The sequence below is a fragment of the Pantherophis guttatus genome, chromosome 2, assembly GCF_059756535.1.
Source record: "Pantherophis guttatus breed Tessera chromosome 2, ASM5975653v1, whole genome shotgun sequence".
Lineage (NCBI taxonomy): Eukaryota > Metazoa > Chordata > Lepidosauria > Squamata > Colubridae > Pantherophis > Pantherophis guttatus.
The window spans coordinates 212,410,290-212,554,468 of NC_142064.1; the positions used below are offsets into that span (position 1 = coordinate 212,410,290).

At 39.0% G+C, this 144,179-nt stretch overlaps 1 long non-coding RNA gene across 1 annotated transcript; it reads right to left on the reverse strand.

Annotated features, from left to right (window-relative positions):
- Positions 1-47,674: 47,674 nt before the first annotated feature.
- LOC132710838 (uncharacterized) lies at positions 47,675-103,292 on the reverse strand. The gene is made up of 4 exons (XR_009621563.2): positions 103,050-103,292; positions 90,531-90,615; positions 62,793-62,898; positions 47,675-47,955 (listed from the first exon to the last, which is right to left on the reverse strand). It is a non-coding gene; the product is annotated as an uncharacterized LOC132710838 (long non-coding RNA).
- Between the last annotated feature and the right edge of the window lie 40,887 nt (positions 103,293-144,179).

Here is a 144,179-nt window from a genome sequence, read left to right on the forward strand (position 1 = left end):
TCCAAGAAAGATAGGCCCAACACCAGGGCCTACAGCAAAGAAATAGAAACTGATCAAGAGATGATCAACGAATCCACCAATGCGATTTCGAGAGAATCCGAAGAATACACCACTGAAGAAGAAGAACTAATGAGTGAAAATAATGACCAGAAAGAAATCGAAATAGAAAACAACGAACTTCAAAAGAGAATGAAGCAGAGCCAATCAAAACGCTCAGTTCAAAATTTCTGGCGCGAAAAACACTATCAGACGAAGAAAGTGAGAAAGAAGTCTCAAACTCTTCAGATGATCCAAAATCAGAAAGTGAAGACGATTTAACAAAATCTCAAGTAAAATCAGCAATGAAAACGCTTTTTGCTGCTTTTGGGCCAAGACTGAAAATTACCAAGACATCTACGAAGAAGCAAGAAATCAAACCGGCGACTCAAGACCTGCACGCTCCCATCCTGACTTCGAAAGCGACGACGCCCGAGCCCAGAGAGCCATGCCGATTTCGCCCTACACCACAGACAAAATTGAATACCAACGCACACAAAAAGAAGAAAAGAACCGTCACCACCACCAGAACCCCAAAAACCGAGCCAGAGACCGACTCATCTGAGGAGGAGCGGATCGAGAGAGCTGAAAGGGAGAGAACCTTCCACGACGCCACCAAAGAAGAAATGAGCAACGCGCATGTGCGAAACTACGTAGACGACCCAGAAGGACTTAAACTGGCCAGAGAACCGCGCAGACTCATTGCAAGCATCCCAATGCCGTTCTGTAATTTCCTGCACTTGAGAGATCACGGACTGCCCCAGGTTGTAAGTAATGGACAGAATAATGTAGGTAACTTACCCAGTGACTTCCCAAAACTTAGAATTGATGGCATTAATTTACAAGAGTGGTACCAACAGCTTCAGGTTATTTTCATGAAAGAAAATTTACTATTCTTTATAACTAGCCCTCCAAGAAGACCTTGGACTTTAAAAATAGATTGTTTACATCATAGAGCATTTTTCATAATAATATCTAGCGTGTCCCCTGCAATGTATCATAGCATCAAACCAAACCTAACTGTATCAGAAATAATTCAATGCATGTTTAATCTATTTCACAGCGATAGCGTAGCTACAACCACAAGAATGTCTAAGGATTTCTTTTCCTCTAGAGTAAAACCAGGGGTTTCTATAAGTGAGCATTTGATAAATCTAAACAAAATAAGAGCTGAGCTACAATTGAGGGGGGAAGTGATTTCAGATCAAACAATGAAAAGTGTTATTATCAATTCACTTGATCCATCATGGGATAGCTTTATGTCACACTTAGATACCATTAATTTGGGATATTTATCCATAGAAAGTCTATCTAACAAATTGATAGCAGAAGACAATTCAAGAAAAAATCGATCCAGTAACCAAACAGACCACAAACCTTTTAGGAAAGTAGTCTTTCAAGATAAACATAATGAGGCCTTTAGATGTTACAATTGTGGATCCAGGGAACATAGTAGAAGAGACTGCCCCAAAGCCTCAAGAGAGAGACATAGACCAGAATATAGGAGCAAATATAATTACAGACAATCTTCCACAGATAGACACAAATATAGAAGCCCACCAAATTACAAAGAAGGTAGAGGGGGTAAAGAAAATTCAAAAGAGAGGAAATCTGGGTCACTGAATGGGCTAAATAAACAAGACAGCACCAGAACACAGCAGGATGAGAATAACAATTGGCTTATTGATTCTGGTGCAACAAATCACACCACCAACAACAAAAGTATATTATCTTCATTTATAGAAGATAAGTTTGTGATAAAGGTAGCTAATCAAGAAAAGGTTCAAGTACTAGGCAAAGGAAATGTGACCTTGCCTGGTCTAGGGAAAATAGAGGGGGTATTATTAATCCCAGAAATACCTCACAACATACTAAGTGCCATAAAATTAAGCAGAGAATCTGATATCAATATAGTTTTCTCAAAGGGGAAAGCAACTATAGAAAAGAACAAAACAAATGTAGGTACTGTAATGATAAAAGGAGGTCTACCCTATCTGATAACTATAGAAAGATGTTTACATAACATTGATTCAAATATGGAAGATTGTATTGAAGCAGATGATGAAAATGTCAGTAACAGTGACAATGATGAGTGTAGAATAACTCATGATCACAAAAATACATACAAGGAAAAGAAACCAAAAATAGGTAAACCAATTCATGATGAGTGTGCTCACATCTTACACAGGAAGTTAGGACATGCAAGCTTTCCTGTAGTACAAAAAATGACTGAACACGCAGAAGGTGTCAAAATAAAAAATTGTGAAAATTATTTGGAATGCTCAGTATGTAAGTCCACCAAACTAAAAACCAGTCCCAGACCAAAAAAATCTAACAGATCAACTAACAATATTTTTGATTTGGTACACATGGACTTAGTTGGTCCATTAAGTCCCTCAATTACCTATAGAAAACGTTACTTCCTAACAATAGTGGATGACTACAGCCGATATGGTTTTGTTTACACATTAAAGCACAAGGATGAAACATTTCAGAAATTTAAGGAATTCTACAAACGTATAGAAACACAACATAATATCAGAATAAAGCAAATTATGACAGATAGGGGATGTGAGTTCATGTCTAAAGAATTCTCCCAATGGTTAAAGGATAGAGGAATGTTACATTTCACGTCCAATCCTTTTTCTGCATTTCAAAATGGAGTTGCAGAGAGGAAAAATTCCACACTACAAACCATGATTAGGTGCACATTAGAGGATGCTGGTTTAGGCAAACAATTTTGGTCAGAGGCATTACATTATTCGAATTACACTCAAAATAGAACCTGGTCCAGTATTGTGAATAAGACACCATATGAGGTGATGTACAATAGAAAACCCAAATTATCACACATGCACATATTTGGAGTCACTGCAGACGTACACATACCTAAACAATTGAGGAGAAAGGGAGAAAACGTATCCAGGAGATTAAGATTCATGGGATACGAAACTGGAACCAAAGGGTACAGATTTATTGATAGTAATAACAAATTTATAGTATCCAGAACAGCTGTGTTCCATGAACAGGCCAATTGGTCAAAATTGCACCTTAATGAAATATTTCCTAATAAATGTAAAGATACGATATCTTGCGAGGAAGGAACAACAGAAAATCAAAATATTAACAAAAGTAAGAACAAAACCAAAACTTGGACTAATAGTCAGCATAAAATAAAGACAGACACATTAACAAAAAAGGAAGCTAGATATTTGCATGATAACCATAGCAAGCCTGAAAGAACTATTAGAAACAATAGAAACCAAATACCAAATAAATACAAAGATTACATAATGCATATGAATGGAGAACAAATAACACCTAATACATATGAAGAAGTATTGAAACTTCCACATGAAGAAAGAGAAAAATGGGAACTAGCTATGGAAAAAGAGATGGAAAGTTTACAAGGATTAAATGTATTCACACCTGCGATCGCACCTAAGGATAAAACAATTATAGGTACCAGGTGGATTTATAAAATTAAGAACTTAGAAGGAGGCAATACCTTATACAAGGCTAGACTAGTTGCACAAGGCTATGCACAAAAATATCCAGAAGACTATACTGATACATATTCACCCACAGTGAGAACAGAGAGTGTCAAAACAGCCCTTGTAGTAGCATCTGCACTCAATCTGGACGTATTCCAATATGACATACAGACCGCATACTTACATGCAAAATTAGATAAGGAAATATATGTAAGAGCACCACACAGTCAATACACTAATAAGAACGAAATTTGGTTATTAAATAAGAGTCTGTACGGATTAAAGCAATCCGGCAAAAGATGGTACGATTGCTTGGTAAAAGTACTTAAGACCATGGATTTCAACGCCACCACTGCTGATAACTGTTTCTTTGTAAAAAAGAGTAATGATCATATTGAATTTGTATTAATTTACGTGGACGATATTTTATACATTGGAAAGCATAAAGAGAGCAGGGAAATCTTTGTAAATAAGTTAAATGAACACTTCTCACTGAAATCTCTGGGTAAAGTGAATAAATACCTTGGTGTGCAAATTAACAAAACTAAAAGGGGATTCAAATTTACACAGAAAGATAAAATCATCGAACTCCTAAACAAATGTAACTTATATAATGCTAAAACCTGTGACACCCCTATGCAAACTGATTTCCTTAGAAACACTGATGAATCTTCCCCTGAGTTTAAAGACAACACATTTTACAGATCAGTTATAGGTTCACTCCTTTATATATCTAATTGGACTAGGCCAGATATTGCATTACCTCTCAATCTATTGTCAAGATATGTTAGTAAACCAACCTTGTATCATTGGGAAGCTGTCAAAAGAATTCTAAGATATCTGAAGGGTACATTAGATTTTTGTTTAATGTTGGAACCCAATAATGACAGAGAACCAAAAATTACTTGTTATGCTGATGCAGATTGGGCTGGTGATACATCATGCAGAAAGAGTACTTCTGGTTATGTTTTTCTATTGAATGATTGTCCAGTTTACTGGTATACTGGTAAACAAGAACTAGTAGCCACTTCTACTACAGAAGCGGAATATGTTTGTTTGTCCAAGGCTGCAAATAACCTTGTATGGTTCAATGATCTGATCACTGATGTTTGGAAGAAACCCACCTTACCATTTATTATGCATGAAGACAATAAAGCGGCCATTGAAATATCCAGATCCGATGCAATTGGACAAAGGTCCAGGCATATTGATATAAAGTTTAAGCATGTGAGACAACTGTCTCAAGACGGATTCATTAAAGCAATACATTGCGATACTTCTGAACAATTAGCTGACATATTAACAAAACCCTTACCTTCTAAACAACACAAATATTTAACTTCTAAATTATATGTATTATATTGTCCTGAATCAGAATGTAATTGGTGTTGTGTAACGAACCGGCATTTAGAGGGGGATTTGTCAGATGTAAATGCCTTATTCTCCAATGTGTAAATAATGTATATATGGAACATCAGAGGTTAACTTATTCTTTGGACTTTAATGTATTCATAACTTACCACTCCCATTCCTAGCTCCACCCCTTGTATATATAAGGAGCCACCCTCACCATTCTCGTCGCTTCTACCTTGAATATTCAGTGAATATAGAATGCCTATCATAATTAAAAAGAAATATATTTAAAGCTCTAACTCCAATTATCTTTATTGAGTCTGATCCTGAAAATATTGCAACAGTAACATTGTTTGATCTTCTCCCAGTTTAATAACAAAGACTCTCGTATCATATGTCTTCTGAAATAACCCTGTACTTTTGTACTTTTATACCACATAAAAGCGTGCCAACCCAACAGTAAATCATGTCCTTCTAAAGTCAACAATCTAATATTCCTTAGCGTTATCCATTCTTTAATCCACATCAAATTACAAGCTTGATAATACAATTCCCAATCCGGCAAACCAAAACCTCCTCTTGATCTGACATCTTGCATCAATTTTAGTTTTATCCTTGCCTTTTTGCCCTGCCATATATATTTTAACACCATTTTATTTAAATCTTCAAAATATTTTTTCCTCAACTTAATTGGAAATGTCTGAAATAAGTGTAAAAGTCTGGGCAGTATATTCATTTTAATAGTTGATATTCTCCCTATCAACGATAGCTGCAAATTCTCCCATTTTGTTAGATCTGTCGCTATCTGTTGTTTAAGCTTATCATAATTATTCTCCTTAAGAGTACCACATCTTGCTGTCAAATGTATTCCCAAATATTTAACCTTATTTGTGACCTGCATCCTTGATACTTCCACCAATTCTTCTTTCTGTTTTTTAAACATATTTTTTGTCAACATCTTAGTTTTGTCTTTATTTATTTTCAAACCAGCCACTTTCCCAAAATCTCCTATTTTATCTATCAATTTGTTTACAGATTGAAGTGGTTCTTCCAAGATAAACACCAGGTCATCAGCAAATGCTTGCAATTTATATTCTTGATTTTGAATTTTCATTCCTTTTATTCCTTTTTCTTCTCTGATATTTCTGTTTAGTACTTCTAATGTTAACATAAACAACAATGGTGACAATGGACAACCTTGTCTCGTTCCTTTTTGTATTTCAATAAATTCTGTCAACTCTCCATTCATCATTATTTTTGCTGTTTGTTTATAATATATAGCTTCTATAGCTTGGACAGATTTCTCTCCAAAGCCCATCAGTTTCAATTGTAGTATCATAAATCGCCAATTCACGTTGTCAAAGGCTTTCTGTGCATCTAAAACCACCAAAGCCTTTGCTTTTCTGGGTGCGCATCATAATATTCCAATGTATCTAAAATTATCCTCAAATTGTCTCTAATCTGCCTTTTTTGGCAGAAATCCATTTTGATCCGGGTGTATAAAATTATTCAAATATCTTTTAAGTCTTTCTGCTAGTATTGTAGCGAAGATCTTACAGTCTGAGTTTAGCAAGGATATTGGCCTATAGTTTTTAACTTGTTGTAGGTCGGTATCTTCTTTTGGAATAAGTGTAATATGTGCTTCTAACCATGAGTTGGGTATTTCCTTCTGTAACATTACTTTATTCATAATTTCTAGTAATGGGAGACTCAGTGACTCCTGCAAAGCCTTATAATATTCCGCCTGTAATCCATCTGGATCTGGTGCTTTCCCACTTTTTTGTTTTTTAATTGCTTCTGTCAACTCCATCATTGTTATATTCCCTTCTAACATCATCTCAACATCTTTTGGAATCTGAGGTAAATTCGTTTTATGTAAATATTGTTTAATATTTTCCTCTTCTATCTTTTCTTTTTCATATAGCTTTTTATAATAGTCTTGTACAATGTTCTTCTTCTCCTCATTTCTAAATCTAATTTGTCCTTGATCATCTATTAACTGTGTTATTTTCCTTGAGTTCCTTTCTTTTTTCAATTTATATGCTAGCCATCTGCCTGGTTTATTAGCATCTTCAAAATATTTCTGTTTAGCGTTCCTGATTTTTTGTGCTAGCTCTTCTTTCTCTAGTAATCCCATTTTATGTTTAATGTATGCCGTGTCCATTTTCATTTTAATGTCTTTTTTTGTGGGAACTTCTGCAGTTCTTTTTCCAATGTCTTATAATCATCCTCTAGAATTTTATATGCTTGCCTTTTCTTAATATTTCTTTTCCTTGTATAGTTAATAATCAGGCCTCTGGCATAAGCTTTCATGGTATCCCATCGATTCTGCAGTGATGTATCCTCTTTTCTATTTTCTTTGAAAAAAAAAGCTAATTCTTTCTCCATGTTCTGTAGGAAATCCTTTTCTTTTAATATTGTAATGGCAGTATTTTTCAAAGCGGTTTGCCATGGCCTTTTTCCTATTGGGAGAAGGAGAGGAGCTTTTAACCTAAAAATGTCCATTATACTCATGGAATGTTGTCCTGTTTTGTCTGTAGAGTGGTAAGGAGCACACCCTGGGTCTGAGCTGGTGTTGTTATTTTTGTTGTGTGGAATCCTAAGTCAGAGGTGACCTAAAGAATCCTAAGCCAGATGTGAAGCCTACGTTTCTCTCAAATGTTTTAATGTGATGCCATTTGCTCCACTGAGGAAATGTGCATAGACCTGGCAGGCTTCTTTAGTATTTTCTGGGCTATAGGAAGTGCGGAAGGAGGCTGAAAGAGCAGCATGAACCAAAACAACATGGAAGATTCATTTCACTTTTTAGAAAGGGGGGCTAGGGGAGGGGCCCTGTTGCTTCATCAAACAACTTCACAGCCTCAGTGAAGCACATTTTCAAAGCTTTGCACATCCAGAGGTGGGAGTCACATACTGTAACAACCAGTTCGCCCAGCACCGGAAATGTGAGCTTATGTCAAACATGGCAATTCGCTTGTGTGTGCCCTCCACACATGTGTGCGTCATCAAAAAGCACAGCAATTCACTCATGCAGCCCACCCGCAGGTCGCAACTACCGGTTCGGCTGAACTGGTCTGAAATGGCAGCAGCCCACCACTGCTTAGCACTCAGGAAGAAAAGTCCATATGATTTAGTACTGCTACTCAGCCTTGAGCATCTCTCCTAAAATTACTATTCTAATTGTAGCCAGAAGACAGCCTAAGATTACTAGAGTCTTAGTGCCTAAATCCAATACCATGTTTCCCCAAAAATAAGACCCTATCTTACAGTTTTTTTAACCCCTAAATAAGTGCTTGGCTTTATTTTCGGGGATGTCTTATTACTTTGGGGCGCATAGAGCAAGATGGGCTCCTCTTGCCATCTTACCAGATTTCCAGCTCTCTCTCCTTAACCCTAACCAGAGGAAATGGTGGAGACCGGCTGCGCATGCGTTTAAATATTTTCAGGGAGGGCTTATTTTCGGGGAGGGGCTTATTTTAGTGCATACGCTCAAAAGCCCGATTGGGCTTATTATCAGGGGATGTCTTATTTTAGGGGAAACAGGGTAGTTAAGTATGGTAAATAAACTCCAAGTGAGAAAAACTCCTATGATGATTGTTTTCTAGTCAATAATTTACTATATCTCCCAGCACAGTATTCCTCAACTGTAAAATAATTTATATTTCATAAATGGTATTGATTGGTATACGCAGGCTATGATCATATATTGCAGTAGATAATTGGTAACTATTTCCTTACCAGCTTTTTTCAGCACTTCTCCCTTTTGTTTCTTTATGTTTTAAATGTAGCTAATAAGAAACTCCTAATTCTGAAATAGGCTGAAATCAGAGAATCATTTTTGCCTCTTATTACCAATGCAGCCATTCCATAAAATGTATGGAATATTTTATATATATATATATATAATGACCTCTTTATATATATATATATATATAATGATCCTTTAATCCCTTTATTTGGAGAAGGGTCAGAGTGACTGAATGGAATTGAGAGTTTATTGGCTGGATATACTCTTCCTGACGCCTACGCAGAGTTCACAGCAGATGTTTTCTTTTTGAACCCTGATAGAGAAACATCTGCAGCTGCCTAGGACTGAACTCTTAACTTTCCGAGTGGGAGGTGAATGTCTTCATTCTAGGCCACTGCACCACTCATACACACACACACACACATACTCACATATATATATTCATACATGCACATACACACACACCACACGTCTCAGGGAAAGAGAGAAATCTTTATGTTAATGTCAGGTGCCAAATATCAAGAACCAAGGTTGTTCAAAGGAATACAAGTTTAATCCATGCTACCTCTAAACAAGAATCTTAACTACTAAGGGTGAAGGTAAATTGAGGTAAATAAGAGTCGACAGAATTCAAGGTGGACTAGACCATAGTGGGTTTCTACCGGTTTGCACTGGTTCAAGCGAACTGGTAGTAGTGGCGACGGGAGGCTCCGCCCACCCATCTGGACATCATCAAATACACTCTCCGTATTTGCAGAAGCTTCTGTGCATGTGCAGAAATGGCGCGCACAAGCAAACCAGTAGCAAAGGTAAGTGAAATCCACCACTGGACTAGACTTAGATTTCTTGTGGGCACAAAGGGACTCCAAACTGATGATGCACTTGACCATTCCTTCATGCACAGTCTGGTCATCTCCTGCAGGTTCTTTGTCAGTGTTGTTGGGTGATATACCCCATCAAGCAGCAGAGGGTCCATGTTGAAAATGTGACATCAGACTTTCTTATTACTTTTAGACAGCAATTGCCTGCCTAAAATTACAGCAAAAAGCTCAGTTAGTTTTGTAAACTAACAGACTATTTCTGGAGGCTGGCCAACCATGAGCTATACTTTCTTAATCCTATTCAGAGTGCATGCTGCATCAGAGTATCTGAAAGATATAGTCTCTTTCCCTTTGACTTGTTTACATACAGCCAGACTAGTACAAACCTGTTCCTGAGCCACTCCTTGAAGGAGAGCTTCTGAAAAAAAAGGGGGGAGAAAAAAACCTGAATTTGTCTAAATAGGATTATATAATCAATGTACTTGAGAAGGAGCCAACCCAACCTAACCCAAGAGAACTCTTTTAGGGAAGAATTTCCAAGGAGTTTGAGAAAGGTATCTACCTTTTCAAAAACACTTGAAATAACTGTGATAAATCGAATGTAGATTCCAGACCAGCCTCTCTGCTCGTAGAGTATGAAGACAGGCTCTGACCTTCTAAAGCTCAAATTACAAAAGGGCTCTAAGACATTATCTCATATTTTTATTCCATTTATTTGAATAAAGGAGCCTTGGTGGCACAGCAGACTAAAGTGCTGCTAAGTAGCACTTAGCTGCCAGCTGCCTGCAATTACTGCAAGTTCAAATCTCACCAGGCTCAAGGTTGACTCAGCCTTCCATTCTTCTGAGGTAGGTAAAATGAGGACCCGGATTGTGGGGGCAATAAGCTGACTTTGTATAAAAAAGAACACCGCTGGGGGGGGGGGCAAAGCCCTACTAAGCAGGTATATACAAAAGTATGAAGCTTAATGCATTGTAAGCCACCCTGAGTCTCTGGAGAAGGGCGGCATATATATTGAACCAATAAATAAATAAATAAATAAATAAATAAATAAATAAATAAATAAATAAATAAATAAATAAATAAATAAATAAATAAATAAGAACCACCCATCTCCCTCACAGAGAGTGGTGAACAATAAAATATTTTAAAAACAGTGTGTAAAATTTAAAAGAGAAAAGGAATGTTAAAAAGGGGTGAGGGCTTTCAAGGTGCTAGCCTTGAACATGGCACCAATTGTAGAAAGTTAGCACCCACCTCTTTCCTAGGAGAATCAAATATTTTGAGAAATATTAAAAAGAATATATTTCCCTGGATGAGAAATGGAGAAACATGTTTTCTTAGAGGGAGAAAGCAGCCCCCACCTTCCTTAATAGCCCACAGCAGATGTCAGCACTTAAGAGATAAAGAGATAGATAGCTATATTCATAGGCAAAAATTCCCTGCAGCAAGGTCTGAACAAAGACAGAATGGAATTAGCCCTCACTCAAGATGCTAATTTGCTAATTTGTCTCTTTAGCTCCACATTTTGTAGCCCAAATATGCCCACCCACTTTCTGGATAACTTAAATGACCTCTCTGTTAAAGAGTTTCACTTTATGAGCAAGAGTGGCTGTATTTTAACTATTTTAATTCCTCAATGTGCTCTGGTACCCTGCCTGATTTGTAACTCTGGGTTGCAGGTATTGCTGAGGAAAAGGAAGGTGTTCATACAGAATGGTTTAGCTTTCCATGACAGCTGTGACTCATTGATCTTCAGTGTGTATTCCCCCATTTCTAATCTAATGATTGGTATTTAGGACAGCTTTTTGCAAGCAAAGAAGCTTTTTGTATTTTTGTAGCCTAGACTTACAACAGTTCATGTAGTGACCATTCAAAGTTACAATGGCACTGAAAAAAGTGACTTATGACTGTTTTTCACACTTAACGACCATTGCAGCATCCCCATGATCATGAGAGGCTGGGGGAGGCTAAGCGCCCCTCGACGTGACTGACATCAAGTTGGCCACACCCACTCAGTCACATGACCACCCAACCATGCCTAGCCATCCGTTCATTAGGGCAGAGAACCATTGTTGTTAACTTATTTGAAGCCCACCACTAGAAAGCTGGTTTTGCACAATTCACTAAACCAATCATAGCTTAGAATGATGAATAACCTCAGCCACATTTTTTTTTAAATTTTGATTTTATATGCCACCCTTCTCCGGAGACTCAGGGCGGCTTACAAGGCGTTAAGCAATAGCCTTCATACTTTTGTATATTTTTATACAAAGTCAGCTTATTGCCCCCACAAACTGGGTCCTCATTTAACCTACCTTAGAAAGGATGGAAGGCTGAGTCAACCTTGAGCCTGGTAAGATTCGAACCTTCAGTAATTGCAGGCAGCTGTGTTAATAACAGGGTGCTTTAAACCACTGTACTACCAAGGCTCATTCGCACAACTCCCATCCGTTTTTTTTTTCTCTGTCTCTCCTTTAATCCACTTTTCACTTTCATTTAAACTATTGATGCTTAAAAGAAAGAATAGGCGTGTCTTTCCTTGAATGCACTGTGGAGCAACAAGATGGCCACAGGAAATAGCAGCTGCCAAGAGGAAGAAGAGTCATCCTACTCCTGCCCCCCCCAAATTGTTTAAAACAAGAAAAGGAACAGGATGAATGAGGCAGTTTCCAAAGAAGAGATGGATATTGCCTTGGACTAATGAAAAATGCAAGAGGAATAGTGGAGGGTGATGACAACAGCACATATACAAAATGTAGCCTAGGGGAGAAGAACTATGAACCAGGAGATGCTGAGACTGATGTCCTGTCTGCTTAATTTCATTTGGCAAGTGACTAAGAGGAAACATACAACCTGCAAGCATGAATCAATTGGATTTCAGTTTAAGTCCGCTCAAAATGGCAAGGATGTTTGGCTCAGTTTTTAACTTGGTCCACCAGTAAATTGTATCCTCTTTGAATGCAAACTTCCAGAAGTTCAGTCAGTTCTAGAATGGAAAGAAATATTGCAAAATCACCTGCAAAGAATACTAACATTTTACTAAAAAATGTTTCTTAAAATTGAGGTCCCATGTGCTACTTACTTTTCCCCAAGGGGCTGAATGAAATGCCAGGGGAGCCCTTCACTCTGTCCTTCTGTAAACTTGGTAAATTTGGATGAGGAATGGCAACTAAGCCCAAGGTTGACAGGGACAGGCTTGAATTCAAAATTCTTGGATCCATTCCAAACAGATTTCTTCAATCTTTCTGACCCTTTTGTAACTGGGTTGTCTGTTAGTAATGGCTTCTTAAAATCTGTGTAAGTTTACATCAGTGTTGTCATCTAGCTATGTATTCTGTCAGCCTCTTTCTCACTTTCCTTTGATTTTTCTGAACATCAAAGACTTCCTCAATGACTCTTGCCTTCGCATTATGTGTCCAAAGGATCTACGCTTCGCTGGTAACATCACAGTGGTCAGTCAAATCTAACTTTTTATAGCACTAAAAGATTTGTTCTTTTTGAAGTCCAGGATATTCTTAACAATTCTGCCTAGCACCACAATTCTAAAGCATCAGTTTATCTTCATTCAGTTTTCATTCATTCACCCTTTCATCCAGCCGTTCAGAGGATTTGCCTTTCATAACTGGAAAAACTATAGCCATGATGCCTCTGCACTTTCACATTTTGTGTAGACTTACAACCAACTTTCTGCCAAGCAGCATTCATCACTTTCTGCCATGGCTTCAATCAACACTTTCTCCTTCTATTCAATTGTACCATATCTTTCAAATAATCTGCATTAGTCCTCCTTATACCAGTGATGGCTAACCTTTTTGCCATCATGTGCCAAAAGTGGGGGGAGCACAGGGGGGGTGTCACATACATGCGTGCCCACACCCATAATTCAATGCACCCTGTGCATGCGTGCACGACCCCCCCACGCTCCCTAAGTGTTTTGCATGCGATGGCACGATGGGACCGGTAGGCCTGTTTTTCGCCCTCCCCAGGCTCCAGAGGCTTTGTAGGAGTCTGGGGAGGGTGAAAACAGCCTCCCACCCCCCGGAGGCCCTCCGGAGGCTGGAAACAGCCTGTTTCCCGACTTCCAGTGGGCTCAGAAGGCCCGTAAATCAGCTGGCCAGCATGCACATGTGCGCTGGAGCTGAGCTAGGGCAACGCTCATGTGCCACATAGATATGGCTCCACATGCCACCTGTGGCATGCATGCCATAGGTTCTCCATCATGGTCCTATACTATACTTTTTATTATAATAAGTACATTGGAAATAAAAATCCATCGGAAATGTGAATATCATCGAAAATGGAAGCAGATTCATCTTAACTAACTAATTCCCTTTTATTGGTGTGAAGCCAAGTTTATGATGTAGAGGTAGTCCTTGATTTGCAAAAGTTCATTTAGTGACTCTTCAAAGTTACGATGGCACTGGAAAAAAGTGACTTTATGACCGTTTTTCACACACTTATGACCATTGCAGCATCCCCATGATCACATGATCAAAATCCAGATGCTTCCCGTTCCCACAGTTTGTTCAAACGTGGCTGTGGCAGCCTGAAGGCCCTCATGAAAGATGGCTCCAGGGCTGACAGATACTCAACAACCTAAGCTTCACAAAAGACTGGATTTAACATGACCCTGGTAAAAGGATGGGACACTCAGCAAAAGAGCTTAAGCTTCTTGATAACCCAAGAGATACTATGGTCACATTGTTTTGGTTTGAATGTATATGGCTTGAAAAACATGGGGACTGTTATTAGAAATTAATTGACAGAAATGTTGGAAATATCCATAATCAAATCTGTGAAAGCTGAATTTATAACTACCATCTTAGTGGCACAAGAATTGCAGGTAAAAGTAGTACAACAGGCATATTCTACCACTTACCTACTCTCCTATAGCTTAATAAAACATGACACTTCCCAATTTTTCCTACTAGAAATCACTGAGAGTTTAGCAACAGCCTGTATAAGGATGGATTTTCCATTATGAGATCTCACCATCAATGAAAAGACTTGGGTGTGTATGAAAATGTTTCATATGTTTCATGTATTGAAAAAGATTTCTAACTGAACGCAACCATTGAACCACAATGTATTATCAGGTCAGCCCTCAGGTTATGCATAAGGAGACATGGGAATAATAAAAGGGTATCCAGTAACATAATGTATTATTGCTGAATTCCCCCACCCCCACTGTATAAAAATGCCTGCTTCCAACTCCAGAACCATGCCTTGACTGGAGTGCATTTGCCTGTGTTAAGGAATGTTCACCATTCACTCTGTGTCTCAGGCACCAAGTGCATTTCGCTGCTTCTGGGGTCCCATTCTCTTTCGTATCCTGTCCATTTGTAAAAATGATTGGCAGTCTTCCTTTCTGTTGATTCCAATGAAGAGGAGGAAGAGGAAGCGTGAGACATCCATTCACTATGGCATCCACTTCTTAAACATCCCATTCTCAAGGTGAATAACATCCTCTCTGGGTAAAACAATTGTGTTAATATAAAAAGAGGATGTACAAGACATAACACAAGCAGAGACTTTGGCAGAACTTCTTTAGTAAATATTGGTGCTTGCCAAAAGCAATGTTTAGAAGTGGCTTCTTATAATCCTTGACAGAAATATAGCAAGTTAATAAAATAATCCTCACTTATGGGATATATATTGTCTTGGGGGGGAAAGGAGCAGCCTTCCATGTCTCGTGTCACATCCTGAAAGTGGTATAGGGGCATAGCGCAATGAATGCTGTCAGGCACCGAATGGCAGAGACTGTCTGGTTGCTAAGACTAATACATGCCATCCTGTCTGAAAGGATTTTGATTTCTCCGAAAGAGACTAGGGATGCAGTGGTGGTTTGTACATGGACTCTATTGGCATGAAAGGAGGACCCAGTTGTGGGGGCAATAAGCTGACTTTGTATAAATATACAAAAGAATGAAGGCTATTGCTTAGCGCATTGTAAGCCGCCCTGAGTCTCCGGAGAAGGGCGGCATATAAATCAAATTAAATTAAATAAATAAATAAAAGGAAAAGAAAGGAAAGACAACAATTACCTTTCCCCACCATTCTTTTGTATCTATTTGCTAGTGTTTTGGCATATTATTAACAACAGCAACAACTTCAGCCTGTTAAGAAACCATTGGGGTTTTATATTTCTGGGAACTGATCCCAGAAGTCTTATCCCTCATGCTAGAGGACCGTCACAAATTCAAAGACAAGAGGAGGGACACTGCTGGATTTCAACCAATCATAAGGAAAAAATACTTACGTAGGTTGATTAAAGTGAGCAGATAACTTATTTTAAAAGAGTGGTAAGATATTCAGGACATTTTGAAATGCTATTATTCATTGGTATATACTTTTTAAAAAAATATATATGGAAGAATTCTTCTAGCCAGTGTTCCTTTAAAATTGGGAGTGGAATAACTAGCAGTTTGCCTACTGATTTGCTAAGATTATTCAGGGGAATCATATTGCACCCTCCCCCAAACTGTGCATTTCCATCTGGAAGGTACTTATGGACAGGCATTCTTGACAGTGGCACTTTCTGTCTGAAATGCTCTTTCCCCTTTTATATATAACATTACTTAGAAACCTATGGAAGACCCATCTTTGCACCCAGGGCTTACATGCAGGAAGAGAAGTTTATCCAATACAGCCTTGGAAATACATCTGAGTTTCAGTGAATTTTGATGAGCTTCCCCATAAGTTTCCAATTATTTCAGATCTGAAGGGTGATTTATTTATTCAACTATTTCTTCTGTGGTTATTTTACCCATAATACTTTTTGTAAGGTGCCAGTGGCAGATTGAAAACAATTTTGTTCTTTGGAACCAACATTATAGGCAGTGAGTACTTGAGAATGGGTTTTTCAGAGAAGACTGGATCTCATTCCCCACCTCTCCCAGAATCTTGTGTCATCTCATTTTTAAAGTTCCAGTCTTATAGACAATTATTCCCTGTTGATTGGCCAGGAGTGGTTTAGCTGTCCTTGGGACTCTTCACTTAAGCATTCTACAACTACTTGGTGTATGATATTATTAGAGAAAACTTGGTTTTGAGTGGAAAACAGACATCTAACTCAAAATTTGAGACAATTTCCATCACCACAAATTGCCTTCCCACCCTTCATGTGTTTTAAATTACGAAAATAGAACTGGGAATTGAACTTCCCATCGCTCTCCTCCCCAGCCTGCTCTGCTTATGTGGATGGAGTAGTAGTGGGAAGTACCTGCCTTTAATAAATAATACTGTGGGAAATTTTGAGCATAAATCTTCCATGTTCAATCCAATTTGACAATAAGTCTTCAGATTTATCAACTCACTTCTGATCATGTATAATTCTCCAAGAGATTTTGGGTTGTCAGTAAGCCATGAAGTGATGACAGTTAAATGCTGACATCTCAGAACCAAGTTTTGTTCCATTGTAGAAATATAAATTTTTACATTTGCCTCAGTGCCTTTTGTAGCCAAATAGCACATAGAGTTGTGAAACAAAATTTCTCTCATCAAGCCAGAAAAAGAAGAAAAGAAAAGGATGTAACAACCTTGGGAGCTTTACTATGCTCTGAAGCACTTGATCTAAAATGCTGATTCATTCATTTCTGCCCTTCACTATAATTCAGCTGTGAAAAGGTTAGTTCATTTGGTCATTTCCTTTCTTGCATCACAGATCAGACAAGGTCACTTCCTCAACCAGTCACCGATTAGACTTTATTTCTGCAACTTGTGGACAATGATTACCTAAATAGTCAATCATTAGGTACGGATTACTAACTGCTGTATACAGAAACTGGGTTCAATTGAAATCAAGTCTATAAAAGAAATTATGGCAAGCCACACTTCTGATGAACTAAAAGCTATAATGTAGATTGAAAAAGGTCATGTTGTAAACATTCTTAATGTGGGGAATTAATCCAATTTCTGTAGCCACAGAACAGACAGTTGGGAGTTTCAAAAGAATGCTTGCTTTTGACAAAGCTTTGAGTGAAGCATCCTATTTGAGTAAACAATTAACAGGGAAGAACAAGCCGCAATTGCCACAGGAGACAAAATACTTCAGTAACTTTTGCCATACAAAGCATGCCAACAAGGAATGTTTTAGTAAGCATTCTTTGTCTTTAAATGAGGCCAGCTGCTTCATCTCTGAGGTCATGAAGGAGGAAGATCTTTTTCTATCTCCATAATAGAGTTTTTTGATATAATATCTGGGTGGGAAACAGTTCCATCAAGGATTTGCAGGAGCTGTGGTGTAGATCAGTGAAATTACACTTCTATTCCTGTCAGGAGTGTCAAACTGGTGTCCTGGGGGCCGGATGTATCACGTGCAGGCCACGCCCACCCCAGCTCTGTGAAAGGGGGAAAACGTCACGATACATCACGTGATATCAGCGTGATCAGGGCCGGATTTTCCTATAGGCTAACTAGGCTTCAGCCTAGGGCCTCAAGATCAAGAGGGGCCTACATTCAAATTGTTAGCAAAATTAAAATTACACTTTCACTATAGGTGAAAGGGCCTCATAAGTGGAGTAGCCTAGGGCCTCTTTTCATCTAAATCCGGCCCTGAGCGTGATGCCACAACACCCATGTTGTAGTTAGTTCAGATTCCTTTCAAAATGTCACCCAGATTCTATCCAGGTGAATTGCAGTGGCTTTATTCAATGAGAGCAGCCTCTGCTCATGCCCAGAACTTAGTAGATCTACCAATCTAGAGAACCTCGACTTCACTTGACTCTTCAGATGGTGTGATATGCCTTCACTAGATACTTTGCTACGTGCAAGCAATGTGATGAAGCTCTGTCAGGTGGAACATCTCACAGATAGAGTGTAATCCATATACCTTTGTTGTTCAGCCTCTTCCCTCAATAGTCCAATCCTTCTTTTGAACTTCTTATAGTTGTGTACAAACTGAAGAGACAAAACTATGTCCAGTATTACAACTTATGGAAAGTTGTAAATATGCCTGTAGGGGTATATCAACCTAGCTATCAAATATTGGCCTTAAAACAAAAAAGACCAAAATAAAACGCCACTGACACCTGGAAACTATTTTGGATGAAATTAAAAATGGACAAATTGCACCAAAAAAGAGAGAAGAGGCTATATAGAAAGCACAAACAGCAATTAGGCCTAGATCTAAATTATCTGTTACTTAGATGAAGGGTGGAGAAAACATAGCCCTAGAGTTGCATGCAGTGTACAAGCATACTTTTGTGGTCTCAGGAGCAGCGCAGAAAAAAATCAGCCTCAAATTTGTTTTTTTCCTCCCATTTCAGGAGGCTGAGGAATTTTAATAAGAAAATGAAAATGCTTAAGGCACCATTTCATTTCATAAAAGTCATGAAACTTGCTTTTTAAAAAATCCTGATTCTGAACACTGGAGAGCATGGACCTCAACATGCAGTATAAAACCTTCTTTAGTCCTCAATCTTAAACCTGGATCATTTTCTCTTCTGGGATCCTCTATTTGAGATGGGCTTCTTGTAACTGTGGTACTTCACTAACTTGTTGATTAGCCTTACTCAGTACAAGATTCCCAACATCACCAACCAATATGGCAGCACCCGACTGGATTTGATGAAGGCTAAAATTGAAAAATAAGATGATAGTCAGTTAAGGAAGGTCAACGAGGCCTATGAAATTTGGATTAAGGTTATTTGGATTAAACTCCTGGGTGCTATTTCCCATCCTCCTAGTTCCTAATGGTTAATGGCTGATAGTGACATTGGCAAGTTGTTCACTGTTTACTTACATGAGGAAATAAGTCCTTGAGTTAAGGCTAGGAAACATCCTGTATAAACTGGATGAGTTGTGTTAACATACACCTATTTGGCTGGGCCTGAGACAGTTTCATAAGATCCAGGACTTTCAGCCAGCATTGATTTCTCAGGCATCATACAGGGGCATTGTTACACACACACAAACACACACACACATTTCAAGCTACATATATTTCTGGCAGCACGAGGATTCTATATAACAGAAGCAATTATTTCAAACTGAGTTGACTGGGCCAAGTGCTATGTGAATAGCATGATTGGAGATGCTGCACCAAGAACTTTCAAAGTATCCCTAGCAAATATTTTTAAATACACAATTTCTGTTCCAAGCAACAAGGAATTTTAAACATTCCCAAGAAAATTACAGGTCATACAAGTATGGCGTCGGAACACTTTCATGAAATTTAATGCTTCTGTCTGTTCACTTCCTTTTAAACAGAAATTCTGCTATGATAATTACATTAAAATCCTGCCCTGAAAAATAACAATCTAAAGCACTAGATAGGACATACATTGTGTACGAATAGATACATATTTCCCCTCCTCTAAGAGGGGGTAGAAGGCACAGAAAACCTCATCTATGAGGGTATAGCATAAAGTTACATATGTATTTCTGTCTCTTTTTGAGAGAGCTTAAGGAAGGTGAACATACCATTATGATACTTTTAAGGGTAGCATCTTTATTTAAAAGAACTAGCACTGTAATGCTATTTCCCAATGAGTCTGTTAACATATGTTTGCTATGAGCAGATATTTCTTCACTAAATTGCTCATTTGCCTTTTCCAGTATAACACAGTTTTTCATATTGGACTTTTTATTCACTACATATCCAAGAGAACAATGTATTTTTAGGTATTCTAAGAAGATGCTGTATTTTTAGCACTATCAGCAGAACAATGCTGATGCTTGTAAGTGTTAGAGGTTTGTGTAGTTTAATTGCAACTATTAATTTGCTTTTAAAAAGAGTTACTGGATTAAATCTTCAAAGTGGAATGAACATCCAGAAATGTGTGAGTCACATGTGATGCACAAAATCTATGGCTGGGCCAAATATTAATTTTCTTTTTAATAAAAACCATAATCAAGAAGCTAAATCTATAATATTATTTGCAGCTAAAACTGCAAAAAAAGTCTATGTTTGCAGAAACATGAACCAAAATATATGTAATATTTTATGTGAACATATTTGTAAAAATGAGAAACTAAGAAAAACCAACAGTGACAGATCTTCCTGTGACTAGAACACATTGGGTTTTAAAATATGTTTGAAGTTCAGCCCATAAACAATGTCAATGAACAAACCCTTGGTGAATTTCTTGAGATCAAGAGTTCAATTCCAGAACTAGGCTCCATGCTAATTCACCAGATGCATGTCCAGTTGATTAAACACAGAAGAAGACAAGAGATCAGGAAGGCCCAGTAGAAGAATTTTCTCCCTTCCCTCCCAGTCACCTTCCAAATCTGGAAGGCATCACTGGAAAGGAGGAAAGAGAGTTCTGATACGAATAAGATGTCCCAAAGAGGAACGGATTATCAAGAAACAAAAAATATGAAAAAGGAAACACATCTGCATAAGATTAGTATACACTAATGTACTGTATGTATATAGAGATGCATGTGAAATGTATTACTAACATAAAAATAGAAATACAATATGCTCACATAGAGCAACTGCAGGTATTGTATATGGATGGACAACTCCAAGGCTCCCTTCTTCTAAATTCTCTGGACTGGAACTGGACTGACCTTCTGAGCACCCTCTATAAAGTCAGGTACATAGTCTCCCTACATACTAGCTTGAAGTCAGACAAGCCAGGATTTGCTGAAGATGTCACAAAAAGTTGTCTTTCTGTGTCACTATTTATTCAATTCCCCCCACCCACCCACCCCCCGGAAACAAAGCGCAGATTGGCTCCGTGTTTTTCAGATAGGACTAAAAACTAAATGGGTGCTTTGATTATCTTTAACTGAGCTGTGAAAGTTAGTAGGCCTGCAATATTTGATTTAAAAAGAACATCCATTACCTTCCATTATGGGCAAGTAAACACAACAAAGAGTTTTGTGGCAGTTAGCCTCCGATGAAAGGATTATGATCTGTTCAAATTTATGTGATAATAAACGTATGAGTCTTTCCAATACCACACGTAATTTTACTGTTTTTATTGTCAAAGATCATTGCAACTGCATCCCTCTGGTAATAGGAAATGAATGAATTCAACCAAATGAATGTTCTTAATGCCTGATGTTCTGGAACAAATTTAGACCCTTCAGCCGCTTAGAGCGAGACATTTGATATCTCTTGGGTATAATTCAGAATAGCTTAAGCACACAAATCTTTCTGAAATCAATAGGATGGAGGAGTTGTATACTGGAAGTTCTCAAGGGTTTTTTGGTTCATAATTAATGATGATTCCCTGTGTCCCTTCAGCATAACAGCTATTTGGGAAATTAAATATTTTATTCCAATGCTCTATTATTATTATTTTTTAATGTAAACAATGTATATTAGAGCTTCATGGGATGAAATAATGAGTCTCTTTCAAATGTGCTTAGGCAGAAATCAGTCCACTTAACTTTATCTGAATTATTCTTTCCCAACAACTTGTTATATGACACTAAGACAAGACTGGGACATTGAAAAGTGACTAGCTGGGTATTCTAGGAGTTATAATCCCAGCATATCTGGGGATGCCAGGTTGGGGCACTTGTGTTAAACACACTTTGAAAAAAAAAATGGGTCAGAAGCTGAGAAATGAACCCCATAGCCTCTTCCAGTAGCAATTATTAAAGGGAGCAGGGCTATTCAGCTTCAAGCTGGACCTTCAGTGTTACGCCTCAGAAGTTTATACAAGTCTTTTACCCCCTACCAATTTTCCCCATATTGTGGACTGTCCTCTATCTCTTCTCTGCCTGATGAGGCAAGGAGTGATGCGGTGCTGCCTCCAACAGGGAAAAGCCAGGCAAGAGAGCTGCCAGAAGGCTGCAGGCATATCCTAATGCTTCCACGGTATCATTTATATTAGAGAGGAAAAAAATGAGCTGTCCTTGCTTAGAATGTAAGAATCCTTTCTCCCAAATATACTTTCCTATCAATGGGAAAAATTCCTCCTTCTCATGTCATATTCAAAAGAACTGTAAATCTAATCCTATTCAACGTAACACTGCAGGATGATATTCTCAGCCCCCAAAGTTGCGTGGCATGGACCACTGCGAGTGAATGACCAGGAGGCTGTTACTGCTGCCCTACTGCAAACCCTGCTTCTGCCTGATGGGCTGGGATACCAGAAACAAGAAGCAGAGCAGAGGGATTCGTTGACTGGATTGAGCAATCAGACTCTACTCCCAGTGGTGGATTTCAATTTTTTTTACTACTGGTTCTGTGGGTGTGGCTTGGTGGGTGTGGCATGGCTTGGTGGGTGTGGCTTGGTGAGCGTGGCAGGGAAAGGATACTATAAAATCTCCATTCCCTCCCCAATCCGCAGGAAGGTTACTGTAAAATCTCTATTCCCTCCCCACTCCAGGGGAAAGTTACTGAAAATTCCCATTTCCTCCCGATCAACTGGGATTTGGGAGGCAGAGAATAGATGGGGGCGGGGCCAGTCAGAATTTTTACTACTGGTTCTCCAAACTACTCAAAATTTCTGCTACCGGTTCTCCAGAACTGGTCAGAACCTGCTGAAACTCATCTCTGCCTACTCCATGGCAGTGAAACACTTATAGCATTTTTAAACAATGATATGGGCATGATTTCCCTTGGCTGATTTTCAAAGCTTAAGCAGACATGGCTAGAGATTGAATTGAATTGATAGTTAGAAAACCCCAAGGCTTTAAAGAAGAGACTTTTTAAGAAGAGATTGGACAACTGCTTGTCTAATATGGAATAAGATTTCTTGCTTGAGCAGGAAGTTGGACTGGAAGACCTCCAAGGTCCCTTCCAATTCTGTTACTCTGTTATAAACCACTTCCACACTCTTGTCAAGAAAATACATAGGCATGGCCATTAAGTCCCCAGGCGTGGAGCATGATTTAAAAGAGACTTTACTTACTTAAATATAAAATGTGATGATTTCATTAGAATCATTAAGGTTTTTTTTTACTGTAAATTCAATGATACACATCTATATTTGACACAAAGGGACTAAAATTTTACACTATACACCAAGGTAATGAATTTTGAAACGTGTTATTTCAATTTTAAATTTTAGTTGAGCTCACTGAACTTTTTAACACTGCTACTGTGTTCCATTTTGGGCTGATTAATTTTGTCATGCCTTTTACATATTATCTTAATTTCAGAATTGTGATTGACAGTATTTAAATAATAAGTAATAAAATAAATTTAATTTTACATGCGGACACACCCACAATTTAAATTTTATTAAATAAAATATAGAAAAGAGAGATTTCTGGATATTAATATAGATCCTTCTATTATGGTTTATACTGAGACATCCCGCCAGAATTAATAGACAACTGTGGCTGAGTTTACATAACACATTCATACCAGAGATGGGTTTCAGCAGGTTCTGACCAGTTCTGGAGAACTGGTAGCAGAAATTTTGAGTAGTTCGGAGAACCGGTAGTAAAAATTCTGACTGGCCCCTCCCCCATCTATTCTCTGCCTCTCAAGTCCCAGCTGATTGGGAGGAAATGGGGATTTTGCAGTATTCTTCCCCTAGAGTGGGGAGGGAATGGAGATTGTACAGTATCCTTCCCCTGCCACACCCATCAAGCCACGCCCACCAAGCCATGCCATGTCCACCAAGCCACACCCACAGAACCAGTAGTAAATATTGTTGAACCACTGATTCACACCAAATTAAACATATGATACATGAAACTAGCTACATTCTTCAGTCATCTTCCAGGTAGTAGATCATAAGGACTGAGGAAGATGTTGGAGTTCAGAGTTGACCGTACCATACAAAATGCGCATTTATTCAAGGAGCAATTATACTTTCTGTCTACTGGCTTGTATTCAGTTGCCTGCCTGCTCTATTTTTCTGTATATGATAGAAGGGCCAGCTGTACAGAGAACAATGATCCTGTGCTCTGCTGTGCAGAATTCATTTCAACAAGATTTAGCCCACATACTAATGCCAAAAGAAGAATGCTAGTACTGTGTATTAAATCTTCCATAGCTTCACAATCATGCTACTTTATGGCGAGTAGCAATGCAAGATTTCCAAGCAGGACATTGCTTTGATGATGCAAAGTCCGACCCATGCAAAAATCTTGAAAAAGTGCTACCTTTGCAGTGGGAATCATCTCACTGAGGCAAACTGCAACTGCCTTCAGGGGCCTAATTATATATGGATTTTCTGGGAATAAACAACATTGCCTTTTCCAAGTTCTGTTTCGTTTGAAGGAAAGAGCACACACTTTGTTGCATCTTTCTGAAGAAGTCTTTTAGAACACTGGAAATTTTTAAGAAGATGTTGGATAACCATTTGTCTGAAGTGGTGTAGGGTTTCCTGCCTGGGCAGGGGGTTGGCCTAGAAGACCTCCAAGGTCCCTTCCAACTCTGTTATTCTATTCTATTCTAGAAGATTTCCTAAGAAAAATGCAAAAAGAAAGATGTTGTAAGGAAGTTTGCAACATATTCTGTACCGGGAAGGCTAGAAAGCTACATTTTGATCTCCTCTCAAAGAAAAGCCACACAAAAACTAAAATGTCCTAAAGACCAATATCACGTTCTGCCCTTTTATGAAATGATAGCCTTTGGATGGGTTGCTCAGAGTTGAGGACAACTTTCTACGGTAGAGCACATATAAACAAAGCATCTAGAGTGGAGTTTCCTGCCCCTTCCCCCCTCCCCCCCACTTAAACTGCCAATTGAAGAGACTGAGAAATATGTAAACGTAGGAAGCATAAAAGGAGGGAGGTGGCAACCTCTCAAAGCTACATGCTGTAAACAACCATCTGTTGCACAAATTTCTACGGCTTCTTTAATGCTATGATTGTTTACAAACGACTCATTTTTGAGGCCGTGCCAGAGCTGCATATCGCTTTTGTGCAACTTGGCTAGGAAATGCTCTCCCACACAACTTTGAAGGATCCAAATTGGTCCTTCAGCTGGTGCTATAAATATTTCAGGCATGTAGCTTTAGTGTGAGGTTTTGTTTTTTCTGTTTGTTTTTTTTTTTAAATCACACACAAAACACTGGCACTCTCACATACTGTCACCCCCGTGACTGCCAACTGCATTATCTTCAGAATAAATCTGTGGGAAACAAAGAAGAGACATAAATAAAAATCACAATAAATTCTATGTGTGCATTTTTCCAATGTATTACTTGGATCTCTCTCTGTGTCTTTCTGTGTCTCTGTGTCTCTCTCTCATCTGTCTGTGTGTCTGTCTGTCTATCTATCATCTATCAAATCAGCTCTCTACTTGGGAATATAAAGGGCTGTTCATGAAAGAGGAAATAAACATTTTGTGAATGGAGAAAGAGGACATGCCACCACTGTCACCTCTCAGATTCCGAGAAACTGAGTTAACTGCAAGTATCCTCATCACAGTTGGCCTTGAAACAATGATAACCCCCCTTTGCTTCCTCAAGCCAACCAATCCCATATACCCCTGTGCTGTATTTCTAAAACAACAACAACAACAAAAACAAATAGTTGTTTCTGAGCAGTCTGAGAAAGCACTGCGGCACCACTGCCCACACAGTGCTCAGTGCAACATAGGTGTAACCAATGAACGTGTGGAGGCAAGAGCCAGGGAGCAAAAATTTCTCCTGATTGGAAAACGTCCCACTTTGAACTCTGAGTATAATGGCTATAGAGTCACAGGGTATCCTGAAGCAGCACCAAAGCTTCATGGGGAGGTACCTTACTTTATTTCCCTGCAGATGTGCCCTAGTTTGCCCCCACGGTGCTGCTAAAGTAGTAATCATATAGGTTAAAATATAATTCCAGTATTACTTGCCTCTCATCTCATGTGTTTCTGAAAGAAGGTATTATTTCAAATTACTGAGTGCTTATACAACCGTTGTTCCCCCCACTCCCTGTTGCACTTTGTGATTTACTATTTTTAATTTAATTTAATTTTAATTTAATTTCGAATTTATATACCGCCCTTCTCCCTGAGGACTCAGGGCGGTGTACAGCCAAGATAAAAAACATAGAATACAAATATTAAAACATTTAAAAATATATATAAAATTTGGCCCAAAAAATTAAAAATCGCAGACTAATTAAAAGGATTTTAAAATTTTAAAATTTTAAAATTTCTTCTTAAGCCAACCCGGCTTGCTGAAAAAGATAGGTTTTCAGGGAACGACGGAAGGCATTGAGGTCCTGGATTCTTCTTATCTCCGGGGGCAACTGATTCCAGAGGGTGGGAGCCCCCACAGAGAAAGCCCTCCCCCTGGGGGCCACCAGCCTACATTGTTTGGCTGATGGCACCCTGAGGAGGCCCTCTCTGTGGGAGCGCACGGGTCGATGGGAGGTCATCGGTAGCAGCAGGCGGTCTCGGAGATAGCTAGGCCCTATGCCATGGAGCGCTTTAAAGATGATAACCAACACCTTGAAGCGCACCCGGAAGACCACCGGGAGCCAGTGCAGCTCGCGCAGGAGTGGTGTTACATGGGAGCGCTATGTTGCTCCCATCACTACCCGCGCTGCTGCATTCTGGACCAGCTGGAGCCTCCGGGTGCTCTTCAAGGGGAGCCCCATGTAGAGAGCGTTACAGTAGTCAAGGCGAGAGGTGACGAGGGCATGAGTGACTGTGCACAGGGAATCCCGATCAAGAAAGGGCCGCAACTGGCGAATCAGGCGAACCTGATAAAAGGTCCCCCTGGTAACAGCCGTCAGATGTTCCTCCAAAGACAGCTACCTATCCAGGAGGACTCCCAGATTGCGAGCCCTTTCAGTGGGGGCCAAAGACTCGCCCCCAATAGTCAGTGATGGAGTCAACTGACTATATCGGGATGCCGGGAGCCACAGCCACTCAGTCTTGGAAGGGTTGAGCCTGAGCCTGTTCCTCCCCATCCAGATCCGCACAGCCTCCAGGCACTGGGACATCACTTCAAGGGCATCGTTGGGGTGGCCTGGGGTGGAGATGTACAGCTGGGTGTCATCAGCGTACTGGTGGTATCTCACCCCAAAGCCACGGATGATCTCGCCCAGCGGCTTCACATAAATGTTGAACAGAAGGGGCGAGAGGACCGATCCCTGCGGCACTCCACAAATGAGAGGCCTCGAGGTCGACCTCTGCCCCCCTGCCAACACAAACTGCGACCGGTCGGAGAGAAAGGAGGAGAACCACCGTAACACGGTGCCTCCCACCCCCAACTCTTCCAGCCGGTGCAGCATGATACCATGGTCGATGGTATCAAAAGCCGCTGAGAGATCTAATAGGACCAGAACAGAGGAATAACCCCTGTCCCGAGCCCTCCAGAGATCATCAACCAGCGCGACCAATGCCGTTTCCGTGCTGTGCCCAGACCTGAAACCTGACTGGAACGGATCCAGATAGGATGTTTCCTCCAGGAATTGTGGAAACTGTTGCGCGACCACACTCTCAACAACCTTCGCAATGAAGCGAAGGTTGGAGACAGGACGATAGTTAGCCAATATTGCTGGGTCCAGGGACGGCTTCTTGAGGAGAGGCCTCACCACCGCCTCTTTCAGGGCAGCGGGGAAGTGACCCTCACTCAAGGAAGCATTAATAACGCCCTGGAGCCAGCCTCGTGTAACCTCCCGGGAAGCCAGTACCAACCAGGAGGGACACGGGTCCAGTAAACATGTGGCCGCACTAAGTCTCCCCAAAATCCTGTCCACATCATCGGGAGTCACAGCATCAAACTCCTCCCAGATAACATTCTCAAGACTGTTCCTCGTCACCCTGCCCTGATCTACCCAGTCAGAGTCCAAATCCCCCCGGATCTGAGCGATTTTGTCATACAGGTATTGTCCGAAATCCTCCGCCCTGCCTTCTAAGGGATCCTCCCGCACTCCCAGATGGAGCAGGGCGCGGGTCACCCTAAACAGGGCGGCCGGACGATTCCCTGATGACGCAATAGAGGCGGAAAAGTAGTTAGACTTTGCCGTCTTTATCGCCACTAGGTAGGCCTTAATATGCGACCTTACCAGTGTTCGATCAGATTCAGCGAGACTGGCCCTCCAACCGCTCTCCAGGCGTCTTTTCCGGCGCTTCATTTCCCTCAGCTCCTCAGTAAACCAAGGAGCCACCCGGGATCGGCATCGGGTCAGAGGCCGCAAAGGCACAACTCGGTCCAAGGCCCCACCAGCCGCCCGATCCCAGGCGGCTACCAGGTCCTCGGCCGAGTCATGTGCTAGATCCTCAGGAAATGGCCCAAGCTCCGTCTGGAACCTATCAGGATCCATCAGGCGCCTGGGGCGGATCCATCTAATTGGGTCCGCCTCCCTGCGGCGAGGGGTCGCGGTTCGAAGATCTAGGCGAAGGAGTGAGTGGTCAGTCCATGACAAGGGTTCCATGTCTATATCCCCTATAACAAGACCACTCAACCAGTGGCCAGAGACAAAAATCAGATCCAGAGTGTGACCTCCCCTGTGAGTAGGGCCATGAACTAACTGGGTCAGGTCCATGGCCGTCATGGAAGCCATGAACTCCCGAGCCACCTCAGACGTTTCACCGACAGATGGCAAGTTGAAATCACCCATGACTAAAAGCCTGGGTGTATCTACTGCCACCGTGGCTATCACGTCGAGTAGCTCAGGAAGGGCTGTTGCCACGCGGCAGGGAGCCAGGTACGTAAGCAACAAGCCCATCTGAACCCCACGGCCCCACCTCACAAGGAGGGACTCACATCCGGCTATCTGAGGCACAGTGGTCTCCCTCGGATCCAGATCCTCGTTAATAATAACCGCCACCCCCCCGCCCCTCCCCTGGGCGCTCGGCTGATGGAATGCTCTGAAGCCTGGTGGGCACATTTCAACCAGAGGGACGCCACCCTCCGGGCCCAACCAGGTCTCCGTAATACCCGCCAGGTCCGCTCCTCCCTCTTGTATAAGATCGTGAATGAGGGGGGCCTTATTAACCACGGACCTGGCATTGCATAACATCAGCCGAAGGCCCAGATCCTGAGTATCTAAGCCACCTAGTCTCCAAGAGGAGCCATGGGGACCGGGGCAAGCAATTGCTCTCAAACAGCGAGTGCGAGCCCCCAACACATGATATGGTCCCCTGCTCCCGCCATATCTGCCCCTCCCATCTACCGTGCTGATGGTACAAACCTCATAGGTATCGTCCCCCATCCCTTTCCCAGTCCCTCGACCAACACCTCCCAAATCGTTACCCTGTGCCGGGCTCGGCTCTGACCCTGGTGGATTTCCCCCCCCATCCCCCAGAGTCTTCTTCCCAATTTCTCTAGAAAGATCATTACAAACCCCCCTCCCAGAACCCCTTAAAATCTTAAAAAATTTCCCTAAAAAACCCCACAAATTCTTCCTTGCTCCATGCCATCTCTCTGGACTCCAAAGTCCGTCATCGAGATAGGCCCTCGATAATGTGGAGGGCCAAACCTGCGAGTGGGGAGAATCTCGCAGGGCGAGGAGTTCCGACACCGAATACATTTGTTACTGGGAGTAGTTATGGCTTATAACCAGGGGATCAACCATGATGATTTAAGAGTCCAACGGAAAAGTATATAAGTCTTAGGTAGTATACATTGGAAAACGCCACTGCCTTCATGGTAGTGGGAGGAGTCCAAGAATAGTCCAGAAACGATGGAAATAATAGCCGAGGCTGACTCCCTCAATACTCATACCTAAGGTAAACTTCTCCTTTCGGTTAGGGAGGACAGATAGAGCAATGCCAATCCATAGGCCCAGAAGTATAAGTCGGTTTACAGAGTTAGTGCAGTGGGCATATCAGGAGATGATCCAATGGAGAGTAGATGGAAAATGATGGTGGTATCCAGCTGAGACTGAAAATGGCCTGGATAGCGTGGGACTATGTTTCTTCTTGGTAGCTTATTTTAACTGTAAGGTGGAGCATCCATGCAATTATAACTCAGACCCAATTATGACCCACCGTAAAACTTGGTGATGTGTCTCCACTACTACTAACCCCCCAAAAGACAAAAAATAAAACAACATGAAAGTTGTACACCTGGACAAAGGTACAAAAGGTAAAGTGAGATTAATTTACTATAGAAAAGCTATTTTCCTTGGGAAAATACAGGACAATAAAATATAAAAGCAGAATTGCATGTTCAAAGACTTGCTTTTGCAGATAAGAGCTTTACTTTTGATTATTGTTACCCTCCAGATGGCTTTCAAAAGTGCACAGCTGGTTCATCCACTTGGATGGTCTCCATGGCACTTATTCTTATGTCGGTCCAAATCCTCCAGCTCAGGACAAATGAGTTTTCTCACTTCATAGGCAAATAATCAAGCCTGTGCTTGCTGCTTTCCTGGGATGTGACCAAACCTTTGCTGGAGGCAGCTGGATGCTTCCTCCCTGCATGGAGTTCAGGCAGGAGGCCTTCTCAGAGGATTCAGCTACTTCCAGCATTTCTCATAAGAAGAATAGATTCTGATGGAGAAAGTGGTGTGCAAAGGCATATGTGTAATAACAGTAAGTAACAATGATATATGAAATAGGAGGAGTGCATCAGCTAGCCATACCCTTACTCGGGCTTCCTGCATGTTAGGCAGTTGAATTAACCTTCTGAGCCACAAGTTCTCCTCCCTTCATCAACTTGAGCCAGGGGAAAGATTAAGTGTTTTTCTATCGAGACACCTGGTCTACCCCAACATGTGGGAGGGGCCATTCTGCTCCCTCCTGCCTAACATGCAGGAAGCCCAAGTTCGAATCCGAGTAAGAGTATGGCTAGCTGATGAAAGCTAAAAAGCTTGAAATAGATCTATACTAGTCTCCCTTTATTTCTTTATCAGCAAAATATAAATTTATATTTTTTAAAATTATAATCTCAGAATGAATACAGATAAGGATACCAGTCTCTAAAGGTTAAAGTCAATCACTCATATGATGATTTGATCTGATGATTTGACACATCCTTAGTAATTACCTTGAAAGTATAGTGCTCGTAGTTAAAGATTTTTTTTTACCATATGCGTTGTTTATACAAAGCATTCTCTTAGCTTCATTAGTGGTCAGATATAAGCAGATAACAATAAGTATTACTATTTACTGATTACTAATTACTAGTGAACAAGAGATACAGAATTGTCCTAGTGCATTCCTAGTATGTGTGTGTATGTATGTGTATGTGTATGTGTATGTGTATGTGTATGTATATGTATATGTATATGTATATGTTTCTTCCTATGGTTTATGATTACTTGCTTTCTGCCTAAAAAAATTGGTATTATCAGCGAATAAAATAAATTTCTTTAGCTGGACCTGCACAATTTATCAGCGAATAAATAAAATTTCTTTAGCTGGACCTGCACAATTTGTGACTCATCAGACTGAACGCAGCTCACTGATCAGGATAGCTCCTGCCATTTAAGATCAACCATCAACAGTAAAGCAACAAAATCAAGAAATACACTCCAAACTAGCACTTGGTAGAACAGCCAGGAAGGTTTTATAAAAGATGTTCAAATGCTGTGAGAAGAATTATCAGACTATGGTAATCTCTGTGATGCTCTATGAAGCAAAAGTTGAACTTCAAAAAAGCAGGATTGGAAGAATATTGACACTTTTGAACTTTGACATTGGAGAAGAGTCCTGAAAATATCATGACAGCCAATTAAAACAGATGGATTATCAATAAATCATCCCAGAGTTCTTATAGAAGCACAAATGGCTAGGCTCAAAACAACCTATTTGGATTCATTTTGTGAACCCCAACCCTAACCCCAACCCTAACCATAGCTCCTTATAAAAGACTCTAATGTTGGGAAAGGTGGAAAGAAACAAAAAAGGATGACCAAACTAATCAAGAAGAGAACCACCCTAGAAACAAGGAGAAATTTTCTAACAGTGAGAACAATTAACCAGTGGAACTGGTTGTCTTCAGAAGTTGTTGGTGCTTCATCATGGAAGGTTTTAAAGCAGACATTAGACAACTGTTTATCTGAAATGGCATAGGTCTCCTGGGTGGGACTAGAAGACCTCCAAAGTTCCAACACTGTTATTCTGTTTTAAGGTGGATAGAATCAGTTACAGTAGTGAGACGTGTATCATTGGAAGATTTGAAGTACCAGATTAGAGCCAGGTCATCATGGAGAAGACCTATCTATATGGTCACTGTGGGTTGACAATGACTTGATGACATACTTAATCAATAAATAGAGAACTGCAAACATTTCTTGTATTCAACTGCACATTTATCACTTGAACAAAACAATTGTTTCTTGTGTATTCATCCTGGAAAACTCTGGGAAGAGCCCTAGCCATATCAAAATATTATTGCAGGTCTTATTAGAAGGTCTGCATTTCTTTTAAATACTGACTAAATGCAAATTTGATGGCTTCAATGCCAGCATTTTTAAAATTCCTGTTTCCTTTCCTCCTCTACTTTATTTGAAATCTTGCTAAATGTTTTGTGATTGAGAGCATTAGCGCTAACAAATTATTTACCTACCTACCTACCTACCTACCTACCTAATTTGGAGAACTCAAAAGCTCTGTGAGCTTAGAGTTCATGACACCTTGATAACTTTGGCTAATCATGGAAGCTAAGCAAGGTCAGCCCTGGGGAGTAATTGGATGAAGGACTGGGAATTTCATAGTCATTGGTTAGATGTTTAGGTTAGAAAAGCAAGACAACATTCTAGAAAAAGACAATGCCAGACCATTAGGATTCAAGTATGTCTTAGGGGCATCTTTATCTGCTTAATAAGAATTGCAAAATACAAGACTGTTAATTTTGTGGAGAGCTCAAACTCATGTCTGACACATGACTTTAAGATTGACAGAGCATAAAAATGTAGGCCTTCCCTTACTAGTTATTAGATGTCACTAAAATAAACCTCCTTTTGAACTGAATAATTACTGTTTGGAACAGTTGAAAAGATGCACCCAAATTCTGGTCTAGAGAACAACATACATACGCCAAGCACACATTTTGAGAATGAGTCATATTAACTATGGAGCAGTTACCTATGGTATGACAAAATTAAGTAAATGTTGATTTCAACAACCATTTTGTTAGACAAGGTTTTCCATGAAAGTGCCCCTTTGGGTTTCCCCACAGGAAGTTTTTTTTAAAGAAAAGAAATGGTGACGAGGCTGAACTGGTGGACATATGGTAAAATAATACGTTTTATTCATATTATTCAACTTGGGTAACCTCAATTCTAAGGAGGAGCTAGAATCAGAAGGTCACGTCTGCCATTGGTTTACATTTCTTCAATTGAAAGAAAGATTTAAATTAGACAAAAAGAATTATGGGTTTAACTTTGTTAAAAATGAATTGGAAATCCTAATGTGTAGCAGTGATGAACATGTTATTGCTAAAGCCGATAATATTTTATTGAATTTACATTTGGAAAATGAACAGGTAAAGCATTGTATGATTCAGTGGGCAAGGAACTTTGGATATAATGTAATGCTTGAACAATGGAAGAATATGTGGAAGAAAGGTTTAAAATTTACATTAAATTATAACTTAAAAGAAAATTTCTACATGATGTATCATTGGTGTTTAACTCCAGATTAGTTGTCAAGAATGTATAAAGGCATTTCAAATGAATGTTGGAAATGTAAATGTAAAGAAGGGACTTTTTATCATTTATGGTGGACATGTGATAAAATATGGGAGTAAGATTCATATCTTAATACAGGAAATTCTTAAAGTGAATATAAAGAGAAAACCAGACACTTTTTGTTTGGGTTTAATAGAAAAAGACATGGAAAAAGTTTTTGGAACTTTGGTGTTTCATATGTTGACAGCAGCAAGACTACTCTACGCAAAGAAATGGATCCCCACAATGGACTAATGGCTGCAAAAACTGATGGAGTTAGCAGAGATGGCTAAATTGACTGTTTGGATCAAAGAAAAAAAATACTTTCATTTCTACTTGGAAACCACTTCTGGGCTTTGTGCTTGAGGTAGAAAAAAATGAAACTTTGATTTTGGGTTTTACTGATTAGATAGATTTGTTGTTATAGAAATGGCTAGCTTAAACTATTATGTAAAAGTAAAAAGTTGAGGTTTGAGGTTAATGCCTTATTCTGCTGCAACAAAGGGAGTCGGAAGTCAATGGCTTTTCTCCCTTTTCCCCCTTTTCTTTCCCTCACTTTTCTCTTCCCTTTTCCCTTCCCTATCTTTCCTATTATTTGCTTTTGTATTTTCTTTGTATGGTACATTATAAACCAATAAAAACTGATAGAAAAAAAGAGAGAATGAGTCACAAATTCAGTGGCAAGATGAGATAGCTGTCTGAGGCCCTGGGGGATAGAGTGGGGCGGGGTGGGGGACGGCTAAAGAACAGAGACTGCTTATTGTTATACTAAGGCCTGAACTAGTAAAGTGAGACTGAAATGCTTATTTGACTGAATTTCGTATCTGGGCTGCATTGGTTGTTATTCTCCCTTTCATCTCAGGCAACTAATCTCCTAAATGCATACCGACACTTAAACACAAAACAGAAGCAACCATATCAGGGGTGGGTTCTACTTACCTTTACTACCGGTTCGCAATGGGAGTGTGTGCGCGCATGAGCGAAGCGCGCATGTGTGCATTTCTGCGCATGCACACAAGCTTCTGTGCATGCGCAGATCATCCATTATGACGTCCGGGTGGGTAGGCAGAGCCTCCCACTGTTTTTACTACCGGTTCTCAGACAGAACGGGGAGCAACCCACCACTGAGCCATATGGATCAGGAAAAACATGCAGGAATATTGGTTTGAATGTGGGGTGCTGATCTTTCACTTAGCCTTCACAAATTCATTCTCATCAGGCAGTCAAGATTTGCTTTTTAGGGCTCCCGCCAACTTAATGGGGTTTTCTTTACCATAACAACCATTGTTTTTCCAATCCCCCTATTGTTGCGGTGGTTGTTATCTATGAATCTGTGGATAGCATTTCCATATGATTCAGAATCAGAATTCTAAAGCCAGTGAAAAATATTTGGTGATGAGTAAGGAATTAAGTGATTCCTCAGCCTGATTTTTCTCAACATTAGAAAAACACTTATCTGAATATGATATTCGCAAAGCTGTTTGGATTCATGAGATTTGATGGAAAATAGCCCAATTACTAGCATATCTCATCTCTGACCCAGTGGCTGGCCCTTGCTGAACAAGTACCAAAGTATTTTTTTTATTCAAAAGATAGACTGTACCTTCTTCATGTAAATGTTCAAGAGCAGTTCCATTTCTAGCAGAACCTTAGTCAAGCTAGAGTTGGAGCCTGAATAAAACTACAGCGTTGTCAAACTGCATATATGGTTAAATGGCATGACTTTACAAAATATCAAAGCCAAGCAGGTAAAGAAGCTTGAAAAATGCCTGAATTTTTATTCATGGGATAAGCCTGTTATATTCATTCTAGTAACAATGATTTGGCTGGCACAAACAGATGGAGCATATATTCTCTTTCCATGGAAAAATGGTTAAACCACTTTGATAGGAATTCTCCCTGAGGTCCAAAAACTTTTCAGGATCACTTATTTAAAAAGCCAAATAAATAACTTTAAAACCCCAGAGTTAAAGCCTAATCCATATTCTACTGCCTGATCAAACATTAACCTGCCATTCTGAAAGTGGAAAGCTGAGGTGGCTGCCAAGAGAAGCTGGTTAATACAAGTTCCATGAATCATTCCACCAGCTCATCAGCTCATTATCCAAAGAAAGCCCTTGGCAAATTGACACAGAGAAGGGTGGTGGGGATGAAGAAGGCTGGAAGAAGAACGTGACTCATCTCTTCAGCAGTCACCTCCAGGTTATGGAAACTGTTGTCAAGGAAAGCTCAAGTAGGCCATAAAGCATTCACTGGAGCGAAGAGAACAGAGATGATGCTATATTTTAGGGTGTGTCCTGTGAACAAATATATAGGTCCATTCCAGTCTGTTTTAACATCCAAACTCTCCCAATCTCAAAAAACCCAAGGAGGAAATAGGTGTGTGTGTGTGTACTTGTTTCAAGTTGAATTCTAGCCAACATTCAGTCATGCCATGTCAACTTGTGCCAAGGCTTGTTGGAGATGCAGGGATTGTGCATTTCATAGGCAATTATAATAGCAACAGCAGTTGGCTGAATGTATTTCAAGGGTCTTACTTTAGGCGATTAATTTTATTAGTGCTGAAAACTCTGGCATTCTGGGGACATAAAGAAAAACTGCCAAAATAGCATCCTCAGTTTGAATGTTCTTTTGTATGGAATGGAGGAGAAGAGGAAAAAGCCCACCATTGCTCATTTTTCCTTACAATTAAATGCTGTTGATGTAGCAGAAGCTGGATGGCCATCTTTCATATTGCAGATGTTTTAACTTAGATTCCTCCTCAGAGGAGAAGTTGGACTTTGTGGGCTTTCTTCCATTACTATGATCTTTAAAACCCAAATTACTAAGAGATAGTATCTCTGAAAAAAAACAACAACCCATCACCACTCTCCTGCCTTGATAGGAGCTTCAGTTATTTGAGAAAGATTTCTTCTAGATTTTGGTAGATTCTTACCTGAGCTTTTCTGGCCTACATGAAGCTCAAGTTGTTCATTGAGACAAAAAATCTGTACTACTTTTTAAAGTAGTTAAATAAATGAACTACATAAAAGGAGGCTGGGGCAAACCTTTAAGGATTATGTTTCCTCTTTTTTTCCCCCTGTGCCTTAGCTGGCATGTGTTAGGACTTTTAAGTGGGTCATAAGGGCAATGTATGGTTGACTGATCAGCAAACATCTGATTTCATTTCCAGCCCTGTCAGTGGAGAAGTCATAATAATATTCGACTGCCAATTTGCTTTGACTGTTAGTAGTTCAGATTCTTGTAGAGTGCATGAGCTTGCAATAAACATTTTTATGTATTTTAAACTGCCTGGACTTCCTGATTTTCCTGCGCTTGGCATCTACAGTATAATGTTACTAGACTGCCTAATAGAATTTGTTAAGGGTTCAAAAGTAAATAAATTAGGAAGGAAGGGAGGGAGGGAGGAAGAAAGAAAAGAGGAAAGTCAGCAATCCTGCTGAGTATCTTGCTGTAACTCAATCAGATTTTATATCAGAAAAGTATTCAGAACTTGATTGTGTCCTGATATTTTTTTTGAATACTGCTGTGATTTCATCTCCCATCAGTTTTAGTCTATATGCAGATGACAAGAATTTGATCTTCAGGCTTTGGTGGGCACAGGCTGGTGATGCCAGATTCCTTATAGCTAATCAATCACCAGTGCCTAAGCGTGGCAAATCCAAAATAAAATTATTTATATCCAGAACTCTCTTAGTTTTAGTTGGAGCACGACAAGTTCATGAATGCGTGAGATTATTGCCCTTGCCTTGGCTGGACAATGTGTGTGGTTCTCCTGGTTTTTTGGAGGGAACGCCCATCATTTTTTCTTTTTTTCAGGAAAAGAGGGAAGAACAGCACAGTGCCCTCTTACATCTCAAATAAGCCCAAAAGAATTTGAAATAATTCCTAAAGCACCCTAAGAATTAGGTGGTGGGGAGGGAAGAATCGTCTTCCAAATGTAGCTGTGTGCTCTTCTGAGGATCAAATCAAGACTGTTAATAATGTTGTCTGAATTATTCAAAACTTTTTATAAAAAATATAGGCATTTCCTACATTTTTCATGAAACAAATAACTTCTGAGCATGACTTCCAATAAACTTGTCTGTGAAGGTTTCAATATTTTCCAACCAATGTACCTCCCTCTTCAATTTCAGGCACACAATTGTTGAGCGCAGCCAGGAGTCATTTTGCCAAATGAATAAATCCTATAAATAACAGTAATAAGAATTGGGATGACTGCATTGGCTTCGCCTGCACAAGCAAGTCACTGATCAGTTTCCTAACCAAAAGCACAGTGATGGTAGGGCAGAGTGCCACAGAGACAAGATGGCTGTGCCCGCACCAGCTTCAAATCTGAGTTGAAGAGAGACAAAATAATACCATGGCATTTAATAGCAGTGGCCCATGTTCATACAAAGGCTAGAAAGAGCTGAGGACAAGCCCTTCAATCATTAGCAAATCAGAATTGACAAAGTCCTTTGAAACAGACTCTCTTATATTAAAGTTGCAAAAAATAAATAAATAATCAATGAATGAAAACTAAAGTGTATTTAACATGGTAAGTGAGGTTGTAAAGATTTCTTTCAGGATATTTTAGAGCTATTTATGGTTGAACTTGCAACTTTCTTCTTTTTATCTAGCAGAGACTGATGAAAAAGTGTTTGCTTTGAATTATTTAAAAACAATTCAATCATTAATTTAAAATAATTCAATTACTTTTAAATTGTTTAATTACATTGTGTAATTGGGAGGGTTTATTTTTGTTGTCCTGCCTGCTAGCTAGTCCCTTGGAAGCATCTGGGTGGCTCACAGAGACAGAATATTTGGTGTATTTATTCATACATTTTGTGTCTGTCTGCTTCTGCTCTTGGCATGCCACATAAGACTGAATGAGATCTTCAGCTCTGAAAAGCTAGGCCCATGCCTGACGTAGTAAAACAAAAAAAGCTATGTAATATTTTGTTCATATGTTTTGTCTCTATGGTCTATTCATATTCATGGGCACAAGAATTATGGGGCACATAGCAACCATCACTCCTACTATATTATATAGGGCCTTAGATCCTATGTACGTCATATTTTACTCTTAGATCTAAAGCTGTAATGCACTGTGGCCATATTTCTTTTTTCTCTCAATGGCACTTTCCCACATTTATGGAAAGCTCCTATGAACAAGCCAAATCTTGCAACAGCAATTCAGCCATTGTTGAACTGTAGCTCTAGGCAAACGTCTGTTTCTTTCTAGCCAAATTTCTTCTCCCAATGTTTTTTCTACATATGCGTGGTGATTCACAGCCAGATGAATTGCAGCTGCATGCACATTTGGGCTTGCAGAAGTTTTCTTTCAGTGGAAGAATTGTAGGATTCACTTGTGATGAGGAGAACAAATTTCAGCTTATTGCATCTTGATAGTCCTATTTCAAGTCTAGAGCTGCTTTTTTGAATCACACAAAGCATTCTGACCTCAATGGAGTCATTCACCTACATTACCCACACCCCAAAGTACTTTACAAAACAGCCTAATCATCCCTCCATATGAAAAGAGATGGAATGTGCAATAAAATTAGTAATATTTATGTTCATGTTTCCCAGGTCTAGCATTTCCTGATCTATCCTCTGCTGATGAATATTCTGACAATGACCATCTGCTTTCCTTTAAATCCACCCAAAGAGAAGGAGGATCTGAACCTTCTAAACTGGGCAGAGTTCATTTCTAAATGCTCCTGTGATCTGCCATGGGCCAAGTCATCTCTGAGTCATCTCTGCCCCGGTTAAGTAACATCACTATCATCCGGCCTCAGGCTTGTTCTGCTTAGATTATGTTAGCTCAGTGATTTTGGATTTACTTTTGCTAAATTTGCTGTAGTGTTTTAAGATTGTTGCAACCCATCAGAATGTATTTTTATTCCTAGGACAATACATCGCTAAGAAGGGATAGAGTGAAGCAGGGATCTTTAAACGATATGTTGTTCTTTATTTTCTCTTTATACTAAACCTCACCCATATAGGCACAGAGCAACTCATTCAAAACATGGCACGTTAAGAAGTTTGCAGAGCAGTAGTATAATATATATTTGCTGATTGCAGTATGCTGTGGTGCAAAGTCACTTCATGTTTTATTAGGTTCATTGAGACTTGTTCCATAAGTGTATTTAACATTACATCCTTTGTTCTTTTGCAAAAGGACCAAAGGATGACAGATTCACACTCTCAATTATATATGGATCCATGTAGAACAGGGGTGTCAAACTCAATTTCATCGAGAGCCGCATTAGGGTTGTGTTTGACCTTGGGAAGATGGGTGGGTGTGGCAAGGGTGGGTGTGGCCAGCTCCACATCATTCGTGTTGGGGGCATCTGTGGTGGCCCAGGCAGAGCTGGGAGATCCTCCTGCAGTCCTCTGCCAGTGAAAACGGGGCTCAGGAGCTCCTTTTTTACTGGCAGAGGGCTGCAGGAGGCCATCATGGCTGAAAATGGAGCCCAGGGGAGCCCCGCGTGGCCCTACCTAGCTCCATTTTTGCTTGTAGAAGCACCATGGGCCAGTCCTTTGCTATTTCCAGGGTGGCCCCACAGGCCAGATCTAAGTACCCCGCAGGCTGGATCCAGCCCGCGGGCCTTGAGTTTGAAACCCTGATGTAGAATATATAATTTATAGTATATATGGATGAGAAAGCATGAGATTTACAGTATTTATGCATATTTCTACTGTTCCTGGTGTGGTAGTTAAAGTGCTGGCCTAGAAAACCAGGAGAGGGTGAGTTCTGGGACGTCCTTAGGCATGAAAGCTGGATTGGTGACTTTCAGCCAGCTATTCTCAATCCAACCCAATTCACAGAGTTGTTCTTTTGGGAAAAATAGAAGGAGGAAGAAGTATTAAGTATGTTTGTCATCTTGAGTTGAGCCATGCTCAACCCTGTTTAGTTCTTTGTTCTTCAACTAGGACAATACTTAATATTCAGCCTTCACTAAATGTGTGTGTGAGAGAGAAGGAGAGAGAGAAAGAAAGGGGTGGGGAGAATATCCCACTACCTTTGGAGTCATCAACTACCTCTGTGTTGAAGTAAAGTAATAAGGACAGGCAATTGCCTCAACAACACATGGGTAATGTAAAAGAGGTTATAAATCACTGTTGGGGAACTTGCCAGAGGGAGAGATGAGATCTCATCACTTGTTACACTTGTTGTTGGATTTAATCATATTCCTGAAGGTCTGAATAAAAAGCACACAATTGCAGAAAGGTGTAAATTCTCATCAAGAGTAGCGAAGGAAGTGAGCTCATACCTCACCTTTGGCTTTATCCTCTGGATTAGGAATGCTGGAAATTACATTTCCAAAACAATTGGGATGAATTTGGTTTGGCTAAAGCTATTCAGTATAGATAACCCTATCCTAAAGGTCATACTGTGCTGAAATCCAACCTTAGTATGTTTATTATTCAAAATATGTCCTCTACTTTTTTTTTTAAGTTTTATTCTCCTGTAGAATCAGCTTTTGCTCTTTCATTTCATTCTAGGTTTTTTTCCTTTGAAATTTGTATAGCTTTTTTCACAATTGCTAGTTAGCAGGAGTGCTAGGAGTGTCTCTTTTCAGTTTTACATTTCTCCATCACCCTGGAGGTCCATAATATTCTGTAAAAGCTCTCTGTGGGCACTAGTAGATTTGATGTCTCTGAGGAATAGACCCTGACTGGATAAAGAACTGTTGTCTCAAACATTTTGCAGAGGGAAAAACAAAAGAATCAAGCAGTAAACAATACTCTAATCAAGGAACTATCAAGGGAAAATGACACCTCGACCAACAAGGAAAGTTAGTGTATATAAACAGAGAGCAAACTCCACTCTCTGCTCTAACTGAAGAAGCCCCCTAGATAGGCAATGAAATGTCTGCAAACAAACAGCCAATCTCAAAGGTGCAAAGGGACGGGAGCTGTCTTTTTAGAGGTTCCATGTTCTGGTTTTATTATGTTTTCTTGCTGAAATACAGCCTAAACTGGCTCATATCCCAGAACATATAAGACCAGGGTCAAATAGAGGCTCTAAGGTCACCAAATAATTTTGATTCTAAAAGTTTGGCTACAGGGTTAACCAATGGACATAAAATGCCAGGTTTGCTTTGAGGAATCATGGCTCTGACTTGGAGGCTGCACTAAAGATCCACAAGGAATGTGAATGGGGATTCTGTAACATAATTAAGAGACCACAAATGAGAATTCTTCCAGCAGAATGTAAATAGAGGACAGACCAACAGAAAGCCATCTGATTTTAAAAGGAGAGAAAATTTTCCTCTCCAGCACAGTCAATCATTTGTATCCATAGATGGGTCATCGAGAAAAGTACATCCAGGTAGATCTATGAAAGTCTCTTTATACAAATGGAACCCAGGCATGAGAAATAAATAAAAAAACAGATGAATAATAAACAATTCCAGATGAATTCTCTTTACAATTCACGTTGATCACTTTCACTGTCTGCTCATCTTTCAAATATTATTTTTCTTGCCTTGTAGAACTCAGTTATATCTCCCAGTGGCATTTTTCCTCCCTTACATGTTGGAAATTTTGCACAAACTTTTTAAAATGTAAAGACTAAATCTACACTTTCGTTTGCTTAAAACTATGCGAAGCTCTTCTCTTATTTAATCAAAGCGAACTACTACATGCCAATTTCACAGAAGATGCCATTGAAAAGGCATCATGCAGTCAAAAACCATCTCTTTCTATTCGCCCTGATGGATTATATACCTACTTCTTTAAAAAGCTCTTAACCACCATATCAGAACCTTTTAGCATAATCTATGAAATATCTTTCAAAACCATCTCCTTGCCTAGTTTATGGTCACTAGCCATGGTCATCCTTATCTTCAAAAATGGTGACCCCAGCCTAGTTGAAAATCACAGACCAATCTCATTATGTTGCATCACATGCAAAGTCATGGAATCAATCATATACCAATCCATTACCTTCTACTTAGAAACAAACAACCTACTCTCTAACAAGCAGTTTGGCTTCAGAAAAAAATTGTCCTGCAATCTGCAACTCTTACACTGCAAATCATATGGACTTCACAACTAGACCAGGGTAAAGCAATAGACACAATTTATATAGACTTCTGTAAAGCCTTTGATTCAGTAGTACATGACAAACTACTCCTAAAACTAAAATCTTACAGCATTTCCGGATTCCTGCATAAGTGGATAGAAGTGGATATTTTGACAACAAGTAGTCAAAATAGGGAACGCCCTATCAAACCTTGCACCAGTTAACAGCGGTGTCCCCCAAGGAAGCGTTTTAGGACCCACACTCTTTATACTTTACATAAATGATCTTTGCGATCAGATTATAAGCAACTGTGGTCTCTTCGCTGATACTGTAAAATTATTCAACACCACCAACAATGCTGCTACCCTACAAAAAGACCTGGACTATCTATCAGAATGGTCAAACAATTGGCAACTCCAAATCTCAACCAACAAATGCTCTGTCTTACATAGTAACAGAGTTGTTAATGCCTGGAATGCACTACCTGACTGTGGTTTCTTCCCCAAATCCCCAAAATTTTAACCTAAGTCTGTCTACTGTCAACCTCACCCCATTCCTAAGAGGTCTTTAAGGGGCATGCATAAGTGCACCAGCGTGCCTACTGTCCCTGTCTTAATGTTCCCTTTTATTCGTATCCATTTCATGTATTTATAGTTATGTTTATACTTATATCTGTTATTTAATACATTGTTGATGAAAATAAATAAAAAAAAAATAAAAAAGTATGCATAGCTTCTAGTGTTATGTGTACATTTTCTATCTTGATTTTTCATGATCATTTTTCATGGCACCATTCTCTATCGGGTTTCTCCACCTCCCATGACTTTGCCATACTATGACATTTCCTTTCCTATTGTCCTTTGTATTTTATGTGTAGTTTTGCATTCTGCTCACTGATGATTTCTTAGCCCAGTACATAATGCTGATCGAATTGTGCTGAATAAGTTAGGGTGAATAAGTAAGTGGTTTACTTACTTATTTGAAATCTAGAGTCTAACGCACACAGAAATTGTATTTGACTTCCTCCAGTCATCTTATTCTCAGGTATGACTGGGTAGTTTATTTCAACAATGTTTAACTGTCTTTCATTATTTGACAAGAAGACTTTATGTCCGTAAGTCATAAACAAGTATTGTTTCTAAAGCAGTACTGAACTTCCCTCATGGTTTTTGCGGTGTGCTTTGAGAGAAAGTAAAACAGTGTACCATGCATACATTAATTTTTTAAAAAATGTGTTGTAAGCTGATTTTGTAAACAACAGAAATCACCCACAGTTCTTCATGGATTGTTTCACATGCCACTATCTTGCTGTAAACTATATTACAACTTCCTTTCCCCCCCTATAAACACTGGCTTTCTTGCAGCCCTTCCTTCCTTCTCTTTAAATTTAGGAGATGAACCCAGTTTACCCTCGGGAGAACATACTGTTTATATATCATGATATCCACCCAGCAGTCCAGCCGATTGTTCCTTACGGTTAAAATTTGGCTTGCTGTTGGCAAGCAATCATCTGTATCCACACCGAAGAAAGATACCTACTAATTATATCCATCACTGTCAGGGAAAAGAATTAAAGGAGTTCCTGTTGCTACTTTGGCTTGGCCACAATTTGGTTAAAGTTTAGCATTTGCTATTAAATTTTGAACAGATTTTATACACTTGCTGCTGTCACATGACCCCTTGTTTGCAGCAATGACAAATCTTATTATGAATGCGCTTTTATTTTCTTTCCCTATTTTCTGTGGCCAAAATAAGCACAGCTGGCTTGGGTAGCTTGGGGTTGGTGGCGGGGAGTTAATGATCCAAATGGACACATTATGTCTTGCAGAGATTTGATTTACCTAGTCTGCCCTTTGAACAAAAGGCGGGGGGAGAGAGAATTGTGACACTGAATCAGAGGTGGGTTTCAGGTTCTGACCAGTTCTGGAGAACCGGTAGCGGAAATTTTGAGTAGTTCAGAGAAACCACCTCTGACTGGCGCCACCCGCATCTATTTTCTGCCTCCCGAGTCCCAGCTGATCAGGAGGAAATGGGGATTTTGCAGTAACCTTCCCCTGGAGTGGGGATGGAATGGAGATTTTACAGTATCCTTCCCCTGCCATGCCCACCAAGCCATGTCCACCAAGCCACACCCACAGAACCAGTAGTAAAAAAATTTAAAACCCACCATTGCACTGAATGTAGGAATTTTTGCCATACATTTTGGTGAATACAATCTGAGGACGTTTTCAGAAGTATCACAACATGGCCCCAAAATGTGATGAACCTTCCTCTTCAGTGAGGTATTGAGAGTTCAACAGAGAGACAGCACTTGTCATTCTTTCTGCAGAAGCAAAAGCTGATTTTCAAGTCAGACCGTTAAGATGATTTATATGCCCCAACTACAGACAGGCTGCTGAGGATGGAGAGCATACAAGGCTGGCAAAAGGTAGATGAAGGAAGAGGTGCATGGAGAGAAAGACTCTTGGTGAGTTACCAAAGATGCAATCCAACTTGAGATGGAAGGACTCTGAAAAAATTACAGACTAGGGACACGTCACACACATGGTCCAGAAATGATTCAGAAGAAATCCTTTGGATTTCAACAGACTGCTTGGAGTAGCCTTATTTTTTTCTGGGTTTCTGTGAAAGTCTGAAAAAGAAGGCCCCGTGGGGTGTGTGAAAGGGTGGCCCAGTGTCTGAACCACTTCCTTGAAATCATTTCCAAAGCTTGTAGGATCCTACTGCACATAAGCAAATGCTTTACCAGTGCTAAAAACCAAGTCTTTTCCTCCAAACTTTTCTTTTCTGAATATTTTTCTAAAAAAATTTCTCTCTCTTTCTCTTAAATGTTCTTTACATTTCCTATTATTTTCATTTGAATATTTTTAAATGAAGACTACGTATCCTCTTTTGTGAAGTACAATTTTTAATTAATTAATTTGTCTTTTGTTTATTTATTATGGCCACCCATCTCACTTTCCTGTGACTTTAGGTAGTACACACAGTTAAAACACAAGTAAAATCATAGTCTTCTACCATTAAACAATTAAAAAGAATTAAAAGCTGCATTTAAAAAATAATAAAAAGACAGAGGACAGTGCTCCCTAAATATAGAATATAACTATTTAACAGGCTACTCAGTTCCTTGGGGTCCCCAAGCCTTCTGGCCCTCTGGAAGGCTGGCAGGATTGGGTCAATCCAGTGGTGAAATTCAATTTTTTTTACTACTGATTCTGTGGGTGTGGCTTGGTGGGTGTGGCTTGGTGCCCATGGCAAGGGAAGGTTATTGCAAAATCCCCATTCCCTCCCCACTCCTGGAGGAAGGATATTGCAAAATCTCCATTTCCATCCCACTCTGGGGCCAGCCAGAGGTGGTATTTACCGGTTCTCCGAACTACTCAAAATTTCCGCTACTGGTTCTCCAGAACCTGTCAGAACCTGCTGGATTTCACCCCTGGGTCAATCCCCCCTTGTGAGAGAAGATGTTCCAGAGAGAGGACATCAAGATGCCAAGTTATCAAACTTGGATTAAATGTAGAAATAAATATAGTCTAGTGTGGGACCAGTTGTATTATAAGGTTGGTCCTGGAGGAAGCTTTGGTGAAAATCTGAATGATTCTGAAAGGACATGTGTCATGAACCTTAGTCTTTCAACAAAAACTATGAAATATTATAGAACTGATATGTGCGGAGCTCATTTTTATCGTTCCTGCTCTTGGAGCAACAATCTAAAAAAAAAAATCACTTCCAGGAAGAGATAAACATATTTGTCCAGTTTGTGAGGAGGTACGTATCTCAATAAGAAGGAACTCTCTAGCATTAATTGGAAAGATTACTTCTCAATGACTCACAAGCTGGTTATTGTCTCAAGTTGTATTTCTATTTGTAGAACAGTAATTAGATCCAATGTTTATAGTCCTTTGCATATTGATCCATGAATCATAGATTTATAGACAAATAACTTTATTCCTCCATATAGTCTGAAATTAGGGAGATCAGAGAAAGACAACACAATAGTTCAGCTTCTGGTGCCCAACATGGAACATGGAGATGTTTCTTCTGAAGAGGACCTCTTTGTGCTTTTTCAATTTTTGCAATTTAAACAACATTTTAGCAATTTAACAATGAAAAGGAATTTTTCTTCAGATACATTATTGCATGTGGGCAACTGGGACGCATGGCTATATTATCATCAAAATAAAAATGGTTAACTAAAGTATTTATTAGTTAAAGACATGCATAAAAAGCTGTTGGACATTTTTTAAAGAAAGAAACCTGAAGAATGGGGCTGTTTCTGACGGTTTTTTATCATTTCATAATATCATAGGATTGTTTCTGAGTCCATTTCTGCACATACCCACTTTTTTAGCATTGTTATTATTGGATATTGTTCAAATGTATTCATGGTATTTGGATGCCTGGATATAATTATGCACATTTAACATTGCTCTTGACAAACTAAGATAAATTAAAATGAAGTAAGTTACGGAAAATTAATAAAATTCTTATGGATTCAATGAGAAATGAAAATATATACTGTGGCATTCACATACATTAGGGACACCCAAGGCCCCACATATAGCATCTGTACCTATAGAAAATTCAATGCTAAAATATTTCTTTCTCTTTAAAAAAAGATAGTAAAATGGATCCATTAAGTTTCTAGGTTTTTTTTCTTTTCAAAATCTCCAATTTTTCTCTTCAAAAGCGCAAAACATCCAGATCCTGTCTGCTATCATTCCTGAGCCATTGCCATACTCCAGGGGTAGGTTCTACTTACCTTTAGTACCAGTTCACAACAGGATTGTGTGCCTTGCTTCTGCGCATGCGCAGAACACTGATGATGACATCCGGGGCAGTGGGCAGATCCTCCCACCGGTTTTACTACCGGTTCTTGAGAACCAGTCCAAACTGGGGGCAACCCACCACTGCCATACTCCCACAAAAAAAGGTGGCTTCCAAAATATGCTCTTCTCCTCAGAAATATTCTCATCCTTTCTTGCCTGAAGGATCCTTTTTCTTCCATCTCATAAATATGTGCTCTTCAGTTGTTATACACCAGCACAGCAGTATAATCTAAAATGTGGTGTAAGCAAAGAAATAAACATCACATTGTTTCATATACTAACTACAGCAACACATCTCTTTTATTGATTTGGAATAGCTGTGTGCTGAACATAAGATTACTGTAAAAAAAGCTTTCCTGGTCCAAATTAATCATTCTTTTAGTAAAGCTAAAAACTCCAGGAAGCCTATGAGTAGGGTAAAAAAACAGCATTTCTCTTCAGGTTTTAATCCTAAACAATTTGATATTCTGAAGCATGCTGCTCAGATTTAGAGGTAGCAGTTATAATTAGTAGCTACTGACTACCTTATTTTCTCTAAATTTCATTCGGTTCACTCTTGATCTTTTCCGAATTGCTGAACTTCTCAACCTTGTCATTGTGTGGAGACAGTCTCACCGGATGACGCTAATATTCTGAGAGAAAAATGCTCTGTCCGTGTTTCCATATATCAAGTTTGCATATTGGATTAGTTGCTTTACAAAAACCATTATTATTCAGTTTAAACAGTATTGCAGTATTGCTGTGAATATTGCAAAATAACAGAGTTGGAAGGGACCTTGGGGGTCTTCTAGTCAACACCATGCTCAAGCAGGATACTCTACACCATTTCAGACAAATGGTTATCCAATCTCTTCCTAAAAACCTCTAATGATGGAGAACCCACTACTTCTGGAGGCAAGTTGTTTCACTGATTACTAATTGTTTTAACTCTCAGGAAATTTCTCCTTATTTCTAGCTTGGTTCCCTCCTTGATTAGTTTCCCTCCATTGCTTCTTGTTCTGCCTTCAGGTGCTTTGGGCCCTAAGACCATCGGAAAACACATATTTTCGATGCTCTTAGGAATAATTTTATGGTTGGAGGTCACCACAACATGAGTAACTGTATTAAAGGGTCGCGGCATTAGGAAGGTTGAGAACCACTGTTCTAGAGTCTCAACATCTTTTTATATTGTGGTGACGAAAACTGGATGCAGTATTCCAAGTGTGGTCTTACCAAGGTAATATAAAGTGGTACTAACACTTCACAAGATCTTGCTTTTATCCCTCTGTTAATACAGACTTGGATTGCATTGGATTTTTTGGCAGCTGCAGCACACTGTTAGCTCATATTTAAGTAATTGTCCACTAGGACTCCAAGATCCCACTCACAATTACTTCTATTGAGCTGGATACATCCTATTCTATACCTGTGCATTTGGTTTTTCTTGCGTAACTGTAGAACCTTATGATTTACATTGGCTTATTATTTAGTATTCTATGATTATCACTGAGTGTTGTATCTTATGATTTATGATGATTGTATTTTATGATCATGATCATGATTTATCACTTGTTGCTTGTACGTACGCTGAGAGCTTATGCACTGGAGACCAATTCCTTGTGTGTCTAATCACACTTGGCCAATAAAGAATACTATTCTATTCTATTCTATTCTATTCTATTCTATTCTATTCTATTCTATTCTATTCTATTCTATTCTATTCCATTCCATTCCATTCCATTCCATTCCATTCCATTCCATTCCATTCCATTCCATCCCATTCCATTCTCCCCACTGAATTTCATTTGATTCAAATCTATCGAGATCTTTCCATATCTCGAGCCTATCTTTTGGAGTGTAGGCTACCTGCCAGCTTGGTATTTTTGATGAGTTCCCCTCCCATACCTTAGTCTAAGTCGTTTATGAAGATATTGAAGAGTACCAGGCTTAAGACAGAGCCTTGAAGTACCCCACTGAATATACATCGGAAAATGACAAAACTTATTATGCATTGCAAGAGAATATAGAAATATTTTCTATTTTTATTTGTTACAAGGTGCCTTGAGTGTTGGAATAAATAGAACAAATACTTTTATGTCTTTATGTGTTTGTTGATTGCCAAAAGAACCTGCGGATGAAAAGGCTGGGTGCCTACTTGCTATTTGTAGGTCACAAAAGTGAACATCAGAAGAGATTCATCAAGGCTGAAAGCAATCTGGCAATGACTTGCAGAAGTATCTGGACCAAGCCACATGCAGGACGACCTGTTCCTATTCAATCCAGCACACACAATGAAATCATCCCTCCAGGCACCTTCTGCACACACACACACTTGACATGATTAATTCTGTTTTCTCTGTGGTAGGGCTCATATTTTGGAACAACCTATGGTTGGAGTTAAAGGCAGACCATTCCTGATTATGGTTTCAGAGGGTGTTTGAAATATACTTGTTGGAATTTGAATTATTTTAACTCAACTTTTAAATTATTTTATAATTATTGTTTTAATAAGGCTAAAGGATGGTTTTAACTGTATTTTTGCCATTACCATCATTATTAATTTATATATTCCTTTCCTCAGGAGTGAAAGGCAATTTACTCAGAGGTTTCCTTGTAATTCCCACAACAATTTGGGAAGTATATTGGGGCAGGGAAAAATTAATGGCTCTCAGTGTCACTCAGTGAAGTTTCAAAGCTAAGGAAGTACCTGCACTTGGGCTTCCTCACTCCTAGGCGGTATCTTAACTACTACATAACACTGGCACTACTTAAGCCACCTTGAGTTATTAAGTGAGTAGCCAGCAAACAAATACTCTAAATAAACTAATGCAATAGTTCTCAACCTTTTCTTCACCATTGACCCCTTTAAATGCCTTTTGTGACCATGGACCCCCAAGACATAACTCAAGATTTCAATCTTAACATTTCTTCAAGCCTTCCCACTATTATGACATCAAAGCCTTCCAGGGATCCACAGACCACAGGTTAAAAAAACCACCAAAGTAATGTGCATAAATGTAATAGCTAATAACTAGCCTATGAAAACCTTAGATGGGTTTTTATACTCAACATCCTGCAGGTCCAATTCAAGGCCTAAAGTAAAACATGTACTTTGTTTCTCTGGGTGTGAGAATGCTACAGCATGGCACTATTTACTATCAGCTCCATAAATACAAACTTTAAGTCTATGATCAATGACCAGAGAATTTCCAGTTGGAAAGATATGAGAATCTACTTTGCCTTCTTACTTTCCAAATCTGGGCAAATTTTCACCTCTGAGAATGGATTATCAGACAATGAGAATTCGGCTTTGAAGCCAATGAATATCAAATGTCGCTGGTCTCTTTTGTGGACCTTTAGAAGCTATGATATAAGAAGTGTTCACCTCATCTCGAAAAGTATATGAAAATCATGCTTCTCACATGGATGGAAGAATGTGCTCTAGAAAGAAGACTGGATTTCTGTTCAGCTAGAAATTATACTCTGCTGTTTCCAATAAAGCACAAATCTTCTCACCTGATGACTGTTGTGCCATACCTCAAACAAAGGCTGGGCAAGTTCTGTTTACCTACTAATAATGACTCTCTTGAGCAACCCATCTCTGCTGTTTGTGCTGTAATGAAATCACCAAGAATTTCTCAAATGCAGAAGCAAGTTTCTAAATAAACCGAGTCGAGTCCAGCCAGTAGAAAAACATCAATCCCTGCCTATCACAGCAGCTGCTTCACTTTGATCAAAGGAGAATGCCCTGCTAGAGCAGAGATGAAGAAGGCAGGCAAAATCAGCACCGTAGGAGTTAACATTGGGGAGCTCTGTTGGCAACGCAAGTGGCACAGGCTTGGTCTCGCCTAGGCAGTTCTGTGCTGTTCCAGGGCGTGCCCCAATGGGTCTTGCTCTGCCAACAAAGTACAAGAGATCACAAAGCCAGGGGGGAAGTCCAGAGTAAGCAGGGCAGTGGTGGGTTGCCCCTGGTTTGGTAATAAAACCAGCGGGAGGCTCTGCCCATCGACCCCGAAGTAATCAGGAAGCCTCTGCGCCAGTGGTGAAATGTAAAATTTGTTACTACCGGTTCTGTGGGTGTGGCTTGGTAGGGGGGTAATATGACTGAGTGGGTGTGGCCAACTTTGTTTTTAACTTTTAAAACCATTTTTTCTACAACTCTTCGGCTGAAGAGGTTGTAAAAAAATGCTTTTAAAAGCCTCTGACGATCCCAGCTGACTTGCCTGATCTGCAGAGGCTTTTCTTTTTTTTTTAAGCCTCTGACCATCCCAGCTGACTTGCCTGATCGGCAGAGGCTTTGTTTTTACTTTTAAAAGCATTTTTTCGGCTGAAGAGGTTGTAGAAAAAATGCTTTTAAAAATAAAATTAAAAGCCTCTGATGATTGCGTGGCTCAGCTGGGCATGGGGGTGGGGAGGGATTTTTGCTATCGGTTCTCCGAACCACCCGCCGCCATCGCTACCGGATCGGGATATCCGGTCCGAACTGGGAGCATTTCACCCCTGCTCTACGCATGCACAGAAGTGCGCACGCATGCAAGTGAAGCAAGCATGCTTGGCCCCATTGCAAACCGGTAGTAAAGATAAGTAGAACCCAGCCCTGAAGTAGGGTCTTTTCTTTTTAGGAATTGGCATACAGACAAGAGTTCAAGCTATTATGCCTGTCTTCTGAGTTGGAACTTCTGCAAGCACAAACACACACACAGAGAGATACAGAGACACAGACACAGACACAGACACACACACACACACACACGGACCTACACAGTAATCAGTTTTCAGGAGATGGGATGTCTTATTCCTGGCAGGCCATCACTGTCTGCTTCCATGTGGGCAAATAGCCAACTGAGACAGGGAGCCAAAGTGCTCGGGCTCCTTGGTGGATATTGGGGCAGCACATCTTAATTGCTTCCTTCCCCCTCTCTCGAATCAACAAGGGCAACATGTGCAGATTTGCTCCAGGGAAAACAACGGCAAACGAGGGAAAATAAATCACCACCCGGTGCATCCATTCTCACTGCCTTGCACTTTCTTCATTTGTCATTCACAAGTTTAACTATTGTTTGTATAACAGCAGCTCCTACAGGCAGGCCCATTGTGCTGGATTTATAGGGAGAAAGACAGCCAGTTTTTCTCCAGGACAGTTATACGAGAGAACAGAATCAGATAAGGACGGGGCATTAAAAATATATATCAGGCAGCAGAGTGGTTGGGGAGGGGGTTATTCCTGTCCTGAATTAGGTTCAGTGTTATTATCTTACTTGAATTAAAACTTTCTTAAGGTTTTCTTTATATTAATTCTACACATTGTTGCCTTATTTCTATTTGCAGCACTTTGGATATACACCTTTGACCAAGGACAATCAAAAGAGAGACTACTATATGAGCACATCCATTCCACCTCTTCAGTTACAATTCATGTTGCTCAGGAATATTAACTTGCTCTGATATGTTCTCAGGCCCACAAGTGCCCCTCCCAAAAGCCATTGATAAAAATGAACCAAAATGAACATTCAGGGTATTGTTGCATTTACTGTATTTAATTCATTTCCACCTAAATTAAATCAGATCAAATTTAACTTTGCTTCTGTAAGCATATACTTTCTCCTCAGTCAAATATCAGAAATGCCGCTGTTCTATATCTGATCTACAAATACAGGCAGCCCTCACTAACTGACTGCCTGATTTAATGGCTGTTCAAAGTATTGTTTTAAAAAATATTTCTGGCTAATTTTCGCAGTTATGATCGTCATAGCATCCCACAGTCACATGATTGCCATTTGGGCACTTTGCAACCCGGGGTGCATCTGCCATCATCACAGCATGCTGTGAACCATTCACATTCTTGACAACCAATTGTGGCAAACAAAATTAATAGATGTGGAACTAAAATGGAAGTTGCATTCACCTGATATTTCACTTAATGACTGCAATGATTTGCCTAACAACCAAAGGGGAAGTAAGCCTGTTGCGGTCACATAATTTTCTGTTTAGTGACCACGGTACTTAGCGATCAAGTTGCTGGTCCCAATTGTTGTCCTTAACCAAGGATTACCTGTAGTCCACATTTTACTACATAATGGATGGAAGAAAACAATGCCAGGACTGACTCTAGTATATTAGGAGTTTTCTCTACTATACAATCAATCCCTGAAACAATAAGGGAACAGAAATAACAATAAAAGCAACAATAATTAGCAGCCTCTTTGAATTGTACAGGATATAAATACATTCAATGTCGATGGGAAACACGAAGAGAGCTTTAATTTGGTTTTCTGCCTGAACTGTTCCCAAGACTTCTTGCAAGTTCAGAATTTTGTTCCTTCTAGCCTTTTTTTTTTTTTTTTTTAAAGTTGGGAAAGCAAATAATTGTTAGACCAGTAGAGCGATCAGTAGAGGAGAAACATCTGAGTTCAGTGGACCTTTTTATTCCAAATGCCAAAGAATAAGCCAAATATATTCATATAAAATAAGATCCCTGGAATTCTGCCTGGGATTTCCAAGAACATAATAAATATTTTGTTGCTCTTGGGATGAAGGCCAAAGATTGCAAGATTTCAAAGATGAGTTAAACCTCATGTCTTCAGAATCAAGAGCTCTGTGCATAGTAGATAAGAATACTCTTGCTGAAGATGGCATGGTGAAAGATAGTTCAGCATATTTTTCAAAGCATACCTATACCTTCCTTCCTTCCTTCCTTCCTTCCTTCCTTCCTTCCTTCCTTCTTCCTTCCTTCCTTCCTTCCTTCCTTCCTTCCTTCCTTCCTTCCTTCCTTGGACATTCCACAGAATTTTTGTCTTTATATCTTCTTCCATTTCCTGTTCACTTTTCTTTTTTTGGAGGGAACCATTTTAAATTTAGATTTGTCCTTCTAGAATTCATGTACGGGGAGCCCACAAGGATAAAGTCATCTACATCCAATTCTGAAAAGTCATTAACTGAACAAACTGGTAGAAAGTGCCGTGGTGGTGCAGTGGTTAGAATGCAGTATTGCAGGCTAATTCAGTATTCCGACTGCCAGGAGTTCAATCCCGACTGGTTCAAGGTTGACTCAGCCTTCCATCCTTCCGAAGTCAGTAAAATAAGCACCCAGATTGTTGCTGACTCTGTAAACCACTTAGAGAGTGCTATAAAGACTATGAAGCAGTATATAGGTCTAAGTGCTATTGCTAAGGAAAAAGCTGATAACCACAAAATAAAAGTTCTTAAATTTATTTATTTAATTATTAAGCTTCTATGTCATCCATCTTGTGAGGTGACTCTATGCAAGCTACCTTGAGGCCTATTAAGGGAGTTTCTAATTTCCAGTCATCCTCTTTCCCCTTTTTAAAAAATTATTTCAGTTTCCATTTCTGGTATGTGTACCTTTTTATTTTAGATTTTTGTTAATCCTTTGGTATGGGGTTCAAGCTTCCGCTACCTTCATTGTTTCATACTGTAATTGTTGGCAAATACATTTTTTAAAGAAGGCCTTACCTTGAGAGTTTTTTTTTTCTGTGGCAGAATAGAAATATCTTCACTAAGTGAGTAAATCAACACCCCCTTTGCCTTCCAAAATGCAGGACAGAAAATAATTTAAGTTATAGAAAGGCAGATTTCAACTGAATGTTAGAGAAAACTAAGAACAATTTGATTGTGGGACCAATTATACAGAGAGGTGATGGGTTTCTTTTCAGAGAATATATTCACCCAAGGACTGCTAGGCCACCAACCTTCTGGGTGCTTTAATTTGAATGGCTACATAAGGGGAATAAGGGGATAGATTAGGTGCCTAAATGGCTCTTTCCATTTCTGTATGGTGTGAAATCAGATTTTCATCTAGCAGAAACAAACATAATTAATTCATGAAAGAACACTGCGGCATCTTAAAGTCTAATGAATGTATTAGATGATAATAAATTAGATCATTTATAAAGTGCCATATGACTCCTTGCTCTGTTAGCAGTCAAAGGTTAATGCGACTACCACATTCTAATAAAATTAAGCCACTCTAATAAGGCTGTGTGGTACAATCACAAACTGCCTTGTTATAAACTTCACAAAAATCTGTTCAGCGCCTAAATATGCAATAATGATACAGTTCCCTCTTTTAGTTAATTTGCTTCACTTTGACAGTACATCTGGCAAATGGGCACATACATCCAGTAAATGGAATGTATACACTAATCCTCTTTCAATTCTTTCAGAAGTGCTGGACAAGGCTGGAGGAATAACACCAATTGAATCACCATGGTAATTTTGTTTCATACTTTAGATCAGGGGTCATGATGCTTGGCTTGGTGTGGAAACTTCAAAGATGGTTCACAATTTTGCACTGATGATATTCCAGTTGGTGATTGAAGCATTATCAATGCAAAGGAATCTGTAAAACTTGGCACAGCCCTGCTTCCTAACATTTCCTCCTTCTCATCTTCACTGAACATAGAATGTGTTCTATATTCTATGTTCATCTTGAGACTTGCATCCAATATCACTCCTTAGACTGATCCTTTGTGTTCAAAATCCTTTCTGGCAAAATTTCAGTCCAATCAACAAATATTTTGGATCAACCGCCACAAAAATATACTAAGTAAAAGCCTGTATCCCAGCTATTCAATTTCAGCAAATATTAATTTGAAAATCTCTTATCTAAGGCACAAGAGTAAATTAAAATGAATGTTGCTCTTAATCTTAGCATCTGATTATTTCTATGGAGCAAATGGAATGAATTCCACTTAGTGCTGCTGGTGCATCAACAGCGCTCCTGGTTTTGCTTCTGTAGTTAGGGAAACTTAAAAATCTAATAAAGGAGATAGAAAGGTAGAGAGTTAATTTTCCATTTTAATGAGAAGGGAAAAAAACTTCTTTTAAAGCTGTATGTGTGAAGGAGTCAACTGATCTGTACAAATGGATTAACCATTTTTTCAAGAGGAGAAATGCAGCATGTTTTATTTTACCAATCCCCAGCCCATCTGCATTTGGGTAGGAAAAAATATGAGGAACAAGTACATGGCTTGGCAGTAATACCTGTGAAAGTAATCTGGGCATTCTTGTCAACAGATTAAACAAAAGCCCATGATGTGATGCAGCTGCTAAAATAGAAAACCGAAGCATAGAACTGAGATCAGAGGATGTAACTGTATCACTCTATTCTGCCTTGATCAGATCCATTTGGAGAATTGTGTCCAGTTCTAGTCACTACAATGCAAAAAGGACCATAATAAATCGAAGTGATTTCCGTGAAGGGCCATCAAAATGGTGAAGAGTCTGTGAACTAAATTTTATAAAGAATTTCTGAGGACTAAAACTTTAGTCCTCAGAAAAAAATATTGAAGATTAAATGATTGCATGTTGAATACCTGAAAAGTTATCATATAGATGAGGAAGTAATTTGTTGTGCCTAAGTGAGAATTCTGGGATTGATTTGCTCTATGAACCATGTATTTGTTTTCTTATTCATGGGGTTTTCAGGACTGTTCTCCAACAAAGCTCAAAAGTGTCAATACTCTTTATATCCTGATTCTTCAAAGTCCAATTTATATTTCCACTGAGTGTCACATAGAAAACCATCACCTGCATAATTCTTATCTGTGCACCCATGTCATGGAATCTGAATATCTGTTCCAAGAAATTCATTATTATCAGACAAAGGGCTATCATACAATATCAGTCTTGACTGTTGGCTCCCTTATGGATTGACAGTCAATCCTAAAAGGCAGAAACTATCCACCATTTTATTTATTTATTTATTTATTTATTTATTTATTTATTTATTTATTTATTTATTTATTTATTTATTTATTTATTTATTTATTGGTACGATTTATATGCCGCCCTTTTCTGGAGACTCAGGGCGGCTTATAATGCGTTAAGCAATAGCCTTCATACGTTTTGTATATACCTGCTTAGTAGGGCTTTCGGGCCCCCCTAAGCGGTGTTCTTTTTTATACAAAGTTAGCTTATTGCCCCCACCATCTGGGTCCTCATTTTATCTACCTCGAAAGGATGGAAGGCTGAGTCAATGTTGAGCCTGGTGAGATTTGAACTTGCAGTAATTGCAGGCAGCTTATCTTACTTAACAGTGCTTTAGTCTGCTGCGCCACCAAGGCTCTTTTAAAACTGTCATTACATTTTTGAGGGTGGTTAGTAGTGTAATTGTAATATTACACTACTATACGGAGCATACAAAACATTTGCTAGACCAATTCTCAAATACAGCTCACCTGTCTGGAACCCACACTGCATATCGGAGATTAATACAATTGAGGGCATCCAGAAATATTTCACAAGAAGAGTCCTCCATTCTCTGCTTGTAACAAAATACCCTATGCCACAAAACTTGAAATTCTGGGTTTAGAAAATTTAGAACTATGCCACCTTCGATATGACCTAAGCATAGCTCATAAAATCATCTGCTACAATGTCCTACCTGTCAATGACTACTTTGGCTTCAACCACAACAATACACGAGCACACAATAGATACAAACTTAAAGTGAACCATTCCAAACTCGATTGCAGAAAATATTACTTCAGTTACAGAGTTTTTAATGCCTGGAATGCACTACTGTAGTCTCATCCCCAAACCCCCAAAACTTTAATCTAAACTGTCTACTGTTGACCTCACCCCATTCCTAAGAGGTCTGTAAGGGGCGTGCATAAGAGCACCAGTGTGCTACCATCCCTTTCCTAACGTTCCCTTTAATTGTATTCATTTTATGTATACAATTCATGCTTATACTTATATATATTATCTAATATGTACTTGACAAAATAAATAAATGAAATGAAATGAAATTGTTTTAGTCTTCTTTAAATTTAATCTTAGTCCCATTTTTTCCACTTTGCAACTTGACTTTCATTATGGAGCGTCCAGTTCATTTGCATTTTCAGCTATGAGAGTAGTATTATTAGCATAGCATGGGTTATGTTTTTTCTCCCTTAGCAATGTTTTTTTATCATCCTTCATGGAGAAGAGCACAGCAAATATAAGCCATTACTGTTTGCATTAGATTTGGAAAAAGTATAGTTCTTATTCGAGGAAAAAGCAATTTAGTATATGTTGAAATTGAGCATGGAAAGAAAAGCATCATTCACTTGGATGCCTCTTATACTTAAGTGCACCTGTTGAGGTAAACACATTACTCCAGGACATTACTCAGCCTTTGGATTAAAGACAGAAAATCCTTGCTATGCGCTTGACAAAACAAATTTTGTCCCCATAATATTCCTCAGCTTCAGGTTTCATTGGTTGTCAATTACAGCCCAAAGTACATGGAAATATTGCGACATAACAAAAACCATGAAAGAATCACTTGTTCTTTTTTGACTTACATTATGAAAATATGTCTACACATGACACTTATCCAGTTGTATATCATTATTACTAAACTCTGAAAGAATGTAAAAAGAGCCCCACTGGTTTCCTTTCAGATCATTATGGGCTTGTTCTTCGTGAGTATGGAACCTCTAAATCAGGAGTGTCAAACTCGCATCGCAACGGCAGCGTCACATGAGGTATCAGGACTTTTTTCCCTTTGCTAAACTGGGCATGGGCGTGGCCAGCATGTGACGCATCCGGCCCGTGGGCCATGAGTTTGACAGCCCTGCTTTAAATGATTAGCTGGCAAACTGAAAATGAGGCATCTTGTGTTCAGTAAGATATAACAGAATAACAAAGTTGGAAGAGACCTTAGAAGTCTTCTAGTTCAACCCCCTGCTCAGACAAATTTCAGACAAATTGTTGTCCAATCTCTTCTTAAAAACCTCCAGTATTGGAGCCCCCATAGCTTCTGAAGGCAAGTTGTTTCACTGTTTAATTGTTTCACTGTTTAATTGCTCTAACTGCCAGGAAAAATACCTGGACAAAGTTAGACACACATATATCCCAAAGAACTTTACTTAAAACTTAAGTTTAAGTTAAATTATCATATGATTTCAATAATACTTTAATGTATTTAATATTGAAGGAGCCAATTGACCCAAGTCCCTAGTCTTGGGTTCTCTTTTCTTAAACGATCCAAAGGTTTGCAGACCACATGAAGTTTCGAAATGCTACCTTGAAAAAAGTTCTTTGTTAGAAGCTTTTAATAAGTATTAAAATTCATTTGAACATTGATATATAATTGCAAATGGACACTTTTCAAATTATTCCAGTGAGAACATTTTTAAACAAATCCCAAGTTTGTTTATTGGTTTTCTCTTCACTGCAGAGTTTATTATTATTTTTCATTTCACTTTTAGTTTCTTTATTAGCTAGTAATTAACTTCCAGGATTGAAATAAGATATAAATATAACAAACAAATGACAATCCCTGATTTCAAGATCCTATAGCTATTCCAATACAATCGCTTATCTGTAGAATGCATACACCACAATTCCTGGTACACCGACAGCTACCCCAGTGTGAAACTACCTCTGGTTTTAGTAAAAGCTATGGAAATGCTGGAACATACAATAGATTAAATTTGATTATGAGATGAATAAGAGAGGATAAATTGACCGTAAATCCAGGAGGTGCTGTTAGTTAAGAGAAAGCAAGACTCAGAGATCAGAATCAACTTCTGCAGGTTAGGGCAACATATAACTTGAAGAACTGTGTTCTAGGAATCTTCATTGATTGTCAGTGTCGCTACTAAGTGATAGCAATAGACTTACAGTATATAGCACTTCATAGTGCTTTTACAGCCCTCTCCAAGCAGTTTACAGAGTCGGCATATTGCTCCCAACAATCTGGGTCCTCGGTTTACCAGGTTCAGAAGGATGGAAGGCTGAGTCAACTTTGAGCCGGTCAGAACTGAATTCCTGGCAAGGAGCAGTGAGTTAGCCTGCAATACTGCATTCTAACCACTGCGCCACCACAGCTCATAATATTAAGATTGCTAGTAGCAGCTATAACAAGCAGAAAGTCAATCAAATCTAGTGATTCAAATGAAACTACTCCATAAACAGTAAGATTTTCAAGAGTTAAGTCATACCTGACTTCCATTTTGAATACTGCAATAGACCAATAGTGTAAGAACTTATGTTTAAAAATATCCACAGGCTTTACTTGGTGCAAAATGTGGTCAAGTTTGGTTATACTGGCAAATAACCAATACATGTTTCCTATATGGAATAGGATACCATATGAATATTTCCAGCAGTTTCCCAGCTATAATTTTATGTTGACCTGAAAAAAACAGATATAAGACTATCTGACTGACTACTTCCCCAATGTCAACCTATCCAGATGTTAAGATCTGGGGTCTTTTGAAAATGCCCTCATGTTGTTTCCTATAGATGATAATGTGACTCATACAAGATCAGTAAGAAAAGACATAAGGTAAAAGACCTACACACCACTTGCCTTCCTGGTTGGTATGAGCTGGAAAGTTTTGTGTGGATTGCCTGCAATTTCATTTTTTCCTTATTAAATCTATTTTCCTCAGCTACTGCTTTTTTAACCGTACTTTATTTCAAAAAGAAAAATTGCTATGAAAAGTGTTCTTCCTGTATTTCTGACAGTGATTAAGACTTTTCTTAATTGATCTCAATATTGTGTTTTGGAAACATGTAATGTTGGCTACATTTCTTTCCTGCAGGTTAGAGATTCCCTCTGTTAACTGGGTATATGATTTGGCTATTTCATTAGTGAAATAAAAGCACAGACATACTTGATAAAGTGATACTGAACTCTACACTGATGGTCAGCAATGAGTGGATGAAAGTCCTGAAATACTTTATGATATAAATCAATGTTACTGAATTGCAGGGGTGAAGGACCATTGGTATTCACACAGCTTCATAATACACTTCAAAAGGAAGCTCAGATTGCCCATTTAAGCTTGCAGAGGCTTTGAAAATCAGCATGATAGAAGCTGGGAAAATACAATCTACCACATTTTTGGCCTCTTGAATGAGCACAATTGTTGCCATAGAGATTCCCCATATTTCTTGCTCTCTCACATGTAAATTATCAGTCAATAGCAATATTGTATTAAAATACCCTGATACAACTTCTATAACTGGGTGGAAGAATTAGTAAGAGAAATCTGGAATAAGGCCTTTACAATCAACTACTCAGGCTGAGGATTATATGTGCCACATGACTGACTTTACACATAACAAAGAATCGTAGGAACTTTTCGATGTTTTGGATTTCCTATTATCCTTTCAGATATGGCCTTTTCCCATCTGCCTTTGGATAAAATATGAAAAATCTCTGTACTTGGCAGAATGAAGATATGATGCACTTTATAAGGATGAAGAATGCATGGCCATTGAACAATTGAACTCTGTTGACACATGCAGAACTGCTCAAACCCAAATAGGACAGGCCAATTAATAATGCATGACATGGGGTGACATGATAGCATTCTTCCAATATTTAAGGGACTGTCACAAAGAAACCTATTCACCAAAGCACCTGAAGGCAAGTAATGGATGGAAACTTATCAAGAGAGATCCCACCTAGAACTAAGAATAAATTTCCTGACAGTGAGAACAATTAATCGGTGGAACCGTTTGCCTTCAGAGGTTGTGGGTACTCCGTCACTGGTGGTTTTTAAGAAAAGACTGGGCAGTAGGATCTTTTGCTTGAGCAGAAAAGCTCCAGAGTCCCTTCCAACCAGTGGTGGGTTGCTCCTGGTTCTGTCCGGTTCTTTAGAACCGGTAGTAAAAGTGGTGGAAGGCTCCGCCCACCCACCCAGACATCATAATTGACGATCTGTGCATGCGCAGAAGCACGTGCAGTCCCATTGCAAACCAGTAGAATAGAATAGAATAGAATAGAATAGAATAGAATAGAATAGAATAGAATAGAATAGAATAGAATAGAATAGAATAGAATAGAATAGAATAGAATTTTTATTGGCCAAATGTGATTGGATACACAAGGTATTTGTCTTGGTGCATATTCTATTCTATTCTATTCTATTCTATTCTATTCTATTCTATTCTATTCTATTCTATTCTAGTAAAGGTAAGTAGAACCCACCCCTGCTTCCAACTCATTTTATTATACACTGTAGCTTGACTCATCTACTATTTACTTGATTGCTTTTCTCTGTCAGCCTAATCATAGTTGAGCCTTTGTGCTACTGTGGCAGTATTGAAAGATTTAATATGTACCTTTTGGGGCTTCTGTTCTTTTAACAACTGGCTTGCAGGAAGAAATTCAGCAGAAGAGTACAATGTTGTTGCTCTGCTATGGCAGGAAAGCTTCACAGGCTTGCACCTATGGAAGACAATGAATTATGGGTACTGGACCCAAGACACTTCACAAAAACCTCTCTAGAAGTCATTCCAATATCTATCTTTTAAGAGTCCTAAGAACTCAGCTTCCATAATTCCCATTGTACTGATTTAGCACAGTTATAACTTGACTTGACATAATCCTAATTTGCTTCTTGGTAACTTGTTTATTTTTGTTTATTTTGTAAGACCCATAATTCCAGACCTGCCTGTTAGCATCACTGGTTTTCAGAATTATAATTTAAAATTAATAGCCATGAACCGATCAAAATGTTTGCATTTGGCAAAAATACCAGCTAGTCTTCAATACTGCACACTTTTTAGCTACTCTCTTTCCTTCTCCTTCCCTCTTAGGCAAGTAGACACTATATTGTTTTACAAAGCTTTCAACATGCATATTTAATGAATTTCATGTTACTGTTAAAATCTATGTGAAACAGTTTTCCAGCATTCTGCCTGAAAGAGAAGAGATAACCAGAGACTGCTCTGCTGTAATAAGATCCCTATTTCACTCTTCCAGGACTTGGATATCCTGCTGTTGAGAGCCAAAGAAACAGCTCATACGAAAGGAAGTGAAAACTGTTTTTATTGGGTAGAGTTTCTGGATGTTTGAAAGAAAAATGAATATTTCCTCACAGTACAGAAGCTCAATATTTTGGCATTGTACCCCAGCAAAAATTCACACTAACAAAAATTAATATAATTATTTTTATGAGAAAAAATTCATATCTAATGTTTGCACTTGCATCAATTCTGGAAAATATTAGTTTTATTCTTACTTTATAGAGAAAATCTGAGGGAAAATGTTGTTACATCATTTTTTTATGCAGATGAGTTGATTAATATAGGATTACTCATAATTTGATCTACTATATGATGTACATTTGCAGCAGAGTGAATGCATTCTTTGCCTCATCAAATATCTTTGGTAAACTAAAGGAAATGCAGGAAACTGCATTCATCTTCCACTTAGTTTCCAGAATTCAGTGTCAGATGATTGTGCCAAATGGGAATTCTAGAATCTCAGAATATCTGGAAAGTTTCAAGTTGAAATGGAAAAGGTTGCTATATATTAGTCAATTTGCCTTGACCAGACTTTTCCATTGCTAGCAACTATGACCTAATAGCACTAAAACCATCATATTAGAATTATTAGAATTAGAATTAGAATTCATTTTTGGCCAAGTGTGATTGGATACACAAGGAATTTGTCTCCAGTGCATAAACTCTTAGTGTACATACAAGCAACAAGTGATAAATCATGATCATAATCATCATAAAATTCATTCATCATAAATCATAAGATAGAATACTCAGTAATAATCATAGGATACTAATAAGCAATCAACATAAATCATTCTAGGATACTAAATAAAACAATACAAATCGTAAGATACAAGCAACAAATGTATAGTCATAAGAAGATAAAGAAATAGGTAATAGGAAAGATAAGAAAAATAATAATAATACAGCCCTACTAGATAGTTTGACAGTGCTGTGGGAATTAGTTATTTAGCGGAATGATGGCATACGGAAAAAAAACTATCATTTTGTCTAGTTGCTTTGATGTGCAATGCCCTATAGCATTGTCTTGAGGGAAGAAGTTGAAACAGTTTGTGTCCAGGATGTGAGGGGTCTGTAGGTCCTCAATGGAAGGCAGGCTGATAGCAATTGTTTTTTCTACAGTTCTAACTATCTATGAAGTCTATATCTGTCTTGTTTGGTTGCAGTACCAAACCACATTGTTATAAAGGTGCAAATGACAGATTCAATAACTCCTTTGTAGAACTGTATCAGCAGCTCCTTGGGCAGTCTTGAGTTTTCTGAGTTGATGCAGAAGGAACATTCTTTGTTGTGCTTTTTTAAATGACATTTTTTTATGTTAGGTGTCCATTTTAGGTCCTGAGATATGATAGAACCTAGAAACTTAAAGGTCTCTACTGTTGATAATGTGTTGTCTAGTATTGTAAGAGCTGGTAGAATGGTAGAATAGGAGGGGTTCTTCTAAAATCCACAAGCTGAAGTCATCTGACCCTTCCAAAAGAGCAGGGGACAGGCTTGTCAAAATTATATATCCTAAGAATATTGTTTTGTTTTCTTAAGACAATTAGGAGTGTAATTACATGACTTAATTACAGATGCCATGTACCAATAATGTAAAAACTTGGATAACAATATCACGTAACCAATCAATCAACCAATGCAGCAGAAAGAAAAGTTGAGTAGTTTGGTCTAGTTATTCTCTTTTAGTTCAACATATCTCAGAGGGTTATTGTGGGGAGAAATTGGAAGGTGTACTCTATATACCACCTTCCCCATGTTTCTTGTGGTTATAACCCAATAAATGAATTAAACTTTGGATGAACTCATTTTTCTTTTATAAGCATGTAACTCTGAAGAGGTTGTACCATTCTTCTCTACCCTGTTTCTCTGTTTCATAATGTTCCCAACACTTTCTTCATTCTTATTCTTATTATTAATGTACTATACCTTCATTCTTTCTTAAAGAGAATGCCTTGCTTTTTCAAACATTTCCAACTTAATATACAGAACCACATTGTATAGTACCCAGTTGTAATCAAATACACATGGCTCAAAAGTATCCCTATTAAAGGTTCCCAATTTTGTCATCTGTTATTATGGAATAATATAAGTAAAACCTCCAAATATATTTAGTTTAGGAGTTTCCTCCCTTCTCATGAAGATGAGATATGTTGACCTGAGTAACGGGCCACATCTCTATTAATTATATCCAGAATCTGTAAAAGACATATGAAGTTAATATGAAAAGGCCACCCTTTTTCAGCATGACTCAAGTTTCCATAGGCTCAAGGTGAGAATATAATATATAAGCCTGGAATTACATTGGTCTCTAAAACTTTGAGCACCTCCCCCAGATTTCTTCAAAAGTTATCACTCAGTTGTAATTTTGAATGAGACAAAGACGTATGATTCTTAAGAGTCCCATAGTTTGAGATTTAGACTTAAAGCAAAGGGCATTCAGGGACAGTAATAGCAGTTGTTTCAAGCATAGACCACAATGTACTCAAGAAATGCTCACATTTTAAAAATTGGATTATTAAGGTGTATCTGCTCAGAAGAGTGCTTATTGTTTGACATTAGAATTAAATTTTGTAGATGTCCTATTGTATTCAGTTTCAGTTATACTTGACATAGAATATGCATTCATTTATTACAATTATTTTTATAGATATGTATGTGTATATTTTTTACAAAGTAAAAAAAAAAAACACCTGTTGAAGAACCCATGTTCCTTGTGATTATAACCCAATAAAAGATAGTGGGGTATACTTTCAGAGAGTTTGAGAATTGGGCTGACCAGAGGTGCAATCTACCTGATGTATGGATGTGAATGACCTCCATAGAATTGAACTATTTCTAGAAGGTATCTGAAAGAAATTATTTGTTAAGGAAGAATAAATAAACTGCATGTGACAAATCAACACATCAAAAAGAAAGCAAAAGAATATAATCCAATATGGTCCAATATGCAATGCACATTTGCAATCTCATAAGGAACATATATATATAAGGGCTGCAAAAATATTGCATAGGGCCAACAGCCATGAGATGATTTTTAAGTTGCTTTGTTGTGCTAGCCTTGAATAAGTCAAAAATGATACTGTGATATCCATGCATATTTGTGATTTTGCAAGTTCTTTGAAGAGTAAACTCACAATCTGCTGAATATCTTGCTGTACAGTTCAAGAATCTTGAACTGTACAGGGCATCATTTTCAAACAGAAAAATCCTCTTTTGTTTTCTAGAGGTGAGAGAGTTCACCAAGTGCCTCAGGTTCTGAAGTTTATCATCAACAAGATCATAAATTGTTTACCTACCCATAAGTCATATTCAATTCAATGAGATGCTCACAAGAAATAGTGCTCAGGTCACCAGTTGGTAATGATTTCCTCAGCTCTTGATAATCCTGACCCACTGACCCTTTAATTAACATTTCCTAAGTTTCTCTCCCATCCCTCTCAAGTTATTTTAGGACTAAAGTTTTTACATATGTAAACAATGGAAATCAAATATCTTGAACAAGTAAGTTCAGTGGTTTACAACTGCTTAGTATCAACCTTGCTGTATTTTAAATTATTTTCATACAGTGCCCAGCTACCATATAAAAATATAAGCAAAGAGCATGAGACACAGAAGTATTGTGTGCAGAACATAAATTTCTTTGATAGACATTGATAGAATAAAGCTTCCTAGTCCACTAGAGGCTCAGAATTATGACTTTCTATTTGCAATGGACAAGAGGCCAACCCTGCCATGAAGAATCATAGAATGTTGTCTTCAGAGTCCATAGAATGAGAGAATGAAATGAAGGCCACGTTGAATATTGAGCAATGCAGCAGGATTATTTTTAAAATTTAGGGCTTTTCCTCATGGCCACAATAATGGACATTTCTCCCATCCTTGAGTTGATAGTAAAGTATGCTGCAAAATTAGTGCTGCTTGAACATATACACTCTCTTCTCCCTCACTGATGAGTCTGGAGACTGGGTCTCTTTCAGGGTCGGTATAGGGCAACAATGGCTAACTCCCACTGGCTGCATCTCCTTTTCCTCAAGCATTGCATGCTACAGAAAAAAAATAAAATAAGCACCAATCATCTTTATGTGTCATGGGACTGGCTTGGGTGATTAGATGGATGGGCAGTGCCGGAGAGGGAGGCTTTGGTCACTTTCAAGTTGCCTGAACAAAACATGGAAGTTGATGGGTCAGGGAAGGCCATAGACCTGTTTGTTTAAAAATAGATCTACCAGGCTTTGGATGTAGTGCTAAACCCTCATCCATAAAAATTGTTTAGGGTAGACAGAGGCAGACTGAAATGTGAGGAAGCTTTTCAGAACACAATCAATTGGTTCATCCTGCAGTCCTCCACTCTTATGGTCTTACAGCTGGTCATGAGCCAAAGGGGAAGGAGAGATCAGTAAGTGTGTAAGGGAATGTCAGCACTGGCAGTGAGTTGCTGCATTCAATTCAACTCATACTCCTCAACAGGGACCCAAAGGAGAAACAGGCAGGACTTGTTAATTTTACCAGAACTCCCATAGTCCCAAATCAGCATATGTTGCAAGGAAATGATGGCTGGGAACAAGTGGAGAGAAGCATACAAAATAATACTACAACTACTCCAGTGTAATAAAACCAGGATGCACTGCGGTGTCTGCAGCATTCCAATGCTTCAGTCAGACTGATGAAAGCATCGTTGGACCAGCACACTGCAAGCTCCAGCCCTTTTGGCTGTTGGCTGTTGCCACCCATGTAGAAAGGGGACAATGCTTGAGCTATGGTGCCACAACACCGCTTAAATGAATCCAATTCCATCCCTTGCCTCTGCTACTCACCTCAGAAATGGTTAGCCTCATAGAAGCCCATGTCATCAAAAGTAACGGAAAACCTTTAAAACATAATTTTGGGCAGAACTGGCAACAAACAGATCCTGGATTGCTTTTATTTTATTTGTTTAAATTGACCAGAAAATCAGTACTTAAAAAAAAAAAAGGTTGTTAAACACATCCTTAAAATCAGATTTAGTACTATTTCAGAAAAGCAATAGACCTATAAATGTAAGGGGTTCAGATCAGACATTGTGCACATGGATGAATCCAGAAAGCCAAAATGGCTATGAGGGGAAGTGAAAAATGGCCAGATGGGAGGCAAGCGCCTACAGTAACCTAAGTAAGCCAATCAGAGCTTAGTGGATCCCAGCCTTTGACTATAGGACCACCAACATCCTCACTAGGTCACTTCAGGTTGTGTGTATGGCATGTGTGCCGGAAGAAGGGACAATTGCTTCAAAACTACAAGAGTGAATGACAACTCTAAATTGCTTCTGCTTTAGGTAGCAGAGGATCTGCCTTCTCAAAATGTTTAGCAAGGTGCCTCCATCTTATGGATAGCAGAATGCGAGGATGAGCTTTTAGCAGCACCCAGGGTTTCTTTTTTTCCCCTGCTGTTCAATCATGGCATCCATCATAGGAGCATGCTAACCGGAACGCTAATTACTATCAAAATGTTAACACAATTCTGGATTCCCATTTGGCTACTTTCCTTTGAAAGAAAGACAGTGAGTAGCATTTTGCACTGTAGTGAAATCATTACTAATGTGACCAAAAAGCAGTTTCTGCTGAAATTAAGAGGACTCAGAAGAAGCTGTAATGTGTTTGGAGGTACTTTTGATTAATTACGCAGAAACCTCATCTCCATCTCTTCTCTGTCAGCAGAGAGTACAATGCATCTTGAGGTGAAGCAGAAAGAGCCTCTCAGGGTTATCTTCTCCCACTCTGAAATTCTAAAAGCAGAAAGAAAGTGATCTGCAATTTCTTGTGTTTTGGGGCACTTCTGTTCTGGCAATTAAATTGTATCTCTGGAAAAGTCTTTCTGTTTGAAGCTTTGAAAATTGATGATGATGATGATAATTGTCTCAAATAATTTCATAGCAATCCACACATCTTGAATTTGGAAAGGGCATGAACTCATTGGCACAAAAAATAATGATCTTGGAAAACTTCAGTGGCTATTAGTATTATGGATTATTAGTATGGAATTGCATCTGAAAGACCTTCACTGTAATTGACAAAGCCATTTTATTGCTGCACAAAGAGAAAAGGCCATCTTTTGACAGGGATCGAGCACCTATCTGTACTCCAGGTTAGTTTGATTTGTTTATGTTTGGTGCTGAACCTTGCTACACTGGCCTTTTATGCACTCCTGGTTGTAAATATGTCAATCAACAAAGTTCATACAACACTTTTTCAAAGAGCTTAATGCTGGTTTTAGAGATGTATCATTTTTTACGTAGGTTCCACATTTTCCTTTCATTAAGAAGTGTTCTGTTGTGGGTGTTGTTCTTTCTTCAAAAAGAAAAATGCACACACATTATTTACCATGAGTAAAGATCAAACAAGTCATAGATTATAAACCACCTCTCTCAAGTCACTGTAATTTCTTTTTCAGGAGTCAACAAGAATCAACAGGAATTAGTAAACAGAGCTTGGGTTTGTTTCTTCTTGTCTCAACCTGGGACCTGATATAGGGAAATAAACAGAAGTGGGTTTCAGCAGGTTCTGACCAGTTCTGGAGAACTGGTAGTGGAAATTTTGAGTAGTTCGGAGAACCGATAGTAAAAATTTTGACTGGCCCCGCCCCCATCTATTCTCTGCCTCCCAAGTCCCTGCTAATCAGGAGGGAATGGAGATTTTGCAGTATCCTTCCCCTGCCATGCCCACCAAGCCATGCCCACCAAGCCATGCCACGCCCACCAAGCCACACCCGCAGAACCGATAGTAAAAAGTTTTGAAACCCACCACTGGAAATAAAATATATGTGATTAGCAGACTGTCAAATGGAAATAATTTATACAATTGAGTCTACATTTTTTACTGTGTAAAAAAGAAATATAGCAGACTATATGGTCAATTTGTTATTTATATACAGTCTGCATTTTCCAGCAAACAAAATTATTTCCACAGTGACCAGAAGGTGAAGCAACCTTCTTTCTATCAATTGGTGGATTCTAAGCAATAACATTTAGAATTAAGCAGAACACTGAAACCATTGTTAAGTTTTGAAAATTCTAGATTTGAGTTTGAGAAAATTTTATGACAATTTTAGGACCAATGTGAGTTCCAAAACAGTATGTGCCATTGAAAGTATCAAATATAAGTAGTCTGAATATTCAATCTTTGAATCTACTATGAATTATTTGGGGGGGGAAATGAAAATTAATATGTCGACGGTCCAAGATGTGATAATATATTGGATAATGAGGACAGTCTGTCACCTCTGAAAACTCTGTACAAACTCAATTTTCCAAGTTAGCTTTTCCTTGTAATTGTTTGTGTAATGACTAACAGAAGTCTCATTGTCTAAGTTGGTATCCTGACGACAGAAATGTTATGAGAGGGAGGCAAGGAATTGCCATCTAGTCCACAAAATGAAAACAACTGCATAATTGTTTCGAGAGAATTTTAATTCCAGGATATCATTCTCATGCAAAAAAATGTATACAAAGAAACTTTAGAGAAAAAGTAGGGTGTGTGCACTAAATAAGTTGTGGTACAGGCACATGATTTATAATATAGATCTATTTGCTTGAGATGATTTGAAGGCAGTCTGATTCATCTCCAAGCCTCAGTTTGAAAAAAAAATGAAAGGTTTTGTGGTTCCATTGACTATCAGTGGAAGTCAACAAAGGGCTACAACTTCTTAGACAAAATTGACTAACATTTGCAAGCAAAGTACGGAATGGGACAACTCTCTGTGGCCAACTTGCCACAGCCAATTTACCATGGGACAATTCCACACGGGGTAATTCAATGAGATAAATGTTATCCATTATTATTTCTGCGACATCATTTCCATTTTTGTGGAAATGGATATCTATATACTTTTCTTAAAAATAGTTCTCAGCCCTCAGATTTCCTGGGGAATGCAAACATTTTTAACAATATCTTTCCAAGGCTATTTATCTAGACCAGTATCCTAGTTGATTTTGCAACTAAGGTAAATGTTTAAAAGACAGATGCAGAGTAAGGATGAGGAAAAGGAAAGAAGCATTTGACTATGTTAATAAAACAGTTGGCAATAAATGGAACTGCTGTCAGTCACCAAAATATGTAATGCCCCCAAGGAATACAATTAAAATGTTACACTCCAGGATCTAAACCCACATAAAACCCATGTTTCCAGATGGTGACTGGAAAATACAGCATGCAGAGGCTTAAATCTGGGTTGCATCTGACTCATTTTAAAAAAAGCAGATTCGAAACTTTAGCAGCATTCATTAGAACTCCTTACTTGGTTGGAGTAGAGTTGCTTCTCTCTATTGCTAGGAGTAGGCGTTTCTAATGCTTTCGGCATTAGCTATATTTTGATCAAAACTGTCTACTGTGAAAGGGTATTCATATGGAACTGCTAAAAATGTGCCTACTTTCATTTAATTAATCATACTCAGAAAGTTACCGTGTCCTCTTCTGGATTATGACAATGCTCCCCGGTCTGGTGCTCACTAGTTTATTGGATTACAACTCCCAGAATTCCCAGCCACACTACATACTTTATTATCTTTTGCTTCTATGAAACTTAGATATATTTTGTGTTTTTTGCTTAAACCAAAGTCTGGAACACGAACATTTAGATAAAATTTAAGCAGCTTGGATAAAAATGAGTATGTGTAGGACACAGGTCTATGTACGGTGATCTGACATGTCCCAGCTGATTGTCTACCCAAAAGGAGAATTGGGCGAATGGGTGACAAGATGCTGAAAGTCCATTTCAGAAGACAAACTCTGTTCCCCTGCACACATACTGTAGTAATATTTTTATTTTATTTTATTTATTTTATTTTATTTATTTATTTCGAATTTATATACCGCACCTTCTCCCGAGGGACTATTATTTACTCTCTGCAGTACAAGGATGTCTTTGTCCCACACAGGTCCTGTTCTGTTTATAGTCACCTTCTCAAAAATCCTGATTCTTTTTCTATTTCTTCAGAACTGAGGCTTGTATGTGAAATGGGCTTTTCTCAGAACCATTAATCTGGTGGTGTGTGCTATGATCCATGCAAGCTTGTTTGATAAGGAACGTGTTAGTCTTTAATTTGCCACAAAACTTTTATGTGTATCTATAAATGGTATCTATCTCTGGAAACGTAGGCAAATGGAAGAGCGGTCCCTATAGCAATTCTGCAATGTACTGTATACAAGAGTTCTGTGTTTAGCATGTAATCTGGCATTTTGAAAATCTCAAACTAAAACAAAAAATCCAACTGTTATAGTTATCCGAGAAAAGATTATAAAATGAATTTGAATCATGGAGTCATGGTGACTTTACTTTATAAAAGGTTTACTGTATAGCTGGATCTCCTATCCACAATAAATTCTACAAGAAATGCATTGCAAATTTGCTTCCAAATAAGTAGCAATATAATTCTAGTCATGTTTCTGTAGAATTCTGATTAGGCTGAGAGTTCTACAAATGAAAATGATCAGAAGCCTTCTTCAGACCTTGCTGTTTAGTGGAACTAGGCTAGGAACTGAGAATTTGAGTTATGGGCCTATAAACAAACCTGTTTAGTCCATATATGTTTAAACTGAATTTTTCTTAGGCTTTGGCAAAATTCCAGGCACCAACATAAAGCCCATTTTTGCAAAGCTAACATTCTAAGGAGATTTCTATCTACACAGTTCTCTTTAGGTGTGGGAGAAGCAGGGAACTGGGTCCCCTCAAACCCCCCCTCCAAATAAACTACAAGTCGTTCACGTTTAGCTACCACAGTTGCACTCTGCAACTTAGTCATTAAGCAAAGTGGTCATTAAGTGAAACAGCACAATGTTACAATCTTATTTCAGCTTTTCTTTGCTTTACAGACCAGCAAAGGTCATATACGTAGTCCTCAATTTATAACCATTTGTCTAATTATAATTCAATTATGATGATCTTGGAAAAAGTAACTTAAGTCTGCCCCCAGAATCACATGATTACACATGATTAGAACATTTGGCAATTGGTTCACATTTAGGTTTAAGTATATTTATTTTGTTTTATCATGAAAGGTAAAATACAAAACAGAAAAAAACCCCAAACAAAATAAAACAAAAACATACATCCAGTACTAACAGTGTACAAAAAAGAGGAAAAAATGATCCAAATACTAAATAAATTTAACATTTAACATATAGAATCCACCCTCACCAGATGCTGAAAAAAGGAAACAAAATCAGTAAATTCTCCTCCCCATATACTATACATATACATATGTAAAAGTGAAGCAGAAAGATCAGTCAACAGGTTAAGATAAACATTACACTAATCTTCAAATCCCCCTATTAACCATCTGCTATTGTATTTGGCACGTAGAAAGTCCCCAAATGGTTTCCAGTCTCTTATAAAGCTGTCTAGTCCATATATCAAAGAAGTTCATTTTGCCAACTCTGCTAATTCAGTCAGTTTTAAAATCCATTCTTCAACAGTCAGCATCTACTTGCAGTGTCCTGCGGTCACATGGATTCACGTGAATTTACATGGATTCATATTCACATGATTCGCAACCTTTTTTATTTTTTGCTGATATCCAGCAAAACAAAAAAACACCCATTGGGAAAGCTGAATTCACTTAATGACTATGTGATTTACTTAACAACCACAATGATCCATTTAACAACTGCCCTAAACATTATTGTTAAATTGGGTCTGATTCAATTTATGACTGCAATGACTTACGGTGGGAATTCCAGTCCCAATTGTAGTTATGTCAAGAATGGTGGGTTCCTCCCGGTTCCGCCCGATTTCACCGAGCCGGTAGCAGTGATGATATGACATCACCGAACCGGTTCTGCCCCCCTGCTCCCCCGCATTATTCTTACCTTTTATTTGGCCCCACCCCCAATCCTGAGTCCCAGCTGATCAGCTAGAAGGAAAAAAAACTGTTTAAACTCTTGCCACGGGGCTTCAAAGGGCCGTCCTACAGCTGATCAGTGTTAAAAGGCAGTGTGGTGGTAGACCGGTGCCTCCAAAAATAAATGGGTAGACCAGTGCCTCCAAAAACAAATGAGTAGACCGGTACAGCTCTACAAGCAGTTAAAAGCCTGGTAGACCAGTACCTTTGCTAAATCCTAAAGAATTGTCACATGACCATCAAGCCATGCCCACAAAATAAGCCACGCCCACAGAACCGGTAGTAAAAAAAATTAGAACCCACCCCTGAGGATTACCTATAAATTCAAAGACTGTTGTAAAATTACTTTTTCATTGCCACCATAATAGTGAATAGTTGCTAAACAAAGCAGTTGCTAAACAAGGACTATCTGTATCTCTCTCTTTTTTTTATTGAAAAGTTTTATAAGAAATACAAACATTTTCTCCCCCCACCCTTCCCCCCTCCCTCCATCCCTCCTCCCTTACCCTCCCACCCTCACTTTGAAGAATGTTTGTTTTTGTGCAAAAGCTGTTCTCAAACAGCTTTTATATTTTCTTCAAGCATGTATTGAAGACTTGTCCTTCTTTACCATTTCCTTCATTAGGCATTTGTAGTTTATAGCTTAGGGTACATTTCTAGATCTTGTTGCCATCTAGATGTTTTAATATATAATTCCCATCAATCCTGACAGATTGAGAGGAGAAAATATGATAGCAGTCTTTGGATATCTAACAAGGTGCCATATAAGCCCAGAATGGAACAACTTGGGGGGCTAACTTGCCACAGCCAACTCACCATAGCCAACACTCCATGGCCCCTCCATGTGGGACAACTCGCTGTGGCCAACTCACCATGGGACAACTCACTGCAGGACAATTTGGCATATAAGCCATCCCTTATAAGGGGTGTTATAGTAGTAAGTTATAGTACTAAGAGGTTCAAATTTTGATAGCAGAAGGAATCTATTGAAGGTGTCAACCAGTAGAATAGGTAGAATCAAGCAACATATTTCTTTTCAGTGATGATCTTCAAACAAAAGTTGGCTAACCATTGGTCCAAAATGCTTTTGGACTGCACAGTTCATTCCAATTCTGCAATACTATGAGCAATAATTGGAAATTATAACCCAAAATATAATAAGGGAATTGATCACGGAAAGGCTTATTTATAGAATTACATTTCCTCTTTAGCAATTGGAATTTGGGGGAGTTGTACAGCCCACAGGAAGAAAATATTAAACTGCAGAAGGATTCATTAAAAGTTTGCATCATTGCTGCATATCCACATGAATGCTTTAAATAGTTGCCAAGAAATAAGAGTGTTGTTTTCCCATCTGCCTAATCTTTGATGAAACAAAAAATGTTTGAACATTTTAAATACATAATGTCAAACTAAATTAAATTAAAATTAAATTAAATTTTGAAAGAAAAATCCACATACACAGCCTGAATTAACATGGGCATGGCCAGCTTGACATCACTCATGTCAGGGGCTCCTGTGGTGGTCCGAGTGCTCTGCCAGCGAAAATGGGCTCCCGAGCCCTCCTGACCTCTGTTTTCACTGGGAGAGCCATTGCGGGCTGGTCCTTCGCTGTTTCCAGGGCAGCCCCACGAACCAGATATAAGCCCGCTGGATTCGGCCCGTGAGTTTGACACCCCTGATCTAAAGACATGTTAATTCTGTGGATTGCAGTCCAAATCCAACAATATGACAAATCCAGACTGTAAGAATTCAGTTACTACAGTTCAGGGGTGGGTTCTACTTACCTTTACTACTGGTTTGCAATGGGGCTGCGCGTGCATGCTTGTTTCACTCACTTGCGCGTGCACACTCACGCGCAAGTGAGTGAAACAAGCATGCACGCGCAGCCCCATTGCAAACCAGTAGTAAAGGTAAGTAGAACCCACCCCTGAACTGTAGTAACTGAATTCTTACAGTCTGGATACAGTCTGCACATGCGCAGAAGCTTCCTGATGATGTTGGGATCGGTCGGTGGAACCTCTTGCCGGTTTAACTACCAGTTCTATAGAACCAGTCCAAACTGGGGGGCAACCCACCACTGCTACAGTTGCTTCTCCAGCAGCAAAGTGATTGCATCCAGCTTTAAACACTCTCTGAAGTATCCAGTGTGTATACATGCTCATGTACATTCATGGACACACAGACATATACATTTACAGAAGAAACTGTTGTATTAATTGCAAAAAAGAATTAATTTGACTTTCCTGAAGGCATCTTCCATTGGCTCACAAAACCAGAACACTGAAGTTCACGTTAATAGTTAATGTCAGTTAAATTAAAGTTCTTTTAATTTCTTGCAAAAATGTGTTACTTTCTTAGAAGCCTCTGTATAAATTATCTAAAAATAGGACCTTTTTTCGTCATTTGTCTGATTTTTGGAGAAATAGATAAAATGAACTTTATGCCAATTATACAGTATTTCTTTTAAAAAGTGACACGAAACAGAAATTTCATTTGGACAGTGTGGTTTTAGACATGAAAAGGAGTGGAATTATTTCTTGCACATTCCCACTGCATCTAACACTGAGGTTTCCAGCCAAAGAATAGCTGCCCCATATTACCACAGTAATCAAGATGAAAAATCATTAGACATAATTTTAAATGAATATTTATTAAATATAATGTTCTCTGCTCCTTAAAGAAGGCATAGATATTTCTTCTGAGAAATTTTATCCTTCTATAACCCTGTAAGGCAGGGGTGAAATCCAGAAGGTTCTGACAGGTTCTGAAGAACCGGTAGCAGAAATTTTGAGTAGTTCGGAGAACCAGCAAATACCACCTCTGGCTGGGCCCAGAGTGAGGTGGCAATGGAGATTTTGCAATATCCTTCCCCCAGGAGTGGGGAGGGAATGGGGATTTTGCAGTATCCTTCCCCTGCCATGTCCACCAAGCCATGCCCACTAAACCACGCCCACAGAACCAGTAGTAAAAAAAATTGGATTTCACCACTGCTGTAAGGGAGATTCACCAGAAAACTAGTGACAATCTCAACTTGGAAAAGACATGCTTGACTGAAAAATGGCAGGCTACGGGATATTAAGCACTTAGGAAATCTAGCAGCAGGGGTGAAATGCAGCAGGTTCTGACAGGTTCTGGAGAACTGGCAGCGGAAATTTTGAGTAGTTCAGAGAACCGGCAAATACCACCTGTAGCTGGCCCCAGAGTGGAGTGGGAATGGAGATTTTGCAATATTCTTCTCCCAGGAGTGGGGAGGGAATGGGGATTTTGCAGTATCCTTCCCCTGCAATGCCCACCAAGCCACGCCCACCAAGCCACACCATGCCCACCAAGCCACACCCACAGAACCGGTACTAAAAAAAATTGGATTTCACCACTGACTAGCAGGATATTGTTTCATAGGCTTCCTGTCAACTTGCAAAGCTTTCAAGTTGCCATGAGCAGGAGGGAGGGAGAACTGAAGTGAATTCCATACATTTTTCTGATCGCAATCAGAAGGAGGGTGTTAGGTTTCACAGCCAGCCAAAGTGGTTAATTGGAGAATGTGATTTATGACATGGCCAGGGGGGAGGGGAGAGACAGGGTCATAGGGGAACGTAAATCTACGTGGGGTCAGTCCTGACTGCATCCAAGTATTGCCAGAATGGTGCTCCTAATAAATCACTATATTTCCTTTGAAGTTTGGATCATGGCTCATGAATTAATTAGGGCATCTTTCGGAAACTTGACACTTCCACCTGTTACTTTACTCCTTTCAAGCCACTTCTATTAACTGTCCATATCCTTAATGCTGTTATCTAAAGGGACGCGGTGACTCACATGGCTAGGACACTATCTGACAATTGTCAAGCTCATGTCTGAGATCTGGTTGCTGCCTCATGATGGGGTGAGCTCCCCATCACTCTCTCCAGCTCCTTCATACTCAATCCAGCAGTATGAAGGCAGGCAACCATAAGTAGATAGATGTGTACCACCTCAGTGGGCAACTTAACAGGGACATGAAAGGAGCCCCCAACTGGGTATCCCCAGACAATGGTGATATCACCAATTGATTCTTTCACCACAGAAGCACTTTGGTGCTTCTGACATGGAAGTATAGTATGTTGTTATCTTAAATTATATTCCAAATTATAATGAGGCTTTACTTTGGGATGCTCAATAAGAGATATAAATTCTTTATCACAAAGAAATCTATCATCCTTTATTAAATTGCAGTTCATTTAACATTAAAATAATGGAAAGCAAATGCTGGATTTTAAACTGGGATAGAATAAAGAAAGGAAACTATTTCTCCTCTCTCTCTCCCTCAAAACATCATTCTAACCAATATTTCCAATATCTTCTTATATTTTTAAGAGTTCCTATGGCCAGAAAACATCAGTGGTTTGCATATTTACTTCATCTATGTGGGGAGGTTTTTTTTTTATATAAATGACAATAGTTTATTCTTCTAACCAGGATTCTTTTCAAAGGTTATGGCTTATGGCGACCTTCTTTTGTATAAATAAAAATAAAAAAAACCTAAAACCAATGTTTAGTTGTAACATGGCTGTCCCTGATCAAGATAGGATGATTTCTTTGCAAATGCCCCCTTCATTTTATTCTTGTGATTTTGCCAAGTTTCCCCCTGTAGGCGATCTTGCATTGAGCATGTTATTTTAAACAGGAAAGAATTCCTCTTTCTATACTCAAAATAGATGACAACCACCATAGAATGATAAGTAGCATTTTTTTTAACCAAAAAAAAAAAAAATGCTGACAAAAGCAAAGCTTTCCCCGCTTTTTATTCAAGAAAACAACATCTAGTTATATGAATGACAGGCGGTGCCTCATTTGCAGGTTGGGTGAATAACAGATGGGGCAGACAATGGCAAATGGCTTCAGAGCAGCTCCACAATCCTTAAGGGGGATTTAACTTCTTGTGACTCATCTGTATGTGGCAGATACAGACACCGTTCTATTAAATGTTAAGGAATTAGAGAGTCTAGTTATTATATTTTTGAAGAGCGTGAATGCCGGCAACAAAGACAGCAAGATCAACCCCAGCAAATGTAGCTTTCTGAATTGTGGTCAGAGGCTGGCTAGAAAACTCCCTGATCTGTGAGCTGTAAAAAACAATATACATCGCCTTTGATCATTTCCTCTTGTGGCTTGCCGAAATGTGCTGAATGTTAAGCAGGTGAGGAACTCTTTTGATCTCAGCGAGCAGGAAGCAAACATGCTCAAACGTTTACCAGAGATTGTTTCAGCTGCATTTTATTAGGCCTGCAGTGCAACTGATGAATGTTCTATAGTACTAAGCTTATATATAAGACTAAGGGTGTGTGCTGAAATACCTTTAATGTTGTTTCTTTCACGTAGGTAGGACATTTCCACCTTAGCATCAAATATAATGCAGGATAACATATACATAGCACAACTTCTATGCTTCTCTCTTGGTTAAGCATCAACTGGTCCTTATCATTAGATAGATACTACAGTGTTGGAAGAAATGTCCATCTGGGTTCAATTCCAAGTGGAGAAAAAGACATTGGAAACATGGAAAGTGCTTGGAAAGATGGTTTAATGGTGGACAGGAATCACATGGCTTGAGCTCCTGAACAGAATCACATGGCTTGAGTTCCTGAGTAGAAAACAAAGAAGCCCCAGAAGCTGGGAGTGTCTTGGTTTTATGCCCTCTGTTGGGCCCCACCTCTGAGTTTCTTGTTCTTATATGAGAAATGTATCCTGATTGGTTGTCAAACTCCCAGGTGGTCTAGGGCAGGGGTGGGCAATTGTGGCTCCTCCACAACCCGCGGACCCCAACTCCCAGAACTCCCGAGACAGCCAAACTGTCTCAGGAACTCTGGGAGCTGAAGTCCATAGGTTGCAAAAGAGCCACAATTGCCCACCCCTAGTCTAGGGGTCTTAGCTAACTTTGTAGGTTGTCTGTCAAGCTTGCTTGAGTCTCGCCATGTGGTGAGTTTATGTTGCTAGATGAGTCCTATTGTGTTGCAGATGATGGCCCATTGAGTGAGTTTGGCTGAGGCCTTAATGGCCCATTAACAAAGGTGTGTGTGTGGTGGTGGGGAGGCAGGAAGCTGCTTTGTCTTTAAAACATGTTTCTCCATTTCTCATCCAGGGAAATATAATATTCTGCCTTTTTTAATATTTCCTAAAATATTTCATCCTTCTAGGAGGGGGGTGAGTGCTAACTTCCTACAATACAACAGAAAGAGTTTACCTGTCTCAGTTCTAGCAAAAGGACTCTAATCTGCTCAAAGCCTTTCCCATAACTTCTTGAAAAATGACAAAGATAAGTGAAATCCTACAAAGGAGAAGAATGAGTTCTTCAAGGGGCCTGCCAGATGGGATTGTTAATGTCTGTCTTCTTGTAGAAATCCACAGAATCAGTGGTGGGCTGCTGCTGGTTTGGACCAGTTCAAGTGAACCAGTAGGTCCATCGATCAGCTGGCCCTGCTCATCCGCCCCCACCCTATCCTGTTCTACATTTCCTTCTTTCTGGCTCAGCTGATTTGGGTGGCACAGCTGATTTCCGTGCTTCCACTGTTCTACTTACCGGGGCTGCCTTAGAAGCTAAGCAGCTGAGCTTCAAATTGCTGTATTTTGAATGCTGTGCGCAAGAGCATTAGGCAAGCATGGAAAACCCACATGCATGTGCGAAGCACGCTCTCGCAGAACTGGTTATTAAACCAGTTGCAGTCCACCACTGCATAGAATCCATTATCATAATTATGTATACTCTCCAGCTTCCATTAAGTTCTCAAAGCTGTTAAGTCATCATATGGGAGGTTCACACGGATATTCAGCCCCACAGAGGAGATAAATTTCTCTATTTTCACACGGTGCATCTCCTGCATGGTGTTTTTATTTTACACTGACTACCAGGAGTTAGACTGTGCCTGATTTCAACCTGTGTTGGGACCAATCACATCTATACAGATCTCTCTATGAGGTTCAAACCAAGATTGCTGTCTGGTATTCTGATCTCTCAGACTTACATAGTTCCATAGACTTCCTGGAAGGCCTGGAGGAACATTGTCCATGGGGTCGTGATGGGTCGGACACAACTTCGCAACTTACAACAACAACAATAGACTTCCCAGAACTGAAGTAGCCCATTATAGTGCTAAGGACAAGTAGAGGTAAAGCTGAATATTCAAAAGAGGTAGCTGAAAGCAGGATAGCTATTTTAGATGAACATTTATTTTGGCTTTTAGAGCAAGGAAACCATTTTGACTTTGCAAAATATCCATCCAGTCTCAAAATCAACATAATTTCAGACCTTCCTGTTTTTCCTTTCCTTCTTTTTGGAGCCATGCTTCTTTAAATGTATGAATGGACTGCAAAGTGATCTTCAGCCTTGAAGTGTGTGTTTCCAAAATTGGCACTTGCACCTGAGCTTCCAGGAAAGGAATTTAGCTTTGGGGTGACTGTTTACTTTTGTTGAGCCCCTAGCTGAAATTGTGTCACTAAATACATTCTTGGGAGGGAAAGGGAGATAAGATAGTTCACTTTCCACTTGTTCATTCTACCTGTTCATTCTCTTAGCCTCTACCTTACTTCTCCAGTTCTCTGGAGTTACAGTTGGCCAAAGGAAAAAGAAAGGTGTTACAATATATAACTCTAACTCTGACATGACATTAGACTCTCCCAGTCTTTAACCCAGAGGTGAAATTTAAAAAAATTCCCTACCAGTTCTGTGGGCGTGGCTTGGTGGGCGTAGCAGGGGAAGGATACTGCAAAATCCCCATTCTCTCCCCACTCCTGGGGGAAGGATATTGCAAACTCTCCATTGCCACCCCACTCTGGGTCCAGCCAGAGGTGGTATTTGCCAGTTCTCTGAACTACTCAAAATTTCCGCTACTGGTTCTCCAGAACCTGTCAGAACCTGCTGAATTTCACCCCTGCTTTAACCTCTATCCACAGTCTAGGCCTTGTATGAAAGGCAGTCAATAAGCTATGTATGGATGTTAAAGGATATTTTATTTGGGTGGGTGCAAGTGGGCAAGAGTTTGTTTGAAAAAAGAGAAGGAGACCAGGGAAACAGATAATAGCCTCAGCCTGAACCCGATTCCAATATCACCAACATCCAAGGACATTTACTGTCTTTCATATTGTTTTATGATTTTTTTTAAAAAAAAATGTGGCTCAGGATGTGAATACAGTTTTAAATGTATTTTATTAATTGTAATAAAATATATATATTCTATTGTAACCAGTGGTGGGTTCCTCCCAGTTCCGCCAAGCCGGTAGCAGTGATGATATGACATCACCGAACTGGTTCTCTTTGTTCATGAACTGTCTGCCACCGCGTTATTCTTATCTTTTATTTGGCCTCGTCCCCAATCTATTCGCTGCCTCCCGAGCTGCAGCTGATCGGGTAGAAGGAAAAAAAACTGTTTAAACTTTTGCTGCAGGGCTTCAAAGGGCCACCCTACAGCTAATCAATGTTAAAAGGCAGTGTGGTGGTAGACCGATGCCTCCAAAAACAAATGAGTAGACCGGTGCCTCCAAAAACAAATGGGTAGACAGCTCTGCAAGCAGTTAAAAGCCTGGTAGACCAGTACCTCTGCTAAATCCTAAAGAATTGTCACATGACCATCAAATCATGCCCACAAAACAAGCCACGCCCACAGAACCGGTAGTAAAAAATTTAAGAACCCACCCCTGATTGTAACATGTGTGTATTGTAACAAGTCAGATGCAAGGCTGCTTCTAACCCACTTACAATATTCTATCAGTCGCTCACCCATTGACTTCCTGCAGGAATTCCATGAAGACTCTTTAGGAGTAGCTTAATGTAAACACACTAGCTAAGCTAAAGAGCACCACCAAAGCGCCAGCATGACCAGCAACCAACACCCTCCCCAAACTTGTGGGAGTTGTAATTGAAAACATCAAGAGGACCCCAAATCACTTTCTCTGAAAGAGCAAATACAAAGAAATGCTCAAAGTTGCTTGGGGGCAGGAAGAGGTGAGGAAGTTTACTTCCAGGAATTGCCTCCCCCACTTTGTGGTACTGAATGTCAACTAAACTGGTGTTTTCATTTGCTATTTTACCAACTTCTACTCAAAAAAAGAGCAAATGCCCTTCTGTACTCGTAAGCCTGCCCACCTGGTTGAAATGGGTTCAAGTTCATATTGACATTTTGGAATCCTGTAACTTAGGGCAGGGAAAATTATATAATTACTAGTTTGTGGAAGGCAGAAGTAAATTTGGATCACAAATGAAGGATCATTAAGAGATGTGCTGTCAGTGGTGATCTTCATTTTGGTCTATGTGGTAGACCTACACGATGGTTACATCTTCTAATTTTGGCTTTGAGACACCAGAGTTGGGTTTCCCTTGGCTAAATAAATGAATCACTGCCACTTGGTTTCCTGTAGCTTCATGGGGAAGGGGAAAAAAGGAAAAAACAATCTTTTTCTGTATTCTGATTTTTTCCTCCTAGCTATTTCTCATCCTTAGTAGGTACTGAGCACAAAACCATAGCGATTTAGTACAGGTTTTTGGTTTTTTCTTATTGTTTTTGGTGCAAAAATTTCAGATAGCTTTGCATGTTTATTTATGGTAGCCAAAAATCAGAAGGACTCTCCTAGCAGTTTTCAGACTAATAAATATTATTAATACCCATAAGCTTTTGTGTGCTGCAGCTCACTTCATCAGATGCAATGGAGTGCCTAAATTGATGTAGGATTTAAACTAGGATGAGACTAAGAGGGAAGGAGGAACAAATATATAGGTGAAGAATACATGTAAATAGATTAATCATTACAAGTATCCTATCCATTTAACAATTTTGATGTGTTAAAAACATATTGTGTTTGTTGAGACAATGGATTATTTAAATTCTGCATTAGTTTAGCCATTCCACTGCATCTGATTAAGTGAAGTATTGCTTGTGCCTTTAAAAAATGTCTTAATATAAAAAGGTACTGTCAGACTCCTTGGTATCAATGCAGTTGGATAATTACTATGAAGTTTGCATGAAAACCGATTTAACTGTGATCCAAATATATGCAATATGATTTTTTTACCTGATTTTTTTTTTTTTTTGCTTTATTAAAAAGCAAATGAAATATGAAGCATTTGGTAACATTTGTTTGAAAATAGCTAGACAATATTTATTATGGAGAACCTGAACGGAATATGAAGTGTATACTTTATTGAAAAAGTTTTCAAATACAAATTTTTCCCCCTTTTTTTCCCCTCTCCCTCCCCCTCCCTAACCCCCCCTCCCCACCCATCCCCCCTGTGACTTCTTCATAACAAAAAAAAACCTAATTCGTAACAGATTACTTACTCCCTCCTCTAGATATTGACCTTTACTTACTAAAAATATTATTAATATTATAACATCCCCCTTTATCCATACATATCAAAAAAGAGAAAAGAAAGGGGGAAAAAAAGACATTATACTATGACATTGTAGAATAACTTCTCCACTTTAAAACTATACGATAAGTCCTACTTTAACATTTAATCTTCTATATATATTACTATAACATTTCAAAGCGGCCTTCCCCATAAAATCTAGTTTAACATTTATTCCACTCTATCCATTTCCTCCACTCCCCCAAGTATAACATTTAAAAATCCCTTTTCTTAGACTAGTCAATCTACTAACTAGCTTATTCACCCACTATCATGCAAAATTGCCATACACAACATTTCTTAACATCTTTGATTCACTGCCCACACTACTTAAAAATATATGTCTATATTTTCCATTATATCTAAATAAAAAAAAAGAAAAGACAATGACTTTAAATTTATAATCCATATAGTATCTTCTTTGAGGTCTTTCCACTGGATTGGTAGAACCAACATCCATAATCGGGTAACATAGCTCACTGGTGCAACAGTTTATTCAGGATCTTCAATCATATCTGCCCCCATCAGTAGTAAATATCTTCTTATATGTATAAAAGTAAAAACAACCACCCGAGTGACATTATAATTATATTCCATATAGTAATAATTGTGGGTTTCATCAGGATTATTAATTCCCATCATCGTAGTGGGTAACAACCCGATCTTCTGCATGCCCCAGCATAATTCTCTTGCCTTGTGATTCAAGATAATATAATATGTTTATCAACACAAAAAGAAATTCCAAAATGGATAATTCAAATCCATCAGTTTAAGGCTCGTTTCACGTCCCCAGATTACGGCCATGCAGAGATCTGCCACAAACCTCAGGATGATATTAACCAATACGTCGCCTCTTCTGTATTTACACATAATCGATCATATTTTAAAATCACTGGCTTCACTGTTGCCTGATTTAGAAATTTCTATTTCTATGCCACCTATTTCTTTTTTTCTTTTCTTTTTGTGGGTTTGGTTTCCATCCTGGTTCCCTTTCTACAAAATATGTATCATCTGGTCGGTTTTTATTCTGCTTTGTAGATTGGTCTTGTTGGTTTTGCTTTTGTATCTCATATTTCTTTTTTATCCCTTGTATAGATTAGATGCCTCTTCTCTCAAATTTGTAGATAGTCCAGCTGGGGTATCCAATAAATCCAAAGGCAATTCATCTGGTACAGTCTCTGTAATTCGAAATTTTACCTTTATTTCCGGCTCCTTCTGCTTATCCTGTATTATACCTGGAGATGTTAAATTCATTTTCAACCTATTTTGATAAAATTCTTCTGCTCTTTCAACAGTATTTAGCTGATATCTTTCTCCTTGGTATCTAAATATAATACCAACTGGGGCATCCCACCTGTAGGAGATATTTCTCTTTTTTAACTCATTCACCAGAAAACCAAATTTCTTCCTTTCCATCAATATCTTAGGTGGGAGTTCCTTATAAATCCAAATCTTTCTTCCATACAATTGCAAATTAGAATTAAAGGAATTTTGAACGATATTATTCCTAATTTCCTTATCTGTAAAATAAATCACCACATCTCTAGGCAATTGCCTTTGCTTAGCAATCCAGGAGTTGATTCGATAAGCTCTGTCGATCCTACAAAACACTTCATCAGGTTGAACCTTTAGAATCCCAGCTAGAAATTCAGAAGATATTTTCCTTAAATCCTCTCTATTATTTTCCTGCAAACCTCTTAATCTTATCGCATATTCTGTGAAATTATATTGTACCATTAAAATCTCTTTTTCAATCTTCTGTTGCAGATTTTCTACATTACCATACTTTTGATCAGCATCCATTTTAGATTTTTCTTCTAAGCTATTATCCTGAGTGTTTGTCAAATCATTTTCAATTTTTTGAATTCTATTGTCCAATTTATCTTGAATTTCTTCCATTTTAGACTCTAGTACATTAGTATTTGTGTCCAACTGCATCATAAATCCTGTAAAACCATTAACCACTTTTGAGAGTTTTTTCTCCAAAAAATCAAACTTAGATTTCACCAATTCTTTAATTTCCTGCTTAAATTTTTCAAATTGCTGATTCACAATCTCCTCCCTTCTTTCAATCTCCTCTATAAAAAATTCTATTATATTAAAATCAGGTTTCTGAGACTGAAGAATTAAGACTTGTTCCTTTAAGTTGTTGGTGGGGGGATCCCCCCCCCTTCTTGTTTATCTGACTTTATGAGTCTCAGTGCCATGTTTCCGCCCAGGCAGGCTTTGTTAAAAAAAAGCAAGAAAAAAGGACTTCTTTCCAATCAACAACAATATCAGGTCTCCAAGGGGGAAAAAAAAAAGAGAAAGACACAGGAGCGAAGTTTTGTCTACAAATGTAGCCAGTGGTATTTATTCCGCTACATTGTAGTAATAGAAAACGGAAGCCTCTCCTCCAGCCAACGCCATTTTAAAAAGCTTTTTTTTTCCTCCTTCCTCTCCTCCTCTCTCTTAAGTAATTTCTTTTTTAAAAAATCAGTAAAATACTTGCGGTTCAATATTACAGGTCCAGCTCACATTTTCTTTGAGTAGTCTGTTAAATTTGCAGGCTTGCTTTTGACGCCTGGCTCTGCATCAGCAGAGGTCTCCCAAAGCCCTGAGCGGCGGCTGGGGATACGGGGCATCTCATCCGCTCCGTCCCAAAAGTAAAAAAAAAACTTTTGGGACTCCGCAGAGAGTTCTACCCACCCCTGCCGGCTCTATCTCCGTTTCCTCATGGAAACGGAGTTTTTTCGAGCCGCCGTTCCGTTGTGAAGGCGGCTCTGACAGGCAGTGGAAGCTGACGATCCCAAAGGAACGTCTGGCAGCAACAAACAGCAAACCGGAAGTCCATGAAGTGTATACTTTAGATCCATTTTATAGTATTACATGGTGAATTTGGCGATTTGTTATTGGAAAAGTTTTAATATAAAGATTATTGTCAACAGAGCAGTGCCACTACTTTCAATTAAAACATCTTTCCTATCTTGATATCAGCCAATAAGCAAAGCTGTATTAAAATTATATTGGCAATATGAATGAATAGTTCACCATGAATCTTTACCAGATGTCCGGCCTAAAAACACTTCTTAAGTTATGACGGCAAAGCTAGTCCCTGTGAAGAAGTGTCCTTGTTATTAATAATTCTCTTCACATTGAAAAGAATTTTCTCTTCACTGTGTAAGTTCACTGTGTAAAACTGGAGCAAATCAAACATATGCACTTATTAAATATCAGAAAGTCGCTTGTTCTAAATCTTCTATTGCAAAAAGATATTGCATTTTGATGCCTTGGGACCGCACATAATATGGGAGAATTGATGTCCCAATAAATGGAGCACTGAAGTTGTGTCATGTTTATGACACACAATATGGGACTTTCAAAGGTTTGGGTTGAGATTTTTGTTAAACTACATTAATCGTACTTAGGACCACAAGTTTCATACATTTCCTGTCACAAAAAAGAAGTCAGGAAGGCATACCACTACGTTTTTAGCAGTTGCACCACTGAAATTCTGCAGCACAATCAGAAGGAGCTTTAACAGCCATTTCATATTACAGTATCACCTGTGATCTTCAATCATAGATTGGCCTTCTCTATTGTATTAGATGAAGGCTTCTTATAAGTACAGCAGATTATAGGTGTACTTGAACAATTTCAACATTTTATTTCATTTCATTCAAAGTCTTTTTGAGATTTCCTTGAACAGATGACAGCTGAAAGATCACAAACCACCCAATACCAATAATTTCCATTTTCAGGTGGAACAATATTGCATAACCTAAAATGATTAAAATATGGTCAGGATTTCTTTATGCCCAATGACCTGTTGAATATAAAGACCGATGATATGAATTAAGAGTTGTTCTGTATTTAGCCAAGGCAATTTAACTCCTAACCATTTAACCAAGAAGAATTACAATTATTTGTAATGAAATTATGCAGTTTCAGAAAAATAAATTCTCTTCATCCAGTGCCTCCTCCTTCTTAGAATGAAATATTTTGGATATGTCTGTGAACACAACACAAGCTAGTCTTGAAATGATAATGTTGCCTTCTCAGTGCAATCAAGAACTCTTCTTATATTGCTTTCATGAATCAGGCTTGGAGTGGTACCATTGAAAATAAGGAATATAAGAACTTCAGATATGAAGTATATGTATGCAACAGAGGTGGGTTTCAGCAGATTCTGACCAGTTCTGGAGAACCGGTAGTGGAAATTTTGAGTAGTTCAGAAAATCGGTAGTAAAAATTCTGACTGGCCCCGCCCACATCTATTCTTTGCCTCCCAAGTCCCAGCTGATCAGGAGGAAATGGGGATTTTGCAGTATCCTTCCCCTGCCAAGCCCGCCAAGCCAAGCCACACCCACCAAACCATGCCATACCCACAGAACCGGTAGTAAAAAAATTTGAAACCCACCATTGGTATGCAAGCTTAAGTCATTCCTCATTTGCCATGCTTTAGTGAAGTGTATCCTCTTTACAAGGCAATTAATATGGGGAAGGTGGAGTATGTGCCAATGGAAAACTTTTTTCTAATATTTAAAGCCATGCAAAATATGCACTTTCACAAAGATTTGTTTGAAGGTTCTCTGTCCATCCTTGGTGATTCCACTAACTATCAAAATACAGAAAGAGAATCAGTATGGTTTCTGCAAAATGGAGTCTTACTCAGTGATGATAATATTGCACCTTCAATTCTTGACAACTTCATCAAACAGTTTTATATATTCCAGGTAAAGTATATAGACTTCTCTTACTATGTAATATGATGGAATCAGGTGCTCTCCACAGCTACTCGCCTCCTTTAGAACAGCTTACCTCTTGAGATAAGAATGGTCTTCACTCTTACACTTTCTGGAGAATGGTGAAAACCTAGCTTTATGAGAAAGGCCTTCAGTCATTGAGTAGCTGGAGAAAGAGCCATGTCATTGTCAATGTTCATAGTTGTTATTGCTTTTTAAATTATATTATGCTTTGTATTGTTTGACTTTGTATACTACCTAGAGCTTCCAGAGTACATTGGTTTATAAATGCTACAAATAAGTAAACAAATATTTCATAATATGAGACCCAAAATAGGACTTCTTATTGCTTCATGAAATAAATGCAAAGGATCATACCATAGTCTCTCAATAGAATAGAATAGAATAATTTTATTTCTATACCGCCCTTCTCCCGAAGGACTCAGGGCGGTGTACAGCCTATTAAAACACAAGACAACATCAGTTAAAATAGTTTAAAATTATTAAATGAATTCGGCTCAAATTTAAAACCCCAGAAATTTAAAACCCAATTTAAAATTGTTATGTTGATAGACCAGCCTGGCGGAACAACAGAGTCTTGAGTGCACAACGAAACACCCGGAGGTCGGAGATCTTACGTATTTCCGGGGGCAGTTCGTTCCACAGGGCTGAAGATAGTATCTTCTGGACTTCATAATTCATCTTGCCTAATGTTTTCTTTGCAAAGTTTATCTTGCAATTCCTCACTTGCTTTTATTTTATTTTATTATTTTTCTGATTTATAGGACTGCCCATTCCACAGCAATGTGTACGTGGGTATGTAATTTCTATATAGCTTAATGATTTGTTTTAGATTCAGCCTGAATTCAGAGCGGATTATAATGGGGAAATATAGGTTAGCACTGAATTAATAAGTAACTGATCACTCTGTTTTATTATCTAGGTAGCAGTGGGCTTATATCACCTACTTTAGGCATGGATAAATCACCTTGTTGGAAAGAGAGTTCTTATCTAAAGAGATTAGCATGCTCTTATCTTTAGAGATACACTCCATTAATCATGCATTTGTTCTGACCTACCTCTACTTGCCCCTCCAGGCTGTCATGGATGTTTGTACATGAAGGTGTGCTCTACTCAATGGTTTGGACTCTTGGTAGTGGAAAGCTGGAAGAAAAATTGAATGGTAAACTAATAAATCATAGTATCACAAGACAAAGGAAAGGGAGGTGTGTTGTTATAAATCTAGTGAAAAGGGAAAGTGAGCAAAGAAAATCTTTTAGTCAATAGCAGTGAATTCCGTCTGAGTTGTGAAACCAGAATAAAGCAGTTAGAGGATCAAATGAAGAATTGGAACTTTCTGTCGCCACCTTTCCCAATATGGTAGCTTTGAGATGTGTTGATAAGAACTTCCAGAATTCTCAGTCCCAAATTTTGTAAAAGTGTTAGCAGCAACGGTACATTGGAATATCTGTAAGAAATACTACTTGCCTGCAAGCACGAACTGGTGGGATCACAAAGTAAATAAAGAGAAAATGAAGAGGCTAAAGGATTCTGGGACTTTAGAATTTAAATTATACGGCACCCCAGACTTAACCATTGTTGATAAGAAAGAATAAAAGTCTGGATAATGGAGGTTGCAATATTTGGAAGCAGCAGAACAGAAGGGAAAGAGCTGGAGAAAATCACAAAATATAAAGACCTCCAAACAGAATAAATATGGCAAAAGAAAACAAAGTTAATGCCAGTAGTAATATACCTTCAGATGCAAGCCCCAAACCACCAGAACACCATTGACATTGACAAAATCATCATCTGTCAATTGCAAAAGGCAACTTTACTTAGAGCAGCTTACATCTTGTGACAATACTTTTAACACCATTAAACAGCAATATCTGCCTATCCCAGGTCCTTGGGAAGGACTCACGGGTGGACAAAAATGCCAAATGCTATCTAAACATCTGGCTGTGAGCAACCATCATAACCATCCTAGATATTTGTAGGAATGTGGAAAGATTTGATCTGGACTTGATTTCTCACACAAAATTCTAGAAGCCCTGGCAAGTTATAACAGACCTTTGCTGATTTATAGTGGATAAATTAACAGAGGGATCAAGATTAATCCTAGAGGAAAACAAGAATGAAGAAACTTATTTCTGATAGTCCTGGAAGAGAAAGTGATGGGTGAAGCAGTAATCCTTACAGTGAGGTCTGGATGTGGAGGCTGGAGCTGGTTACCAGTTGTATTTTGGCTCAGGCAGAAAATGTTTGGGCCAGCACTGACAGCAGTTGTGGTTAAGCAGAGATTAACATCAAATAACTTTGAAAGAAGAGGGAAAGAGAACACATAATAAACTGAAATATTATAAAAAGCAAATGAAAGAGCAGCTCAGAATCAAATTGTTAAAATGGAAATAACTCTCTGAGAACTACACAGTTGCATAATAATCTCTGTACCATTCTCTGTTATTTATAAGTATATCTGTCATTTTTAATAAAGTAGAGAAAATTCTTCGCTATTTGCACTGGATAGTACAATGTTCTTTTTGCCATCAAATGTTAAAAAAAATCTCTGTTAGAAAAATGGCTAAATATGCAAAGAGCATAACAATGACATTTTAAAATCTGGTATCCTCATCTGAATAGGCAGCCCACAATCCCAATTGTGTGGATTTCTCCCACAATTTTTTTAAAAAAATCACAATTAATTTTCACGATCTTTATGAATAAATGTTCATAAACTGTTATTAAATATTGAATAAGCTGAAGAAATTCTTATTCTAAACAAATCAATTATCATCTTTTGCCACTGAGAAATAATATTTAAAATTCCATATTAATTTCTTCAGAAATGTTTAAAATATGAACATACAGCTTGAACCAGGGGTGAAATCCATGAGACAGGTTCTGACAGGTTCTGGAGAACTGGTAGCAGAAATTTTGAGCAGTTTGGAGAACCAGCAAATACCACCTCTGGCTGGCCCCAGAGTGGGGTGGGAATGGAGATTTTGCAATATCCTTCTCCCAGGAGTGAGGAGGGAATGGAGATTTTGCAGTATCCTTCCCCTGGAATGGGGTGAGAATTGATATTTTGCAGTATCCTTCCCCTGCCACACCCGCAAGCCATGCCCACCAAGCCACACCACGCCCACCAAGCCACGCCCACAGAACTGGTGGTAAAAAAATTTGGATTTCACCACTGACTTGAACCTAATGTTAAACACAGATATTCAAGAGTTCTTCTGATAATTTTTCCTGTAGCCAAAGAAATTTAGTTGTTAACTTCAGAAGCTATATTTACAGCATTATATTCTCAAAGAAGTATTATTGTTGTATTTTGGGAGTATGCTTCCTACCTACTTAGATAAGGAACAACTCCTTGTAGATGTTATAGAGTCTTTGCTCAAATGAAATAGAGAGATGAGCCAGTTATTTGGGAAGAAGGAAACTGGTATGAGTAATGCTTTTTTTTTTTTTTTTAAAGATCATGAGAAAATATTCAGTGCTTCATAATTTTTGTCTATAGACATTTATATATAAAAATCCTGGGATGGTGCTATGTATGAGGAATATAGTATTCTGGGAACATCAGTTATGTATCCCAACCATGAATTTGCCTTTTATGCAACAATATTTGGTTAGAATCCCCTTTATTTTTGCACCATAGTCATCATCATCATAGCATTTGCAGAGACAAAAAGTTAGGTCTGATTGGCAGCAGCTCCCTTGGATTTCTAGCCATTGGCCATCCTACCCTGTTTCCCCCAAAATAAGACAACCCCTGATAATAAGCCCAATCAGGCTTTTGAGCGCATGGCAATAAGGCCAAGCGCTTATTTCAGGGTTCAAAGAAATATAAGACAGGGTCTTATTTTTGGGAAACACGGTAACTATAGAACAATGGGAGCTGTAATCCAAAAGATATGGAGATCACCAAACTGTTTCCAGAAAGAAGTAGAGATCAGACCATAACAAGCCTTCAGCTTCAACCTCAATAATTCACAGGCAAACAATCAATACAAACTCAAGGTAAACCACTCCAAACTCAATCGCAGAAAATAAGACTTCAGCAACAGAGTGGTCAACGCCTGGAATGCTCTACCTGGCTCCATTGTTACATCCCTCACAGCTTCAACCTCAAACTGTCTACTGTGGAACTCACCCAATTCCTAAGAGGTCCATAAAGGGGTCATGCATAAGCACACCAGCGTGCCTACCATCCCTGTCCTACTGTCCCCATTTATTTATATTCATTTCCTTCATTCATATTTATACCTGCTATCTTGTACATGTTTGACAAACTAATAAAATATAAATAAATAAATAAATAAATAAATAAATAAATAAATAAATAAAGAAAGAAAGAAAGAAAGAAAGAAAGAAAGAAAGAAAGAAAGAAAGAAAGAAAGAAAGAAAGAAAAGCAAGCAAGCAAGCCTTTGTAGTAATTCGTTATTTGATTTCTGGTTTCCACTCTGGCCTGGCAAATGACTGACAAGTGAACAGGCTGCAGATTACTATTGTCTGTTCAAACAGTGTCATGAGGTGGGGGAAATTAACTAACATCAAGAATTGGTGTCTACCTGTTCTGGTGAGAGTTCTAAGAGTTTTCTCAGGAAGCTACTTGGGCCCTTCCATGTAGACTCTTAAAAGATAATGCCAGGGATTTTTAATGGCAATCTTAAATTCATAGGGAACTATCCCCAAAATAGTCCCAATTCTTGAACTGCTAAAAGTGTTAAGTTCAGCTGAAAGCAACAATGGCTTGTTTTCTTTTGTTATTGGATTCTTGCAGCAGATCCATTTCCCTAGACCTTGTCCTCTCTCCAATTGTCATAATTTATCAACTCTTGTAGCCTGATCTAAGTATTTCTCACCTCCTGGCATTGACACACTGCCTGCATTGCCTCACAAATACTGAATTTTCTGGCAATTTCCCCAGTGGAAATCTCCAGAACTTGAACCAACTGATAGCCTTCTCTGACCCCCTTCCTCATTTCTCTACCAAGCACTTCTAGGCTCTAAATTTGAACCTTCTTCCTGGAAAGCTGGACACTGAGAGCAATTGAATCAGGGCCAAAGCCCTGTTCTTCCAGCACCCACCAGCCTGAAGGCAGCAGCCATTACAATGCACAATTGACAACATGGTAGGAAGTTCTCTGTTTTATACTGCTTTGGGGGAAGCTGCACTCAGAGACATCTCTTAGAAAAGAGGATTGCATGTATTTGTGTTTCCATGTGAACTGGCAGAAGGAAATCTACAGACACCATATGTGGTTGAGAAATAGTAGGTGTTTTGTGTGTTTTTTTTTAATCCCTGTGTCTGTATAATCTCTTGTTTCTGGTATGCAGTAAACATTCCACATGCTTAATAGAACCTCCTACGCAGCTCTAGGAAGGGCATTCTTAAAATGAAAGCTTCCTGCCAAAGCCTTGGTCACTAGATTTACATGTAAACAAGCTGGTACTTTACTTCAGTTGCAGTTGGCACATGTGTGCGTGTGTGTGCGCGCGCTTGCACACACACACACAGGGAGAGGGAGGGAAGAGGGAGGGACAGAGAGACTTTCTGACAAAATTACATGTTTTTCTCCAACTCCCACACAGGCACTTAGTGTTGAATGTGAGGGCGATGTCTCCAGGTGCTGTCTTTTGCCACTGGAAGTGGAGGGCAGGGACAATAACAGCAGCAAAACATAAGCTACCTTAGAGGGAGCCAGATTGCACTTGAAATACCTGGAAGTGCTTGAAAGTCAGAATAACAGAATTGGAAGGAACCTTGGAGATCTTCTAGTCCAACCCCTGCTCAAGCAGGAGACCCTATACCAGTGATGGCTAACCTTTTTGCTGTCTCGTGCCAAAAGCAGGGGGAGTGCGGGGAGGTCACCCATGTTCGTGCCCATACCCATAATTCAATGCGCCTTGCCCCCACTTTTAGCACGCAATGGCACAGTGGGCCCGGTAGGCCCGTTTTCCCCCCACCCCAGATTCCAGAAGCTTTCTAGAAACCTGGGGAGGGTGAAAACGGCCTTCCCCACCCACCCACCAACCCCGGAAGGCCCTCCAGAGGATTGAAACAGCCAGTTTCCCAACTTCCGGTCAGTGGGACCGGAAGGCCCAGAAATCAGCTGGCTGGCGCACACATGCGTGCTGGAGTTGAGCTACAGCAATGCTCACGTGCCCACTGATATGGCTCCGTGTGCCACCTGTGGCACCCGTGCCATAGGTTCACCATCACGGCCCTATACCATTCCAGACAAATGACTGTACAGTCTCTTCTTAAAAGCCTCCAGTGATGGAGCACCCACAACTTCTGAAGGCAAGCTGTTCCGTTGGTTAATTGCCCTCACTGTTAGGAAGTTTCCCCTTAATTCCAGGCTGCTTCTCTCCTTGATTAGTTTCCATCCATTGTTTCTTATCCTGACTTCAGATGCTTTGGAAAGCTGACCCCTCTTCTTTGTTCTTTTCTAAGTCCCACTGAGTCAAACTGCTAGAATAATGTACCCAAGGTTGAAAGAGTTCCATTATCTTAAATTCAGCAAATTACCGTACTTTGTAATATAGGCATATTTTCATTTTGACAATTTAGTTACTAACATTTAGTAACATTTAGTTACTAATTAAAATATTCAACAAGTTTGCTGACCTGGGGGCAATTCTGATCCAGCTTTTCACAAGCCAGAATTCCACCCCCCCTCAGAATACGTAAACATATACAGCAGAGGAAGAAAAGATGAAACTGTACATACATGGTATGTAACTCATCCCAAATAGTTCTGTTTTTTATTTTTCATGAAAAACAAGCTTCGGGGAGCGCATTTTTTTTTACAAAGAACTTCCCTTGCCAACTTATTTTACTGCTCAAAATTGCCTCCAACCTGCACACGCACAGACACAAGCTGTTCTTTGCATGCAAAGGAACATCTGGATCCCCAAAGGAGGGGAAAACATCTTTTAAGCTAAGAGATAATTTGGAACAAAGAATTAACAACAACAACAACATTATCCAAGCTTCTCTTCACAGTCTTTCCGTGTTTCTAAAAATAACTTTGTTCAATGAATTTGGATATAATGGATACTTTCTTTTCGGGCATCTGTAGAGCTTTTCTCCTTCTGCATCTAAAGCTATCACAAACTTTCTTTGGCAACATCCTTTATCTGCTGAGTCCCCATGACATTCCCTGCATCTCATCTCCAGCATAAATTAGTCAAACCTTAGGTCGCCCTTCATATATTGGTGTTAAAATAGCAGTTTCCTCTTTATTCCAACACCATATGAGTGCAGCCGTAAGATGTATGAAATTGGTTACACTTTGTCAACTTTTATCCGAGCGGAAAGAAGCAACTAATGAAGGAGAGAAGCAACCTAGAACTAAGGAGAAATTTCCTGACAGTTAGAACAATTAATCAGTGGAACAACTTGCCTCCAGAAGTTGTGAATTCTCCAACACTGGAAGTTTTTAAGAAGAGATCGGATAACCATTTGTCTGAAATGGTATAGGGTTTCCTGCCTAAGTAGTGGGTTGGACTAGAAGACCTCCAAGATCCCTTCCAACTCTTCTATTCTATTCTATTCTATTCTATTCTATTCTATTCTATTCTATTCTATTCTATTCTATTCTATTCTATTCTATTCTATTCTATTCTCTACCCTATCATATCCGCACAATTAGGAAGTCAGATATCCCAGTGTTCCTGATCATGTTGAAGACCTTCATAGGTTTGACAATAACACCCAAAGTCTTTCTCCCTGCAAAGAATTGCAGTGAATGCCCAAATATATGTAAACAAAGCAAGATGGTTGGAGGAGAATTTTGTGGCCTTTGTTATATGCTTCCTTTAATTACATTGGACCTTTCTGGTATTTGCCTGATCATGTAAGACTGGAATGAGGCCACCCTTGCAAGTCCCACATCTTAAGTCCTTGAAACTCCTCTGGATTTGTCCTTACTCGTATAGTTCTAATTTCATGGCTGGCTGTGGAATTCTGGGAGTTGAAATCCACACAAATTCAAGGTTGGCCAAGGTTGAGAAACATTAATCCAACATATCTGGAGGATACTAGATTGGGAGGTGAAAGTTTGGGTCCCTCAAAAGAAAGGGACCTTAGGAGAGGGGAGATGAAAAGGGTAAGGGGAGAGACTGGAACCTCCAGGGGCAGGTAACACGCATTCTGATCACAACCCTTCAGAGAAGCAGTAGAGTTAAGACCATGCTGCATTCCTTGTGTTCACTATTAATCTTCATAGACAGGCAAGGACTAAATGAAGGAGAAAAAATGAAAATTATACCCAGATAAAACAACGATACTACTTGTAAAGAGAAAGCTGGACTTTTGGGTTAAGGTGATGTCTCTTGGATGAGGTTTCACTTCCCCAGAAAGAACAGGTTCACAGCTTGGGAGTATTCCTGTCATCAGATTTGCAGGTGGCCATTATGACAAGGAACGTATCTGCAGTTTTGATGGATGCAGCTACTGCAACCCTGCCTGGGCTAAACTAGTGACAACTATCCACACCTTGGTTACTACTGCAGTATACTTTATATGGGACCACCCTTGTAGACTCTTTTGAAATTGCAATTGGTCTAAATTGTGGCAACTAGATCTTTGGCTGGTATAGAAGATGCACAAACGATGTCTATATACTAGATCTGCACGGGGTATCAAAAGCCTGTTGGGATCTTTAAATACCCAAATAGTAGAAGGGGCTGATTCTCTGCAGGACTCTCAGTTCTGCTATGAACTCTGATGGAAAAATCACCCAGCAAAATGCCAATCACTGAAGAGGATCATGAAAGCATTTTATTATTTCACAGCTAGCAGGTTACAGCGACCTGTACTACAGTCTGACCTCTTGCATTCAGAAAAGTCAAGATCAAAGTTTACAAGATTACATAGATCTTATATAGAATATTGATAAAATAAAGTTTAAGAATTGACTCATTTTATAAAGATCCTAAATACAGGCAATAAAGATATAAGATAACAAAAACGGAGACACAGGTAAAGGGGTCATTCAAAGTACATAGCACATGAGGGCACATCAGCAGCATAATGCAACATCCAGGATTAATTATTATTCTAACAAGTTGATTTTATACAGCATTTAATTGGAAGGAGGAGAGATAAGGAAGTACTCACTAGTACACATCCTTGAATCTCCTACATTGCACTAAAGACATACATTCTGTATATATTTATGGGACATTGACAGAACATTAGTACAATTATAAAGAATCCTACTACTAAAATAAGTAACTAAAGAATACATGTCATTTTAGTTACAAAATATAAAATTAACTACTAAAGTGTAACTATTTCCTATTAAATCATATTTCACCTCTTTGCTGAACTTGCCCAGATATATAGATGAGCAAGAGAGGCCCTTCTAAAGATCTTGCTGTGCTACAAGAATAATTATGGAAAATTTAGGAAAATACTTTGTCTGCATGGCTACCAAACTATGGATTGTAATTTCTAAGAAGTTTTTGGGTCCCATTCTTCCAATTTAGGAATAGGTTAAAAAAACACATTTATTTTCCAAGTTTTTAAATGTTTACTATTTTTAAGAGTGATGTCAATGTTGATTTTAAATTTTGTTATTAAGTACATTTTTTCCAGGATATCATGTTACGTATAAACAGTAATTTTATATAAATTCAGCTGCCAGTATTTTTTTGTCCCATGTATACTCATATGCCAAAGTTCCATTTTCATCAGTGACCTTTTGCAAAATCTGTTTTGAGGGTGCAGCAAAACTGGAACATGGCCGACTTGGATTGTAAAGTTTCTGAATTTGTAGCACATTTCATTATCTCAGGGACTGACCAGGTGCTCCTGACATGCCTGAAAATCTCAAGAGCCCCAAAGCTTTAATTCTTCGTGTGCTGTGGAATGACAATAATGCACAAAGTGGGCTTGGGAGAATGTTTGTGGTCTGGGGCATTGTATGAGCAGCATTAATATGGTTGTAGCTTGTTCTGTCTATAGATTCTTTCTTAATTACAAACTGTTCCTGTGTTCATGCCGATGCACATGTGAGAGAACTCAGTAAGTTAGATAGCCATGTTTTATAACAGAAATGGGGGTGGGGAACAGACTGAGGGTTGGTGTTTAAAAAGCAGTGTGTTTCAGCCTGCTACTCAATGGGTAGACACAAAAGCCAGTTAATGCTTAATTGAGAGGCCATGAATGAGGGTCAAAGAGTCTTTGAGATCCTTCTCAGTTCTAAGGGGAAATCAATCCAGTTGTAGAAAAGGAAGTCAAAGAGATTATACTTTGTGAGAAGAGTAACATTGTGCTCCTTGGAGTTGATAATGGATCAAATGAAACAGAGCCTTTCCCATTCCAATGAGGTGGTATTTGACCCTGAAGCTCTGAGAGAATTGTTCTCAGCTCAAAAAAACCTTTACCTGTCTATAAGCGGAAGCCATGTATTGTTCTCAGAGAACCAAAAAAATCATGGAGTTGGCCAGGATGAGAGTTTCAGAGCATCTCAGGCAAATGGTTATCCTACCTTTGCTTGAGAACGTCCCATGATTTAGCATCTACAGTACGACTCCAACTTTAATGGCTCTTGCAGTCAGGAAATTTCTCCTGTTTTGAATCTCCCTTTGTAAAATTCTGTCCATTGGTTTTTGTCTTATCCCCAGAAGCAAGGGAAAATAAATCAATATCTTCCTTGTGAGAGGCCTAAAATTACTGAAGTTTTGCTGAAGAGTATTGCTGTTTCTTCTTCAAGTAAAATATATTCAATTTATTTAATTGTTCTTCATAGGATTTAATGTCTGAACCCCTGGCCATCCTGGTTGTTCTTCTCTGTACTCTTTCCATTCCTCAGTATCCTTCTTATACTGTGATGACCAGACCTGGATACAGTATTCCAGATGTGACCTGAACAACACTAGCATACAGCAGAACTATCACTTCCCATGATCTCAACATGACACCTCTATGGATGCAGCCCAAGATTGCATCAGCTCTTTCAGCAGCTGTAGTAAACTGTTGGTTCATGCTTCATGTATCATCTTCTAGGATGCCCAGATGTTTGTTACAAGCATTAGTGTTGAGGCACTTATTGTCTATTTGTATTTGTCATCCTATACCCATCATCTGGTTTTTCCTACTTAAATGTAGAACCTTACTTTTCTCACCATTGAGAAATATTGAATAGAGCCAATGTTCCAGTCTATCAATTTCCTTTTGAAACTTGTGGTTGTCTTCAGAAGTGCTAGCAATCTTCCAGATCTGTGTCATTTTCAGATCTGATGAGAACCCATTCTCCTCACCTAAACCATTTATAAAAATGTTAAAAAGCACTCAGTATAGAATAGAACCTTGAGGGTCCCCACTGCATAACATTTCTCCATGTCCATTAAGAACCTCATATTGTTTGGGTATTAAATGACTATAATACTCCATTGTTAATTGTATATTGGAATATATTAGTCACGTTTCTGTAGTCTTGGTGGTTATTCAAGATTTATTAGTTATCCACTGTACTTTCTATATTCTTTGAAATCTATATTTCTATCAGCATTTTTTCTTTTCTTTTTCTTTTTGTTTTCTTTGAAATTATAAAGAGGGAAGGGAAGGGGGAATAACTAAAAACTGTTGGGTGCAATTCACTGTGAATCCCCTTATTATGGGACCATTCATCCAACATTGTTCCACTTTATTAAGAAGGTGATTCTGGTAAGCTTTATGAAATGCCTTATTGAAGTATTCTATATCTATAGGGTTCTCTTTGTCTACTAATTCAGTCACTTTGTACAAAGAAGCAATAAGAGTTGTCTGGCACAACCTGTTTATAACAAGCACTTACTGGGTTGCAATAAAGACCTGGTTGCTTTCTAAGTACTTGCAAACTCATGGTTTGATTACCTTTGCTAGGTTTTTCCCCCCAGATATTGAGATTGAGCTGATTGGTGTCTACTTTTCCGGCCCATTTTTTTCTCTTTTTAAAAGATTGTAAAAATGTTAGCTCTTTTACAATCTTCTGATTTTTCCCTGTACTCAAATAGTCCTAAGATGGCATCCCCCAATTTCTTCAACATCCAGTAATGCAGTCTATCCACTGGTGGAGACCTGAACTGAGTCAAAGCTTCTAAGTGATCTCTCACCAATTCCTTACCTATTTTGACTTGAATTTCCCTTCTGCTCCCCACCCCCCACCCCACCTAATAGTAAGTCTTCCAACAGGTTAGACCAGATTGTGATTGTGGCTGTCGTCAATTGTCTAAAGCAGGTAGCCTTTTATTTCTTTTATCTTAATAAATAAACAATTGGCCCATCAGACAGGAATTCTTAGCGGTCCCAGACTGATATTTTTGCCATCAACATTTTGGTGGTAGTTTGCTGTTTGTGCTGTGCACAGCAAGACAGGGCAGCTTTTCCATCTGGCAAGCTATTTAATGTGGCCTGGGCTGTCTTGCCATGATGATTAAATTCCAGCACCGTTCAGCATATGTCTGTGATGCTGCTGGTTGTTTTTATAAGCAAGTTTAGTGAGGGGGGGAGGAAAGGGGGAGGGGTGGACACTATTTGAAAACTCCTTGTTTTGTTTTGTTTTATTGAGGCATCTGTTCTTGTTCTTAGCACAGGGGTCAGCAACCTGCGGCTCTGGAGCCACATGTGGCTCTTTCATCCCTCTGCTGTGGCTCCCTGTCACTCAAAATATGCATCACAACTGCCAATGTGCGATACCCACCAGCACACGATTTGAGCTTTTCAACCCCCGGTCGGCCAACCATGGATAAATCCAAGAAAAGTTTCATAAGAAAACAAAACATTTAATTCAACTATATATGCTAGCTTTGGGGCCGCTCAAGAAATAGTCAGGCACGGGAAGGGTTTTGTGGCTCCCGGTGTTTTCTTTTCTGTGGGAAACGGGTCCAAGTGGCTCTTTGAGTTTTTAAGCTTGCAGACCCCTGTCTTAGCATTATCACTGCTGGTAGAAAGAGCAAGTCCACCACCTATCTCAGCAAAGCCCACACAACTCAGAACCATTGTTTTTCTCCATCCTTGAGAAGGAAATGTCAGGCCTGCTACAATTTTTCAACTGATCCTCAGGGTGAGGCAATTCCTCTTTCCTCGAAAAGTCCAATGAATTAATCACTCACTTTTTTGTCTCTTGCAGCTCAACCATTTTTCTCCCAGATATAGCTTTGCTTTTTTGAGAAGGGTGGAAAAAAGGTACACCTTTGCCAGTATCACCTACCCCGGTCCAACCGTTTAGCTGTAATTTTTCAGATAAAGAACTGGTCTACCATTAAAAAGTTTTCAGCATTTGCTAAACCTCTTTCATCCACCACCACCACCACCATCACCACCTCTCCCCCCCCTCATGTGATCCAACATTCAGAAAAAGATGTGCATGCATCACAGCTGAATATAAACAGCTGTGATGTTTTGAAGTTCTTCACCTAATGGTGGTGAGAAACTGGGAGGACCATTTCTTTAAATATCCCCCAACTGAGCTAGCCTGAAGCTCTTTCTAAAGTGCCATGAAGAACCTACATGGAAATGCCTTAAGTATGTTGCATCTGTGAGAATTTCATCAAAACTCTCTTCTCCTTTGAAATAATTTATAATATGAATTACCTTTCAATCCTGTTGAATGAGTCCTCCTGATAGGAAAAATATTCAAAAGAATTTCTTTGCATTGCTTCCAGAAGGCAGGAGATAAATGTTTCAGGATGTCATCTCTGTTCATAGGAGAAGAAACAGATTTTATTCAAAATATTTTGCTCTCATAACTTTTAAAGAAAAGCTGCTATCGATGAAGTAAGAAAGGTATATGTAAAGGTCCAAAGCTGTAATTTTCCTCTCTCTACTTTTAAGTGTCAGGGGCCATGTGGTACCATAAACAATGCAACTCTGTCCTGTCTATTCAGAAATAAATCCTATTAAGCTCAATGGAAGTTAATGGTTGGCAAAGTTGTGAAACATTTCCAACAAAGATTGATGGAGTTGGAAGGGAAAATGTTATATACAGTTCAAAACTTCCTTCTTTCCCCAGTGCGAATAATAAGACATTTCAGGCACAATAGCAATTCAGAGTTGAACGTGATGAACTGCTACCCATTGCGCTGTACCCACAGAAGTGCCATTCGCCCAAGGCAGTTGCATCGTTGTGTCCCAGCTATTGGTTCCAACAGAAACACCAGATGATAGGAGGGCAAAATACAGACAATCAACATTCGCAACTTTAATCAAGGACCATTGTGTCATTGCCAGATGCAGTTGTCCAAAGAGCAGAAGTACAAGTCTTGGTTTGATGAAGGGAGAGGGGGGAGGGAGGGAAGGAGGGAGAAAGAGAGAGGTGGGAGGGAGAGATTTCAAAGGCTATGGATTAGCTTCAAGCATTTTCCCCTCAGACCTAATGCTACAATATTCATTCAGTCTTCTTCCCTGGTAAAATGTTCATGGGCAGTTTTAGGCTACACCACAGCCTAACACAGACACTAATTTCTAATTTCTTCTATATTAGTAAAAACCACCTTGAGTACTGCTCCAGATCTGAGTATTACATTGTAAAGATGACAAGAGTTTTATTTCTGAAGACTAACTGACCCCTATTGATAATATGGCAAAATGATTATTAGATACTGAAGATTGATTGTTATTGACTACCAAGAGTTGGGTTCACCTTGACTATCATGAATATCCATCATCATGTAATAATAAGCCCCAACTCTTTGGATTGTCTCTAGAAATATTTGTGTTAGTGAAATTAGTGGACTTATTTCATGCTAAACTGCTGTCTGATACTTCAGTACAGCTGTACTGAGGATGAGCAATTCATCAATGTCTCTTCTAACACTTCTTTAAAACTAAAAATCCTAAAAATATCTATCACAGTTTGAATTTGGAATCAAGATGCAAATAATTTCAAAGAATTATATCAGAAATTATGTCAACACTTGCTGTTATAAGAATCAAATAGCAATCAAATCTAAATGTGAAATGAAAAATTAACACTCTCCAAAAAAAAAAAAAAATACCCAGATTTCAGGAATAAAGTAAAAATAAACAAAACCATCCTTTCCACTAAAAACATGATTTAAAATTTGGTAAGGTTTTTTTTTTTGTTCGTTTCTAACAAAACAGCTTTATAAAATTGTACGATTTTGCAAAGTTGTAGAGATTTTATATATTTTATATATAGTCTAAATTAAAATATATCCTAGTTATCTGTGGCATATATTCTTTCTTACCCAGTGATATTGTTTCTTTTGGTTCACCCAAGTTATTTTACTATTTTAGGGAGTTGTAGTATCACAAAATCTAAAAAAGCTCCAAAGTCATTGGAACAGTACAAATGTTACAAAGTTAGGGACTATTAATGTATTTAGACGATCTGGAAAGTGTCAAGATGCAGATTATATTGTTATCTTGCCTGTAAGCTCCTTTTGTGAAAGCCAGTATTTTTTTTTCCCTTTCTTTTATATGCTGTAGATTGATATTCTGTCTCCCGACAATTCAGAGTCAAAATGTGAGTGATTCCTTTGCTATGACTTGCCCAGCCAGGATAGAAATTAGCTTAGTAGACTTACTTACATTTACATTATTTGAATCCACTGTACTACAACCAATAATAGTGCCATCATGGTAATACCCAGTAGAATTAGAACATGCATTAGCTAGTAATGGGCTGGTGGGATAATGGTCTTAGCAAAGACTCCAGAGTATCAGCAGCCATATCAAAATTCGAATAGCCTCTTCAACTGCAGCAGCAGAGCTGAAGTGCAGTAATATATTGGACGGACTGATCCAATACTTAGGTTATCTTCCTTCCTTATCACTCAGTCAATATTTCCAGTGGGTGGACTATGTTAACAGTAGCAGTCACACAAGTTGTAATTAAGGGAAAGTAGTAGTTATAGCTTCTTTCCATGTTTTGGAATGAAATACTATTGTATTTATATCAGCATACGAAGATTTGATAAATATAGGTGTCTTATAATTGCATTTACCAAACAAACACCCTTGCGATCCTAAAGTAGCAAGTGCAATTATTATTATTATTATTATTATTATTATTATTATTATTATTATTATTATTATTATTATTATTTGCATTAATTTAATGTATGTGTGTAGATACATAATTTGCTACGTATACAAGAGAATATGGAAAATGTAGTGGGGGAGGGGGAAAGGAGGCCTAAATCTTCTCATGTGCAGTGACCCTAATTAAAATTTTAGAACCATTCACTTACTAATGTAACTGCACGTGGTATTTTTAATGTTAAAGTGTTGCATGGCCCTTCCTGAAATCTTTCCCACATGTAAACACAATCTAGATGAGCAGCCTCAAGGAATTATCTGGAAAATATTCCTGCGGGAACAAATGACAGTGAAAATTCAACCCAAGAGTGGCAGTCAAGAATGAGTCCTCAAATGGGCTTCCCAGCTTTTCTGGAAAGGGAGATGGAGCAGCTGTTGCTTCAGATATTCAATGAAGATTTGGCCAGGAGAATTTAATGAGGGAAGGTACCAGGAAGAATAGGCAATTAATGGACTCACTAGCACAAACAGGGTGTTTTCTTATCTGACTGTATACCTTTGGTAGATGGTATATTGATGATGCTTGAAACCTCTTACTGGAATTATTTTGGATACTTTTTTGGTTAATTCATTGTTAGCTGCTCAATATCACAGTAGTGAAATCAATGACCATAAACCTTTTAGGTATGTATCTACAAATACTTGTATAAATAGGGAACATCCTATGGCCCTGTTTTGCAGAGCTATTCTACTACTGACAAAGCACATGGCAAGCCCACAGGGATTTTCAAGTAAGTAACATAAATAAATCCCCAATATATATTTCCTTTGAGCCATGGAGATTGCAGAAGACAGGTGTGTAATTCTAACAGCAGTATCTATTGTCTGCCTTATCTCCCACCTCCTTTTTTTTTTTTTTTTTTTGAATGACTACTTTAAATCTGTCTCTGATAAGTGGAGGTGGAGGAGTATTTCATTTAGTCTGCTATTTGAAGCCAAGCGCTTTAATTCATGCAAGATGAGCTGCCAGCAGCACACTTTTTTCCAGTTTTGCAATTGGGTATGGAATGAAATAATAAGAGAAACTGCACACAAAACATGCATTGATTAAGAACATGTTCTGCAATAAAAAAAATTCATTTGCTAGGGAAAGTCATCTGTGAAAATCAGTATAATGTTTAGTGTCTTTTTTCAAAGTAAAAAGCAACAAGGACTGATTTAGAAATTATAGGCACATGATTGATGAAGTTGATTCATAGTGGAAATAGATTTATTCATCTCCAATATCTATAAATAATTCAACTCATGAGAAATACTTTTGCATGATTAGCGTGACTTTATCTGGGCTACAAAAATCTAAGTACTTCACAAAATGCCAGCAAAGAAATATTGAAACTGCCAATTCTTTGATGCCATCTAGAAAACATTTGGACAATCCCCATATAATAGATCTAGGCACTATTAGCATAAAGTGCTGCCAGTGCTAAACATTCAAGCTATGCAAAGAAAGTGTGACCACAAGGCAGGCTTGGAGGACAATTTAAAGATGCAGAATAAGCTTGGGAGCAATCTTCTTCCATCAGATAAGAAATGATAGCAGACTCAATTCTGAGATGAATGAGTACTGAGGGAGGATTCCAAGACCCATATTGCTGTCATAAAGATAAAAAATAGAACAACAAGAAGATGAAATTCTATTCTTTATTTTTCAGAATGAAAGTTATTCTGACGAGGTTCCCTTCATTTAAGGCTATATTCTCACCACAGAAATTATGACTAAATTCGGTGTTCCAGCTGAAAGGTTTACTGAAACAACAACCAAAAATGCAACCTGAAAACCCACCTTGTAAATTCTGTAAATTCTGATGACAAGAAAATATGAGGCAGAGATAATATCCTATTTTTTCTTCTTTATCAGTCTAAACCGCCTTCTGCCACCGATAGCCTCCCACCGGCCAATACACTCCCACAGAGAGGGACTCCTCAGGGTGCCGTCAGCCAAACAATATCGACTGGTGACACCCAGGGGGAGGGCTTTCTCTGTGGGGGCACCTGCCCTCTGGAATGAACTGTCCCCGGAGATTCACATGATCCCCAACTACGTACCTTTCGCTGTGCCCTTAAGACTCTTTTATTCCAACAGGCCGGGCTGGCCTAGAAAATGAATTTTAATGGGGTGTTTGTAGTTTTTAATTATAAGGGCCAAATTTTTAATATATTTTAAATTGTTTTTAAATTTTGTGGGTATATGTTGTTTTAATATGGCTATACACCGCCCTGAGTCCTTCGGGAGAAGGGCGGCATAGAAATTAAATAAATAAATAAATAAATAAATAAATAAATAAATAAATAAATAAATAAATAAATAAATAAATAAATAAATAAATAAATAAATAAATAAATACATACAGCACTGAAGAATAGTCATCTATGGTATTTTCTGACATCGGTGCTGCTAAGTTGTTTTGGGGCATTTCCAAAATCAGGAGATCATGGTAAAACCAGGCAGAAAACTTCCAAATCACATTCAATTGGTTGAAAAAGATTTTGCATTGTAATATTTCAAAAGAGAAGACAATACTTGTTCATCAAGATAATCCTTTTGGAAAGATTTTTAAAAATATCTTAACATGATAGCCTCTATCCAGCCTTCCACATAATCTTTTAGCATCTGAACCTAATAAAATTTGAATAAAATGTAATGCTGGTATTCAGTAAAACTAATTTGGATTTTGAATATAGTCTGGCCTAAAGGGGGCTAGAAGGATAAGGTTGCTGGTCCAAGGGTGCTTCTTAATCTGGATTTCTTCTACAAATATCTTTATTATGGTCTTTGACCTACCTTTACAATAAAAAGAGTAGAGTAAAAAAAAGAGGAATAGTTTAACAGAGCGATTTATTATTGAGAAAAGGAAAAAAATAAGGACAATACAGTATAACAACATATCTAATTAAAAATTTTGCACAGTTGTATGACTTTGTGAAGATATATAGTCAACTGATATTTAAGGTATTATCATCCCTTAAAAAATAATAAACAGATTAGGGGTGTCAAACTCGATCCCATCGTGGGCCATATCAGGATTTTGTTTGCCCCTGGGGGGCTGGAGTGTGTGGCCTGGTCATCACAGCCAACTGGGTGGGCAGGGGCGGGATGGACTGGGGCTGGGGTGGCATGAGCCAGTCCCTCACCGTCTCCAGGATGGCCCCATGGGACAACTCTGGGCCTATCACAGGCTGTATCTGGCCTGGGCCGCATGTTTGACACCCCTGGGTTAGATTGTACAGGTACCCTGCTGAAGAGGGCTTGCAAATGTCTAACATTTGACAATAGAACTCAGGGGCACTAGTGGTATCATTTCAATGATCAATGATTCTCTCTTTTACTATTGATTTGGCCTTCTCCAGGGTTAATTGGCCCAAGTCTTCAGGAGAGAGGCCAAGATTGCAACAGTTCTGCTATACGCAGTACAGTTTCAATAAGGTTGCTAATTGTCTGACCACAGCAGGGGCATCAGATCTGTAGAGTCAAACATGATTCTAAATCCTGAAATTAAAAACCTAGTCTGGACCTGAGCCTTAATACTTGGCACATTGGCTTCAAGACTCAATACTTCCTTGGAGGTGCATTTTGAGATACCAAACAAAGTCCTAAGAAAATTTGATTGAATGGCTTCATAAAATTTTGAGTTTGTGTATGGCCAAGTTGTATGTCATATAATAGTTGGGCAAAACAATTAACAAAATGTAATTTGCCTCCTGTTGCCTATGAAATTTAATTACGGCTTGGGCAATACAAGTGGCACAATTTACCTGGGCTGGATTTCTTTTTGAATGCACAGGTGCTGATTTGGTTAGCTGTCCCTTATCTTTGAAAGGTAACAGTTTCATATGGTTTGCCTCATCTTGGTTACATTCATCCACTGTAAAATGCTTATCTGCCTCTAATTTTTTTTTCAAAACATCCTCTACTACAAAAATTAAATTAATTAGGAAGCTGGTTGCACTCCTCCCCCCTTCCACTTTGCAGAGCATGCTACTGTGGTGTTACACTTACTGCATTATCTTATGGACTGTTTTCACACAATTTTGACTGTAGTTGATTTCTTATAATCTGAGTTCATAGAATCTTTTAAAGACATAATAAGATTGTCTGGCTTTAGCTTAATACATTGCATGAACCTATCCATTCTGATTTGTAGAACACAACGAATAATTTAGCTTAATGTTCAAATCCAGAAAATTGTGATTTATTCCATTTATTCAGTGGATCTAGTTAAACACGTGGCCCTAAATGAGGACCTAATTGGGTACTAAACAACCAATTTCTCATGCATAAAGACTCTCTCCATTAGGATCAGTCTTTGCTTTTGCCTCTAAAGCTTTGGGCATTAGTAGCTGGAACAAGAGACAGGGCATTTTTAGTGGTAGCCCCTATGCTGTAGAATATTCTTTCTTAGAAAGTTCAATTAGCTGCCTGGGTGTCAGTAGTTAAATTTGGCGCAGAAATCAGGAGATTGTGAATTCTAGATCTGCCAATAAGATGACTTTGGGCCAGTTGCTCTCTCCCAATCCTAGGAAGACAGTATTGGCAAATCAGAGAAACTCTGCCCAGAATAACTGGGACACAATGACCTGACTGGAGTACAAAATGTGTTTTCCCTTTCTTTAGTAAAAAGAAAAAAGAAAGAAAGAAAGAAAAGAAACAAGCCTGGTTAATGTAAATAACTGCTTACCTAACATCTAAAATAATAAAAACATTCTATAACATTTGACATTGTAATAGCAAGGATCGTGAGGAAAACCCATAAAATTTGAGAAGTGCATTAAAAGTGAACAATGATACAAAACAACATTAACAGTGTTAAAAGTCTGGTGGAACAGATCAGTATTTTTTGGTCTTTTACAAAAAGGAATGAAGGACTTAGTCTCACCTCTAATAACACTACTATTCCTCAAAGCATCACAAATGGCATCACACAATCAGGGCGGACAGTAAGGCAACTTGCAAACAGATCACAGTGAGATTTTTTTTTTTAAAAGGCTTCTCCTGATTTCTCTGGGATACAGAGTATAACAACTTTTACAAGACATACAAAACAATGTCAACGATTTGCTGAGCCGGAAAAAAAAGGTGCCACTGTTTTAAGAGGTGTTAAGTTTAATGAATACACATTTTTTTCCCCCAGATAAACATGGAAGCCTGAAAAAATGGGCTGCTTTAATAAATAGCATGAGTTCTCCATCTCTTGGAGTCGTACAGTAATCCTGCTAGGTTTGTGATCTATTTGTGATTGCAGAATTCTTTTAAACTCAACTATAGTACAATGGTTCTGTGACTTCTTACATCCTACAAAAACAGACATCATCCAGCAATACAGGAAAAGAGATAGATTCCAAGTCACACAGGTCAGGCACTGAATAGCAGTATCACCATTATAGTTACAGACAATAACTGGAGCAGCCAAGAATCTGTGGATTGGAACCAGAAAGAGAAATGGACACAAGATAGCTCTCCCCCACTTCTCTTTGCTGAACTATTTCTGTTTTCATAGAATACTAGCATTCATTTCATGACTTTTGGGTTTTTAGACCTTATTTTCATATGGAACACAAAACCAAAATGTTGCTTTTAATATCACTAAATTATTCATGGTAGAAGATCAGATTTCAAATCTTACACTTCTGTCTGCATGCTTCCTAAATTGTCTTGGCATGGTAACTGCCAACCTATAAGTAATCTACACTGCCTGAGACTCCTCCAATTTCTACTTTGCATCCTTGGAGCAATTCCCAAAAGCTTAGTGTTGGCTTGGAACCTTTCCACGCAATTCTTTTGGGATTTAGCAAATAAAAATCTCATCCCAAACATGTCATTTCCATTTCAATTTCACACTGTGGACTTGGGTTTAAGCATATGACTACCAGATCTAGGCTGGGAAAAATATTGAAAACCAGAACATTCTAGTTAACTCTTTGATACCAGAGTATGGTGAGCGTTGCAATTCTAGTCTAAGTCCAGTTTATGATTGCATCTATTTATTTGACTGATGAAATGGCATTAAAAAATAGCGACTGGAAAACCTAGGGCAGGCATCAGAACAGTTTATACCACACTATCTGAAAAGGAGGAGGAAAACCTCTGTGGCCCAAATCTGTGTTTGATAAAGGCACATTACCTTTAGTATGATTGCAGGCCACCTTCCTGTTGGCAAGGTTTCCTGGATATTCCTTACAGCTGGTCACATCTGGTTTAAATCATCTCTCTTAACATTCCAATCCCACTGATTTTTTTCCCCCTTTGGTGGAAGTAAGTTATCAGGTGACCATCTGTTTCCTCCATCTCCCGTAATGTTGGCTTGCTTCTTATATCCCCCTGCAATTGAATTAATTGGAAAAGAAGAATAGAATCCAGCACGGTAGATTACCCTCAAAGAAGTTGGCATAAAATTATAGTTTTCAATACAGACTGCCTGGTCTAAGCAGGAAAAATAATTTGGGTCATGCTATGAATATTATACACAGAGATCACCATGGCAATCATTATACACATATCTTTCCTGGTCTAACCATTGACATCCCCATCCATTTTTGCAATGTGCTTTGTACTTACAGAGCTTTGGAAATACAGGAAGAAAAAATAAAATCTACTATTATCTCCCAACTGCCATTCAGGTGACCAAATTGGTGGGCGTTTTAAAAAGTTTTAAGAGAAAGGTTGGGAGGAGGTTGCAAAGATCTGAAAATAGGCTGAAATGTGTTTTTCAAATGGCAATTTGAGACCTTCTGAAGGGATGATATTTAAACTCTGGGAATGGCAGTTGGAGTCCCATGTCCATGCTTAATTTTGGAAGAAACGATACCGAGCTTTGACAATTTTGTGACTGGATTTTAAATATATATTTTGCTTTTGCTTTAAAACTGGACTTTGTTGCTTTAAGCTGCCTTTTACAAAAAATAGGTATCAGATGGAGATTTGCCAGACAGCTCATTGGACTGCAATATTCAGTCTGGTCTCTGCTACCAATTACTCCAACATCTCCTGATATCAATTGCCTTGTCTTCTGTCCTCAGGAGCATCAACCAGCAAGGAACAGGCATTCAGTGCTATACAAGTACTCCTCGATTTACGACCACAATTGAGTCCCAAATTTCTGTTGTTAAGTGAGACCTTTGTTAAGTGTGTTTTGCCCGATTTTATAACCTTTCTTGCTATAGTTGTTAAGTGAATCGCTGCAGCTGATGTTAGTAACCCGGTTGCTAAGTGAATCTGGCTTCCCATTGACTTTGCTTGTCAGAAGATCACAAAAAATAATCACACAACCTCAGGACATAAACAGCAATGGTCATAAATATCAACCATTTGCCAAGCATCTGAATTTTGAACACATGATTATGGGGATGCTGCTAAGGTCGTAACTGTGAAAAATATCATAAATCACTTTTTCCAGTGCCGTTGTAATTTGGAGCGGTCACTAAATGAACTGTTGAAAGTCGAGGAGTACTTGTGAATTGTACCTTCTTGTGCTACTTGATCCCTCAGTGACTTTTGATGTCATCAACTAGGCTATCGTTCTGGATTAACTGGGAGTGGGATAAAGTGTTGCAATGCGTCACTTCCTTCCTCAGTGGTTTTATATTCCTATGGATTCTCTAGATGGTTTTGGAACTTAGTATAAATCTTAGTAAGGCAGGTCTTTTGATTCTGGATAGTTTTGCAAATGCCCTCAGACAATAATGCTTGCAAATCTCCTACTCTACTGACTTTGGATAGCCTAGGCACATGGGGATATTCAAAGTGAAAATTTGAATACATTTTCTGACCTCCTATACAAATTGGCCTGTTCATACAACTTAGTAGCTATAAATCCACTAGGGATCCACTATTTTCTGCATCTCAGCTATTCCACTACCAATAATACGGTGATAATAAATAAACTGCTCTTCCTTACATTGTAGAGCTGCTGAGAGCTAGCCAATGTGGAACCTACATTTACACATTATAAGTCATTGTTTTCCCATGTTGGTATAATGAGGAGGAGGGGACAAATGAACAGTAGATACAGATTAACAGAGTTGGAAGGAACCTCATCTAGTCCAAACCCCCACCCAAACAGGAGACCCTACACCATTTCTGACAGATGGCTGTCCAGTGATGAAACTCCCACAACTTCTGAAGGCAAGCTGTTCCACTGGTTGATTGTTCTCACTGTCAGAAAATTTCTCTTTGTTTCTAGGTTGACTCTCCTTATTCAGTTTCCATCCATTATTCCTTGTCTGGTGGTTTTTTCAGGTGGTTTGGAAAATACCTTGACCCCATCCTCTCTGTGGCATGAGCTTTGTGCTGGAGATGGGAACTGTGGCAACAAACCAACAAAAGGAAGAGACTTGTAAACTCAGGGAATGCTACCTTTAAAGAACATCAAGCCTTTAACTATTTTACCAGGTACATAACAAAGGTCCCAATCAAAACTAAATGCCATAGATTTTGTATATCTTTCTATTCCATTATCCTATTTGTAACCCTTTGTCTTTCTATTACTTTGCAAAAACTGTAATATTCAATTGTGCTGAATGAGTACTCCAGATCAATCCTTTGTCAAAAACAACGATTCACACTTCACACTTACTAAAAGTATTATATACTGTAGCTGAGCAAACTTTACAGTTTTAGGATTCAGCAGATATTTTTTCTACTGTCCGTGGCATGTTTTCAAGGCTTTGCAGTTTTGCTTTAAAATTAAAAAGAAACAGAGCAACATCATTTAGCAAAGAAGGGAATTCATCACATGGCCCACTTCAGGTTCCAAAGTGTGCCGGCTCCTGTGCTATTCTAATCCAATATTGGCAAAAAAAAAAAAAAAAAAAATGGAGGAAAAGAAGAAAGAGGAGGAGGAGAAAGAGGAGGAGGAGGAGGGCGGGTTGGTCTCTGCCAGACATTCATAAGAGTGAAAAAAGCATAGCACAGGATGACTTTGCCTCTGAGATTAGTATTTTTCAAACAATCAACTGAACACAAAATGTAAATATTTTAAGCTCCAATGATAAATGTTTCATCATGTTATCCTCATTTGGATCCTAGGCACTGTAATGGAAATAGTAATTACAGCTACCATTACTGGGTCTATCTCTGTGATCTATGCAGCAGTCTTTGATCTCGCACAGCTGTGATTTCAATCCAGTCGAGGAAATCTGGAAGTCCTCAAAGGTTTGTCATTGATTCTTTTCTAGCAGCAGCTCCTCCAGTGCTACCAATATTGTCTTATAATAGAAGTGGCTATGTTGTTGCAGGCAGGAACTGCACTTTTCCAATTTTAAGGAGGGGGGAGAGGCAGGAATGAATAAGCAAAATAACGGTAACAAACATAATGCAGACTTACCCATCTATTTTTAGGCTTCCTTAAAAAAAATCAATACATTCAAATACATGTGGGGGAGGTAGGGAATAGCACCATTGAAACTGAGCTCTGAATTTCTCTCATTAGGTGGCCCCAGAAAATCTCACATAGTTCATGGGTTATGGAATGATCATCCAACATGAGATGTAGATATCTACATGGAGTGACAGCTTGGTCTTCAAAGGCTGGCTGCCATATGCATGAACCATATGCTCAGTGAAAGACAAGTATTTATTATTATTGGTTCGATTTATATGCCGCCCTTTTCCGGAGACTCAGGGCGGCTTACAATGTGTTAGGCAATAGCCTTCATACTTTTTGTATATACCTGCTTAGTAGGGCTTTCAAACACACACCCCAACAGTGTTCTTTTTTTATACAAAGTCAGTTTATTGCCCCCACAAACCGGGTCCTCATTTTACCTACCTCGAAAGGATGGAAGGCTGAGTCAACCTTGAGCCTGGTGAGATTTGAACTTGCAGTAATTGCAGGCAGCGGGTGTTACTTAACAGTGCTTTAGTCTGCTGCGCTACCAAGGCTCTTGGTAGCGCAGCAGACTTGGTAGCAAGTAATGGAACAGGGCAATTCCAAGTATTAATGGTGGAATGAGGTCTGTACAGAAAAGGTCTGGGATTCAGAGTCAACTAATTAGCAGTGGTGGGTTCCTCCCGGTTCGGTCCGGTTCGGCCGAGCCGGTAGCGGTGACGATATGATGTCACCGAACCGGTTCTCCCCCCCTGCCCTCCCACCCCCCCACCCACCCACGTTATTCTTACCTTTTATTTGGTCCCACCCCCAATCTATTGCTGCCTCCTGAGTCCCAGCTGATGACTAGAGGGGAAAAAACTGTTTAAACTCTTGCCGCGGGGCTTCAAAGGGCCGTCCTACAACTGATCAGTGTTAAAAGCAAACAAATGAGTCGGGTCGTAAGTGCAAGGACTGGTCGTAAGTGTGAGGACCTTCCAGAAATGCCTCTGACCAGCTAGCCACGCCCACCTAGTCACATGACCTCCAAGCCACACCCACAAAATAAGCCACACCCACAGAACCGGTAGTAAAAAAATTTAGAACCCACCCCTGCTAATTAGGAGTTCTGTTAGCAAAGCTAAGAAGACTCTTGAGCCTTGAGAACCTATTCTTTTGTGAATACTACAAGAGAATAGGTGGCTTTGGCTAATTCGGTAGAGGAAATTGCACAGATACTATTGAAGAATGGACCTTCTCTGCTCATGGTTGTAGGTTTATATGGATGGAATTCTTGGGAGGTAGAAAACCTGAAGACTATGGGCCTGGAAAAACTATTTTTCTTGCCCGGAACACCACTATTCATATAGACAGAGGCCTACAAGAGCCAAATCTCATGAGAATCTTATAAGATTCCATCAATCATACCTGAGCTGTTAGCATTTTTATAGGAATTACATGACCTTTCTAATTTTATAATTGTTGAATCTTTTTTGGTTTCTTTTATCAGGGCGTTGATGGCTACTTTGGCCTATGAAACAATAGCAAGGGCTTCTGCTGTAATAAAATAAAATAATGCACTTTGTACAGTATGTTATTGTATTGTAAAGGAGCTAGTCACACTATTCTGGACTAATAATGTATTTACCAGATTCCTCCAAGTACATGACAGTTATTGATAATATGTAATATCAAATTTTTGTTACTTCTTTTTAAATTGTTTTTCTTTTAAGTTGACAGTTGTGTAAAGATGCGTAAAAAGATAAACCATAAGCCTGTATCACTAGTGCTACCCATCAGGGTTGACTGTCTTCCTTCTCTTTCTCCTTCTCCTTCTCCTTCTCTGTCTCCGTCTCCTTCTCCTTCTCCTTCCCCTTCTTTGGGTCTCCCTGTTGCAAATTCAGAAATAACACAAGCAAATTCTGAGTTTGCTATTTTTGGCACTGCCTTCATCAAGAGAGAAAAAGGGGGGGGGGAGAGACTAAACTACGGGGTATTCAAGCAAATTGGCAGGAAGGCCATATGGAAATTCCAAGACCATATGGTTTCAATGATAAGGCCTCATCATGCCGAGTTGCAATTCCAGAAATCGGCTTGCTCCTATTACTGAGCCCAAGTACCCAAAAGATGGAATTTGTTCGATTGGATCTGAAGAGTAAAGCCATGGATAATAATACTGTCTATCATGGATTTTCTTCAGAACACAAACTTGGATGTCCAGAAGTCAATTGGCTATTTTGTAAAAGGAACTGTACACTGTGAAAACCATTCTCCTAGTTCCATGTAAACGCAGACTATTTGGATAAGAGAAAAAACACCAGTTTTTCTAGCTAGCCAGAAGAAGCTCCATCTATTAAGAGTTCCCAGTCTGTCTCATTATGAATTATTTTTCAAGTTGACGGTATATGGGAAGTTGTCTTGACTCTTAAATACAAGAGAATACTAAAATAGTTGAACCCAATTCTTCTGCAAGCACAAAAACATTAATGCCTAAGAGTATCTTCCTCAAGTCGAGGTCTTATAATGCTGCTGCAAGAATAGAAATTTAATGAAAGGTGAAAGGCTTTTTTTGAGCCAAAGTAAAATAAAAATAGAAATGTGAAATGTAATCAAACCAATCATATTGATGCATATTGTAGCCGAGATAAGTTGCCTGAAGGTCTGAACATCACTGATGATGAGTATGTGCCTTTAAACTGTTGGCATCTGCTGACAGCAAGCAGGCACACCCAAGAGCAGTCCACCTAGGAAGATGTTATGTTCAGTTATGTCACTTTGAAAGTACTTCTCAACTACTATGAAAACAGGAATCTTAAGAATCTTTTTCGTCGGGCCCTAAAAACCCATTTATTTCAACTAGCTGGGCTGGCTTGAGTCAAATTTTAAACGGATTTTAAATTGGAATGTTTTAATTACGGCCAAAATTATTTAATTATTTTAAACAGTTTTTAGATTTTGTATGTTTTGTATGTATGTCTTGTTTTTACTTTGGCTGTTCACCGCCCTGAGTCCTACATTGGAGAAGGGCGGTATAGAAATTTAAACAAATAAATAAATTAAACAAATAAAAACAATCTTGGGAGGGCAGGGGAGCAGAACTAGCTGGAGTAAATTTACCCATGTTGGTGCTGAAAATACTAAATGCCATTGTATAGTTGTGAACATGAATGTGATCTGGTGGAGATATCTGTCACCCATTGATTGCCAGAAATGACTAATAGGGATCTCTTTCAGAGGTGGGTTTCAGCAGGTTCTGACCAGTTCTAGAGAACCGGTAGTGGAAATCTTGAGTAGTTTGGAGAACCGGTAGTAAAGATTCTGACTGGCCCCACCCCCATCTATTCTCTGTCTCCCAAGTCCCAGCTGATTGGGAGGAAATGGAGATTTTACAGTATCCTTCCCCTGCCATGCTCAAGCCACACCCACCAAGCCACAACCACAGAACCGGTAGTAAAAAAATTTGAAACCCACCACTGATCTCTTTCCTCCCTCATAGCTCCATGTGCATCCCTCCTGAGGCTGCATACTTAGTAGGAGAGTACCACCAAGGTACTACATGAGAGCTTTATCCTTCTGCTAGAATCTCCAAACAAGTTCATGGTCCATTGAACATCAGGGAAACTATCCTACCAAGTTTCTGATTAATATATAAAAAAAAGTCTGCAGGGCAGAGGGTGACTCTTCTGAGGTACACAATTCTTTCTTTGTATTGTTTCAAGGTAAGTAAGATTTCATGTGAAATTATTAGATTAGCACTTCTCTGACTAACACATTAACTGAACTTTTGCTTGTAAATTTCCTGAAGGTATAATATTGGTTAAGAGAGCCTCTCAAGAAGACTAAACCTCAAACAATAGAGCGAGAAGTCTGTAGCTTTGGCCTAATTCCAAAATCCCCTTGCGTTATGTAACTCAGGACAAATTTCTCTATTGACCTTTTAGATGAAGGAAGGAAGGGAGAAAGATGACATTTCAGAATTTAAAAAGGACTTCTTTCAATGGAATATGGTGGTGGAGTGTCAAAAAATAAAAAGCAAGATGGTAGAAACAGCTATGCAATGCAATCCCAATCCCTTTTGTACATGCGTTAGTGTCACCACACATGTACAAAAGTGTTTGAGCTTGGATCACAATGTGATTTCTTGCCTTTCTCTTAAAGAGTTTTTAGAAATATTGGTGTGCTGTCCATAGCACAGTACCTGTGAGCCAAAGAGCCAACAGAGCAACTCCATCCAATTTTAAATACTGTACCTCTGCTGCTTCCACACCTAGCGGCAAAAACTTGGGTTATTTATGTAATTTGTAAATAATATCATCCAAGCATACAGGTTCCAGAGCTATTAATCTGTGACTTTGGGTTTGTACTTCAACATGGTTTGTTAGTCCGACTTTCACTTCTGAAAGCCAGGTCCTTGACACTGCCATCACATTTGCCTTGTAGCCATTTTAAGCACGAATCCTACTTTGCATGCCAAATTTGCATTTCAACTTTTTTTTTTTTTTTGCTCTTTATTGGTTTGATACCAGCCTTTGATTTATGTTACCCCAGCTGGCTTCCAGTTCCCATGTCATTTACTGTAGTCAGTGGCTCACCATCCATCTCTAAGAAGTCACTCACAGAAAGTTATGATTTTCTGTTGCTTCATTTTAGAGTTGATAATCTCCATATGGTTGTCGTGCTCTCATAATTGCATAATTCATTATATGTGCAACCTAAATTGGGTTATTTCTCTATCTAGCTCTTTCATTGAAATTAATATAATATTTAGTTGAAATTAAAATAACATATAGGCAGATAATATTTATACTTGAAAAATAATAGTAGTACAGTAGTATAGTAGTATACTAGTAGTATATGTTCATTGGGATAGGTGCTGTTTTACATATTTAAATGTATATTCAGACCAGGGGTGAAATTCAGCAGGTTCTGACAGGTTCTGGAGAACCTGTAACGGAAATTTTGAGTAGTTCAGAGAACCAGCAAATTCCACCTCTGGCTGGCCCCAGGGTGGGGTGGGAATGGAGATTTTGCAATATCCTTCCCCTGCCATGCCCACTCAAGCCACACCACGCCCACCAAGCCACGCCCACAGAACCTGTATTAAAAAAATTTGAATTCCACCACTGATTCAGACTCACTTCTGTATAAATCATCAATTAGTTGATGTGGATAAAAAGAACATTCACCTGATTCAGCTATTTTCTCTTTTAACCTTACACTCTGTCATGAAGTGGTTTAAAGTGATGAAAAGATATTTTGTGGAAAAGCAAAAGTGTTTGCAAAATTTTAACTCAGCACCAGCTGGGAAAATTTTACAGCTATATTTTAAAAAATAAAGGTGTGGTAAGATCTTTTGTGAACAGTTTTAGAGATAATTTTCAGTTCTCATTTGTTATAGCATTTGTTATTGAATTTGCTGTATTTTAGGATATAAACCATTGGGACATTGATTTCTTGGATTTCTTTAAAAAATAACCAATTCTGTCTTGCTGACAAACATCATAGTTGCTCAACAAATTGCTTTAACTTTTGCTCATTTTTTGGTATCAAGTAAATGGGTCTATGACAATTTGCCACAGCCAACAGGACAACTCCCTGCAGGACAAGAGTTACACCAATATCAAAGAAATGATAGAATAGAATAATTAAAGAAAGGATGCAAATGGAGGGTCAGAATGAAATGTGAATGACAAAAATTAAAATATTTTTATTCATTTTAAATAATCAAATTGAACTGTTAAATTGTCCCACAGAGAGTTGGCCCTGGTGAGTTGGCTGCGGCGAGGTGGGCCATTTCACAAATAAACACTGTCTTTGAAAATATTTATTTAGCCTATAACCATCAAGAAATGGTTGATTGGTATTTAATGAAAGATCATGCATCTGCTCTTTAAATCAAAGCATGGCATTTCTACATTATGTCTTCTATCATCATTTAACAACTGGGTGCACTAGAAAAGTCTGTGATTTGAAGATAAAATCAAATGTATCTTGCAAAATGCCAAGTTACTGGCAATCACATATAGCTCTGTGAACATATGTGTGTGTACATGTGTGCTTTTGAGTTAGCATTGACTACTGGGAATAGTACTGAAAGCAAAATTGTACAGAAGAGCAATATTAAAACAATTTTAATAGTTCAATAGATGCTTCTTTTTAGCTCTGAACGAAATAAATAACTAATTCATTTCAAGGAATGCTTAGAGCTCTTATTTCCAACAGATATAAACATAATTTATGTAAAGCTGTAGAATCTGATGAGCTAAAAACTTTATCCTGTATTATTTTACTTTTTAAATTTTTTTGTTTACAAACCAGTATGATTGACTGAGAACTCTTTATGGGTTTTTTGCTGAAAGAGGATAAACATTAATATATGATTTGGGGATTTATTGATTAAAGAGCTATATTTATGGGAAGAAGGGAACAGTGATATGGAATTTGGGGGGTGGAGATTGTGATAAGTATGTTTAAAGAATATGAGAAGACATTTTGGGTATTCTTCCTTCTTTCCCCGCTTTCTGTTGCTTTTGTCAATTTTTACCTTTCTTTGATTCCTTTTTTATTTCCTTCTGTTTTCAATTTTACCTTTTATGCTTCTATAGTTTTGTCAGCTAATGTAAAATATTTTTTTTAATAAAGATTACATTTTAAAACAGAAAAGAAAGTGTGATTATTACTGGCTACTAGTGGATTTAATCTTCCTTTGTATGATCATGGCAAAGTATGTATTATTTCAAGTAGTAAAAAAAGACAATGCTTTAAAGAAACTGGCACCAATGAAGCCAATGCCCTAGGTCTGGATTTTAAGGTTGCAACATTTGAAACCTGAAACCTTCTCTTTGGCACCTGTAACCACTTTGGGCCAGGAATCCAGGGTGTCTTTTGTTGCTGAAGACTAAAGGCATTTAGTCTTGCCTGGTCCAATACATATGGAAAGAATCAGTTGGGCAAAATGAGATAAACATCTTCTGTTAATATAAAACAGTTTCTGAAAAACAGATCTGAATTAAATAATGTCCGTGCTTGAACTTGAGAAATCCAACTTCCACATTTTTTACTGACAATGTTTAATGGACAATTCAGAATGTTGAGCTCAAGTTTTAAATGTTTACCTTGTTGATAACTTTCAATTGTCACTGCGATTTAACTATAACAAATAAAGTTAGCTAAATAGGGAGTAATTGGATAATATCACTGTTTGCTATTTAGTGAATAGGAACTATAAACTTGCAATAGGGATCACCTCTCATATCCTGAACATAGCCCCATCTTGTGTATATGATCATGAAAAACAATCTCTATTTGAGAGCTGCAATCTGTACCTTGAAGATTATGCCATGACCTACACTGAAGTTTTCATCAAGTCATCAAGCAGCTCCTATTTGCAGCTGTCATTTTATATAACTTCCAGCTGGAAGAGAAGTCGTACAAAATTAAGGTTTGTAAACAACAACAAAAAAAGGCACTCAAGGAAATTGTGGAAGTTTAGCTAAGCAGAATGAAGTCTAGGTAATCACTCTTAAGAGATCATGTCCAACAGGGAAGAATCTCTGCCTCTATCAAATGACAAATTAATCCCAGGGTACTAGATGTTGGACTAGCATTGCAATTCTGAATTGTTTTATCCAGAGCAGGAATCAAGAGATAGCCATGCTAGATTAAAGAAGTGCTAACTGCACTTCTAAGTCCTGTTTTTCCTAAGGGAGAAAGAAGGACATGGCATCTATCTGCTGTAGAATTGTGAGGAGGAGACGAGTGGGGTAGGGAATGCTTTTTTTATGTGGCAGTTACTGGCAGCAGAAAATCCATAGGTCTTCTTGGCAGCAAAGGAACTGTTTTCACCTGCATTAGTCCCCCATTTTATTCCTGCCACTGAGGAGTTGAGAGGTAGCTGATTACAAAGGTGCCACTTCTACCACAGTACAGCTACCCTTCACTGAGAGCATTCTTGTCATATATCTGACAGTCTAGACCAGGGGTGTCAAACTCGCGTCATCACAGCATTGTCATGTGATGTATTGTGACTTTTTTCCTCTTTGTTAAACTGGGCCTGGACGTGACCAGCGCGTGATGCAGTCACCAGCGTGGGCCACGAGTTTGACAGCCCTGGTCTAGACAGAAGACAATAGATTTTGAATAAGACTGCTGGGCATATGTATAAAATGCTCACCCCCTTCCCTGGAAGGCAGGGGGAATAAGGAAAATTCTCCAAAGGGGGAGGGTTTCTGAAGGTGTCACTCCTTCAATTAAGTGGACCTTCCACATGAGTAAACTGGTCTGGCTTCTGTGGGTGGAAATGGAGAATTGGGTCCAAAAATACCTGCTTCCCTCTTTGTCCTTTTTGTGGGGTCTCTTTTGGCTGGGAATGCTTCTCCAAATTTTGGCATCTCCAAAATTCACTTCTTCTCCATCTCTCTCCACTTCTGCCCACCTGCCTGCCACCCATAGGTCGACAAGAAAAGTTGGAGGGATGGTCTTTTGGAGCAATGGGAAAACCTGGCTCTTCCATGCCAAAGGCCCCGAAAATTAGTGGCCAGAGAACTATATCCACTATAGAGTCAGAGGCCAGTAAGAGAAGATTGGTCCTTAGGTCTGGCTTGTGTCAGCAGAAGTAAAAAACTTTGCTTTTTTTGTGGGGGGGAATACAATTGAAGGGGACCTTCGCAGTGGGTTGAGGATGGTTTTACCCATTCATATCCTTTATCAATGGTTAGCAGGACATCTTTGTGCTGGGACAAATAAAATGTGTGCCTATCCCTTAAAAGCACCCTTTCACCCCGCTTTTCCCATCTTGACTGCCTGAAGGTAAATTTAATAGGAAAATAAAACTACAGGGAAATTGAGGATTGACAAGAGTTAAACACAAAGTATTTGGAGTTACCAAGAATTCTCTAAAAGAAAAGCCATGGAAGAATGTGGCTATTTTAGATCTATCAAATACTAGGGGCTTCCTATTTACTATGTAGCAATTACTATTGTTATATCTTTCTAGATGAGAAATGTTAGCTAAAGCAAGACAGCTGACCAGTAACTGTATTGCTACTCCTTATAAAAGGTGAATTACTTTAACAGCATGTGAGCCTCATCATTGGGGTAATTTACACTGAATAAGTTAATAAATTTGTGACACGGTGTGGTTCCAAAGAGCATGCATTTCTGTCCTGATTTAAAATTCTTGTTTTAAATGGCACCTGAAAGAAGAATCGGATCAGCTAAACAACACTTTTAGTGATAGAATGAAAAGATGAAAATTATCAACTAACTGCTGACTTTTTCATCTGCTGGATCTATTTCCACTTGCATTTGGGATCCAAAAACTTTCCAGAAGGTCCTCCTCCTGCTGACAGAAGTAATATATTTTAGGATTTTTTCCCCCTCATGTACAGTATTATTAAACTCCAGAAAGCACTTTGGTGCTTTGAAATATGGTCTCATTCACTATAAATCTCAAACCACAGTTTGCAGGCCTGGTTCAACCATAAGTCCTCATCAAGAATTTTTTTCTTTAAAATTTTATATTACAGAAACAGCTCTGCATAGTAAAAAAATGCAAAATAAAACCTGCCAATATCTATATATTACACCTCATGGTTAGAACTATCTTTAAGTAATATACTGCATATCTTGATTAGCAGATAATTTCATGATGAGCATCTTTTCAACAGGAAAAAAATCTTTTTTAAAAAAAACAATGTGAGTACAGGTAGTACATCAGTTTTGTTCTTCTTTTGCTAATTATTACAAACACAAACCAAAATTATATAAAGTGATTGATTGTTGAGTTATTTTAAGGCTATTATTTTACACAAAGTATCAGGTCAGCACCTGTAGGAAACTTTGTTTCCTGGATGCACATGTACTAGAGCAGGGGTGCCAAACCTGCATAGTCACAGAGTCATCACATGATGTAGGACGATTTTCCCCCCCTTTGCTAAACTGGGCATGGGCATGGGCGTGGCCAGCACGTGACACATCCGGCCCACGGGCCATGAGTTTGACAGCCCTACACTAGAGATAGGTAGAGACAGTTTCAGAAGCTTCTATGTCAGTCTTCAAGAAGCCATAAGTGATAAGAGTAGCTATGTTTCTTTTAAAGGAAAAGAGTTTTGCAGGAATCCAGTCTGAATGGGAATATTTTAAAAAGGTGTTTTGCAAAAAAAAATATTAGTGGAAGGAAAGCATCCTTTCTCAAAGCATTAAAATGGTCAAATTCTCTAAAATTCTTACATGCCTGCTTTTCTAAGACTGTCTACAAAGAGCATCTGGAAATTAACTTTCAGATGTTGACTTAATCCAACATTTATAGGCCAGAAGACCAGTAATGCTATCATAAAGGCTATTTTATATGATCCTCAGCTTTTGTAAGCAAGGTGTGCTTCACTGAATATGTATGCAATATAAGCTGAAGCACTATAGTTTCTAGTGTTCCCAACCAGTATGGCTATTGGTTACTGTCAGTTTTGGAAGCCATATTAGGCCGGACGCTCCAATGCTGCCACCTTCTCGTGTGTGGGGAAGTAGGAGGGGGGATTAAGGAGAGGGGTTGTTAGTAGACATAATAGCATTCTTCCTGTTGGTCAAGGTCAGGCCGATCCAGTATCTGGAGAAGGAGTGATCAGGGGGCTGGATCGAGATGAAGCAGACATTGATTGGAGCATATGACTGACTGGGGGGGAAAGGGGATGGTTTGGGGAGTTTTGACTTACTGAAGGAAAACCCGGGCTTTTCAGATTTGGCTTTTCCCAGATGTGCCAGTTTGCCTATTCTAGTAAAGAGAACTTTGGAAAATGTTTGCTTCCACGTCTTTACTTGGAGTGGGGGTTTTTCTGGAACGCCGACAGTTACTATCTGAGAGATATGACATCTGTATCCACCACAATCCTCTCAAGGATGTCAGGTTGATAGGGCTTTGATGTCTGTGGCACTGAGTTCAACTCCAGTTCTAAATAGTCCTGCTGAATCATGTCTTTGCCCCAATAAAGAGTAACAATTATACTAGGGGCAAGGAGTCTATTGTTTTAGATACGACAAGGTGAGCATATCCTTCAGATCAGTGGTGAAATCCAATTTTTTTTACTACCGGTTCTGTGGGTGTGGCTTGGTGGGCGTGGCTCGGTGGGCATGGCAGGGGAAGGATACTGGAAAATCTCCATTCCCACCCCACTCTGGGGCCAGCCAGAAGTGGTATTTGCCGGTTCTCCAAACTACTCAAAATTTCCACTACCAGTTCTCTGAACTACTCAAAATTTCAGCTACCGGTTTTCCAGAACCTGTCTGAACCTGCTGGATTTCACCGCTGCTTCAGATCTTTAACAGGTTAACAAAGTTGGAAGGGACATTGTAGGTGATGTAGTCCAACCCCCTGCCCAAGCAGGAGATCCTACCGAGCTTGTTAAACGGGCAAGCTAGCCTTCCACAGAAGAGAAGGGGTAGTGATAAGACTCTTTTTAATTTTGGCCTGGCTATTGAATATGAACTGGCCAAGCTAACATTTCTTGGGCCTGTTTCAGGGCACAGAAACATGGTGAGAGTTCCCTCTAGCAGGGAATGGAGCTACAGTGATTGAAAAAAGAAAAGGGGAAAAAAAAGATTTTGCAGCGGTTTCAATTAGACCACAGCTAAGCTAGAAATAAATCATATTGGCTAACTATCCCTGCTGATGTCATGGGAATACAGAGATCCAGAACTACTTTCATTCTGCTGCAAAATCCTCACGAAGAAGTGCCTTCAGTGCCAATTTGGTTTCCAAATATAAATATTTAAAGAGGAGAGTGGTGATGCCATTTTCCTGACTGCTCAGTGTGCTCATCCAAATATGCTTCAAAAGGAGCTTTCTGGGCAGACTCAAGGAGCTAGAGGTGACTTATCTGATCCCTAGTTAGTCTCTTATAAGAAAAGCATTTGTTTCAATCTACTGCTGTTAGAGTTCACAAGTTTATTCACAGATCCCTAAATCCTTGGGAGCTAAGCTCCTTTGATGAAATCTGAATGTTTTTTTTTTTAAATGGATGGAGTTTGCCTGTTCATAAGTTTGTTTATTGTCAGATTATAGATTTCTGTGCTGGCTTGCCCAATGTCTTTGTCGAATGAGAACTTTACAGTGTACCAAATAGGCATTAGTAACTGAGGAAACTATCTCTTGGATGAACATTAAGAACTTCTTGTTATGGTTTAAAACTGGCTTATATAAATCCTAAAAAGAATTATATATAGTAAAAACATTGGAAGAACAGAGCTATAGAGAAAGCACACAGATAAAAAAAAAAAAAAAACCTGAAGTGCAATTGATGTGTTTCAGCTATTCGGTTTTGACTAGGGAACAGCTGCTGCCAATAGCAATATTATTTCATTTTCTTTCCTACTAGAAAGGCTATATAAAGACAATGGTTTATTGTAAGTGTACATAGATGGCTTTGGGACCACATAGTTGGCCTGTGTGAGGCAGCGCTGATTTGCCTCAATGAGGCATTATAGGCTACAAGAAGGATGAGGTTCATCTCACTGAGGCAATTTGCTTTGATAGAGCGCTTTATGCTGCCACCCAGTCTCAACTGGCACTGACAGAGGCTGGAAGAGGGTTCTGATGCAGTGTTACATAAGCACTGAAGTCACTTCTGGTTCCTTCAAGTGCCAGAGGCAACAGCTGGAGGTGAAGCGAAGCAAGAAGCCCTGTTGCTTTTGGAAGTGGGGAAGCCATGTGGCTTCATGAGACAGCTTTGAGGGAATGTTCCAGTTGAGCTTTGTCAAAGGGAACAATCTCTTGAAGTCCTGAACCAAGGTTTTCTGATCATTTTTGGTTAGAACAATTTTGGCCCTCTCAGGTTTCATCTTAGACAGGGCAATAAATCTTTGCTGTCCACAAATTCATTAACAGCTAACAACAGAAGCTTATCAGACTTGACATGGCTACATACATTGCTTTAGCAAAGATAAGAAAGAAGTCATACACACACATCTTCAGAAGACAGGAATTTGTCTGTCCATTTGTCTATCTAAAGCCTTTCCACCCATCCTTTTAGCCAATTGACTTCTTTCTGCTGCCTTTGATGTTGAAGCATCTTTTCCATGTTTACAGTTCTATCCACCCTCGTATTTATTGGTTCATACATTCCCAGCTGCAGCTACATTGAGCAAGGTTATTTATTTGATTATTCCCATTATATTTGCAGACAGGGCAGGAACTTGATATCAGAGGACTGCTGATGCTGCCCAATATGGGAGCCACATTTATGGCATATTCTGCCTCATTTGCTGGAGGAACTGGTTCATTTGGCTCACAGCTTGAAGCAAAGCCTTGGCAAACTGATTTACGGCCAGCGGGGTTGAGATACATATAATATACTATAGATATATACAATACACTGTGTATACCTGCATGTACAGAAAACACATGCATACCAGCCTAAGGTTTAAATCTTAAACTTTTCCCTTTCTTCTCTGAGATAGCATATGTTTTCCTAGCTATGAATATCAGAGACATCTCTTTTCATGTTTACATAATGGTTCTATCTGATCAGGACCTTGTTAGTTCTCACTGATCAGCTTCAGGCCTTATATGTGTCCCAACCATTTATTGATGGAAGGAGAGAAATAGAGTGAGTGCCAAGGCTCTTGAGGAGTGGGTGTGGAAGAAGGCAGCTAGCCTGGAAGATGTTCAGCATGTGACAAGGGGACTTTCAAGAGCACCACAGGAACCTAGCAACCTTGGAATCCCCTTCAGAATGCCAAAATGTTTCCAGGTTGGTAACTGGCATGCTAAAAAGCTCCAAGACTACACAAAGGCCTGTCTCCATAATTCCCACTGACCAAAACTCTTCAATCATGACTCTCCTCCTCAGCACCCAATGACCAACACTTGCCAAGCGAGTCCAAGAGAAGCAAGGCAATAGTGTTGCCTTACCTGCCCCATCTGCCTCCCCTGGCTGAAGCTCTTGACCAATGAATCCTCTGAAACCTACCAAAGCTGCGGAACCAAGCCCTGAAGTTTTTTTTTCCAGTTGGCCAGTTTAATGGGTATTGTTGGTAATCCTGCCATGCTCAACAAAGCCTGTCATCCTGGAAAATCTTCAGCACATTCTAAGAGAGTTCCAAGGTGGGTGGCTTCAGTGAGCACAGTGAAGCTGCTCACCCAAGAATCTGCTCTGGGGTGCTGAAGATTTTCTAGACTTTTCTGGACAGTCTTAAAACCAGGGGTAAAACGCTCCCAGATCGGACCAGATCGCCTGGTCCGGTAGCGATCTTGGCCATTGGTTCAGCAATCTGGTAGCGATGGAGGAGCAAAGCTCCGCCCACCCACCTGGGTGTCATTACTTCCTTGTTAAAACCAGGAAGTAATGTGTTGTTTACCTTCTGCGCAGGTTTTGCGCATGCACAGAAGGTCTGTGCACGCAAAGCGAGTACGCGTGTGGAGCGTGCGCTTCTGAACCGGTAAGGAAGGTAAGTAGATTTCACCCCTGCTTAAAACCATTCAGCTTGAATGCATTTTGGTCAATGCTGGGGCAATATAGTAAAAATGCCTCCCCCCACTCCCCAAAAAATTGAAATGATTTGAGGCTTCTTAAACTGCTTTGTTGAGATTAAGTGGGAGTGGAATGGGGGAGAGGTTGGCTTATTTGCTTCAGCAAAGGAAGTCATATTGCTTCCATAGCATAAATTTGTTTATCAAAGTGAGTCTTGGTGGCTTCACTTAAGCATATAATAAGAACTTGCTGGAGATCTATCTGACACTGAGGCTGTCCATGAAGTTTGGAAAATAGAAGGTCAATGGTTTTACCCTTGCTCAATGCTGAATTTAATTTGATACATACCAGATGAGGCCTGGGATCACAATAAAAGAGAATCTTGGTTGCATAATTTAAATTACATTTTAAATGTTTTTATTTGCTCTAAAAGGATTAAGAATCCGAGAGTAGAAGTATCCAGTCTCTTACGGTTATTATTTAACCAACTTTTATGTTATTTTAAAAGAATGTATAGATTGTCCTGGATTCACAAGATTTTCTCATAAATAAACAATCCACTGTTCTTTGAAGGGGTTAAGGAGAAAAAGAAAATAAAGGAAGGGGAGAGAGGAAGAGTTAAAATAAGATTTTTTTCCCCCTTCCCCATCTGCTAAAATATAGATCTGAGGCAGGAAATAAGGTTTTGCACTGTTACATGAGCCAAGATATTCACAGTAAAATATGTAGTCTCCAGACTCTGTGCAACTTGGAATCAGCCAAATAAAAATGGAAAAAACATTATGTAACCTTAATATAAATTTAACCCTAATGTCTAGGAATTCTTACCAAAAGAAACCTTGATCTTTCCATTTATGAAGGGTACCCTGGACATTCACTGAGAGAATAACTCCTGCTATATTATAGCTAAGAACCAGTTTGGTACAGTGGTTAAAGCACCAATCTAGAATTCAAGAGAAAGTTTGAGACTAGTCTAAAGCTGCCATACCTAAAGATGATACAGGCACATAAGCAGGGTGGACAAAACCAAGGAATCCTGTCTAAAGTTATCACCTGAAGCAGACAAAAGAAATTGGGCCTGAGCACATGGGAAACCCCTCCTTAAGGTCCATCAACAGCTACTAGACTTGAGAATCAACAAAGAAGGACTGTGTTGGGAGATAGAGCAGTCCTGAAGCCCACCCACTCTTTGAGTTGTATCTTGTTCCAGATGTGGAAACCAAACATGTGGCAACTTCTGTCCCTCTGGGCAGTTGAGGAGGATGTGGGTAAGTGTGTGTGTGTGTGTGTGTGTGTGTGTGTGTGTGTGTGTGTGTGTGTGTGTGAGAGAGAGAGAGAGAGAGAGAGAGAGAGAGAGAGAGAGAGAGAGAGAGAGAGAGAGAGAGAGAGAGAGAGAGAGAGAGAGAAAATGTATATATTGTAACCAGTAAAGTTTTGCTGTTATTTTAAATTCACTGGATCTCCATGTATTCTAAAGATCCAAGACCAATTATATTAACATGCCGAACCCTGACAGCCATACTGCAGCATCCACTTACTTTTGTCAACACTGAACTGAAGCCTGTAAATACATTGACAGGTTCACTTGTGCATCTTGTGGTTGAGATGTAAACCTAGTGTCATCAGCCTGGCTCCACCAAACATCATCAACAAACATGACAATGCTATTTCTGTATTGTACCCTGGTTTTTGTAAATCAGACTGAAATAAATCCAGATAATCTGTTTCTTCCAAGATCTTTTGTAGCTGTCTTCCAAGCATCTTTTCCAGGGGTGAAATCCAGCAGGTTCTGACAGGTTCTGGAGAACTGGTAGAGGAAATTTTGAGCAGTTCGGAGAACCAGCAAAATACCACCTCTGGCTGCCCCCAGAGTGGGGAGGGAATGGAGATTTTGCAGTATCCTTCCCCTGCCATGCCCATCAAGCCATGCCCACAGAATCGGTAGTAAAAAAAAAAATTGGATTTCACCACTAATCTTTTCCATAACTTTCCCTGCAAACAGGGCCTGGTGGCTCAGCAGACTAAAAGCATTGTGATTAACACCAGCTGTCTGCAATTACTGTAAGTTTGAATCTCACCAGGCTCAAGGTTGACTCAGCCTTCCATCCTTTCTAAGGTAGGTAAATTGAGGACCCAGTTTGTGGGGGCAATAAACTGACTTTGTATAAAAAATATACAAAAGTAAGAAGGCGATTGCTTAATGCATTGTAAGCCGCCCTGAGTCTCCGGAGAAGGGCGGCATATAAATCAATTTTTAAAAAAAAAAAAACAGAAGATGGAAAAGTGGCTGGTAATTATCCAACTGGGAGGGTTTCAGTGATGTCCTCTTGAGGAGGAGGCATACCCTTTAATAACCCAGGAGCAGCCAATTGAACTGTCAGAAGGATCATGTTGTTCTTTGGGTGTACAGAATTAAATTCAGTCCAGTAACATCACAAGACTGTGCCCCAGGCAAGTTCAACTCCAAGCAAATCTAAGTGACTTTGTCTACCAGATAGCATGAATATTTCTCACCAGAGTCCTGTAAATGGTCCTTTGGCCCAGCACTCTCAATAGGGAGAAGATCACCCTAAATAGGGCTACTATCAGCAGATGCAATAATGGCAGAGAAATAAAAATTCTTCACCATTACATTACTTAATATAATGGCTTGATTCAAATAGATTATGTACCATCAAATCAGTGTTGACTATTAGAAACTGCATAGACAAACCTTCTCCAGGATCTGTCCCCGACCTAGCTTTTCAGGCTCCTACCTCGCCCTTCAGGTCTTCTAAAAGTGTAGCATTCAACTGATTTTCTCTTTCATTGGGTTGAGCTTACATTTTCATGCTTCTTCTGTTCCATGTTCCAGCTCTGTTTCTCTCTTTTCAGCTTTAGTTTTTTTCTTCCTACATGGTAACATCAGCAACTAGATATCCCAAAGGTTTTAATCTAACTACATCATAAACATCATTAGTACTCCAATGGGTTCTCAGCTCTTCTACAATAACATGTTGAGTGCCAACCAATCTGAAGAACCCATCATCCAGTATTATATTATCAATTATCTTATCATGTTTATCCATGTGGATTCCTCAATGAAATACTGGAATGGTTTAGCATTGCCTTCTGTGGCATAGTATGAAATGATGCCTGTGCCATTATCACCAAAACTAACATCCGCCTTCAGCATCTTCCTATATTGCTGATGCCTTATATAGGCAATTGCTTGCTTTTTCTGGACTGCCGAGATGGATTTCAGGCCTTGGATGACTCTGCAGAGAGTGTATGATCTTGATCTATTTTCCCAGCATTCATTGCTTCATTGTTATATGTGATAAGGCAACATAGCAAGACTTAAGGGGTGATGTAGGGCTGAAATGCTGCTGGCTCTATCCAGCTCGCGGGAGCTGGTAGCACCGGTAGCGAGTAGTTCGGAGAACCGGTAGCATCGGTGGTGGGAGGCTCTGCCCCCCCTCCCATCTGGGATGTCATCACGTCCCAGTTTTGACCATCTGCGCATGCACAGAAGGCTTTGTGCATGCGCAGATGATGGTGCGGCACGTGCCACATGACAGCGTGGCACATGCCGCATGATGGCGCATTGCGTGCACATCAGGAGCCCGTAGGAAAGGTAAGTACATTTCACCCCTGGGGTGATGGTGTTTCAGACAGCAGGCTAAATGGTGACTACACCCCCCACCCCCCCAGGTCAAGTGTGTTGAGTACAATCAGAAAATGTTTGCTTCTGATTAAGTGATTTACAGAAAGATCTTTGTTAGATCGTGGGAGGCAATGAAGAGGCAGGAGGACAGACAGTAACTTCAGCTCTTTATTTGAGTGACTTCTGCCAAGGCTTAGCCGGCAGCACTCCCTTTTAAAGGGAGCAGTCCAGGGGTGAAATGTAAACTGTGTTACTACCAGTTCTGTGGGCGTGGCTTGGGGGGGTGATAATGTGACTGGGTGGATGTGGCCAATTTTTTTTTTTTAACTTTGCAAACATTTTTTCTAATGCTTTGAAAAGCCTCTGGCGATCAGGTAACTCAGCTGGGATCGTCAGAGAGGCTTTTTAAAAAATGCTTTGAAAAGCCTCTCTGCCAATTAGGCAACTCAGCTGGGATCATCAGAGACTTTTCAAAGCATTTTTTTTACCACCTCTTCGGCCAAGAGGTTGCAGAAAAGAATGCTTTGAAAAGCCTCTGAGGATCCCAGCCGCGCAATCATCAGAGGCTTTTTTTTTTTTTTGCTTTTAAAAGCATTTTTTCGTCAGAAGAGGTTGTAGAAAAAATGCTTTTAAAAGTTAAAAAAAAAGCCTCTGATGATCGTGCGGCTCAGCTGGGCATGGTGGGGGGGCACAGGGATTTTTGCTACTGGTTCTCCAAACCACCTGCCACCATCACTACCGGATCGGGCGATCCTGTCCGAACCGGGAGCATTTCACCCCTGGAGCAGTCCCACCGATTCAGCCACAGAGAACGCTTTACATTTCCCTCTGTTTGAATCCACCATTCAGTGGTGTGCCCCGTTTGAATCCACTAATCAATGGTGGGCATGCAAATATCCAGTTAAACCCAGACATGAGTGAAGCGTACATCCCTGGCTTCACTTGCTATTTACATATGTAACAATTTTGATTGTGGGAACTGCCACTACAGGCTAAGAGTTTAATATAAAGTCTATGAAGTGCCACTGAGTTAATTCAGCTTTCATCTGATGGTGGAAAACCAGCCTTGAAGGACTGTGGTCTGGAGGTAACCTGTTTATAATTAGTGATGCCTCTTTATCATTTTTTTTATTGCCTAGGCAGACTGAAGGAAACATTTTTCTATCAGAAGTCCCTTTAAAAATGTATTCATTTTTGCTTCACACACTGAAATAATCCGCTTTGAACTCTCTGCAGGTATGGGGCAACTTTTATCACTGAACTCTTTAGGCAGTTACTGCCAAAGACAATTTTGTCTTTGAGCTCAAACTTAATTTTCTGTGCAGACCAGACACACCACAAGCCAGATTTTAAAATAACAGTGATAATGAAGCGTGAAAGTGCAGCAATGAAGATGTGAGTTTCATAGAAACAGGGACAGTTGCCTGTTCTGCTCAAAATGGCATATTCAAGTGTCACATAATAATCCAGTATCTAATTGTGAAACATCTTTGATATTATCTGCTCTTGAGAAGTGAGTGTCAAGGAGGAAAAATAATTGTTTTTTCTTTCCTGGAAATACTTTGCAGTCATCTTGCCATCACACAAGTCTACATTGATTGGTTCACTTAATGTTCAACCAACTTATTGTTAGTAGATGTCAGCCAATGTGTCAAAGGAAACCAAATGTTTCCCTTTCCATCCACATCTTCAAGAAAGTCTGCCAGTTTTGATGAACCCTTTTTTATTTTATTTATTTATTTATTTATTTATTTATTTATTTATTTATTTATTTATTTATTTATTTATTTATCAAGCATATATAAGATAACAGATAAAAGTATAAACATAATTTGAATACATGAAAAGAGTAAGAGTAAAAAGGAATATTAGGACAGGGACGGAAGGCACGCTGGTGCACTTACGCACGCCCCTTACAGACCTCTTAGGAAGGGGGTGAGGTCAACAGTAGACAGCCTAAGATTAAAGGTTTGGGGGTTTGGGGAAGAAACTACAGAGTCAGGTAGTGCATTCCTGGCATTGACCACTCTGTTGCTGAAGTCATATTTTCTGCAATCAAGTTTGGAGCAGTTTACCTTGAGTTTGTATCTATTGTTTGCTTGTGTATTATTGTGGTTGAAGCTGAAGTAGTCATTGACAGGTAAGGACATTGTGGCAGATAATTTTATGTTTTTATGAAATTTTATAATTTTGCTCACTTAAAGAACACAAAAACAATTACATGGGTGCCCCCACCCCCCACTAGAAGGTGGTTCTGACTGATGGGAGAAAGCTTTCTGTGTCAGCTGTCTGGCCTGAGAAAGGTACGCTGGCCTAAGCAGGGTCTGAAAACGAGCCAACTGTGACAAGGAGGAAAATCTCATATGCCCTCAGAGGTATCATAGAATGAATAATCTGGATTCTTGTTCTTTCAGAATTGCCTAGACAGACTTTCAGAACAAGAATGCATTTTAAAATATTGTAGTCACTCAAAAACTTTTAAACAAACAAAAGCATAAAATGGTGTGGCTGCTTGAAAGAGTTGTAAAGGGATGCTAATCTATGCTCTTATGTATTCCAGAACACCTTTTTACAATCAAATCTAAAATGCTCTGCTCCACATGCCTAAGAGATTGTGTGCTAAAGTACCAGTTGTATATTTAAATCCTCTCTTTTCCTAATAACATCTTGTACAAAACTCTTTGGCCACTTCTGCACAATGTGCTAATACAGAGAGTAGCTAGGTTTACCCAGATTACCCAGGCTGTACCCAGATTATTGGGATAGTTTACGGTTTGTAACCATGGTTTATTAATAGATGTCTTAATCATTGTTCAATATATGTCCAAACCCAGATTAATGGCTAATTTACAACTGAGCAACCATTGGTCCTTTTTTTAAAAAAAAACCAAACAGGTTATTCCAATGAGGAGTAACTTAAAATAGGAAGTATCCTTTCCTATTCCTCACACAATGTCTTTGATTTGGCCACTGTAGACTTCTTTTTTTTGTTAGTTACAAACAATGATGTTTAACATAAAAATACAAAAAGCCTAGTACAAACATAGCTGGGATATCTGGCTTTAGCAGCAGAGAATGCAAGAATTACTGCCAACATAGTTAACTTGATTACCTTGAAATGACAGATTAGTCTGTGATTAATGGTAAGGATAATTTAGCAAGCCATGAATGGGATCATGATGTAACTTCAATGTCTTTGAAAAAGTTCTCTCTTCCTACCGAAGCATTAGCCTATGAAAAAGGATTGTTCAAAGTTCTGATTCCATATAATATAATAACAGAGTTGGAAGGGACCTTGGAGGTCTTCTAGTCCAACCCCTGCTTAGGCAGCACTTCAGACAAATGGTTATCCAACATATTCTTAAAAACTTCCAGTGTTGGAGAATTCACAACTTCTGGAGGCAAATTGTTCCACTGATTAATGGAACATAATCCATTATCCATTCCATGTCAGGAAATTTCTCCTTAGTTCTAGGTTGCTTCTCTCCTTGATTAGTTTCCACCCATTGCTTCTTGTCCTGCGCTCAGGTGCTTTGGAGAATAGATTGACTCCCTCTTCTTTGTGGCAGCCCCTGAGATATTGGAACACTGCTATCATATTTCCCCTAGTCCTTCTTTTCATTAAACTAGACATACCCGTATGAAATCATTAAGCTTACCAGAAACTGGAGCAGAGAAGAGGTCAAATTGCTGCTTTCAACATAATCTTCAAAACATCAAATTTTGTTTTTAAAAATGTTATCTAAGGATCAATTGGAGGAATGACTCTTCTGCAAACAAAAATTGATCCCCCCCCCCCGATTTTCTGTTTGTTCAAAAATATTTTCTTTCCTCCTTTTTACAATAACCACTTCCCTCTCATGCTTTTTATCTCCTGTTGGGAACTGATTCTCAAAGCTTCACTTCTTGAGATGCACTATGGGATATTCACAATAATAATTCCTTAAGATCCTTCCTGTCTTGAATGACTGGTGAACTGCCATTTTTCCCATGGATATCACTGTCATTACTTTGCAGTAGTTTGAGAAGATGAAAGAAAGAATACAATTCTTTTACAATTTTAAATTAAGGAAAGCAGATCACAAAGCCATAATTTGAATCATCATCTTCTTTCTTCTTTCTTTCTTTCTTCTTTTTTTTTTTCAAAACATGAAAAACTTTCAAACAATCCACTTGAGTACTGCCTGATCTGTGCAAAGCTTGGTGAGGGTTCTTTTATGACCCAATAGACTTCAGATGTTGCTTGTCTTCAGTTGTCTATGGAGATTCTCAGGTCACGGTTGTCCCAAAGGTGCTTTTTCAAAAGGCAAATGACTTTGTTTTTCCTTGAAGACATTTCATTTCACATCCAAGAAACTTCTTCAGTTCTTCATTGCCTTCAGTTACAATAAAACTGCAAATTGAAAATTACCGTATTTTTCAGAGTATAAAATGCACTCCCCCCCCCACATACACACAAAAGAGGGTGGAAATGTTGGTGCATCTTATACAGCCATTTTTGGCCTCCTGAAGCCCTGCCCCGCTCATCCCATTTTTGCAAAAAATGGGCCCGTTTTTCACAAAAACAGGGTGCACAGAGGTTTCGGGAGGCCTGCAGAGTGCTCCTGGGGGCTGGGGGAGGGCAAAACCCTTTTTTTCCTTACCTCTTCGAAATCTTGGTACATCTTATACATCGGTGCATCTTATAGTCTGAAAAATACGGTATTTAGGTTGAGGTGCATTCTGTGTTATGTAAATGTATTTGTTCAATAAATCAGGAAAAGAGATGGGGGAGGGAGGAGGGAGGGAAGGAGGGAGAGAAAGAGAGAGAGAGAGAGAGAACTGTATATATATTTAGAATCTAATGAGATTTAGTCATTCAAATTCCTGACTGTAAATTATAGACATAACTAGTCACTAAAGAAGAGTTATTTGGGAGCCTGACTTTACAATAATCTTCTCCAATTCTCCTGGGATTACAGTTTTCAGATTTCACATACCTGCAAATAGCAGAAACAATGTTGTGGTGATTACAAAAAAGAGAAAATTAAATTGTACCTATCTGTATTAACCTATGCTTCTAATTAAAATTTCCTGTAGCTACCTATACCTGTAACATGATTTTATCAACATTGTGCACTATATTTGCAAGTCTAATACCTAATTAGATCCTAAATCAGCAAAATTGAATTAATGGATTGATGCTGTGGGCATCCATATGCAGGTTATAAAATGTCTGGCGGGACCAACCCTTTTCACTTGTGTCACACATCCACATATATTAAAAAGGGATTGGCCTTTGAACCCAGTTTCGGAGCCCCAGAATGGTTCCCCAAATGAATAGTCTGAGAAGGATGCAAAGGTAACAGAGATACACTATGTTTTATTTAAATGTTTCTTTTCTAACCTAGGCAACACAGTTCGTTTTTCCCCTTTTTACCCAGAAATAATATCCATGCTGGAAGAAAAATGATGTCCATTTTAGGCATGCAACACAGCTCCCAGCCAGCTAATGCTAATACATGAGAAAGATTGTGCAGCACTTACACCATTCCTATCAAAGATAGCAGCTCCATTGAAAATAGAAAAGTGCTGTTATTTTTAGCACCAGTCGGCAAATGAATCAAACACCTCCGTTTGAAGGACAGCTGCAGAATAGGCAGCATAAAGTTGAGAGACTGTGCAGAATGTTAAAGTCAAATTGCCAGTGTATTTAATTATAATAACAAATTAGTATGCTGGACATTTGGACAATATTAAACATTGCAATAATGGAACATAAAAATACAAATGTCAGAAAAAATGTATCATCCTCCACTACCTTCATCCACTGAAGACCACCCAGTCCAAAAGATAACGGTAAAGGTAAAGGAGGCCCTGAAGATTTTACTCTGCTAGTCGTTGCTGACTATAGGGGGCGGTAGTCAATTCCATTTCAAGGCCATTCAGTCAGCACTGTCCAAAGATATTTCCGCCAGCATGACGCCATGGAGCACTGTTATTCCATTCCAAAGCCCTATGAAAAAGGAGTGCTTTCGCTCCCTTCCTAAATGACAAAAGAATGGGGGTTGGATCACACAGGGAGGGGCTACTTCTGAGAAAGCCATCTGACGGGTTCCTGGTATCTTCATCTCTTGAAGGGTGGGAGCGTATAGATCACACTGAGTGGGCAATTTCACCTGGAACAGGCAGACCTGAGGGTAAGAACAGTCTAAGCCACGGGTGTCAAACTCACAGCGTCACATTGCTGTCACATGACATTTCACGACATTTTTCCCCTTCGCAGAGCTGGGGTGAGCGTGGCCTGCACATGACACATCCAGCCCATAGGCTACCAGTTTGACACCCCTGGTTCTAAGCCATAAAATGTTTTGCAGGCACCTTGAAGTGCACCTAATGGCAACCAATGCAGCTTTTGCAAAATAGATACGTTTTTCAAAATGGTTAATAATAGTTCATATATGGGCAACTAGCTTCTGTGCTATCTGCAACTTCTAGGTCATCTTCAAAGGGAGGGAACTCCAGAGGGAACGTAGAGGGAACTGTAGTAGTCTAACTATGAAATGACAAGGGCATGAGCTACTATCTTCTATACCTTCTGATCCAAGAAAGACCATAAGTGTCAGACAGTCAAAGCTGGACAAAAGATCTCCTGGCCACTGCCTCCAGTTCCTGCTCTAGCTGTGGTCAATCCTTTAGAGAGGCGAATCCAGGAAAACCCCGAAATTGTGTAACTACCCCTTCAAAACAATGTCACACCATCAAGGGTATTAGATCCAGGAGGTTACTGTATTAACCACCTTGATTTTTACCCACCCTAGGACACCCTTATTTAGTTGTATTTTTCCACAGTTGAACTGACAGTTACCATATTTCCAACCCCAAATTATGCATAGCAATTTCAAACCATTATTTAAAAACTACATATTTTTTAAAAGCATACAACAGTAAAATAATACAGTCCATTTTCAACTCATCATCATGGAATCACTGGCAATGCAAATGATTTTAATTGTCAGCTGAAAAGATTAGGAGAGAAGCATGAATGTACATTCCCCAGGATAGCAAATGAACTGTTTTCTTAGGAAATTTAATTAAACTCCATATGATTGGCTGCTGTTATATAATTATGAAATCATTCTGCATTTGGGTTATCTCCTTTTGTCTTCAACTACTGTGATTCCCTTCCTGTTTTCTCTTCAAACCCTAACCTAGCCTGCATTTTGCTGTTTTAGTGTATGAGCACAAGTTTTCCTCCTTGCTTAACCAAGTTAAATATCTACCTTCAGTCTTAAATCTTTCCATCATCTTCAGCAACCTTGTGTGTCTGCAGCTGTGAAAACAATGCTAAGCTGCACATGAACCCAACCAAGAAGCAAGGGCAAGAAGGAAAACTAACATCTGTAATTCTCTCCCTTAAGAGTGCCAATGGAATAGAATAGAATAGAATAGAATAGAATAGAATAGAATAGAATAGAATAGAATAGAATAGAATAGAATAGAATAGAATAGAATAGAATTCTTTATTGGTCAACACAATAAATTCTTTATTCCACACAAGGAATTTGCCTTTGGTGTATATAAGCTGACTTTGTATAAAAAATAACACTGTTTGGGGGGGCCAAAAGCCCTACTAAGCAGGTATATACAAAAGTATGAAGGCTATTGCTTAACGCATTGTGAGCCGCCCTGAGTCTCCAGAGAAGGGCAGCATATAAATCGAACAAATAAATAAATAAATAAATAAATAAATAAATAGATAAATAAATAGATAAATAAATAGATAAATAAATAAATATGCTCTCAGTATACATAAAAGAAAAGAGACATTCATCAAGAATCATAAGGTATAACACTTAATGATAGTCATAGGGAACAAATAAGCAAGGTGGAACTCATGAAAGGTTGTCTTCTTTGACTTCAAATTTAAAGAGATAACATCTGATTTTGCTATTTATAAAAAGAATAGGAAACTGAAGGCACCACTTGCCAAGGACTGCAGGAACTTGATGAATTGCACAAGCCATTGTGTCATTAGTCTTGATGCTTTCTTCTTGTGATGCTAAAGAGTAATCTGGGGATGGGTATGAAATTAATACATTCAATATGAAGATAAGCTTGGACACCCAAAAGCCTCCTATGGCATGCAGAGTGGGAAATGCAACCATTTTAGCATCTGGTAGTTCAGAAAACTCACTATTATTGAAAAGCTTTGTACTAAAACACTTGGAGGCAATAATGGTACCCAAGGACCCAACTGTTCCCCTTTGTAATCAGAAATGGTTCCCTCCTTGAATCAGAAACATCCCAACGACAGACAATTCATGGTTGGTGGGCAGGCACTGAAAAGGCTGGGGAGCAGAGCAGAGGTCAGAAGCAGGAGTCCACTCACAACTGTTCCAGATGTGGGACAAGAAGACTCTTTTCAACCTCAGGAACAAAGGAGACCTGTAGGATGTAAAAATAGGTTTGTTCAGTGGCAAGCAAAAAGAGTAATGCACAAAAATCTTCCTTCTCAGAATTATTTTCTGCTTTGTTAGGTTCATTTGACGCTGCTTTTAGGAGCCAGTTTAGTTTGAAAGCATCAGTGGAATTGAAAGAATTCCAGATTCTTCCCATCCTGGTTTACTGTTTGCCATGCATTATTTCCTGTCTTCATTTAAAAAAAAAAAGTCATTAATGTAAAGATGTTATTTAATGTATTATATTCCTCTTCATCCTGAATAACTTAGAGCTGAAGCAGCATGCCTCATACTTTATCCAGGAGGCCAAACTTTGCCATGTGGATAGAATTTGCCATCTGACACAGACATCTGAGTAGAATCCAGGTTTACTCCTTTTCCCTTGGCCCCTGTTTTAATTAACATATCCCCCATTGTATTACACAGGAGATGAAGACATGAGAGAAAAAGCAGCAGCGACTATCTCAAGGGGGAGCACAGGAGTGAATAAGGGGGCACTTCCTATTGGACCAGAAGCTCACCCAGACTGACTACAAACCACGGCGTGAGCAACAGTGGCGCATCTGCAAACAAGAACTGATGGGTCCAAAAATAAGACAAAATAATAGAAAATGAAGAAGCTAAAGTGCTTTGGGACTTTAAAATTCAAACAAGCAAGCAGCTGCCTCATAACACCTCAGACTTAACTGTCAATAAGAAAGACCACAAAGTTCAGATAGTGCAGGGGTGTCAAACTTACGGCATCATATTGTTGTCTCGTGACATGTCACAACCTTTCCCCCTTCGCTAAAATGGGGGTGGGCGTGGCCAACATGTGATGCATCCGGCCCACAGGCCGCAAGTTTGACACCCCTGAGATAGTGGATGTGGCAGTACTTGGAGAAGGCAGAACTGAAAAGAAAGAATGGGAGGGCAGGTGGGGAATCACAAAATACGAAAACATGCAGAAAGAAGTATAATTGTAGCAAAAGAAACAAAGGTAGTAATGGCCCCTTGGGTATAATCCCAAAACATCTGGGGCATCATCTGCATTGATAAAATCACCATCCATCAATTGCAAAAGGCAGCTTTATTTGGAATAGCTTACATCCTGCAGCTTACAGCTTACAGCTTTACAACCTTTATAATGACATCAAACAACATTTTCCTAATCCAAATCCTTAGGAAGGAAGGACTCGGTAGATGGAAGGACTCAGTAGATTTGATAGACTGTCAAATCAGTCTAAATATCTGGGTGACCATGCAACCAACCATAATAATAATGTCAACAACAACAATCAGTATAATGCTCCCAATAAGGTGAATAAATAAAGATTCACACCTTAATCTGTAGGAAGGTGATACAGGTAGTTCTTGACATACAAAAGTTCATTTAATGACCAAAGTTACAACGGCACTGAAAAAAGTGACATGATTGTTTTTCAGAGTTACAACCTTTGCAGCATCCCCATGGTCATGAGATCAAAATGCAGATGCTTGGCAACTAGTTCATAGTTATGACCGTTGCAGTGTCCCAAGGTCATGTGATCACTTTTTGCGACCTTCTGACAAGCAAAGTCAACGGAGAACCAAATTCACTGAACAACCGGTTTACTAACTTATCAACTGCCGTGTTTCACTTAACAATGGAGGCAAGAAAGGTTGTAAAATGGGGCAATACTCACTTAACAAATGTCTCACTTAACGATGGAAATTTTGGGCTCAATTGTGGTTGTACGTCGAGGACTACCTGTAAATGGGAATGAAGGAAAAGATGGAAGAGCAGTTCTTCTAGTTCCTTTAATAAGAAAAGAAGCTGATGATGGAACTCAGCAGGAAAGGTGGAGTAACACAGCATTTTCTATTATTGTCCTGTAGTTTATCCTCAGGTGTAAATGTGTTAAAATATGATTCAAGTTGATTGATATTTCATTTCCCAAAGCAGAATTGTGTTGGGTTATACAATGGCTAGGGAGCCCACTCACCCCACTGGAATTATCTGAGGAAATAATTGAACTCTCTGACGCTGAGAAAGCAGGTTTGGAAGGATCTGGGTGTGCTGCCTCTTTTGTAATACCCCCTCCCCTTGCAAACATGCATGCTGAAACTGTTTCTAATAACTAAATTAATTAATAATAATGTAATCATAACCAAGATTGCAAGATCGTTGGAAATATGGTTGCCTCACATGGAAACAGAAGATCATAAGATTGCCCCTAGAACTTCTTGCTGATCAGGGAAGCAGTAGAACAGGAAGTGTGACTGAGTCACCTGTACTTCCAGTTCTTTGTGCAAAGTGTTGTGACATTTCTGGCATGGTCGGGGTGAAGGTTACCTAGAATGCCTAATGGCACTTCTATTTTTTAGTGCCGGTAGACATATACACTTGCACAGACAGGAATAAGAGACTAACGGGTGCGGAATAAGTAACTAACCGATCTGGCAAGTCATCGTTTTTGGCTCCCACAAATTAACTGGACAGAAAAAGTCCCTTTTTCCTGAGTGATTCCCATCCCAGAAGAGAGATTTGTGAGCTCCATTCTGGGAAGACACACAACGGAGTTGCTGTAGCTTTCAGATTGCTTCCTTCGCTTGCTCAAGAAAGGTCACAGAGAACATGATTGAACTCCAAGCGCCTGTTTATTTGCTGTTCTCAGAAGCTGAATACTGCCAGCTTACAGAATTGTGTTGCTCCGATGTAGCATGTTTTGAGTGGCTCTTAAGTCATCCCAGTCTGAGTGATTTTGGAGCCTGTGGTTTTTCTCCTGTTCAATTCCAGTCATGTAACATGGAAGTGTGGGAAAACCTAATCCTTGCCATTACTTTCTTTT